We start from the raw sequence: 144,179 nt of genomic DNA, 5'->3' as shown, positions 1-144,179 counted from the left end.
CGGCCTAGATAGAATTCTTAAGCAAATGATTACATTTTCACTTCCCTTGCTGTTTTGTTAATGCTCCCTGTTTTGATTATATGGGCTTTATGAAGTAAAGACCATAATTTATTCCATTTTTTCACGGGGCCTAGAACAATTGTTTCATGAGTGAGCAGAGCACTTTATATAATACAGGGTTGGTTTTTCTTACTCTGTGCACTGAGCTAGCAAAACTGTCATTCTTCTGTCTGTTCACCTCTCTTCTACATGCACTTCAGTGCTTGGACAGACAAAATCAAGGGTACAGAAAGACTAGTTGAAGGAAGGCTTTGCCTGTAACCTACTACTTCTTCGTACCTACTACTGAAATAAAAGTGAAAGGTGACTTTGCAGTCTGCCACCCTCCTTGAACTTAATAAAACTACAGTTCTATTGACTGTAGTAAGTTTATTAACTGTAGTTTATTTAAACTGCAATTATATTAACTCCCTGAGTTAATAAAACTACAGTCTTTGCCATGATATCCAGTTTAGGGGTCGTAAGAAAAGATGGTAGCAGTGTTTCCTTTTGTTGTAGGCACTGTTACAAAACACAAAAGATACTATTTCTCATACATGGCACCATCATATTCTACAAAGCCATACAGGTCCAGGACCATAGAATCTTGTGTAGGAAATAGAAGATGTAGCAGTTCTTGAAAGAATAACAGCTGCCTCCAGCACTATCCAATATAGAAAGAGAGAGGTTTGCTTGTCTGTAGGTATCTTTGAGGTAAATGTGGAGTCTGGAATCCCTTTTCTCCCAGACAAAGGTAGTAGGTTCAGCTTGCCTCTTTGAACTAATCTAAACTATCTAAAGGCTGAACCCTATATAATAACTAGTTTGTGGGGGGTTCAGCATCAGAAAATGAGCATGATGCTTTCTGAGTCATTCTCCCAACTGGACCATGTCTGGATCATATTGACAATAGTAATATTTAAAAACTCTGCTCCTACTCTACCATCAGCAGCAGCATGAGCCATGGGCATTCAAACAAAATGCAAACAACAGATAACTAGCTTGTTTGCCTTTGTACATTCCTCTGCCTTCACTTTCAAAACAGACAGGAAGATCAACTGCTAAGTGGCTCATTACTTTCTTTTTTTTCTCTTTTATACAAAGCAAGAAAATAATTTGAAAACAAGCACTTGAAAGTAAAGAAGATAACATTTTATTTCTATACTAAAACAAAAACAAAACAAACAACAATCTCCACACAAAAATGAAAAATAATGAAACATAAATAATGCAAACCATAAAATTGTCCTCTTGGGATAGCTTCATAGCATGCTGTAGTACTGAGTATTTAACAGAAGTTCAGGGGTGTCACTGCTAAACAGTGCTGGTAGTTCACAAAACCTTCTTAGACCTTGGGCAAGAAAGTCCATTTATAACATCATTGCTGCCAGAAGGGAGCTGGAGTATATTTTTAATACTCGTTCTGAGGCACAGAGTAGACACAACCAAAAAGGACTGAATTCAATCATCACAAATGCATCATATAAGTCTACTAACCAACAAAGAGATGTCACTTGAAATGGTATGTTTACTGCAACAATCTCAATCAAGGGTAAGTATTTACGAGAGATCCAATAGGTCCACGTGCCTGACAGGAAGGCTCTTGCACTCATCATGCTAGTTCAGGACCAGTAGAAATTTCTGTGGTCAACTAAATTCACCTAGCTTTTCCTTCCCATCCACTTGAATGAAGCTGGATGAGAGGACTGAGCAGAGATCACTATTGGCCCCCAAAACAGTCTGTTAGAACCTTGTGCCTGACTCTCCAGTATTCTTTACTATGGCTTTGGGTCTGTATGGTTAACCTCACAGGAGGTGGCCCATGGCACAAAGAGAGGACACCTCTGCTGCCAAACACTGCAACATTCAGTCCTTCCTACTGGAAGTCCTCAGCAGTTTGTTTCTAATTCTCTGCTACAGGGGTGTAAAATAAATGGCTCAGCTCCTTGAATTCTTTAATGAGCAGCCCTCCTGAAGCAAAGAGAGTTGCTCACTGTATTAGGGGCAGGTGTTAGAGACCAGTAAATAGAATATTGGGTTAAAGAAAGTGATGATCTTCATGAAAAATGCTGTAGCAAAATAGCATTGCCACTTTTCTTCCTATGCTGAATATCCACAAAACAGAATATAAAAAAGTCATGGAATAATGTAACTATACATTATATCATATAGTTAATCTTATGAAACAGACCTGTAATTACTCTAACTTAGAAAATTAATTGGTACAGAATGGGGAAAAAGGAAAAAAAATACAATAAAGACTACTGTTTCTGAATCACATGGTAATCCTTTCTTAAACCATAAGAAACTACACAACATACAGAAGCAAAAGTGTAGCCAGCAAGGCTCAGCTAGGAATTATACACAGAAATGTGACAAGGGTCTCCTACCTGTCTCTGGTAAGCTTCTCCTTACAAGCTGCTCTTATTTTTTTCCCAATATTTTACTCCCAAAATTTTTCAGGATCTGGCTACATTATGCATTTTCAGCTAAGACAAAAACAGCAAGAAGATGACAGGCTCAGTGTCACTAGCCACAATGCATACCTGCATTTTAGAAATGCTAGTGGACATAATACTTTTGATGAAATATGCATCTTGTCAGTCATGTATAATTTAGTAGCTATTGATCCCTGCATATATTATATATTATATTTTACATTTCACCCAAGTGTTAAATAAAGGATAGGATGTCCAATTCTGTTTTAGTTCCCTCCATGTCCTTGGGCAAGTCTATCTTGCAGTCTCAGTTATACTTGACTGTAAAATTATCAAAGAAACAACTCTAACTTCACACATGGAAAGATCCAATTGTGAGTATTCTGTTCAAAGTAAAGTCTTACTGATCATTTATTTAACTTTTTCTTACTTAGAAATATTTATAAAATTAATTCTTGCTGAGTATTTCAGGTGACAGGGACTTGAAACACATGATGAGATGTGCTAGGCTGTCTGTTAACAGATAACATTCAGTGAATAAACAAGTCTGAAATAGGAAGAAGGAGTGATACTGAAAATCAAAATGCAAGAATGTGTTGTTTCCGATGGTAAAAAAACTTCGTGTGTCACAACTAATGAAAATGCAATCAAACTTTCTTAAAGCTTATTTACATTACACACACCTTTACACGAATAAATATTTTAGATGCAGAAAAACTAAAAATCACAGCTGGTTGCTGTAACTGATTGGACTGTGGCCTTTTAGGTCCTATTTATTCACCTGCTACCCAATGGTTGAAGAAGCCTTGTGATCAATACTCCACAATGCAGTTTCTCAGCATAGACAAACCTAGGGTGATTTGCAGCCTTGAGCACGTTTATGCATAAATATATACATGATCAATACATTGCATTCTTCCACAGTCTTTGAATCTTATTTTTAGCATCAGTATATTTCATCATTTTCAGTACAGGAGGAAGTTTTGTTCCCAGGCACACTGAAGAAGGAAAGCAGAGTAGTATCCTGCTTGAAACAAACGTAGGTTAATCCAACAAAAACAAAACAAAAAAACCAAAAAACCAAATAAACAAAACAAAAAAACCCAAACAAACAAAAACTATCTGTTACTCTTTATCAGTTTGCAAAGGTAAGTCCCAATTTTATTTCATTTCTCTTTAGCAAAAATGAAAGTGAGTTGTTCTTAAATGTACTGCTCCTATGTCCCCAAACGACATTACTGGTGATACATTTTTTTATTTGTTTTAATCATTTAGCTTCAGTGTTGCTTATTCCTTCTTGTATATACAAGCAAACATTAGAGAAACACAGCACTTCTCTCACAGAGGACAAGTTTTAAATGGGCCTCTCAGGAGTTCAATGAAAACTCATTAAGAAGTAATCCAAAGAGGAAGACATCAAGATAAGCATACGATATGCAGTCACAGCAGTATTTCAAAAGTTGGGCTGAAAAATATATTCGTTAAAAGCCCCTGCCACACAACAACACTTGCAGTGAAGTATTTCAGCACAAAAAGTAGATAAATAACCTCCTAAGAAGAAAGATTTTGTAGGGATGTTCTTCTGAAGACACAGGTTCTTGACTTTTAAATTATAGGTCAGTAATCTGCCCTAGTACTCTCTTCCTGGGTGGCCATGACTGAAATAAGACACAACACATGCCCACAGCTCACTCCATTCATGTTCTCAACAGTGAGAGCTACCTACGTCTGTACTGGAAACTGTATGAACAACCACATTATCCTCATGTTGTGCTCAAGCTAAAACTCTCAGCTGTGAAGCTGAGCTCAGGCAGAGCAACATATCAGCACAACTATATAATTTCCAGTTTATATCGGATCACTCTGTAGTGTAGGCAGAGAAAGTCAGATGTGATAGGCCTGTCTGCGCAGAAATAGCTCACTTCTTGGGAGTATAAGGTGAGTTCCCCTTGAGGGTTTGGTATTGCAGTGGGAGAGGCGAAGGATCCAGATCCTTGTTTGGGATGTTTAAGAGGTATGTGGTTTTAGCAGAGCTGAGTGTCTCTGGTCTTGATCTGCAAAGCTCATGTCTCAGGTATCTCATATGCTGCATCTTATACCACTGAGATTAGTAGGCATGCTTTTTGTGGAAATTTGAAGTAGTGTTTCCTGTTGGGCACTAGACATATTCCTATATATTATTGAAAATCCATGGGGGATTGGAGTGGTGGTGGGTTTTTTTCAGTTTACTCATTATCTCCCATCTTAACCATATTGATTTTGTTTGCCCTTTTATTTTGCTAGAAGGTATCTTGAACTGAAGCTTCATGAAAGAGACATTTTAATTACCTCACATTTTTTTCCCATTGTGAATCCTCCAAGCATTATTGAACCCAAGTTGTTTTTAATTATTCTTCACGCTTTCAAAGTCTGTTTTCTCAGAAATCAATATTTGATCCTGTAGCCACATTTAAACTGTGTTCTGTTCACAGATTTTCAAACCTATGCCTTATGAAGAAAAGTTTAACATGAAGTAAGCACTGGACAAGCCTTAAAATGAACCTTTGAATTTTGATAGGATCCCATAAAGATGCACAGAGCTGCATTGCAAGGTCAAAGCTTTATACTGAAGTTTATTTTGTTTGTTGAAACAGTATTTGCACTATAGTCATCCACATTTTATAATTCATGAGCTTACAGACCAGATTTGGATTCAGGTTTTAAAAACCCCAAAAATGTGAATTCAGAATAATTGCTCACTATGCTGAGAGGTTTCTCCTCAACAATAGGAACAAACCTATCTACTTTTCATTGCCTCTCTGGGACCAGTGCCACTGCATGACTCAGACTACTGGAGTCAAATGCATTGCATGGCAGAGGAAGAAGAGAAAAAGGACATATTCTGTACTTTCCTGGGTTCCTCCCTAAAGGGGCCCAATAACATATAGGCGGGGCTGTTAGAATAAGTTTTTTTATCAGTTTTTACTTAAATAGTCTAAGACAGACAAGCCAGACCAATCTGTACCGTACTAAGCTAATCTATAGTATACTAAGAAAGTATACTAATCCATACTAAGGATTTGATCTCAGTTTAACATAAGTTATAACCAACAATCAACCTTTTGCCTAAGAACATTTGAGCTGCATTTTCGGAAAATTAGTAGAAATTTGGATTAGCTGTGGTTTTGAATGACTACTGTCATACAAAGTGAAATAAAGGATTTTCAAATGCCTAGTATGCAACAAGGCGAAAACTAATCAAAAATACTTTTGACAGCCTTCAGGAACTTGGCAGTCCACTCAGAAGATTTTTCTACTGATTAGTTTCAGAAAACCACTCTGTGCTATTGAGCACTGTCCTCGTCTTTAAAGATGTAATAGTTACCCTTGGATTTATTGGTAGCTTTGCCATCTACCACTTGTTAAAGTAAAAATAAGATTGCATTGTCAACACCGTTATGGATTCCTACATAAATGTACTTTCTGTTGTGTATTATTCAGTATTATGCAGTGGTGCTTCTGTGAGGTGTCTAGAAAAAAATTATTGATTTGATTATATGCTACTAGATTGGCTTCGTATTTTTTCCACTTTGATTGGTTTAAAAGCTTACTGATACTTTGAAAAGTTCCCTATTTCCCCAGTTTTCTGTTCACTTTAATTATCCCATATTTTGATCATACTTGAAATGACGAAAGACTTCCGAATTTGTGAAAATTGTGGACAGTTTGGCAGAAGGTGTTGATACACAGAAAGATCCTTCAGTGCTAACTCCATTTTAACTTTTTTTTTAAAAGTCCCTTTACTGATAAGTGCCTTGGAAGTGCATACCTGTTTATTGCACTGTTAATTCTAGTTTTTCACCTCTTTCGGTGCATTAAAGGTTTCAGATGAGAAACCTTTCTACCCTAATTATGCATTATCAATATATATCAGAAACAGTACATAAGAATAATTCTTTGTACTCTTCCAACAGCTCTTGATTAAAGTAAACTATTTTTAATACTTGGAAATTTGGATGTATTTAATGTTTTCAATGATCTTGACATTTTCAATTTTTAGCTCTTCTATTAAGTACATACAGCATGCAGCATTGCAGCATTGCCTGATAAAGAAAACTACTCAAAGGTATAGACTATTACAGTGAGGAAAGGAATTAGCTGCTCCTTAGAAAGATAACTTTGCTATAAAATTCAGAGAAATTAATTTATAATTTCAGAACAAAGTATGTGTTTCCACGAGTATACTAGGTTCTGCCAAATATCCATGCGATCAAGCTGAAGTAGCTCCTGACCCTTATTTCTTCCCCTTTTTAATCTTCTTACTTTGTTCCCTAGAAATGGTTATGCAATTATTTGTCATCACATGTTTTTGCCTATGTCCAAGCATATATCGTGTGATACCAAATCTTAAGACCTTGATCCTACCTTACTGAAAAAAAATTGTTGTTGAGCTATGGCTACCAGTTTTGTAAGTGAGGGATCCCAGAAGACATTACATCAAGCAAGATGAGAAAGAAGGAAGGAACACAGGCCACAGGAATGAGTGTGCTGAATTAATAATAGGTTAGAAACTCCAGAATTCAGAAGTGAATCACTCACATGAAAAGGTATAAAAAACTAACAGAAAGTGGGAGGTCAGAGGATGGCAACTCAGGAAGATCAAGGATCAGCTTGTTGCTAGGAACAAAGGCTGACACATCTTCATGCACTTGGGGACAGATTGGTCAGTAGATATGGGGGAGGGTAAGCATACAGATGCCTGGCCTTAAAGCACGCTGCTCCCAAGACACTCCTCTGAGTGTTAGCCAGGAAAGTTTTGGGATACTTTTAGGCTGTCAGTATAATTCTGTTAAGTTTCCACGCACAGTAAACAGACGCCCAAGCAAAAGCAACTCAGAGATCTGAGGATTTACAATATGATTTGTAAACAATAATAATTTGTGTCTTGACTACATAAAAAATCCAAACCCAGAAGTGATGTACAGTGTTCCAAATAGAAATTCATGCCAAAGATAAAAGAAAGAAAATCTAAGGCCAAAATAGGCACCCCCACCAATGCCTTAAGGACCAATTTAAAGCACAAGCAAATCAACCAAAATGATTCCAATGACTTCACAGGCCCTAGCATTTTTCAAGGTTTTACTACAGTCCAGGTAGACAAACTCCTTTCCCTCATCCCCTAAGCCATTCATTCAGATCTGCCATTCCATTCCAGACTAAATGAGAGCTTTGAAGACAATCCTTGCTGACATCTTAAGTCAATATCCCTCTTCCTGGCTCCTAACACTTTAATCTCAGCTGTGCATTGCCATGGGGGTGTAGTGGGATGACATTTCAGAAGCAAAGTGAAAGTGAGGAAACTTCTCATAACAATTTCCGGACTGCAAGGGAAATACTAAAAATGGAGGAAAAAGATGGAAGTTATTGAGGCTTTATGCAGACAATTTATGTGGAGTGAGAGAACAGTTTGGTGAAATTCAAGTTTTTAATTTACTGAAATTCAAAAGGCAGACTTTTTACAGTGTAATGAAAAGGGACTTAATAATAGTACTTAGGATAAGAAGCAATAAAGGTGGGAATAAGAGATAGGCATAATTCACTTGAGAACTGGTTCTTGTGTGTGCTACTACAAAAATACCAATTGACAGCGGTACAGAAAATGTGTAGTGGAGGAAGCTTGTAGCTGAATCTTAATGCTGTGGTGTGAGTAGATAGGGTCTGGTGATCCAAAGACTTCGGGATGTACGGAAAGCAGGGACCACCCCCTCCGATGCCTGACAGCCAACAGTAGTTTAGGTGATACCGTAAGCAGACGGAAATGACGGCACAATTAAGCACTATAAAAGGTCGTGTTACAAACTAATAAACGCCATTTACCGTCCACCACATTGGTGTCTGTGAGTTTATGGCCTGAGTGCTTGGGAGATAGTCACCGTGCCCTTCCTGGACCAGGTCATCATGCAACACTGTGGACATATAAAGCACCAGCACAGGGAGAAAGAATAAAGTTTAAAAATGTTATTAGTTACTACACTTAACACAACATTGATAGTACTTAAATGATTGAATTAATAAGTGAACAAGGTTTACAGAAACTGTTCCTCTCTGGTTTTACAGTGCTGAGAACCTGATGCAACTCCTATTATCAAGATTAGATATGTATCATAAATTTTAAAATGTGACATGAAAAATGAGAGATAAAAGGAAATAGGAGAGACTGTTAGAAGTTACCTAAGAAAGAAATCTTTGGAGTAGGTCAAAATTGACTAAATAAGCTTTATATATGGACAATCTGTCAGATTTCACAGAGAGTGCTTTTAAAATATAAATTTATTTTATTTATACAGCATAGCAGCACTCATAGACCACTTCTAACAACACATATAAGAATAAAAATTGTACATCCCTTTCCTAATCCTTGCTGGAAAAAGCTATCAAGAACGAAAATTAGGATGTCAACTAGCAAACAATCAATTGGCATACAATCATAGAAGATCCTGAGTTGGAAGGGGCACACAAAGATAATTGAGTCCAACTCCTAGCCCTGTACATGACAACTTCCAAAAATCACACCATGGGCCTGAGAGATTTGTCCAAACACTTGAAGAGGTATGTGATCCTTTAGGTTATCTTTTGAAACTGCACAGAGAAACTTTCACATCTTAATTTCTGTTCAGAATGATGAGAGACAATTCTTTGCCATTATGAAGGCACCTATATGCTTAAAAGGTAGATGTAGTAAAATCAGTTGTGCTTCTTAATATTACCTGGACTATCTAGGAGACTCATGTCACTGATTCCGTGCTTCCTGTTGCTGGGGGCTAAGAATAGATAGAATGATCTTTTTAAAACAGCTTCAAAACCTAGTACATAATGTCCTTTTATGTTCAAGTTAAGAAAAGTACAAAAGAATATACAACAATGCCAGAAAAAGCATCATATTTTAAAACAATTCAGTTATGTGAACTGAAACATGCACCTGTTTTAAGCTACTAATGAGGTTTCATTGTAAATATCTGGCCTCATACTGTTACAAACCAAACCATTAATCTATCTGCCTCTTGAGGAGCTAATCTGCATGATTGTTTGTTAATTTGAGTGCAGCTGAGACTAGATTAGAGATAATTATTCTTTTCTTTGCCTCCTCTGCTTAGTGCACTGCTTCTAATTTACAAATACAACTAAGGAAGAAACAGATTAATTATAAGGTAGAAAGTGAAGGGAGGGAAGGAAAACAAGAAATAACCAGTGATTTTATTTTTCCTAATAGAGCTAGATTGCACCTATCTGGTTTATTGAAGACTCAGGTTTTGGTTTTGCATTCATTTTACTAAATACAGTAGCTAATCAGAAACATATTATACCACTGCCATAATTTTCCACTGAAGAGGCATCCTCTACATGGTAGCCTACAGTAATTTCATGAGGGAAAAACATTATTCATGCTGAACTCATAACAATTGCACAAAGCCTTTAATTTAAAGTCGAATTTGATTTAAGTACAAATTTCTTTGTTTTCTATCCTTACCTAGAGCTAGTAAACTGCTTTCTCTTGAACTCAAGCATTAAATAGTATTCCAACTCTGGTGAACACAGCACTGAATAGGGAGATGTGATTCTGCCATAGGGGATTTTGCCATATCAGGAATTATGTTCACCTGGAGGAAGAAGACCCAGTGTCCTAAACCCACAGCTGCAGCTCCTGAAGACTTCTTAGTCATTAAATTAGGAGGACTGTGATGAGCTGAGAAAAAGGATGTTGTTGACTTGTGGATTTCTCTGCGGGTCTGTAGGCAGTTTGTTGGAGTCAGGTAAGCATGCTGGCTTGCATAATAGATCAGGATATGTTGCTCTTCTCCTTACTTTTTGTTCAGACTTCTTTAGATTTTGCAGTTCCTCCAGAATGCTGAAGGGTTGGTGTGGGAGGTTTTTTTTTTGTGTGTGTGTTTGTTTGTTTTTAATTAATATTTCTGATAGAATCATGACTATTTTTTTTTTGTTCTGTCTTTGTGCTGGCTGATAGTGGTCTATAAATGACTGATTAAATATAGTGTCTGCTTTGTGTTTCCAGTGTCAAAAAGGATGCATTTCTGAAGTGTTTCAGTTTGTCTTAAAGTGGACCAAGTGACCCAGCGTATTTACTGCTGTGGTTTCTGAGCATCTAAAGAGCTCCAGGTCCATTTGTGCTGGGTTCTGCCAGCACTTAATGTGATTACAAAGGGGAGTGAGGAATTCTGCCTGGAGGACAAAATGCGAAGTATCTGTAGGACCATCTGTGGGTTCACTGAAGAACCTCTAAGGAAGCTAAGGTGCTTTAACAGGCGGCTATATATATATATATATGTAAGCATTTTTGGTTAGACTCTTCTCTTTGCATGACTTAAATATGGACTCTAGGCAATTGCATTTGACTAAGGTGTGATCATTAGTGATGTCATCTTTTGCAAAGGCAAATAATAGCTCTTTGAGTGAGGAGAAAGTAGTTCCTTACTGTAGGGATCTGACTTTTAATGAGTCATTGACCAAACATGCCCACAGAACAATGGAATTGATGGGAAGCTCTTCACAGCTTCTAATTTTATCGCACTCACTAAGTCTAACAGCATGTTCAACCATTTCTATTCTTCCTGTGAAGCTGTGCTTAAAAAATAATTTTTTCACTTTTTCCTCTCCTTCCTCTTCATTTCTCCTCTGACTACTGAAATATTTTTTTTACTAGTTTTTGTTTTGGCCAGAAGGTATTCTTTAGGAGAAGTGACTGAAATCGAGTCCTTTCTACAATTTAGTTCTCTTAATGCCAAACTACCAAATTCAGCAGCCTCAAAAAAGAAAAAAAATAAACAAACCAACCAAAAAAAAAACCACCACAAAACAAAAACAAACAAACAACAAAAAAACCCAACCAAACAAAACCCACAAAAAACTCAAACAAACAAAAAACAACAAACCTGCTTCCTTTCCTCTCAGGTGAGACATCCCTATAAGTGTAAATACTGATGGATTGGATAGGTTCCTGCCAAATCACAATTTCTGCAGCTACATTTTAATCAGTCACTCGTCCAATATTATTTACCCAGTATCATGGATTTAATGGCACCTATTTGGGATTCATATTACTTACTAGCATCTGTACCTTACAAGGCTGAAATGGTTCCACTCAAATTAGACTGAACTGCAAGAGTTTCAGATTCAATGATTCAGATGAAAATACTTTGAATCTGGGAAAAGAAAAAACCCAACTATAAACCATAAATTAAACCAACTCAACACATCCTTTTGCAACAAGATAACAGAAGACAAGATGTTGAGTTTTCTAGCTCAGTGATTTCAGTGGTTCATGATTTAGCCTTGCTGGCTTGCAGGTACTGCTGCAAAAGATCTAAAGGAAACTTTTATGTACATGTTCTGCCAAAACATACAAATAGGGTTTAACTGTAGTATATGGGATACTGGATAGTAAGATGATGTGGTTTAACCCCAGCCAGTAACTAAGCACCCCACAGCTGCTCACTCACTCCTTCTCTAGCAGAATAGGGGAGAGAATTGGAAGACTAAAAGTGAGAAAACTCATAGGCTGAGATAAAGACAGTTTAATAGAGAAAGCAAAAGCCATGCACACAAGCACAAGGAATTAATTCATCATTCTCCATGGGTAGGCAGGTTTTCAGCCATCTTCAGGAAAACAGGGATCCATCATGCATAATGGTGACTTGGGAAGACAAATGCTATCCTTCAGAACGTCCCCTCCTTCCTCCTGCTTCCCACAGCTGTATATGCTAGGCATGACACCATTTGAATGGGATAAAGCCTTGGTAAGTCAGGGTCAGGTATCCCAGCTGTGTTGCTCCCAACTCCCTGTGCACCCCTGGCCTCCTCAATGGCTGGGCAGCCTGAGCAGCAAAAAAGGCCTTGGCTCTGTAAGGACTGCTCAGCAGTAGCAAAAACATCTCTGTGTCATTGACACTCTGTTTAGCACAGATCTAAAACACTGTCCCGTATTGGTACTGAGAAGAAAAGTAACTTTGCTCCAGTCAAAACCAGCACATGAGACTAGTGAATAGGGTACAAATACAGGAGCAGATTGTCACAGGTGGATTACCTTCAATCTGTTTTCTCTTGCATCATAGTAAATCTCTTTAACTTTCAACACAAACTTACACTGCAGAATCAGAACAGTAATTTATATTCAGATTTTAGGCAGGTAGTTATGATTTTGTTTTTTGAGAAAGAGGAAGAAATCTATTCCAGACTTCAAGAACGATGAGTGCATTTATCCCTATAGTTCTTCTTATACCTTATTTCTAAGTGTTATTACTGAGAAATGATAAAGAAATAAATTTTTTTAACATTTCTTTCTATTTGATATAAAGGTATAACCATGCAGTATTAAAAAAAAAAGTAAAAACGCATGAGTTCTCCTTCATTCTTCTGTCCCGTGTAATTTTGACCTAAAAAATATTATTAAATATTTATTGACTGGTCTAAATCACTGATTGTAAAATGCAGTCAATTATCTCACAGTTTGTTGATTTCTGTAACTATGGTTTATCTTGCCATCAGACTTTTCTCAATCATTCTATCAAAGTAGGCGGGGAAAGAGACATGTTTAAGTAAAGCATATAGGACATATAAATCCCCTCCAGACTCTACCCTGTTAATCAGTCTGGTGGAAGAGCCTCTGTTGGAAGAAAATCCTTGAAGACTAAGGGAAAGGATCCAAGGAGTGGGATGTACAGAAGGCGTATTCAGCACTCATGTTTCTGTGGCTCTTCATTAGTGAGTCAATGATTAAAACTGCTAAGTCAAATGGGCAGTTCTAATCTGGCAAGTAACCACACCCAATGAAATTGGTGATTGTGAAGTTCTGGGTAGGGTCCTTGTCCCAGGAATTAAGGGGAAATGAAGGAAGGTAAAACACTTGATCTACACAGTTTATTACATCAGACAGGGAGAGAAACACCTGGGTTCCTGACAGGACTGGGACACGTACCAGATTTGTTATTTTCTCTCCATAAAATCAATTTTGCACATTTTAATAGGTATTCTCAGCTTTTTGATTGTATTGAGGGTTTGTAGCATGCAGAGTTTTTCCTTAGGTTTTGGCCCATGTCTTTAATTTGTATCACCACAGAACCCTCAGATGTGACAAAGAGTAATTACTTTCTTATCAATACAGAGGTAGGCTGAATTATGATCACTGACCTGAAGTTAAAAGGTCTAGTAACTCCTCTACAACTTCTTGAATTCCTTCTTTTGCCATCCTCCAGTTCTTAGTTCTCTTCATCCACTAACATTTTCTTATTTTCCAGGGTAATGAATCTGTTTGTTAGCAATGCTACTTGTCTACCAAGTTCATATACTGACTACATTTTGATGCTTTCTGAATCTAGAGTGAGACTACAGTATTCCAGTGAAAAAAGGGAAAGTTAAATAAATGCTAAGTGGATAACATGAGTTAAGAACATCAGAGAAAGTAGCAAACGTATCCTTATGTCAGTTATCACAGAAGTGGAGCTGTTCATTTTCAGAACTTCTTTTATCATGGATTAAAATCCAAGCAAGCAAAGCTCTTTCTAAAGTATGGTGAGTTGGCTGATGAAGACAACAGGAAGCATTCTTTTTCCCACTCATATATTCACAGCCCTTGTTGATCTCAGCACTTTGAAGTACATAAACTACTAATTCAATTAATTCTAAAGTACTCTTTCTATTTTTGCTTTAAACTGACATTGACTGGAGCTTCAGTGAAAGGATAAAGTATCTGTTATCAAACAGATGTATCTGGTGAACATGTTGAGAAGTGGGAAAGAATATAATTCTGGAATATTTATGGTGTGAAAGAGGGGAAGAGCATTCTGCACAGAAAACAATCTTCATTTTCTCAGTATTTGTTTCAACTTTGTTTTCGTGCCTGTGTTTAATAGATTTATTTGATGATATTTTATCATTCATTAAAAGCCATTTGACTTGCTGCTTATACTGCAAGATTTTCCAAAAGCATCTTACTTTCCTCATGCATTGCACCAGCTGATGAGAGTAGGCAATTATCATAGGGATTTAGAGACTGAGGGTTTTTTCCTGAAATTCAGTAGGAACCTACTGGCTGGACTGCAGAATAGGCATAAAGGATACTCTACAAATAAGCATTTCAAGATTAGGTCCCTTCTTTCAATTTTGTTCCAGAATGGCATGGGTTAGAGATTTTGAACTGCTTAAATAAACCACTTATTTTTCCAGTGCACGCACGCACACACACGCAAGTAAATCAAATGAAGCATTTTCTGGTTTAGCTGATCTTCTTTGACCTTATTATCACAGCAATACTGAACATGTTGATATTTCTTATCTCTCTGCTGGTGGAAGAATCTTGGCACAGGTTAAAGAACAAACGTCTCTGCTGGTGGGAGAACTGCTACTATTTCAGAGGAGTGCAAAAAAAAGTGCAGAAAGCTCAGATCTAACATAGCACACTTCATCTAAACACTGAGCAACTAACAGAACAGAAACTGTGGTGTCCCCTGGACTACAGAACCTCATATTTTGAAATTGAAAATCTTGCTCCCTGCAAATCAACTGCAGACACTACACATGCTTGCAAGTTAGTTTACCTCTTAACAGTCTTGTACTCTCCCAGGCTTAGTCAAATACAGATTTCTGCTCTCCTGCTGCTGTCATGTTTTTGGAGTCAGTGCTTCTACACTAAATTGAAACTGGAAGAATATATTTCTTTCAAAACCTGATGCTCGGGTTTGAATTCAATTCATTAAGAGTTTTTTAAAAAGCTTTTGTATGGAGTTTTAGGTCCTCTTTTTTTAATGAATTTGGAAAGACATAGAAAGTTCTGGTCCAGATATTTATTACCTGTACTGATTTAGGTTTCACCTTGAAGTTGTGGATAGCAGAAGAGGGTAACTTCAACTAACAGGCATCAACAAAGTCAAGATTTGTTCAAGAACCTGACAATTGTGTTCTTGATACAAGAGCAGAGATATGACGCAAGTCAATCAGAAGTCCTGATTTTAAATATTTATTCTGAGCTAGCGTGATCTCATTTCTTTAGAGATTAACAATCTTAATCTTCCTATTTCTCCTTTCTAAATTAGGTGGCTTCTTACAAATATTTTGTTGATGGGCATCTTTTAAAAAAGTGAGGAGAAAGACCTGATTGATTAATCAGTAGATTTTTGCATTTTCCAATTACTTCTCATTTTGATGGAGATCTCCGTATATCACAACAAGGGATTTTGCTATACTGAGAAAATTGTCTTGAGGAGTACAGTCAAACTACCTCAGATATTTAATTTTTCCAGTCAACCAAGAAGATGAGTTCTCTATAGGATGGTGGTAAACTCCACACAGCACAGCATTTCTGCACAGAGGTTTCTGGGGCATCCTCAGGGGCTACTGTACTAGGCTGGGAAAAAAGTGGATTTGCATCAATGCTGTTGCCTAAATAAGTCTGTGTGTCAGAGCTGTCCCATCATCCAGGGCAGTGCTGCTGATGAAACTACATCCTTTTCTGCAGGGCTGCAAATCTTCACCTATTCAGGCATTTAGAAAATAGAGGCTTTAACAGGCCTTAGGTTTCTCTGGGATAAGGTGGTGGCCCAGCTGTCACAGAGTTCTCAATTGTTTTTTTAGGTGTCATAGTTTGAAGTCTGGTAGCTCCAACATGCCTAAGCCCATCTTGGATCATATCAAAGGGGCTAATACCCTGCTGCTGAACAAAAACAATGAAAATCATCTCCTTCTTCTCCAAAACACTGAGTAATTTAAGAGATGAGGGGAACCAGTGAATCCTTAATTTTGGGTTGTTGCTATAGCAATGCACTCAACATTTACACCAATGAGCTGAAGGTGAGCTATTACATTTTTTTATCCCCTGTACACTGGCCAGCCATCACAAAGCAGTAACTCATTCCACTAGAGTGTAAACAAAATAATCTTGTTTACTACTTGAGAAGTTAAGAACATTTTTTAAAAAGCTGAAGAAGGCTAATGTGTTTGTAAGTGTTCTTTCGTATACAGCAGCTGAAAACAGTGCATTATGAATATTAACAAAAAAATAATTTGTTTGTACTTTAGTGATGCAAATTGTATGCTAAAGAATTAAAGACAGTAGACGTTAATTATGCAGAAACTTCCAAGTACATATGCACAATGTTTCCACAAATCTAACTTCTGTTCAGTTTAGCTTTGTCATGTTTTATCTTGACTGAGGTAGCCCTATTGATAGTTTCTATATCATTGAGACAGCTGAAAAACTGGATAGAGTTCTGCAGACAGTTGAAAATCATTAGTAATGGGAATTACATTACTCCCTTTAGACTTCTCATCTTAATGAAGAATATCTAAACACAGTAGTCATACCTATGCAGTGGTACCATAATGCAGTACTGGTGCAACAAAGCAGACTTGTTTTCAATTCCTACTACTTATCTGGAGAAACATTTCATTCTGACTTAAATTTTATTATAGAACTTGGTTGGAAAGTCAATGGCAGAATTAAAACTACTGAAATTATTGAAAGGTTAAAATGGAATAAGGTGGGAGGAGATTATTTTTATTAGATATTCCAAATAAAGTGGCCCATGAGTCTCCCCTCTGAAAAAGAAATTTCTCAACCTGTTTCTTTCAGTATATATACTGGAGCACTGTTACATCTATATTGTGAAAAGAAACTTAAATTAAAGTAGTTATTTTTGCTGTGCACCAGGAGATGATACAATCACAAATTCTACTTGAAAGATGTTTGCACAGATTACTTCAGACACACTCCTTTGGAGATATAGACCCAATTCTTAAACTACATATTTTCCATCGGTGAGAATAAGCACTCTGTACATTCCTGTTTGAGAGCCTCTGAAACTCTTTCACAGTACCAGGAAACACAGGCTACTTTCAGATCTGCCAGAAAAAGTCTTATTTGGTGTAGTAAGATCACAGAATCACAAAATATGCTGAGTTGGAAGGGACCACAAGGATCACTGAGTCCACAGGACCATTCCCAAGAGTCACACCATATGCCTGAGAGTATCATTCAAATGCTTCTTCAGCTCTGTCAGGCTTGAAAAGAAAAAAAGAAACATTGTTTTAATACTCAAAGGTAAGTAATACAAAGTGACATAGTTACACACTTGTTGTATATCACTTTATGGAGGGCCAGGAATGAAAAATCCTCTCTGGGATATAGGCAAGTTTCAGCCCTATGGCCTGATTCTCCTCTCCCAGGAGGCACAGCCCCTCCATGCCCCAATGAGCTGGGGCCCAGGGTTGGTTATGGTCCAGCAGTCACCAGGTGAAGCTGCAGCCATGAGAGAGTTCTTAACATAGAAAACAAAGAAGGCAAGATAAAGTCAGGGTCATCAGTGCAAAGGCAAGGCACAGCCATTCCTGCAATAAAGCATAGGAAAGAAACACTGATAGGCAGCAGAGAGAGCAACAAGAACTGGCTGTAATCATATCTCACTCAGGTCTGGAACTAATCTGACCCTTCTTCCCAAGCAGATGCAGTCTGAGGGTTTTTCTTATTGCAGTACTGTGATAAATAAGCAAAAGGCAGGATCCATTACAGAATGGATATGATTTTCCCAAGTATGCTCCTTCTCAGTAAATTCTCTTCCAGATTGAGCTCTCAGTGAGGAAGCAAGGTGAGAAACTGTTACGATTTAACCCCAGCTAGTAAGTAAGCACCACACAGCCTCTTACACCCACACACCACCACCACCACCCCCAGTGGGGACTAGAATACAAAAGAAAAGGTAAACTTCGTGGGTTGAGATAAGAAAAGTTTAATAATTAAAATAACATACTATTACTGCTATAAATTATAATTTTAATACAAAGGAGAGAGAAACAAGTGATTCACAACTGCTCATCATTGCTGCCCCTGAGCAGCAATTGGTCCAGCTTCTGGATAACTGCTCCAGTTTATATACTGGGTATGACATTCTGTGGAAAGGAATAGTCCTTTGGTCAGTTCAGGTCAGCTGTCCTGGCCGTGCTCCCTCCCAGTTTCTTGTGCAGCTCCTCACTGGCAGATCATGGGAAACTGAAAAGTCCTTGACTTAGGGTAAGATATACTTAGCAACAGCCAAAAGATCAGTGTGTTATCAATACTGTTGTCACCCTAAGTCCAAACCATAGCCCTGTACCAGTTACTGCGAAGAAAATTAGCTCTACCCCAACTGAAACCAGGACAAAAATTTGCAGTGTTCCTTACAATAGTGAGAAGTGAAACATTTAACTTCTACCTTGATGGGTTATGTAGAGAAGCATTTTCACACATGGAAAATTGTTCTCCAAGTGAGAAGAGTTTCAAAGATTAATAACCAATTCTTGTTGATCACCTGTTCCACTAGGTAAGCTCCTGTTCTAAGAACACATTATTTACTGCTTTATCACAGACTTCTCCCCACGCAGTTAATTCTCATCAGCTCACAGAAGCAATATGTTCCTCATCAAGTCTGTTCATTTTAATGATTTTTAATGGGTTTTACTTCTTTGCCTGGTGCATCTTCAGCAAGCTGTATCAAGGTAAAAAGGTGTTTCCCTTTCAAATTAATTCATTTAGCACAAACTCATGAAAACTGGAAGTAACAAATCAATTTGGACTCTACACAACACTTACAGTATTAGATATGGTGTGTGATTTGTTTCCATGCCCCATGCAGAATGTAATACTTTTGAAAGTAGAGATGAGCTCCTGTCCTGGAACACGACCATCCATATTAGTAACTGGAAAAGAATATGAAACTGTAAAAGACTGACTGCTGTTTCACTTGCAGAAAGCTTCTGCTGAATTACAACTCATTGCAATGCACACTCAGTCTGTACCATTTATATGACACCCACATGCTGTTCCTGTCCTGTGTATTCACTGTTAGTCTTGCTCTTGTTTCATTTGCCTTCATGATGCATTTCTATTCACTTGTGTTGTTCTACTATTAAAAAAGAACTATTGAACTTTATATAATCTGACTCAGATAAACATTCTGTTATACTTTATATAACAGCTTGAAGACATAGGTCAACTTAAGTGGATATGGTGCTGTACCGAAAAATATTAAAAATCACCCAGTCTTCTGTTCCACCAGTTGTTGTCACTGAATTTGCTTCATTTTCGTTCTTCTATCTCCTGGTACTCTGCACTGGCACCATGGGGGGGAAGGAATCCTCTAAGGCTCTAACACCATCTCACTGGTCTCACTCAAATTCTGCCTCATAATTCTCTTTGGAAGGAATAGCTGTTACGAACAAAAAAGGGGATGAAGCTCTTGCCTTCTCTGCCATTGTCTCACTTCTCCTGAGAAATTTTTTTCAAAGTGTTTATTTGTTACCTTATCTTAGTCTCCACCCATGAATTTTCAACTAACTTTTATTTATTTGAATGGTATTTTTGCATACAGAGGCAAAAAGATTTTGGTAGTACCAAACGAAAAATATCTCAGTAAGAGGAAGCAAAATAAAACCATCTCTACCTGAAGTGACCTTAGCTATTGTCAATATCAGATAACTCATTAGCTACAGAGCATGACATAGAAAATTCTAGCTGTTTGGTTCACATTTTATAAACATGAATTAATAACCACAGCCACACTATTAGCTGCAGTTCTTGACTAAATGTGAATGATGGTTAATCATGCTCTATATACTCGGCTCAAACAGCTCAACAGGGAGATTTGTCAAGCAAAAACACTTGATTAATATTCAGAAAGCTTTAGGTGGGTGAAAAAACTAGTACTGTAACAACAACAACAAAGCAAAAATGCAAACAATGTGTGTTAGCAACTCCCTTGTTGGTTCCGGCTTTCAGGCTACTCACAGTATCAAGGACTGCTTATTCAAATATTTTTCTCCTATGGGATAATTACTTCTGTAAATATGGATCTGTTAAGAGAGTATAGGTGCACAGGGAAGTATAATCCAGAAACCATCTGCTACACTTTTCTGATAGAAGAACCCTTGCTCTTTCAGTGCAGCTAAACAGAAAACACAAATATTACCAATACCTTTGTCTCCCACTGACCTGAGTGCAATTTCTGCCCAACACAAACACTAGGTATAATGCTAAACAGAAACTATGGATAACAAATCATCCCCTACCCACACTTCAAGGATTCAAACTTGTCTCCATCTGATTTTCCAGACTTATATTAGTCTGAGCATTTGCTTATTTCATCTTTGTCTAGGTAGAATGGAAAAGAGAAAAAAGAGAGGGGGAACAGATATTTTTAAATATTTTGTTAATTTTACATTGTAATGGGACGCATGGCAAGGTTTCGATAGTGGGGGGGGATGGAGAGACTACAGAGGTGACTTCTGTGAGAAGCTGCCAGAAGCTTACCCTATGTCCAATAGAGCCAGTGGCAGCTGGCTCCAACATGGATGAATCACTAGCCAACACCAAGCCCATCATCAACCATTCTAGTGCCTCTGGGATAACATATTTAAGAAGGAGAAAAATAAAACATAATAGATGCAGCCAGAGAAAGGAATGAGAATATGTGAAAGAAACAACTCTGCAGACATCCAGGTCAGTGAAGAAGGAGGGGGAGGAGGTGCTTCAGGCACCAGAGCAGAGATTCCCCTGCAGCCCATGGTGAAGACCACAGTGAAGTAGGCTGTTTCCCTGCAGCCCATGGAGGTCCACAGTGGAGTGGAGATCCACCTGCAGACCATGGAGGACCTAAAGCTGGAACAGGGGAAGACTGTGAGGAGTCCCCCGTCTCAGGAGGAAGGAACAGCAGAGGCAACATGCAATGAACTGACCACAGCCACCATTCCACATCCCTCTGTGCTGCTGGGGAGAAGAAGATAAAGAAAACCATGAGTGCAGTTGAGTTCAGGAAGAAAAGAGGGTTTGAGGGTGAAGGTGTTTTAAAATTTAATTTTTGTTTCTCACTGCCCTACTCTGATTTGATTGGTAATAAATTAAATTAATCTTCCTGAGTCCATTTTACCCCTGATGATAATTGGTGAGTGGTCTCTCCTTGTCCTTATTTCAAACCACTTCACAGCAGAATGCAAGAATAGAAGGCATCAAAATGGAGCCCTACTTAAAACCAGCTTATCATGTAGTTGGTGGCCTTACAGAATGGCGAAATACTAAATGCATTTATTCCATCGATTTGTCTTCAGGTAAAAAAAGCTGAACCTCCTGTACTGGCTTGCCAATATAAGAATGCTTTGGCTAATCTAGGTTTTTGTTTACATTTTCATGATTTGGACAGGAGTTATTGAAATTAAATAGTTGCCTTGTGCAAATTTTGATCAAAAGAGCACTAATAACCTATCTGAGTGAATTCCTCAGTCTCTTCACTTCTGTTTCATACCTTCCCTGTCTCTGTAGCCTTCTAAGCACAGATACCACTCCTATTTCATCTAGCTGAAACTCCTGCCAAACCCATCTCTTGTCCTCAAACTGTTAATCCAGTTATTGCTCACTCAGCTTCTTAGACTTCTTTTCTTGTTCACCATATCCAATTTCTTCTGAATCTATGCAGTCCTACTATTTATTACATTAGGCACTCGTTGCATACGTATTATGCAAACCAACACCAGGCTCTATTAAGAGACCAGCAGGCTTAGGAAAGCTTTTATTCCCACTCTGCTCAACACTGGTGAGACTACCCTGGCATACTGCTACCAGTCCTGTGCCTCCCTGTTGGAAAGGGATGTGGAGAAATCAGAAAAGGTCCTGCTATTTAAAGAGCTGTACCCAGGTTATGGGGCCAAATGCCTCCTGGCAGTGCCAAGTGATACATCGGGAAGCAGCAGTCACAAATTGTTTCTTCAGAGGTTCAGACCCTGAGATTAGCTTGGTTGGTTAGAGCATAGCGTTAATAACACCAAGATTGTGGATTTGATTGCTGTATGGGCCATTTACTGCACCGTCTCATTTGTTTGAGGTCTGGAAGACCTGGCTAGACATAGCCACAGGTGATCCACACTCAGCAGTAGCCCTGGCTTTGAGAAGGAAGTTGATCTAGGCAACATCCAGTACTCGGTTTGTGACCTGAGATTTAGTTAAGCTATGCCAGCATTAGCCACCAGATAAAAAGTTCATTTTCAGTTCCTAGGGAGCAGATAATGCTGTGAGCCACAAGGACCCCCAACTCAGCTTTAGTGATAGACTTGGCGTGAATGGAATGAAACATCAGAACAGAGAGAATAATTAAGGTAGAAAGATATGCCAATATTTGAGTTACCAAACATCTCAAAATTTTGTCATCTATTCACTCTCATATTTATTATAGATAGGGAGAGAATTTTTTTCTTTTTTTTTTATTCCATGGTTTAAGTCTTTGAAGTTTTGGCTAGTCATTAGTTTCTCTTTGCCAATAGGCTGACTAGCTTGGCTACTCTTGATGAAGCTGTTACGGTTATTAAACAATTCTTTGTAATGATTTGAGCTCGGTCTTGTTTTCAGATCAGGCAAGCAAACACACTGAAATGCAAGTTACAGACAGGAGAAAATAAAAGTCTTTTTTATTTTGTATAGGATGTGTGAATAGATATACTGGGGAATGTAGCTCTGTCTCCATTAGCACAGGTTGACAGTACATACAGTCTGTATTATTTCATGGAAATAACGCTTCTGTCCTCTCCCATAAATCCTTCAGCCGTTAGTTGGATTTCAGCCCTGACATACTGTTGTCACATTCATCTCACTGAAGTCAAAGGGAATGCACTCATCAGCCAGAAACTTGGGACAAAAGAGAATACAAGAAACTAAATCGACACTGAAACAGTAAATAGACTTAAAACATGTTCAATACATTCTGTAGTGAATCACAGATGGACTTCCTTTGCACCTTCCAAACAACAGGACTGTATTGGAGAACACTTTTTCAGAGTAAATAGTTTCCAATGAGTAAGGGTCATTTTCAAGCCCCATGACTAAGTGCTCAGATAATGGATTATATGATGAGAGATTAGCAGTGGTCAAGATTGCCAGCTAAAATAGCAATGCTAAAGGAGATATACTCAGCACCTCCCAAAGATAAATGAATATTGAGTAAAAATTTTAGTAAATGACACGTGAGAAATGTGGTACATCAGCATGAATGAACTCTGCCTTTTTCAGTAACATTTTTATGGAGTAGTAATTTAGGTGTGTCTTAAATATTTTCAAAGTTCCCTCAGACTGGCAGTGGAGTTATCTCAAAGTACCTAGAAGCCTAACTCTTACTGTATTTTTCAAGAAAATATGCCAAACATACTTCTGCAGCTTGACTATATGATACTCTTAATTTTAAGGTTAACTTTGATTTATCTCAAATATTAGGTCCCCAGAACATTAAGACACTACTGAAATATACTGAACTATATATATGAAATATTCCAGGATCAAAGCCAACTGAAATCATGAAGAGACAGAATCAAATGACAAAAGCACCTTTTATTCCTCTCTTGTACATACGTTGTCCACCCACACCTTCCCTGAATTCTTGGCCAATTAAACTGTCATTTCATGCTGTTTTCTCTATGTGATTTGGCATTGCCCTTTTCTGCTAGAGTGGTTTTCCCTATCTGGCCTAAATGTGAGCCTTTTGTCTGGGATCCATTTTATAGAACGAGCTCAATTCCATAGGCAGCTGGTGGATTATTGCCCTCACTACTGGGGCTAATCATGAAACAGTTATTGGTCTGGATTTATAGTCTTGCAAAGAGTTCCATAGAAGAAGAAGATCAGCATTGTAAAAGTTATTTTCAGCTATATTGAGGAGTTAATTCCCTCTCTGCAGCTGCGTTTTCCCTCTCAAATACGCTTCCATGGTAACATACACGCAGCTACTGCAATGGTGAAGTTAATCTCGGAAGTTTAGCTTTTCAGTTGCTAATGTTCTGCACTGAGTCTTAACTGAGATCCTAGTAGCACATAATAGAAATAATATTTGTCAGTCTTTGTGTTCTTTTCCTTCCTGATCTGTTTCCAATTATCTTCTGTTTCAGGCAGTATTTTTAAAAGCATTGCTGTACAAAAGAGGTTAGTATTTAAAAAAAAAAAAAAAAAAGTAGATTTCTAACAAGTATAGACTTCACGGTAAATACTCTAAGGAAAATAAGGATAATTCATACTTTATAGCTGATTTATTTAATAAATTTAATAAATATTCCAGGGGAGGGGCAGTAGTTGAGTAGGTAGATAATGTCTTGAAAAAAGAAGCTCTTGGTATTGTCAATGCTGTGCACAATCAGATATTAAAGCACCTTCTGATACAGCATTTGTGGAAAATTTCAGCGAACATCTTGTTGTTCACATCAGGGTTGTTCCTTTTTACTGGGAGGAACACCCACAAGTTCTTTGTTGCATAGCATTGGTAATAAGTGAACTATATGATTTTGCTATTGAAAACACAATATTCTGTGTGGTCTATCCTTAAGCATCCATCAACGCTGAGGTAAAGCATCCAGAAATAACTGGATAGAAGTTTTATCCTTGAGTGAAAAATCTAATTTGTTATACTACTTGCCCATTTTATTTATTTAACAGGTCTTTTAGGTGGAGTCTATGCTCAATTGCAACTGTCTTCCAACTAAGGAACTACTTTTGCAGTACTGTTATGAACACTTGTGTTATGCAGAATGTGGTTTTGGGAGTAGCTCAAAAGCTTCTTAATTCCAGAGGATCTTAGGTTGGCATTAATATAGCTAGATCAGTTTACTCACGTAGAATACAGGGAACATGCTATTAGTGATGATTCACAAAAACCTTATAATTGAAGAAATTTCCTAACTCCTTGTAGGAACTCTGCTGCAGAATGAGAATCTCCAGAGGGGTATTTAGTAGCCTCTTTAAAAACAAACAAACAAACAAAAAACTTTTTCCGTCTTGCCTTACTGTAGACAGATTCCAAAATAAGCATCAAATAGGAACTGCTACCAACAGATCTTTTTTTTTCACTCCCCCTCCCTTTGTCATATTCTAACCAAGAGTATAATGAGCCTGTGGTCCCAATGAAAGTAGGATATGAACACTTTGTTTTAAAAAGTATAAATAAAGATTAATTGGATATGCATGGATAATCTGATTTTTGTTACTCTTAACTTATAAATGCCTGATGTTACATAAATCTTGTCACTTCTTAATATGTTAAGTATGAAAGGGAAAACTGCTTGTCTGTTTTGGTTGCAAAGACCACCTTTCAAACACAAATAGCTGCTGTTTTGTCCTAGTCTGAAAAGTTAAGTTTTGGGCTGCATAAACATTTTCCATTACATCAGTGTGGCATTAATCTGCAAGTAAATTCACAGCTAAGGGTCACATTTGCAAACTGATGAGACATACACTTAAATGACCATTTCTGTTTGCAGGCAATCTGAGTGTAAATCAGATAGTTGCATGTATAGCAAGCCAAATAGCAAATGCTAGAAAATTTCCAGCACATTTCCTCTCCCCAAACAGAGATTATGAATGAAATGCTAGATATGCTAACAGATGAAAATTGCTAATGCTTTATCATGTCCAGCATTCCACTGACAGTGACTGTAATGAGCTGACAATTAAGTTATTGCCACTCATACTATTGTTCCTGTGCTTTGTTCTCTGCCAACATGTTGGGGGAGCCAGGTTCTCTGCTCCTGTGGTTAGGAAAGTGGAATTGTGGAGCCCTGTGAGAGTCTTTCTTTATAGTATAATGTTGGTATATTCAACTTGAAGTCATTCTTCATCATTATGTTTGCTACTGAAGATGCTTTGTATGTAAACAGTTTAGATTGATGTGACAGAGTTCTGTATGATACAGAAGTTTATTAAAGATACATTTTGATGAGTGAAAACAATAAAAAGAATCATACTGCAGTGTAAAACTTATAATAACATGTAGGTTCAGCTTAGCTTTAGATGGTAAAAGAATTGCATAAAAAAGAAAATTTTATTCCTGACCTAGCATATGGAAATAAATAAAGGTTTTTACTGAGCTAACTTCAGTTTAAAATTGTTAGAAATGGATATTTGCCATCCTTTAAAACTGATATCATAGCTTATTCCTTTATTTTTTACAATGTAACAGAAAAAGGATGGAAGATTAGGGAAAAAGATTATGAAAGACTCCAGGATGGTTGACAGAAGCATCTGTACCTTTAAAAAAAATCTCTTATATCCAATCCAGTAAAGATTAAATTACGGTAATAAAAGATACAGGACATTGTTTTCCCAAAGTTTCAGGAAATGGGACCCATGTTTTTATCAGCAAGTGATCTTTCTCTTGATTTTCATATTTCAGTGTCATTAAAAAAAGGCTGTATATATCATAGTATTTTTTTCTATGAACAGTAGTAACTATAATGCTAACTGGGATTGTACAGTCAACAGCTTTTCTACATATAGCCTTAAAAATTAGTAGTAAAGTCTCAAGTCCATTTATTAAAGAATCAGTCTCCTCCAATCCCTTAATTTCAGTTAGCCATATATTGCCTTCTTGGATAATCTGAGATCAATCATTACAATTACAAAGTTAACTAATTTCAAATATATTTAAGAGCAACAGAAAAGCAATTTTTTAGTCTCTTGGTACATGATACTAGTAATGGATTTTCATGATCTTTGGTAGAAGTAATTGAATTTTCCAGGACAATTTAGAATTATAATAACCATATCAAACAATAACTGTCTAAAAATGAACAAAAATGTATCACACACATGCTCTTTTCATTTTTACAGCTTTGATTAATTCTTGTCCCTGCCCTTCCATTTATTTGGTCACTTAAATTTGTATGCTGTTCATAAGTCTGTGTCAAATGTATAAAAGTGCTTAATAAATGAAAGCAAAGCTATCCTCGTAAAGTCATTTTGAATTCCAGTAAGGACAAAAATATGTTTAATTTCTCCCCTCTCATTTCCCTCTTTCCTCCTTCTCAACCTTTCCTCCAGCAGCAGCACTCCAAAATACATTTCAGGACCAAGAGAAGACATTGTAGTTTCCAGAACCTTTTGATGTAATATGCAAAAGTGGAGGGAATAAGAAGAGAAGCAAGCAATTTAAGACATTTCTGACCAGCAAAGTGTCAGAAATGTCAAGAAACTTGGAGGCTTATCAGTAATAGGAGTTGGAAGTTCTAGAATTGTCTCATAGACAGTGTCATTATGGTAGTGCAGTGATCCTAATTATATGTAGTTTTAAAAGTAAAAGGAATGTATCAACGAAACTGTTCTATGAGTCTATAAATGACAAAAATAACTTCAGTGAACTCTTGTAATCATCTTGCAGAGGTTCATTTTGCTTACCCAGACTGAAATATTACAAGCATCCATTAATGCTATTTGTAAAATCAACTTTCAATATGCAATGCTTCTTTAAGGAACAGCTCCAACAGATCTGTCTCTTCAAGTACCTCTTTTACAAAAAAAATTTAAGAGAAGACCTGGGAAAAAATGGACAAAGTTTTCCAAAGAATATTTACTGGAATATCAGAGATGACAATCCATCAGTTTGCTACTTATTTGCTATGGAAAGTGATGCTTGACTTTCTGATCACTAGGCTTGAAAAATCAGTCTTTTAAGAGATCCTCAAAACTTAGTGGTAGAAAAGCAACAAGAAAGATAGTCAACCAGGCCTATTTTTCTCATAGTGGAACATAGAATTGATAGAATCTGATATCAGAGTACTTCTCAATATCTCCATGCAAAGTAGTAGCTGTTTAATATCCATCCTCTGGTTGTTTTCTCATTTGAGCTACCTGATGATACCAAACACTAGAAGCAGGGGTTTTATTATTAGAGTGGTTTTTGTTCACAGCCAGTTCAGGAATGAGACAGTTTAGAAGCAGAACAATTACTTTCCAGCAGTTCAGGCATTCTGAAATGCAGGCTCAGAGTGTCAAAAGGTCAATCGCATCTGGAAATTTGAATCTGAAGATTTTGGAAGAGCTGCAAAGTTGCAACTTGGGCAGACAGCACTTAATTTGAGAAGTGTAATTACCGACCTTTTTCCTCCACTACATTAAAACAGTCTGTTTTTTTTCAGCTTGCAGCAACATGTACCAGCCACAGCATTTACATAATCCTTTGACCAGTAGTTGAAAAAAAAAATATTTTTTTCAGTCTTCTACTTGTGTGTGTGTGTTTTCAGTGACTGCAATTAATTTGAAAAAACTCACATGTACAGGCAATGAACATTCATTGAAGTCACTGATAAAGAAACACAACAGGAACCACAGCCATCTGAGCATGTTTTCCAGTGGAATGACGAGTTGCATATCATGGTCTTTGCGAGTATTATCAAGGCAGGAGAAAGGAAAAGATGGTGAGCTAGGACAGCTGACTTGCTTAGAAAGACTTAACAGATTCCCATCTGCTGAGACTGGAAGGTGTACCAGGAAAAAAAGGAGACTCTTTCTCCTTAAAATCTTTTCCACTGGGATGCAGTTCAGCACCTCTTCCCACACAGCCATCACGTTGGCCTTTCCTATATGCAGGGCACTCAGTGTCCTGGCAAGGTGACTATACAATGGGTTCCAGGCTAGGCTTGGCAGTCAGGGAGGCCAGTGATTGGGACACTACCAGGGCTTTGGCTCCAAGGCAGCTCTGGAGCACGAGGTGAGGGTTTTTCCCTACCTCAGGAAGTCCAGTCAATAGTTCTGTAACCTCCATCTTGCTGCTGGTCTCTGCAGAATGAGTACCTACAGGAGTTCCCAGTGTGGAGCTCAGCAAGGGAAAATAAATGTGATGGTACTGTGTAATTCGTAAAGCCATGCCTTGTGTCTGGTTAGAGCATTAAGCACTTGCTCCAAGGGACTGAGACAAAGGAGGAATAGTTTTATATTTAACTGAGAACCTAAAGAAAACAGGTTTGAAAAAGCTGTTCAGCAAGGGTCACAGAGCACTGCAGTCTGTAGCACATTAGCCAGACCTGTACTTGCCACCCTGTAACAGATGCAAGGCAAGGGAGCACATCCAGAATGATGCCAGATGGAGACAAGTGGGTCCTCTCCTGCTATGGATATCTTATCATCTCCTGGGATGTGCTATAGTTCTGCAACTCTGAGGTGAAACAGAAATAGCCTGGAAATACCAGGCTACGGCCTTGTGCATCATGGGTAGGGCTGTAGCCAGCAGTGCATCTCAACATAAAACAGTGTTCGAAACAAGGCCTGTTAATTTAAACTGCCACAAAAAAAAAAAAAAAAAAAAAAAAAAAAAAAACACAAAAAAACCCCAAAAAACCCAAAACAAACAAACAAAAAAACCCACACGAAAAAAACCAAGAAGAAGAAGAAGAAAAAAAAACCCACCCCCAAAAACCTCCTTCCTTTTTTAAGAGAGACTCTCTCTCTGTTTCTGTTTGCTGAGATAATTGATAATTTTAAGCTAAACAGTTTGGAAAATGTGGGCACTTCAGCTGCTAACTTTGTTGACAAGCTTATTGCCACAATATTCATTGGGGATTTGGGTAGCCTGCACTGAGCCTCAGCAGCCACTAGACAAGTGACTTGTGTGAAGGCTGTTGCAACTCCAGTGATGCCTTTGGGGCAGGAAGAACATGCAAAGTCTCACAACAAGATCAACATTTCACAGATTTATTTGTGGCTTCTGGGTGACCCTTCAGAAGAACTTGTCAATTCAGTTGCTGATGTATTCATTTTAATCTTTCCTCCTGATTTTGGACCTATATGATAAGGAGTAAATCACTGGTAGTCCTTAATGACTATTGACATCTCAGAGTCACTGAACCTGAAATAATTAGTTTTTGTGAACTGAACTACGTTGCCATGTGAACAGGTATACAGATTCTAACTCTAATGCAGACAATAGGATTTAGCTAGTAGAACTAAACTCCAGCAAATGTTAGTGTCAGTGAGAGTTCACAACCATCACCACAGTTTGTCAACAGCAGTTAGATTAATTTTGACTGCCAAAAAAAAAAAAGCAGTTGGAATTACCCATGCTGCAGTGCAGTAAAGATGCACAGTAACAAAGATGATGGTTATTAAAGGCAGCTTTTGTTCCTAGATCTTCATGTTTACTAAAATGTTATTACAACTCACCCAAGAAATAACATCTTTGCAGAGACTGAAAGTTGAACTACAGGCTGGGTCTCCACTTCTCTATTAAAACTAATCATTATCCTGAATTTACTGAAGGTTTCTCTAGAACATATATTCAAGGTAAATATGTAGCTCTAACTTGGAGGACCAGCACTATTTTTACCTTTGATCACCCAGACTTTAAAGTTAAGTTCATCTTACTTCCACATCATTTCTTCCCCCTGTAATGCAGCCTCTGATTTTATACCTTCTCAGAAACAGCTGCATTTCCAGAACTGCTCTGTGACTATTGATTTTCATTTTTATTCATGGTGAAAGAGTTTTGTGCTTGCTTGATATGCCAAAATCTTTTTCATGGGTTTGAGAAATTCCCAGATATACTCCTTATCCAGTCTGAGAGGAATGGGATACTTGGTATCTCAGCTCAGCATGTTTAAGCCATAGTTAGACAATTCTTATGAATCTATTAGATAATTGGCTAGCCCAAATGTTGTAGATGTTTGAAGAAAATTCTTATAGCTTTGCGTTCAGAGTGGTGTTTGAAGTTTGAGTATAAAGTATTTTCCTCACCCCTGTGCTACTTGTCATTATGCTCCACAAAAGTCCTGAAAGTCACTGGCTCCCGTTACCGTGAGACTGAGTGCCTCTGTCCTTGAGAAATAGTATTTAATGAAAGCCATAAATCTTCAATACAGCTGAATCTAGTTTGCACTATACAGCATTACTCATCATCTTTTGCCAGCTCTTGCCTTCTGTATTATGGTCACTACTTGAGCAACCACATAATTAGGTTTGTCACTGTCCTTGTTATCATATCCTGCATCATGTTTTCACTGGAATTAATGCTAAGTTCCTTTAATTGATGTGAGGTATGCTAGATCACTAATCTAATAGTCTTTAAATGGTCTTCTAAATATGGGTTAACTTCATGTATTAAAACAAACTCTTGTCAATGAAGTAATTTTGGAAGAGCTTTTTAAATCTACCTATCAGGCACATATAAAGGTAAAGTGTACAAATAAATTAAACATGACAACCTGACTTCAATTCTACTAAAACCAATTGAATAGAGTCTTACAGCTGTTCAGAAGGTGTATTCCAATGTATCAGCACACAGATTTAGCTGAATTTGAACCCATTATATTAATTTGTGTGTAAGAAATATTGTAGTCTCTAGTTGACCTGGGTCTTAACAGCAAAGATAAATCTTAACAGAAGATATTTCTTGTGCTAAATTGACAGATCTATATCCAGTTTCATTGGGCTTCTAACTTCCTGTACAGAGGTGTGACATTTAAACAATTCTTAAGAGATGGCTACCTTTCTTTCTGTCAAGAAAGACCTGCAAAGGTATTCAGATTTTCAGGCTAGAGCTGCCAAAAATTTCTTGACTGGTAGAATTTGCAGAAGCACAGTGCTTCACTATGAAGTACAATTGATTCTTAAGTGATCATATTTGCAAAGTAGACAGTCTGTTCATTAATGGAACTGATGAAGACTGAGATGTTAACAGAGAGTATTTTACAGCCAGTTTTCAGATCTGTAAGGGGAATACGTAGAAGGAAAGTGAGCCCTTACAATCTCCCTTCCTCATCATTACAGCTACATCTTTAGAAATGCAAAGAAAACAGAGGAACAATTTTGATGAGTTGCCTTTTACAGCCATTCAAGCCTCTGATAGTTTAATCATATCATGTGCTTTTCTTCAGATATCAGTTTGAGAGAAGTCTAGTCACTAGACTCTTATGACTCTATTTAGCCTTGATTTATCAGAAGTTTGTGCCAAGAAAAATCCCAGACTTTTCCAAAGTGCAGAACCCTGAACACATTCACAGCTCTGCTGTCTTCTAGTGATGGAAGGTACATGTCCTTCTTTTGCAGCCCTACACAGAAATGGACTTGATACTACTGGTGAAGAGTTTTCAGGGTGTATGAGAAGCATCTATATTCTCCTTTCAGCCCCGCAGTGGTTACCCTTTCTAACACAGATATATAACCTCCTCTCTCACTTCAAAGCTCCACTGCAATCAGGTTTTGACCATGAACCCTCAGAAGTATGGTATGGAGATGTTCAGTTTGTTTGAAAGAAGAACTAGTTATCAAAGACAGTAAGAGTAAAAATTACTTCTAAAATGTCAGTTATGGTTCTTAAAGGCTTTATTTTGAAGTTCTTGGTGAGCAAGAAGAATAAAGCCAGGTATGGCTTCATTTCTATCACCTCTGCTCAGAAACTTGTGAATACAGCGGACAGAATGATGGACCTTTCCATGTTTAATGGATCATAGGTTCAATTCTCAGTCATGCTCTTGTTCGTCAGCCTTGGAGGGGAGCTTCATTCAGCTCAGGCAGAAGAATCACTAGATATAAGTGTTTGTCAATGGAGTTAAGGAGCTATCAACACAGGATTTTTCTGTGTTCCAAGAGGCTCTAGAAATTCCTACTGCTTTTGGATGTTGTTATGGTGACAGCATGAACCAAACTGCAATTTAATCATTTGACAGACTGACACATATCTCAGGAGTTCAGTCAGGAAGTTAGAAACAATAAATATTACCCCCTGTCTCAGTACATTTGAGATACTGGATGAATAGACCTTTAGGTGTAAGCTTTTGTCCCTTGCTGACCACAGCCACCTTGTGAATACATTTAGAAAAGACTGCAACAACCTTTTAATACTGAAAATATTAGGTAACTGAGCTGTTAAGCCATCCGTCCAAACACACCGTAACTTCTTTTCAAGGTCTGATGTACCTCCACTTACAGTGGAGGTTTTAAACTCCACTGTGACATTTTGACAACCATAATAATTTCTTCTGGTTACATCTTCCAGTCACTATGCCATGGGATTTGCAGAATTTACACTACTGCCATAGGACCTGTAGCACACCTGTTTTCATTAATATTTCAGATTCTCAGAGACCAACAAGGGATACTGTTAATTCCAAGTACCATACAATGTTGAAAAGAAGTTCTAACATATCTAACTTTTATACCTTGTAAACCACATTTTAGATATCATTTCTGATTTCTGTTATGTTTTACATCAGTTCATAGTTTTTGTTTGTACCTGCTCTGTGTTGCAGTTTTCTATGTTTTTATGCCAAGCAGTGTTATGTCTAAATATATTTACAGTGCATTATTTATTTAAGCAATCTTGTCAAGATGGGGTTTTCTTCAGTTTGATTTGCAAAGACCTTATCACAAGCCTTCCCTGTGTTCTTGAAATAGGCAGTTTGGAATGTGAGATTTTGCTCAGAACTGAACAGTTTCTTCCCTTTTCTCTTAATGACACTTTCCAGTACATACCCAGAGGAACTGCAAAATTACATTATAAGTGGAAGCAATTATGTTCAGAATAATTTGTTTTGCCTGAAATTGGACATACTAAATGCATTGTAATAACACAATTTCCTTATTAATGCAGGTTGTGTGCAATGACGGAATATATATATTACATCTGATGATCCCAAAAGTGCTAAGAAATTGTCATGGCATTGACAAATCACCCCATACAGAACATTTAGTGCAACTGCTGGGGGCCTGTATTTTCCTGCAGAAATAATAAGTAGGTTGCAGAGCCTCAGGTACAAGTAAAAGCCACAGATTCTTATTCCTAAGTAGTTTCTTTCAGTAAGAAGTCAGCTCATCTATTGCTGAAGTACATCGACCTACAGCTATTACTTCTTCATTAAAAACCCCAAATGAATGACATGACCTGTCTCAGTCTCTTCCCACTGAATTACTATAATGTAGTCTTTTGAATGAATCAATGATATCAACGTAGATTAGAATCATTTGCTTTACGCTTGGGACATCTGACTCAGTAAAGACAACACAACTCCTTCTGTGAAGGATGACGGGTGAAAAATGAATGAGTACCTTGATCAATTTATTATTTTCTAAAAACAGGTTCTTAAACCTACAATACCACCTTCTCAAAAAAAAAAAACAAAACACCACCAAAAAAACCCCAAACAAACAAAAACCCAAACCAACCAACCAACAACAAAAACAAGAACAACAACAAAAAAAACCCGAGTTGGTACTCAGCTGCCTTTGAGGATTTTTGCTAATTTTGTTTCTGGGTATATAGGATTCTGCTGTAAATCAAGTGACAGCACTGCATTAGAATTGAAGGATGACCTGTATATTTCAAGGGAATGTGCTGGCTAAAAAATGGTGTCACTTCTTCTGCCTGGAGGTTTGAAGAGCCATTTGATGGAATCAGCCTCAGGCAGATTTGGAGACTGGAGCTCCAATCTCTCCAAAGCAACTAATGATGCTAAGTACACAACTGAACTGCTTAAAGCAAAGCATTACAAAGCACAGTAATTTTAAAGGGAATGCATAACTTGTAAGACAGATGCTCTGTTATTTAATATCCTTTTTTATTTAAATTACATGCCTGATCTTCTGAATTTATTGTGAATTTAATGAAAAACCCATACTCCAGCTCACCAAAATCACAGGCATGTTTGCTGCTCAAACACTTCCATGGACCAGACTAATGCAGTAAAAGGACTAGGCTTATGCAGTCTCTTCACTGCACATAGCAACTCAGTCAGAAAGTTTCTAATGTTATCAGGACTGTCGGATGGGTACACAATGTTACTGTGTTGTTGACAGAAACTGCAAATACATGGGGTATCTTTTTATTCAATATTTTCTTATGGCTTTCTTTGGAGGAGATGGTGTAGCTGTAGCAGAATTGCAGTCTACAGCCTTCTCTTTTGAAGTCACTTTTTGAAGATAACAGACTACCCTCCATGTCATCACAGTCTTCCCACAGATCTCACAGAAGCCTGGCAGCCTGTTCGCATCACCTTTGTGCTGCCCCTTCCATACACCGACAGACCTTCTTTGAACACAAAGCATGTTTCACCCCAGTGCTTCCTTCTCTACCTTTCATACCCTGACTCCTATCCCTCAGTACCTTCAGCTCCAATATCTTGAAATGTTCCTCCCAAACTCTCTACCCTGTCCCCAACCTCTCTTGTAAGGACTTTTAGGAAGAGAATTTCTAAGCTTGATATACCGAAAATCTTATTAGCCAGCATCTTAGAATATAGTTCCTTCCCCCGATGCCTCTTCCTCACTCCAGTTCTAGAGGTACCTTATATTCCCAGTGTAGCAGCCATTTGTACCTCAATAAATGCAGTTGCTCTGCTACAGGAGCAATAAGAAAGTAGTATCACCTGCTTGTCCTCGAAGCCACAAGTTGTGCTGGCAGCAGCCTTACCCCCTGCTTTCTCTGTCTGTGCACAGAGGACTTTCCTTCCTTGACTGTGAAAATTTGGGGACCAGTGGTAGTCCTTGACCTAGATCTCAGTTACAGAATCAACACTTCTATAGCAGTCTTGGACTTATTTGGCTTGGGGGTTCTACTCAAGAGAGTAACACTGTCACTCCTCCTTAAGTGTACACCATGACTAGTGATTTTCTTTCCTTTAAAAGAATATGTAGGCATAAAACAAGATACAGAGACTTGAAGATTTAGATGTTTTCTTAACCGCTGCAAGCATACATGTTGAATTACAACATTATTATTTAGACAAAGCCATGTATTTTTATGCTCTTTGTGATCAAGTAAACCCTCTGATGATATGAAGAAATTCTGTTCTGCAGTTTATAGTTATGAAGAACAATTCACAAATTTAGATGAACTAGAGTTTTGACAACTTTGATTATTTCTGTAATTATACCATTACTTTCATGCAGAGTCAAAAATGTGAAATAATTTTCAATCATAGGTGCCTGTCCTAGGCAAGAGAACTTTTGATGTGTGCTTGTGCATAATTTCCTGATGCATGGAAAGAACTGGAAAAGCCATGGCAAAAATCAATTCCTTCCAATACCATTTCACATATATTTTAGCTACCCTCAGGTTTAAACCCTGATTGAACATTTGCAAAGTTAAGATAATGAAAAAATAAACTTTGCAGATATTTTTATTTTACAAGAGCAACAGAAGCAAGGGTGTGTTTTAGAATTATAACTGAAATACACTGACTGGTTTTTTTCCTCTTGCCCCTTCCAACCTAATAAAAACTGCAGTATCTCAGAGGTTTGTTCTCAGTTGCAAGAAGACTCCTATTCAGATGGATTCTGTAGAGCATAAATAACATTTTCCAAACTGTGGTGTTTGACATAAGACCTGTCCTCCATCATAACCAGCATTCTGCTCTTAATGTCTGCTTCATAGCTATGTCAGGGCTTGCAGCACGGTTTTGTTCAGTCTTTGAAAAATCTTCTGCAAGAGGTGATCAATTTTCCCCCTGGTTCATATGTTACAATTTAAAATGCATTGTGATGAACTTTAAATGAGAGCATAACAAATTAAGCCAGAGGAGGCCCTAGGCGTTTATAATATTAACAAATATTATACTTCAACAAATATTTTTCCAATTAAAAAAGCTCTAGCTCATTAAGTGTGAGGGAAAGTTCATTTCAGATCTTCAAACGCAACAGGCTACTAAACAGTCAATTAACTTTTGAGTCATGTCTTGCCCTCCAAAGTAAATGTTAATAGCACTTGAACATTATACCTAAGAGAGAACAAACAATTCATTTCATACCTAGTAATTTTTTTTAATGGGCCCACTGATAGGCCACTGTTAATACCACATATATTACATTCCTAAGTTCAGCACACATAATGCCTGCCTCACTGAGATTTAAGTTCCGTGCAATAACCAAAACAATTATTATGCTGCCATAGTGAGAGTTATGGTTACAGATAGTCAAGGCTATGTTTCCTTTCACTTTCATATAAGCAATTTTACCATTTTACCATTTTTATCTATTGCCTACTGCTTTCAGTCCTGCATATTGCAGTTGGTAGACCTGTGGCTATTTGCCTTGCTTTTTTATGTTTGTAAGTACATCTTAAGATGCACAGAGTCCACATTTTTTAAAAAAATGCACTTGGGGATAAGAAAGGCAGGTTCAGCTGCAGCTTGAAGTGGAGAATGTTTTTTTATGCTGCTGAACCATCTGCTTTACTGTAAGGAGGAGGATTAGAAATGGCTGAACATTTTTCTACAAATTACTCAGAAAAAATAAAATTCCCAGAAGTATAAGTAGGGAGATGATAATTTGCAAAGAAGCTTTTAAACGGAAAGGTACCACAGGCACAGTCTCAATTCAGATAAGCCTCTACAAAGTAAAGAGTAGCTTCTTGTTGACACAGGATAAAATTAGATGAACTTTTGTGACACTGTATCTAGTTGTACGCCAGAGATCTGCACAGACAAGCTCAGGGGTTGAGGTTGTAGGGCCAGAGTTTTCTGAGCTCCATATTTTTTCCTGACTTATAAAAGAATCACAGAATATCCTGAGTTGGAATGGACAAATAAGGATAATCAAGTCCAACTCCTGAAATGAAGAAGGAATGTTAACTGAAGAGAGAAATCCATAGATTTGAGGGAGGAAGATATTTGCATTAAGGAAAGGGCATGCACAGAAATGTTCAGATTCCAGATATATAAACCATGTTATCTTCAAGAACAAGAGTTACTGCATAGTTGTTAAACCATGATAATGTTTATCACAAGTTTTTCATGGATATGCAACAGGGGACAGATATATTTTGAAAAATAACTTTTTAAGCAGAAAGTAATGAAGAAAACGCTGCTCACAAAAGATAACCGCAGCCAGTTATCATAAGCCTACTGACAGGTTGGATACTGAGAGATCTGAGCCTGAACAGGGAATTTCTTGAAAAACTTGCCCTTGGGCAGATGAAGGCAGAACCAACTTCAAAAGATTTTGTTTTCACCCTCCTTCATTTCATTTTTTGTTTCATGAAACAAGAATCCCCAGATCAGAAATCATTAACCTCGTTTGAGGTGCAAGGATACAGATCAGGACCACCTAAGGGGTTAACACTCTTTAGCATAGCACTTGGTAACTTCATCTAGCCTGGGAAACAGCCTTCAGCTCCAGTATGTTAAACTGCTTTCCTTGAAGCTAAGCACACTATACCTATAGTCAACTTTTATCCACATGGTACTGCATTCTGATTTAGACAACATTGCTCCTACTTGCTATCTTGCTCCAAACCTCAGAAAACATATCATATTTTGAGATAGCCTGTACAGCTATATACAGAGAGAACACAAACCATAAAGCTATTTTTTCCAGAACAAGAACCACACTAATTTATGCCTTGGAGAAATCAAAGTTCACGGTTGAATTTAATGCCAATAGCTTGACAATTACAACATCAGTTTTTACAAAAAGAAAGGGCAATAGTCCATTTTAAATTTTTCTCTGCAGTACACTCCTCTCTATTTCTACAGAGTAAAAGTACATCTTCAAAATATTCTTCCTTTCCATATCTTTCGGAAAAAAAACCCTCCATTTTTATTCTTACATTTAATCCCCATAGCCTCTTGCTGGATATTATAAACTTTCAAACAAGCAATACGTTTCCATTTCTCTTCCTCTTGTGAAAGTCTAATTCTACTCTATCAAGTTTATAGATTACACTAGCATTTTCATACCTGTTCTGTTTCAGAAAATCAGAACGAACAAATATTTTTAAATTGCTTTTACTTGAAACTGAATAATAATTGGTAAACATTAAAGGCAGCTTCATCTTCATCCTGGAGAATAATTTATCTTGGAGAAGAGAATAGGTTGGTAATGGTAGAATTGAGAAATGTCAGCCTCATTCAACTTGTCTCCACAGGAGAGATTCAGTACAGATGGATTTCAAAACAGCAAAGACAATGAAATGAATGTTAAAGAGCAATTCACTTTTTATGTGCAATCTCAAGCTACTACACTCTTCCCATTCCTATTTGAATGCAATTTGAGGCAGTTATTGTAGTATAATTTCATTGTCTTAAGAATTCAGATCAGAAGCTCTTGAGCCGTGAACACAGATAACAAGAGCTGTTTAACCTGGAATACTAAAATTGTGTCTGAAGACATTACCTCCTAGGGAAACAATAAATAGGTACCATGAGAAATGTTTCCTAGCAAAATGTTTTTATGTCACGGCAGTTCTTTGCCAATTCTTGAACTATTTCAGCTGAACACAGTCTGAATCAGTACTTACGTGTATTTAAAAAAGGAAGAAAGCCACCATCTTTCCTGGTGAGTTTCCTTGTCTGTTTTGATGGCTTTAAAGTTCTCAAAGTTACATCACTTTACGCTAGATGGACCAGGATGAATTAGTGCAAGATAAAATTTCTTGGATCTTTTAAATGAGGCACCTCCTGGTGTCTTATCTACATAGTGAAAGAAAACACTTTCTAAAAGCATCCTGAAGTTTTATTCAGAATAATTTCCCTTGAATGTACTACATTGGCATTCACATCTAGAGGGAAACTTGAGCAACATGAGAAAACAGAATGTACATTGTCTCAAGGAAAGTATCCTAATGTTCAGGAAATTAAATTCCAAGTCCAGTAGAAAAGCCTGCATTATAAGATCTAGGAAGTAAAGACTTGACAGTGCAAAAATACATTTTCACAAATCTGTGGAGGTGTCTGGTTTGAAATAAATATTCTTAACCCCACCCTGGTCACCTCACTAGCATTTCAATCCATAGTTTAGGAGAAACTCTTGGACAGATGTCAGCAGAGAGAAGTAAGACATGGAACTTACTCAGGATGTTCCCTAAACAGAGCATTGTAGTCTACCAAAGGCTAATATTAGCAAGAGACTTTAGTAGGTGACAGCACAAAATCGAGTTTTTCCCAAAGAAAACTTAGGTCCTGCTAAGAAAATGGACCAGATTATTTTATGTGGTGTGTTAGTCTATGTGCACTCCTTTTAAGTCTCCAGACAGGTGCTTTTGACAGGACCAGGGGCAATGGGTGCAAACTGAAATACAGGAGGATCTCTCTGAATATCAGAACACACTTTTTTACTGTGAGGATGACAAAGTACTGACATAAGTTACTTAGAGGAGTTGTGCAGTCTCCATCCTTGGAAATACTCAAAAGCTATCTGCACATGGTCCTGGGAAACTGGCTGTAGTGGTCCTGCTTGAGCAGGGGGCTCAGACCACATGACCTCCAGAAGTCCCTCCCCACCTCAGCCATTCTATTATTCTCTTTTTCCTAAATTTGTGGCAGGTCCTGTGCCAGGAATGTGTATGGAGACAACCTGGCTTGCATTCTGAGATCCTTAAACTTAACGCAGAGCTTGTAAGCCTTCATGGAGACTATAATTTTCCAGGCAGAACACTTCCAAACGTCATGGTTCAAGGCACAGAAAAATTAATACTCATTTTTCATAAAAAAGACGGACTCAAATCCTAAAGGCATAGTAAGTAGCAAAAGAGAAATTTTAACTCACGATTTGTTTCTGAAGGATTCAGTTAAAGTCAATAGCTTGTGCTCAACTCTCCTTATGCAAGATGACAAATTCCTTAGTCTGAACTTTTACAAAGATGGTTTGTTAATGTCCTACTTAAAAGCTTGACTCAATCAAAACTTCACAAGGATTAGGAGTTCATTACTTTCAGGTCTGTGAAGTCTGTAGGATGAATATTCAAGCATTCATGCCCTCTGATCTGTCTTTTAAGTCTCACTGTTCAAAAGCAGTGAAGATCCCAGGTAAGTAGCTTCATTCAGAGTAGAAGTCACCAACTCTTTCCCCAGTTTTGCTACCATCCCTTTCATATAACATCTGTGACATCTTGAAAATTTACTTCCCTGAGCCTTTTAGTTATTCATGTGAAAGCTGAAGTATCTGCCCTCCCAGTAAGGTACTTATGGTTGCAAAACATGAGACAGAAAAGTGACCAAGACCCATTCCTGTGGCCCGTCAATGGAAAGTATGCGTCAAGATGTTCCAGGCAGCACCAAAACTAATACAAGAAAAGCTTAGTATCTTATGCATCAGATACAAGGAAAATTATCTCCATGTGTATCTGGTATTCTCTCTCAAGGCTGACTTGCAAGAGAAAGAGGCACAACTACAGAGACAAGCAACCTGAAGGAAAGTTCTTTTCCAGTTGAAGATCAGCTTTCTCAATGGATAGGGAGGAGGGAGGTGGATACCTGTGCAAAGGTACATGCTTATACATGTATTACCTTCATGGAAGAGAATGTGTTTAGCTTAGAACAGTTCAGCACATTTCTGGCAAATATTTACAAGTTAGTCTGCAAGAGAAGATGTTTAGTCATAGAAACATAGAAACTATTCCAAGTACAAAATAAGGAGGAAACAAACATTAGTCAGTGGCTAAGTGAAAAAATGAATAATATTTAGGCCTCCTTTTATGAACACTTACTTAGAAATATCAGAATAAACTGTATTTAACTCATACTGACATATTACTTCAATAACCATCTTTGTTGCACAAAATATACATTATAGATCAATGTGAAGTGAAATTTATTTTAATTAAAACTTTCCTTGTCTTTACTATGGATTCCATCTCATGAACGCCACTCACTAATTCTCATTCACTATACCCCTTTCATTCTCAGTGACTCAACCCTTAAGCTAGGGAATAAAAACAGTCAGGAACTCACAGATCAAGGATGCCTGCTAATAGGACAGTACTTTGGGCTTCATACAAGAGAGATTTGAAGTTAATGTGGAAGTTTTTCAAAGCTTAAACTACTTTCAAGCATAGGACCCCTGATGATGCCAGCTGCACTTTGTTGTTGAGTAAGACACCACTCTGAAGTGATGAAATAAAGATGCAAGATGAAAATATCACAAAAGGACAGGCAGAGACAGTGTACTTTCCCACTGTTTTTTATAGAAGGAAGCAGAATCAAATTTGCTTGCTTTTTGCAAGACCTATCCTCTTACAAGGACCAAAACAGAATCTAGATGTTGTTTTAATCATTACAGGATTTAGAAGAGCAGCAGGAATGAAGGAACCCTGAGGCTCCTCTGAAGACAATGTCCAAAAATTATTCTAATGACTGCTGTGATAGTGACTTAACAGGTGGCAGTTGCCTTCTGCCCACAATGGGGCCAACATCATTCTAGGAGATAGAACATCAAAATATTTCGATAAAAATTGCAGGAGTTATTTTATTCCAGGTCTTCACAGGGAATGTTAATTCTTCATGTCCAACAAAGAAACTTTTGCATAAGAAGTGTACAAGTGGAACAGAGATTGTATAACAGGCATACCTGTTTATTAGCTGTTCCCAAAGATAGACTAGAGCAGACACCATCTACTTTGTTGGTGTAGATACAAACTGGATTTCTCATGAATGGCTAAAGAATCATCAGGTAAGGGCCATTTAGCTTTGACAACCAAAAGAACCAACACACTCAGTCAAGGAGTTAGGCTAGAATCATAGGATCATTGAATGGCATGGGTTGGAAGAAACCTTAAAGAAAGACCGTAAATACCTAGTTCCAACCCCCCTGCTATGAGCAGGGACTCATTCTACTAGCACATCTACTACTACAGGTTACTCAAAGCCCCATACCACCTGATTTTGAGCACTTCCAGGTGTGGGGAGTTCACAACCTCTCTGAACAACTTGTTCTAGTGCCTCACCACCCTTATAGCAAAGAATTTCTTCCTAATATCTAACTAAACTTACTTTCTTTCAGCTTAAAACCATCCCTCCTTGTCCTATCACTACATGTCCTTGTAACAAGTCCCTCTCCAGCCTTTTTGTAAGCCCCCTCTGGGTACTCGAAGGTGCTATAGGTCTCCCTGAAGCCTTCTCTTCTCCAGGATGAACAACGCCAACTCTCAGTCTGTCTTGATAGGAAAGGTGTTGCAGCCCTCTTATCAACTTGGTGTCCCTCCTCTGGACTTGTTCCAGCAGGTCAACATCTTTCTTGTGTTGGGGGCCCCAGAGCTGGAGACAGTATTCCAGCTGGGGTCTTGCCAGAGCAGAGGGGAGGGACAGAATCACCTCCCTCTACCTGCTGTCCACACTGCTTTTGATGCAGCCAATTGACTTTCTGGGCTGCAAGTGCACATTGCTGGGACCTGTTTAACTTTTGGTCCACAAACACCCCAAGTCCTTTTCTTGGGCTCCTCTCAATCCATTCTCCACCAAGCCTGCATTTGTTCTTGGAATTGCCCCAAACCAGGTGCAGGACCTTGCACTAGGCCTTGTTGAACTTCATGAGGTTTGCATGGGCACACCTTTCAAGCCTGCCAAGGTCCCTCTGGATGGTATCCCTTCCCTCCAGCGTGTCAACCATACCACACAATTTGGTGTTGTCAGCAGGCCTGTGGGGGCTTCGCTCAGTTCCACTGTTCATGTCACAGAGAAAGATGTTAAAAACTGCTGCTCTCAATACCTACCCCTGAGGAATGCCATTTGTCACTGGTCTCCACTTGGATATTGAGCTGGACATTGGGACATTGGCCACAGCTCTTACTAGTAGTAGGCTAGTTCTCCAAGAAATGTTGGCTTAGAGGACCTAACAGTTCTCCCTCAACTCTTTTGGAGGTTTGTTCCTGAACCCAAGGCTCCTGCAGTGATATGCTGGAGTCAGACTGGGCTTTCAGATTGTGTTACCTTAGTGTAACCTATACACTAAAGCGATTCTGCCTGAGAAGACAGACATTAAGTACCATTTTACCTCATCAGAAATCAGAAGCTTTTACATGCAAAGGCATTACATTATTGAAGTTCTCTTACTTTAGGAATACTGGCCTGCCCCTGACTAATAATGAGCAGTAAAAGTGAGAAGTATATGCCATTGATTAAGGACATGAAAAGCAGGCAGAGCAATTTATGACCATCAGTGCTGAAGTATTACAGGAAATAAAACCTCACTTAAATACAGTTAATATTAGGAAGATCCCAGTGACAAGGGCACAATGCACACATTTAGCAAACAATAGCGCAATTTGCCTTTTTATCAGGAATTTAATGGTAGATGACATCAAGTGTCTTAACTATCAAATACATGAAAAAAGCTTTTGTGAAACAATCTACTGTTAATTCCACTTATAGAATAGACTAATAGAACACTTTGAGATGGAAGGGACTTTTAAAAGTCTTCTAGTTTAACCCCCTGGAAAGATCAGGGCATCTTCAACTAGGTCAGGTTGCTCAGAGCCCCAGTCTGACTTTGAATGTTTCCAGGTATAGGGCATCTAAGCAGTGCTTACACAGTGTCAGGGCCTTTTCTGCTCCTTCACATGACCATAGATCTAGAACCTTCCAGATGACTGAAAGAAGAAAGCCTGTCAGTAAAGGCATGAGATAAACTATCACACCAATTTAATACTCCAGGGAAAAAACCCTACCACATAAGGATTGTCTAATTTTTGTGATTAATTCCCCAGTCTTGTGTCTCAGTGCGCAATTAAAGACTAGTAGGAATGAAATCTGCTGTACATATATATTATTGATTACTTAATTTCATAGGAGGTAATGTCCAGGCCTTTTAAACGTCTGGGAGACCCAGATTTCACTTTGCAAGGTGAGACAACCTTTAGCAGATGTTTTCCTTTCCAGTAAAAAAGCCTTCTGAAGTATGACAATGGCTCAACTTGCAAAAGGGTCAATATGGTTATAAACTTCATTTAACCCATAGAAAAGGGAATATCTTGTCTGTGGTAAGGGGTTGATTCAGGTGCTTTTGCCTTCACTGCTGCTGTTGCAATTGCCCAAGATGCATACTTTCTCGATTATCCTCAGACTGTCAGGCAATTTATTCTCAGTCTCCAGCACTGTGAAACTCATCAATTTCATATTACCTGGCAAACACTATGTAAGAACCCATATTTCCTTCTAGCATCTCACTATCCCACTGTTAAAAAATGTAAAGGTATATTCACAGATAAGTATCAACAGAGCGTGTCTTTCTCACGGGCTCAGTGTTGCACAAGAGTCTCTTATCTTGGGCAAACTGCAGTGCAGAGAATAGCTGTATCCATTGCACATGGAGTTGCTGACCTTGATCTTAGCTCTGTTTTCCTGCTGCAGGTATTCTGGAGCTGTCTTTCGTTCCAAACTCCTCTGATTTGCTGACCCGTGAGTTTGCTCTTCATCTCTGTTTCTGCATAGTTGTGTCCACTTGCTGTGTTTGACTCTAGACACACAGGAAGCAATTTCTAGGATAGGCAGCTTTACCCCAGGCCTTGGCAGTCTGTGTGAAGATCAAAGAGATTCAGATAGACCAGAATTAATGAGGCTTCTTGCCTTGTGTGTGATGCCATCATACCAGAGAGACTGATGCATCAGTCTGTGTGCTCTCTAGTCAGTTCATGCTGATGCCTCACTGGCAGAAATTGTAATGTCACTTCCCATTTCCTGGTTTGCTCTTTACACAGATCTTATGAGAGTGGGAGGCTGAAAAGTCTGAGATCGCTAATCCACTGCAGAGTTTGCTTGAAGAAGACCAACAGAGCCAGAACTTATCTGAGGAAATGAAAGATGGAGGACAACAGTCACACTGGCTCCCATATCATGGTGATAGAAGTCTCATTTTTTTAGGAGGTTACACACTTTTGAGAACTTCTCCAGCTCCCCTCCAGAGCAAATTGTTTCTTTGTCTTCCCTCAATGGATGGATAGGGCTTAAAGTGTTAATTCACCTCCTTTTGCATGATAGCTTATTACATAGTGCAGGATAAATAGGTCTGTCACTGTCTTTTCCTTTCATGACTAAGAACCATCACCAGCATCCTTTGCTGTCCTGAAATCTTCCGCAGTTTATGAAGTAATTAAAGTTTCTAAACCATATCTGGGATTATTCTTCTGCTCTACCAAATACCCATGTAACTTGTGTTACTATAAGCAATTCCTGCTTCTGGGAAAAAAACAGAAAATTGTTATGTCATTAAATTTCTTCTCAGACTTACATTTCACAACTGGAAGATCAATTTTCAAAATGTGCCAAATACAAACAGTACATTATTTTCTTTGTGTGTTACATTCTACATTCTTATTTTTAAAGGAAAAGAAATTGGTTTTCCTCTTTGCAGCTATCATTGTTTGAAAAGAATATACACAACTTGATCTTTACCAGCAGACAGACCATATCTAATGTTACTCTGGCCTTAGGAAATACATAATTCTGAAAATCAAAATTTTGTCATCACAACATAGCCACATCATTAGCCTGCTGGCCATAGGGAGAACTCTCAGAGAATAAACATATTTGAGATCATGTCAAAGGTACTTAGTAGTCACTCTTTCATAAACAACTTACTAGATCCTGTCTTTTCACTGCTAAATCACAAATAGACAAGGAGTCAGAGACATAAACAATCTGCAGTAACAAACATGACAAATGATGGAATAAAATTTCCTTCTTCCTTTTCTCCTTTACTCAGTAGAACACTCACTGTGATTGTGAAGGTTCAATGAAGTGTAGGTTGATGAAGATTAATGTATATTTAAAATAAGTCTTAGTCAGAGATGAACTGCTATGCACTATATCATTACAGATTGTGTATACAGTTATGAGTATGCACTAATGTACATGTAAGGGATTGCACTGTACAGATTCCAGCTGTAGAATTTAGCTACAAGTTCTTCTAAGACCAAAGACCAGTAAGCTGTTTATAATTCTTTATAATGCTTTCTACAGGCAAATCCCCAAAGATAGTGATGACATACTTATTCATGCCTGCCCTATGTTTACAAGTTTAACTTCACATTTACTTGTCTTAAGTGACTCCTAATATGTCACGTTGCAAAGTGTGATCAATAAAATGATCACTTCTTTTTATACCTAGGTAAGAAACTGACCATTGGATGGTCATATTCATATGTGTTGTGGTTTAACCCCAGCTGGTAACTCAGTAAGTACCATGCTGCCGGTCACCCATGGTACGATGGGGAGAAGAATCTGCAAAAAAAAAATTAAAACTCCTGGGTTGAGATAGGAACAGTTTAATAATTAAAACAAGGTAATATATAATGATAATGATAACGATGATCACAACAACAACAATAATAATAAAGGAGAGGAAGAGAGAGAGATAAAATCCAATAGAAACAAATTATACACAATCCAATTGCTCACCACCTGATACCCAGCCTGTCCCTCAGCATCAATCAGATTCCCTTCTGAGTAACTCCCCCAGTTTATATACTGGGCATGACATTTCTATGGTATGGAATAGCGCTTTGGCCAGTTCAGGTCAGCTGTTGTGGCCATGTTCCCTCACGGCTTCTTGTGCACCTCCTCACTGGCAGAACATGAGACGATGAAAAGTCCTTGACTTAGAGTAAGCACTACTTAGCATCAGTGTGTTATCAACATTATTCTATACTGAATCCAAAGCTAGTAAGAAAATATTAGCTCTACCCCAGGCAAATCCAGGACAATACGAAAAAATAAATTTCTGTTGGGATCAAATAAGTACTGGCCTTGATTTGAAAACTCACCAAAGGTAAGAAATAGGCATGGATAGTGGAAAACAGTTTTCAGACAAAAATAGTATAAATATTATCAGGAATAAATAAACTCTTTTATGCAAAAAGCCCCAAATGTTCTGGAAAGCTCTTTCTCATTCATGAAAAAAATCAAACAATTGCACATTGTAAACCAATTTTTAAAATTCAGAAGAAGGTTATGCTTTTTACTAACAGAGAAGAAAGCTAAAGGTAGTAAATAAATAAATAAATACAATAATCAATCTAGTGTTAAAACCCTTTCATCAGTTTTATTGATTACTCCTGTAGAACTATGGATGTCACTAAAAGGGAGCTCTAGGAAGTGGACTTGGAAGCTGCTGTGACTTGCAGAGTACTGTGGTGGATATTTTAATGTGTTTTTTTCTTTCACATTATATAATGTGATATAAAATATGACAGGGACTGCTTCTGGAAGAAAAATACAGAAGAAATTAAGTACAATAAATCACCAACCCACAACTGTTAAGTTTTAGACAGTATTTTAGCATCCTGGTTGACAATATTTTACTTGTTCTTAGATACTGTTAGTAAATTTAATTTTTTTAATCAAAAAATGCATTTTTCTTCTTAAATATTTAATTTGGAACATTTTGATCTCATTTCAATTAATACATTTAGGTTTTCATATGAAATTACTTGTATTCATACATTTCCTTAATCTTAAAAAAAAATTTAAAAGACTACACATTGAAGCAAACATATTAAACACATTAAAACACAAGCAACAACTCTGTATGAAAAATGTTTACAGACTACTAAAATTACAGACAAAAAAGCTGTTGTTTCCAGTGAATCAAAGGGGAGGTGATTTTTTTTAATTACCTATTATGAGTTATAAAATTAGGCATCAAAAATTAGACAATAAAACACAAAAGGGAGAAATGGAAATTGGAGGGACTATTTTTGGGAGAGAGCAGGGAGGAAGGATGTAAGACACAAAAGAAGGGGATAATACAGCACATTTATATCTGCAATTTTGTCCTAAAAATACAATTAAGTAAGCAGACTTTCTTCTGTTTCAAGTCACTTTTCAAAAGCTTATTGGTCTATGTCAGCATTTACCAGGATTTCCTCAAAAACCTGAAGAATCACAGACAGCAGCAAAAATAAATATATTAGTGGCAATTCATCCACAATAGCATTCAGCACTTTAAAAGTATTTCTTCTCCATGAGGCCAGACCCAGGCATTTTGTCCACTGAATGGTCATTCTTTTCAGCTGTTGGACCTAATTATGAGGATATTTTGGCAACAGGCTTAAGCAGCATGATTGTATTACTAGCTCTTGAATATGACGTCTAATTTGATGATCTTAGTGTTACTCTGCATTGTGCACAAGGCTATGACTTAAAGTAGGATCTACAATACTAACATTAGAGGTGGCTAAAGTAGAATATTTACTACCACAGCATTCAGGGCTTAGAGGTGTCTCATGCCTTATGTACTTTTAAGGCTGAATATTTGACTGCTGTCTAGAGTCAGACAATATCAAATGAATTAAAAGCTTAAAAGCAAAAAAGAGACAAGCAAGGCAAAGGAAGTAGATTAAAAAATAAGGAGGAGCAGGTGTGAGGGGAAGGAAGAGAAGTTCTATCACTAGGATTGCTTGCCTCCTTGAAATATGAGAAACAGGAAAAAAGGGAACTACTTCTATTCTTCTTCAGTGTCTAACGATACATGGAGTGACTTGTTAGAAAAGGAGAAGCATTCATACCCTCATCAAAGGCAGAAATTTTAATCCACAGGTTTTATTCTGTCAAATTTGCTATGACAACCAGTGTACTATATATATTTTATAAACATATTTCTATTATTGCAATTTATAAACAAGGAAGCCAAAATTAGTGAAGTATTTCTGTATGATATAATATTGACCTGCTCTGAAACTTCTGGACTATCTGGGAAATGGAAGTCACTAATGCATCGGCTTTTTGACTCTCACTTCTCAGGAACTTCAGTGAGCTAGCCTTGAGCAGTCCCATATTTACTTGAAATAAAGTAGCATTTAAAGGCATGGAAACAAAATCCATCCATGTTCTGATTTTAGTTACAGGCATTCACAAAATGCTGCACTTAAAAAAAGGAGCATATTCAGGGTTTGAGGAGGGACTGAGTTTATCACATCAATATTGCCTTTGGAGAAGAATTAGCACTATGTCCTGAATGAGGAGGACCAGCCACGTTCCAGTTTAATGACTGGCCTAGAGCCAAAGTAGGGAGTAACTCAGAGAAGCCAGTCTTATAGAAACAAGAGGGCATCTGAGTTTGGGCAACTGGAATTACAAAAATTATAGCAGAAGCTTGGTGTTAGTGGGAATTAGGTAGCTGGTGACCTGCACTACTTTAAGGTGATAAAATAAGTAAAGCTGAAGTAAAGAGAAGAAAGGCTTAAGGCAGACTTTGATACATTTAAGTCAGACATTTGAGTTAGCTTGGCTGTTAGCGTTCACAGCTGAGCAAAATCAAGTAGCGGGGAAGGATCACCTGGTGCAGGGCAGAGTGTTCCATAAGGCTTTTGTACACCTTGGAATCTTATTAAAGTCATGTTTATGGCAATTATAAGGATGGCTGGAAGAGATGCTGGGTAGCAAAAAGAACACAAAAGACATAACCATTAGAAAAGAATGTAATACAGTGATATTCAGCAGCATAGTATCTCAGCTCCATATTAACAACTCTGCTAGGAGATATTTCTTGACTGGCTGACACAGGACATTGAATAAATCTAAGATTTAGTATCGCTTAGGGCATGTTAGACGTTTTGGGAGGTCTAGCCCTAAATTTGCACATAATGTACCTTAATCTGTAAGGTAGTGAAAGACGAACATGAACATAATATTTCTTTGTTTTGTCAAGGGCCTTAAGTAAAAATACATGCTAACAATTCTGCTAAAGGCATGCAATCCCATAAGAAAGCTCCCTAGCAGATAATGTAGTCCCCTGTGGTAGAAGATGTGCAAAACCATTAGGGCATTTAAGGAAACCGACAAAAATATTTAACTAGCATTTAGCAAGCGAAGGCTGGAGTGATTTGTCTCTCTCCAGTGAGATGTCTGCTTCCTTGAGAGGGCTAAGTATCCCTAACTGAAATTATGTATGCTCAAAGTAAATTGCAATTAAACTGTAAAACTGTAAAAAAGTACTCAGCCACAGAACTAGACAAAAATTCAGATCAGAGCTGTTTCTTGAATATTTGGGGATATGGTGAGCAACAGCTTTCCTTTGCAGAAGAGAGTTACCACACCTGAGAGAGGAGGGAGATGAGAGTCCCTGTAAGTTTGCAGGGAGGTGAGCACCAGGGAATGGATCCAGCACCTTCACGAGCTCTGTTTGTGACAGAGAAGCAGGACAGCCGGTGGCCCACAGCCTCAAAGACAGGTAAGGAATTAATACACCTTTGTGGGGGTGCTATGATCCTCTGCTGGGGCCAGCGCAGACCTAGCCAGACTGCCTCTCCCCCAAGACAGGCCTGCAGCTGAACATGATGACAGTGAGGGAGGAAGCCTGTGCCAAGGCAGGAGCTGGGACCGGCTTTGTTGGGTCCCTGACTTGCCATCTACATTGGGATGTGGGAGCTGCACCTCTGCTGTGGGCACAGAGGATTTAATCCTGCAAGAGACACTAAAAACTAATAGCAGAAAACTGGTGCCTTATGTCCTCCCTCCTGATGACAGATGGGATATGGAAACGGTTTGTGGCACCCATGTGGACAACAGGGGCCATCAAGCAGGACAGAAGGGGCCCTTCCAGGTGCTGTCCAGTGGATGCATAAGGAGACAGGACCCATATCCTGGGCGTCTTAGAAACAGAACCATAAAACTGTTTGGGTTGGAAAAGACGGCTAAGGTCATTGAGTTCAACTGTTAACCCAGCATGATCAAGTTCACCACTAAGCCATGTCCCTAAGTGCCACATCCACCCATCTTTTAAATACCTCCAGGGAAGGATTTCTTCACCTAAGTCTGACCTTGTTGGATAATTATTTTTTTCTTTCACAATAGCAGCAGGAAGAAATATCTATGCAGTTGACTCTTCAACCCCCTAGTCCAAATCTGGCTGAGACTAGGGTGATTGACTCACACTGCAGTTAGCAGAGGAAGGGAAGGGATAGAGCTGCCAGAGACAGAAGCCTCAAGGAGAGAAAGACATGGTAACAAAGGACATGATAACCTCAGCCATCTGACTCATCTCTAGTTCATTTTTCTCGAAAAAGCTAATTTTGTTTTGCAGTGACAAGCTGGGAAACAGCAGTGTGGCTGCGGTGCAGAGCTGGTGATGCACAGAGAAGACAGACACTACTCAGTATATTTGGTTTAAGGCTCTATTTCATACTGTATGGAAATGTGTAATAGTTTTAAGTTTATATCAAAATGCTCAGGTTGATGGTCCATCTTGGAAGCTGAGCCACAACTATGACAGAACTATCTCTGCATACCTCTACTGCTGAGATTCATCTGCAATTATCTGCAAATTGGAGCCCCTGATGGTCTAGGGGGTAAAGGCGCCGCGCTATCACCGCGGAGACCCGGGTTCGATTCCCGGTCAGGGCCACTCCCGGGCAGGTGGGGCTCGTTAGCCCTTAAAGGCAACCCACCTACGTCCTGAGGACCTCGCTGCCACTGTCCAAGCTCGCTTGGCCCCGGCAGATGAACCTTAGGATTAAAGGGTGGGCTCAGTTCCGCGCACACTGTGTCTCACCTAAAAAATCCAATGCGCAGGCTGGAAGGTTGGAAAGACCTTCCCCGGATCTTCGCTCGCGAAGACTGGCCATTATTATCTGCAAATGCCCTTCCAAGTGGGCATCCTCACTCTTAAGTGGTGCCAAAAGGAGCAGCCGAGCTGGCAGGGACATCTAGCTACAAGAGACAATATGAAGCTGCTGTCTTATATGGTGCTGCTATGCTAATATCCTCAAGTGAATTTATTTCTAATGGGCCTTCATGTCTCATCCTTATAGCAGTAATTAGAGGAGTTGTTCTGCATAATAGATATTTGAAATAAGCTGAAAGGACATTGAGGCAGACATGGGGAATGGAGGATTTTGTATGTGTGGTTAATAAATAAGCTATATATAGAAGCAAGAAATAGAGATACCTGTTTCTGGTTTGGCTTGATTACTTTTTGCCAAAGTAAAAAAAACCTTGCAAATGTCCTTAATGTAGAAATTAATGTCTCAATAACTAAGTGAGACTGGCATTTTCTGGAGTGCACTATATAGTTTGTGTTAGTCATACATTTCAGAAGATAACAATTTGACATTCATAAACAAAAACTGTGATTGAAAGGAAGATTTCTTAAATAACTTGGATACAACATAGACGATTCACGATGTTAGTTTAATTCTGCAGAGCCACAGTGAACATATGTGTGTAAGCCAGCACAGGAACAACCACAAAACCACAGACAAAATGCAAAGAGTAGATTTATTTTTGTTACCTCACCAACTAAGGAATCCCCAAAGCAGCACCCAGGCAGAGACACAAACACTGCTGAGTTTGGTCCATGCTAAAGGTTCCGCCAATTGGATCCCTCTGTTGCCCAGCCTTTCCCCAGGGCTCTCACACACCCGCCCTTGGCTGAGGGGCTCAGCTGTGCCCTACATATGTGCTTTTTTTTGTTTTCTACAACCTTATGCAAAGCCCAGCAAGAAGTATCTCTAACTTTAAAAAACCCCCAATCTTTACACAATCATCCCATGATCTGACTGCGCTTCATTTCTATATGCAATGTATGGCTGTTTATAATTTATGAAGTATTAAGGAAAGTGGTTCCAAGGCTAGGTATGTCTTTGTGACAGATGCGTCACAAAAACACAAAGAAGGTGCGTCCATCACTATGGAATTTATTCTACTGCAAGAAATATTTTAGAATCATTATGTATCTACAATCTATAATACAGTCATTTATATCAACAGCAGAAGTAATAAAAAAACTGTAAAAGTGCACAGAGTCACTGTAGTGCAAAGAGCGATGTTAGCAAATGAACTTAACTATTTCAGAAGAAATTACAAGCAAAACGTATTCATAATAAATAATATTCTAAGTGGCATTTTTTTCTTTCCCATTTCAGTTTCATTCCCAAATAAATCCTGTGGGGTTTTTCCTCTGCCAGTGGCAGTTTTCTCTATAACTATATTGATTTCTAAATTAAACATTTCTAAAACTGTTATTTTCCAAACAGTAATATGGAAAAGAGCAAAAAACTGGTACAAAAGGTTTTGCTGCTGACTTCAGTGAAGCTAAATCTTTGTTTCTGAAGAAACTATCAATTCAATTCCTTACAGGATTCCAAAGACAAAAGCATGCACATGTACACATACTTTTTATCCCCAAAATTATGTAAAAGTGAAAATATCAAGCCAACGTCTGTACGTCGGGAACATTATATGAGTCACCAATGAAATACTGAGGCAAAATAAGACAATATTAATGAAAGAGAGTATAAATATAAATGATATTCTGTGGATGGGGCAGAAGTCATAAGCTGCTCCATAGAAATGAGAAGTTCATCTCAAGCACAACAATTAAAAGAGATCACTATGAAAACCTACAGTCTTAAGGGCATTATTCAGATAATTTTTTTAAAAGACACAATGCAACTCAGGAAAAAATCTGTTACTCACCAAACTCAAAAAAAAAAAAAAACTTTAAGTACATAAAAGATATCCATTTAGTTTAAGAAATTATATATTTTGGGTTTTTTTACAGACACAAATCAGACAAAAAGTGTTATTTTATAGACAAAAAGTAATTTCTCTTGCACCAATTTTAAGAAGAAAGACAGTAAAAATAATAATCACAGAACTAATCTAAACAAAGCCAAACAGGTAACCAACAGTTCAGATGTAGCTGACTTAGAGAAAGTAATGCATCTCAAAACTAGCTCTGGGTCAGCTTGGGTTCTAGTGCCACCTGCTGAAATAACAGTAGTTTTCCCCTTGCAACCATAGTTAATATGCAATTTCAATTAATCCACTGCATTAGACAGCAATACATGAAGAAAGGTCACAAAGAAGATGACGTGCTTGAGTAATCTAAGTGCACATTCAGAGAGCCATACACCGAACCAAGTAAATTGAGAACCTTCTCTTGAATCATGTCAACCTGCTCTGAAGGGCAATAGTCATCCAAACTTGATCTGTAAAAAGGAATTGAAAAAGGCATGAGAGAACACAGATATCACCACCATGACCACCTTGTGTATTCTTGTAAGGCTCTGTGGTTAGGCTGAAGCTACTTTCAAACTTTGGTAAGTTCTGCCTCCCCGTATTCCTTTAAAGTGTAGTGCTGTGAATCTTCTCATTACTTTTTAAGCTGAATAGAAAGTCTGCAGCAGATCAGGAATGTGACCTAATCTTCTTTCCAATTTTACTCTCTTCCTGAATCTGACACAGAACATGTTGGCAGACAAAGTTCAAGCAAATGATCTAATTAAAGGACACATGGAAAATTAAGACTGAAAAATTCAAATGCTACTCTTTAAGTAGCAAGGAAAACTTTGAAAAACAAATCTTCACAATCCCTGGGATATAACATTTTTTACAGTATCTATTAATGAATTGCAAACCAATACTAGCAGAGCTGACACTTCTTGAATTTTTATCTGTCAAGATCTAGAGAGATGATTCTGTTTTCTCTGTAACACTGGATGACAATCCTGCAGCTGGCACAGGGAATACAGCTTTCTTTTATTGCAGGAATTAGCCATACTATTTCTTGTTGACAAAGCCAGCTTCATGTCAGCTTCTGCTATTATTGCCTGCCCTTTCAACAGCACACTAAGTATTTCTGAATGATTAAACTGCAACAATTTGACAACAGATACACTGCGGCCTCCAGATCAGGTTTTCCCATGACAGATCCCTGGTTCTCCCAGGTCCCTGGTCTCAAACTCCATCCTTTTCTCCTAAATAATACCCTTACAGTCCCGGAAACATAACTTTTACTCCATAACAAAGCTTTACTAGAGCCTTAAAGAATATAGATTGCTTTCAGGCCATTAGACAAAAACCAGTTCCAGCAGAAGTTTCACCAGAAATCCTATCTATAGTACAATAAACCCTAAACCAAGAGAAGAATGAAGGTGGGATGTCAGCCCATGCAGGCTTGTCCTAGCTTTGCTCTAATTAGCACAAGTAATGGAAGCAGTGAAGATGCCTGAACTCCAGTGACAGCTCTCAATCCCAACAAACACAAGGCCTCATCACAAACTTTATATAACCTGTGCTGAAGCGAATGAAGTCATCATGTTTTCATAGCTTTTGAAATCTGTGCCAGATACTTTAAAGCCCAGTAAAACTGGCCATCACTACAGAGTCTTCCCTTACCTGTGTAGATGCTGTCACTGCTTTATGATCAATATTTCCAAATGTCAATTTTTACTATACTGTAAGGCTTCCACTTTAAGACAGGACTTAAGATGTACCAACCAGTGCTATGCTGATAAAATCATTTATCTTCATGAGCATAATCTGAGCTTTTTAAACTAAAAATGTCTGCATAGTCTTACCGAGCAACTGTCACAAGCGTGGGCTTGGGCATATCTTTTAGTAGAACTTTAATGGATTGTATGAGGCCTTCGATCTCATCTTCAGTGCTAATATGGTGAGGAAGCTCCATATAATCACAGGTCAAACCAGCCTGATGGACCTACAGGTAAATTAAACAGAGATTTAATTTCTGTTGATGAACTATTGATACATATTATCTGCGTAGAAGCTCTCTAGCATGCCTTCCCTAGACCAGTAGGTAACTTACACCTCTTCAGACAGTAAGAGCTGCAGGGTTTTTTGCCCCAGCTTGTTCTTTAAACGAAACAAATAAAAATCTAGAGGTTGTATGGATTGTTTCATTATCTTCAGTACACTCTACCTTTTCTATAAATTCAGAGTGTGCTGCAGTCCTTGAAGATGATAGATCTGTTTCTCTATAAATAGGTATCTTATCTTAAATTCTATGAAGAAGATCAACACACCCTGATGAAATGAAACCTCCCTTCACAGAATGAGGTTCAAGACATCACAGTCCTGAAAGATCACACTAATGCTGCCTAAATATAGACAAGCAGAGCAGAATTTTAGCAGCCTTAAAAAGAAAAGCTGGCCTAAGTAATGAGACATAAAAACCCAGGAAAACTAGCAAACTCTCACAAAGTCCTGAATCAAGAAGTAAATCTGAAAGGAAGTATGAATTTTCCCTTCCTGCTGAAGCTATGCTTTTGAAATTTGTCTACTTTCTGCTCTTTTACCTTGCCACCTACCATTTCATAGTCTGGGCTTTCCATCCTGTTTTTCAAACTGTGAACTAGTTCAACAAGTGGCTTCATTCTGGAGTTAAAACATTCAAAACAAAAAACAAACAAACAAACAAACAAAGAGGAAAGTAGAAGTTATTATGGCCTAGGATTTGAAACTTGCCCCTCGTTGTCATCCTGCACCTGAAAAAGTGGAAATTATCAGTACTATTGCACTGTTTCAGCAGGTCTTTCTCATAACGCCCTTATACCCATATCTGCCTCTGGCAAGTCCTCTTTGTGCTTCTTTTAGGGTAGATCTGCAGATGAACTGTTGCGGCTCAAGTCATACAAACTTTTACAGTCACTGTTACAGAAGTCTGACAGTAATTGCTGCATTTGTGTGGAAAATAAATTATTTTCCCATCAAGGAAAAGCTCAGATTTTCAGTGTCTCTTTTCAGCTGAAAACATTTGTTTTAAAAGCAAAGTGATGCTGTTCAGATGTCTAGCGGAGACTGTTGCTCAGATACAATGTTTCACTCATTTCCATTTTCCCACAGAAAGCTGACCCTTCGGGAGCACCAAAGAATTGCTTCTCCATGTCCTCCTTGGTTTGTTGTTTTTTTGAGAACTCTGATACGCACCGATGACTAAGTTTTTAGTCAACAAAATGCCTCCATCCATAGAAAACAGAGTTTGCACCAAGCTGGAGAAGACTGAGCTTCAAAGGCCTAGAGAGCTGCTGAAGATAGCAGACTGACTTTCCTTTTATTTTGTCTGACTCTTTCTCCTCTAGAACTAAAGGAAAAACAGTATCCTTGCATAGATGCTATCCTTCTCTGTTATCAAAATGCTGGGCTAATCAGTTCCAAAACCTTTGTTTGCATTTCAAGCCATTTATAATTCTCCTACCCAGGGTATGAAGCCCACTTCTGCAGGGTTTCTTCATCATCACTGTCACACAAATCTGCAAATGCTGCTTCCAGGTCTTCCAGCTGATGAACACGGTTTTCAACACAATCCAGCAAGCTTTCCTTTAGATAAGCATATATAACAGTATGTTAGTAAAAAAATGAAGTAAGAATATCGTGGCTTACTACGATTTAAACTCTGTAGTGACTGATCTACTGGAAGTGGGGAATCCAAACCAACTGTTTCATTACTATGGCACATCAATTCAAGAGGATCACAGGGAATGCCTGCAGAAGCTGTTATACCTTCAGAATAAATCATCTCACTTTGCTCTGTCTTTCCCACAACAATTTTAAAAAAGCCATCTTTTAAATATGTACCTGTTTTTATTGCTGATTTACTAAGAGGTAAGAAAATCAGTTTGCCAATATTCCACCTATCTCTATTTCTTTATACATATATATTTATCAGGTTTCACTAATTTGTGCTAATTATATGTACTGAATTTCTATCTAACAGTGTTCAGATGAGATTATGAAAGCTTACATTTCCTAGAGTCAGAAGCACAGAGGATGTAAAATGAAAAGTACATTACAGTGGCATAATACCATCCTTTCCACATCTAAATAGACAGGTAAAAATCCAATTAGACAATCATCACAACTCTGGCTATCAAACAAGAACAACTCGGGCAAGGAAGGGGAGAGCCTGGAGGAGAAGAAAAAAAAAGAAGAACCTGCCACCAAAAAAACCAACAAAAAAATCCCCCACCAAGCCAAAGCCCTGTTGAGCCATAAAAAGAACAACATTGCAGATGACTTACAGTGTTTTCATTCCTTCCTTGTCAATTACCATTTGTTTACAGAAACTAATTTTCACACTCATGCTAAATATTTATGCAATTCACTCATTTAATCAAAACATTTAATAGGAAAGAATTTTAAGATGCTGCTGATTAGCATTCAGCATGCCATGTAGCTTAATTTGAGACCACTTCATTAAGCACCTTTGATAGGTTCCTTCCTGTTGACGTAACTCATTTTTATTGGGTAAATAAAAAGAATCATTCCCTCATACATCCCACAAGGAAATATCATACCTCTGTTGCATTTTTATGCGGCTTCTTGAAATTGTACAACTCTTGCAAGAGCCCATATTCTGTCTTTGATAAAGAAAAAAAAAGAGGAAAAAAATTAGACTCTTCAAACGGGAAACCAAATCTTCAAAGCTTTCCTTCTTCAAAAAAAGAATGTGATCACCAAGATCATTCCCCTACTCGAGTACTGCAGACAATAATGAGCATAACAGCCTCTCATCAGGACAAGCTACCACTCTTTGTACAATCAATACCACCATGTCTTTTGAAAGGCAGTCTCCGGATACCACTGTGGTTTTCTAATAGCATGTTATGAAGAGTAAAAAATGACACAATCTGCCATTCTATGATTCCTCCCTGATGAATCTTCCTGTGGGTATTTGGACGGCTACCTGTGGAAACCCAAGCGTAGCTTTTATGTCCCAAGCAACAAGCACAAGTGAGTCATATACCTCTGGGCTTGAATGCACTCTCCATACTGTTGTAAAATGTAAGAATTTCCCCATATTTGGTGGTTGTAAATTTTTGTCACGTACACTCCCCTTTAAAATATTACCATGAATCATTAACCATGATTAGCTAATCTGCTAATTGAGCTTAGGTGAAATTTTCTCCATAGACATAAACACTAAGACTATGACTCAACAAGGCCATTCAATTTTTATGCTTACCTGTGTGTACATTTCTTTGAATGGATTTTTAACTGAAAAAAAATCTAAATCAATGTCCAAAACATATGCATCCCCCTTCTGCAGCACTTGGCAGACATCTTTAACAATTTCTCTTATTGGGCATTCACTGTTTTTGAGACAGCTTGAAGCTGAGCACTCTGGTGAGGTTCCTGCCCTATTCAGGACACTTGCATTTTGTACTTCCTTTTTCTTCATGCCTGGGGTGCTGTTATCAAGGTCACCAAGACCCACTGAAGAAGAGGCAGAAGTGGTGCTTGCTATGTCATCTGTATTTAGCTTCAGTCTTTTAGCAGATGCTACTTCACTGTTTTCTTCACGGCCATCTGATGATTCGGTAGGGTTGATGAGAATGACATGCAAGTTTAAGGACTTCTGGTTTTCCAGCTGATCAGCAGGAACATAAAGACCATCACTTAAAAAGTAATGATCTGTGCCTGTAACCCTACAATTAACAGTAACTCACAGTTAATATACATCTTGGCAAAGAGCTTAGGAAAAAGCATTTTATACTTTAAAGATCCAAAGAAGAATAAACAGACCTGTGATGGGCAATGAAAGCAATAAAACTGTGTAGACAAAATTTCAATCCTCAGGTTTTTAAATTAATTTTTTTCCATTTCTTTATTGTGGAATAAATATATATAAATTCATCCTATATTTTTATGATAGTCCAACAAAGTTTTAATGGATAAGAAAAATGATTCTACATTATGTGCGACTATGATTAATTTGCCATTGCATTGCATTTTAAAGACAATATTGACAATATCTTGTTCAATTCTGAATATTATGGCATAAAAGATTGCAAAGCTATATTGACATTTTTTCCTTTCTAATTTTCCAGGAAAATTATGTTAGTTGGGCTTGGGAAGTGCCCTGAAATGTATAAATACTGATTAAGTAAAAGTAAAATAATATTAATTAATATGGTAGAATTTAACCAGAATTAAATCAATTTAACGGTAACTAGAGGATAAATAGCTAGGTATCAACTGAATCCACTTATATAAAAAAAAACCAACGAACTAATTCAACAAAAGCAACAAAACTAAAACCTCTGCTTATTTCAGCCATATTTCAGTACATTAAGCCTTAAGCATCATAAACTCAGACTAAAAATAAGCTTAAGTATGAACATCGGCTCATGTGTGTTAAGGCCTCATTTGATTACAGCGTATCACCATCAATCAGCCACAAAGACAAATAATTTCATAATTTCATGGAGAAATCTGAAGCTCAGTTCCCCAGTGTCTTGTGGATGGATTACCCTGAGCTTGCCAAGATGAGAGGTTGGATCACAACTTCATCTTGTTGATGGGACATTCATAGGACCTCTTCCCAGAAATTCTGCCGGGTTCACCATGAGTTCATACTACAGCCTTTTCCTTTGTGGACACTAACTAAGGTATCTTTTTACCTATTCATCGGTTGTCAACAAAACTTTAAGCAAGTTTGTATTTCTGAGGACTCTTTCTCTTTCTTGCTTCACGGATTTGGTAAGCCTAGAACCTGAAGTGAAGGTAACTGACAGTGTTCAAAAAGAAGCCTGAAATGTTGTTTTCAAGACAGCTAAGGCCACAAGTGGGAGAGCTATTCAGCCATCAGGAAGTATTTCTATATATTGGTTAAATGTAATTGAAAGCACTAGCTGCTTTATTATTATTATCATCATCATCATCATAGTTATCATTATTATTATTCAGGTTTACTTTAGGCTTCAGATTCAGAATTGTAGAGCTTTAGCATTTTATTTAAGGTGGTAAAAAAAGCATTTCTTTGCTGTCTTCTGTTAAACATGCTTCAGAAGATTTACTTCGATATGCTGAAAAGAGACATGATTTGTAAGTGTCCATTAAAGCTGTACAAAATCACAACGCAGTGAATATAGTGAATGCAAAATTATCATGGACTGCATCCTGCAGAATGATGAGCGGCTCTGATCAGAACTTGAAACACAGAATGATTAAGATTAGTAGAAACATCTGGAAGTCTCCAGTCAATCACCTGATCAAAGCAAAACTAACTTTAGAGGTAGATGAGGCTGCCTAGGCCAATCATCCTTTATCAAAGGATGGAGAATTCACCACCTGAGAACTTGTTTCAGTGTTTAATTAGTAGATTAACGTAAAAAAAAAAAAAAAAGAAAAAAAGGCAAAAAAACCAACCTCACACCAGAAAAACAGAATCATGGCTGATACCAAATAAAAATTTTACTAGGTAGACCAAAGAGTAAATAGATACAAGTTGAACTACATTGGGCATTTCCCAAGGAAATTACAAATACAAACTACAAATTAAATTTTCATCTTTATCCAAGAACAAAAAAAATTCCATTGAAAAGCTATAGAGACAACTTTTAAATTACTAGTATATGACAGCAGACAATTTACCTGATTGTCGTTGTTGATACATCTTTCCCAACAAGAAAACTGTGTTTTCCTTCCGAGATCTGACGAGCCCAGGGTGGGTGAAGCCATACTACTTGAGAAATATGGCCAGCATAAACAGCAGGCATAATCCAGTTCTCAATACTTAATTCACTGTAATCAATAGAGAAAGACAGGAGGTAACAATGATATAAATGATATAAACAATATAAATATTTCCTTATAAATAAAACATGGTCAAGAACACCACAAACATCTTCCACATCTTTAAAACCCCCACGCAAATCATCTAAAATTAGTACTCTGTGTAAGGGTAACATCATCAAAGAAAGAAAAAAAGAAAATCTACAATGTTTGTAGTAGATTTAAAAAAGTCTGGACACAGAATGCAATCAGCTTCACTCTTAGCATGGTGCTTTGATGATAAACTACTTAGTTGTAGTTTGGACCTGGCAGTGTTAGGTTACTGGTTGGACTTGATAACCTTAGGGGCCTTTTCCAACCTTAATGATTCTGTGATTCTACATCCTTTTTCTCTTGATACATCAGAGAGAGGAAAAGTACAAGGACACAACATTGTTCTAAATAACTTCCAACTGACCTCATGAGAGTGTTTTATTGTAAACTGCTCTAAATAGTTTTTAAACATCATCTCAGTAATTAAAGTGAGTCAATCCACATCTGCAAGATTTGCATCTTTCCTCACTATCAAGACCCTATTTTATTTACGTGTATGATGCCAACTGTATCCTGGACCACATCAAAAGAAGCATAACAGGAAGGTCGAGGGAGGTGATTACACCCCTCCACTCCACTCTTATGAGATGCCCCCCAGAGTACTGCACCCAGCTCTGCGGCCCTCAACAAGGGCATGGTCCTGCTGAACCAGGTTCAGAAGAGGCCACGAACATGATCAGAGGGCTAGAATACCTCTCCTGTGAGGACAAGGTGAGAGAACTGGGGTTGTTCAGCCTGGAGGCTGCGGGGAGACCCATAGAACCATCCAGTATCTAAAAGGGAAGAAAGCTGGAGAAGGACTTTTTACAAGGGCATGCAGTGATAAAACAAAGGGGAAGGCTTTAAACTGAAAGAGGGTGGGTTTAGATTAGATATTAGGAAGAAATTCTTCACTGTAAGGGTGGTGAAGAATTGAAACAGGTTGTCCAGAGAAGTTGTGGATGACCCACACTTGGCAGTGTTCAAGACCAGGTTGCATGGGGTTTTGAGCAACCTGGTCTAATGGAAGATGTCCCTGCCAATGGCAGGGGAGTTGGAAATAGATTATCTTTAAGGTCCATTTCAAACCAAATCATTCAATGATTCTAAGATAGAACCATTTTGACTTTTCATTAGTCAAAAAAAGAAAACAAAATACTGACTATGGGTAGGATGATCGAAGTACTTAAACAACAACTGCATCAGCTTGTAATTGCTATAAATCACCATATTACTGAAGCAATCAATATTTACCTTAAAACAGGAAGAGAAAGACAAAAGTAGAAACCACCCTGTGGCTTATTCCCTACCTACATCAGATCGTGGTAGAAAATATTGGTCTTTATGATTCTAATATGAAAATCTTGTTCAATTTCACATATTCACCATGCCAACAAAGGATATGCTATTTCAATCTGAAAGTCCATTTTTCAGTGTGGAGAAAGAAAGACTGATTTATTACTCTACAGCTCTTCAGACAAAGCGTCAACTTAGAGTGCTTTCCTGTTACCCAGAGGAACTACTGGGGTTATTATCATAATCCACTACTGAACAACTAAACAAAGCAAATTCATACATCTTAAAACTGTTTGATGCACCACACAAACATTTGGTCACATTCATAAAACACAAAAGTAACTTCTTCCATCAAAAAAAAAGTTTCAGCAAAAGTGAAAAGATGGAAGATACAACCTTAACCTGAATTATACCTCCTTTGTTCATGTTTTCCACTCAGTTGTACCGATATTCACTGTGAATCAAAGGCAGCAAGAAGAAGACTTAAAGTACTCTGAGGCAGTAACCAAGACCTACCTAAAAAGAGTTTCTTTGTCAAATACAGTGTCTGCAGGCATATTCACAGGAATAAGAAGGTCTGGATGGGAATCAAGATGAACAAAACTGATGTTACTGGCAGGAAGATGCTTTGAACCAATGGCACGATAGATGAAAGGCAGTACCTAAAGCAACATAAATAAAAACATTTTAATGATAACTAGTAAGCTGAAAAATGCAACCACTTGAACAGCAAAAACGCTAGTCCCACTCTTATTCCTTTAGAATTTGGATTAGAGGAAGGAGGAGATAGAAAACAATACAAAGGGGAGATAACTCCAGAGGCAAGACAACTCATGAACTGTAATCATTATAAGCCCAAGCATTCTACATGAGAAACTGCTACAGAATCACAGCCTTACTCCCTTTTTCCTTCTTTATAGGAAGTCTTGTTTGCAGTAGCTTCTCACTAATGATTCAACTCAATTTGTAGGGCTTTTTTTGCATTTACAACTAAACCCCAGGAATGCCTTTCCTCTTCTGCAGAACATTGCCCCTGTATTTCCTTTCCCATGCATTCCTCACCATGCATGGGTGTTGTGGAGATAAAAATATTTTGTTACTTGAGGTTTATAAGTTAACTGATATAGAATTAAAACTGATCCCACCATGATTTAAACTTTAGCTGATTATTAGACCTATTCTTCTTGAAAAATTAATTCCTAATGACTTAGTGGCTGCAATAAGGATACTACCTTTCTCAACTCTCCAACCTTATCCTCCGTTGAAGGTCTTCACTCAAAGGTGCAAAAAACAGAAGATGAGGCAACCAACCAATTTATAGCATACAAAACGACTGAACTGCAATAATACAGGGTGGTAAAAATGAGAAAAAACTGATGGCTAGTTCATGATACCTCTTACACTGAACTTTAGTACACGGAGTCTCTCTCACTGGTTAGGGGACATCAACTGCCTTGGCTGCCAGAGCAAATCCAACAGGGATTGTGAATCACAGCCCTACCATACAGGGAATGTGAAGACTGTAAAGAAGCAACAAAAATTACATGTGACCTCTACATTACAACTGCAACTGAGCTACTTTTCTTGGCACAAAACTGATTAAGATGACAGGTCCTGCATACTGCATGGGTATAACCATAAAACATATGTATAGTATTGCAACAGTATAGATAACTCAAGGTTAAAAATAACAATGGTTTCCTGATCCATGACTTTCACTTCTTTGGAAAAAAAGAAGTAATCTGGCGTACCTGAAAAACTTACAGTCTTTGTAATTAAAACTGAAGCTTCACTCAGGTTGCAAGAGACACAGGAGACTGAGGTCTCTAACCTTGCAATTAAGTACAAAATTTCCTTTATGCCACCTGTTATTATTAATCAGAGCATGATGCATCTACTGACAGTATCATATATTTCAGCTAGTCTTAGTAAAAATGAAGGGCATAAAACTATTTACTTACAATTTCATGTCATTATTTTCTGTAGTGGACTTTACACTAAAATTTTCTGTTCGCAAAGAATCTAGTAAATAATCTGTTACTTAGGATGAAGGCCTCAATTTATGCTGCTATTAAAAATAAAACTATGAGAAATCAGAAACAGCAGTTCAAAAGCAATTCCTCCTTCACTCCCTTTTTGAATGACTTAACTAAAAAAGCAAAGCTCCACATTTAACATTTCTCATCAAGTGGCAGTCAATCTGCTTGCTGGGATGTGATTATACCTGCTGTCAGACACTAGGGTGGGTTGAGTTTCCAAGTACTGCTCTAAAGCCGAGCAAATTATAACAGCAGGGTAATGTGGGTATAATTGCTATTTAACTACAGCAACTACAACCCAATGAAGAAAAAAGCCAGCAATAATTCCTTAAAAAGATGTCAAAATCCGATCATGGCAACAATTAACTTAATCGGTGAATGGGAAAGTCTCCTGAGCCCTGAACTTCATTTATGTTTCAGCAGTGGAAGGGAAGGCAGTTTTAGTGTTTGTGCATGGCTACAGAGGGCAGGGCTGTTCCCAGGGAAGCGCCTGGAGCAGGCAGAACCCGGAGAGATGGTGGGAAAGCGCATCCCCCCAGGGAATCCGTCAGCGCCAGCACAGGGGATCCACCAGCCAGACCGAGCCTCCGCGCCGCGGACAAACCAACAAACGAGCGAGCGAGCGAAGCCACTCCCCATGCAGCACCGGAGGGACGGCCCATCCCACGGCAGCCCAGCGCCGGGCACTCACGTCCTGGTGGTCCTCCACCACCCACACCGGCAGCGCCGGGTACTCCCGCAGGCAGCCCCCGCGGGGCCGACCCCCAGCGCCGGCCTCCAGCTTCCAGCTGCTCATGCCGCCGATCCCTCCCTCCCTCCCTCCCGGCGGGCGGTGCTTCCGCCCGCAGCACCTCCCATCGCTTTCCTGTTCCGGAGCCGGAGCGCTGCGGGCAGGGCTGGCCTGGGCAGCGGCGGCGGTGGCGGGGCAGGTGGGCTCGGCGTGCCCGGCTGCCCGCGGCGGGGCGGGCGGGGGCTCCCCGGGGCCGCTCTGGTGCCGCTCTGGTGCCGCTCTGGTGCCGCTCTGGTGCCGCTCTGGTGCCGCGGGTCTCCGCGGGCGCCGGGAGGGGGCGGCGCGCAGGTCCCAGGGGAGGGGGCGCGGCGGCTCCGCGGTGCTGGCGGGGGTCGGGGTGGCGTGCAGGAGCTCTTGATGCGGGAGGCAGGGCCTGGCCGGGTGTCGGCTCAGCGCCGGGCGGTGTCTCCGTGCCGCCACCCCTGCGGGGGCCGTGGGGAGGACGGGTGTCACGGAGTCACGGGGTGGAAGGGATCAGTGTGGGTCGTATGGTCCAGCCTCCCTGCTCCAGCAGGGTCGTCCCAGAGCACATGGCACAGGGTTGCGCCTAGATGGTTCTTGAATATCTCCACTGGGGAAGGCAATGCGTTCCAGTGCTCGGTCACTGCACAGTAAAGAAGTTCTTCCTCGTGTTCAGGTGGAACTTCCTGTGCATCAGTTTTTGCCCTTTGCTTCTTGTCCTGTTGCTTGGCACCGCCGAGAAGAGCCTGGCTCCATCCTCTTGACACCTCTGTTTTAGGTACTTAAAGACATTGATGAGGTCCTCTCTCAGTCATCTTTTCAAGGTGTGTCGGAGCCCTCTTGCTCTCAGAGGTGTGTCTTCAGGGAGAGGCGAGTTTGTTTGGTCTCTTTTAGGGAACCAGTGTTGCTTTGATGTGCAACGGTCCCCACCAGTGCAATAAATTTCCTCTTCTAGATGACAGGAAAAGGGGAGTTTGTGCTTTTTTGGTGGTTTTGTACTTACATAACTTTAAATAAAAATTGGATGTGACTAGAGTTTGCAGTGGAGGGCAATAATTCAGGCATTTAAAATAGTTTCTTCTATTTTTTGAATTTCTTTTTCCGGCTATGATTCTGTGCAGTCTGAAGGAGTGACATTAAGGCAGTAGAACCAGAGCAGTTCTCTGGTGTTGAGAAGATCTTAGAGCCTATTTAAGAGAGCTGATAAAGAAAACCTTTTCTTTGAATGCTATGACATATTAAAAAGAAACACACTTAAAGACAAGGCACTGTGGTACAGTGACCTTTGCTTTAATTAAGAGTTTAGCTCAGCCTGTTTAAATAAAATATGTATGTAAATGTTAGCAAAGTCTGAAACAGTTTACTGTTACAAGCGTGAACTGTGTAAGAGCATGACAGGAGAACTAAAGCTAAATCGATTCAGTATGTAATGGATTAGAATTACTAATAACAAAAGGTTATACTATTGCCATATGAAATAATGGAAGTTGACTTTCTTTTTCCCCCTTTTTAAAAATTTTTGAGAACCTTTACAAAGTTGGAGGGTACTGAGCAGGTAGAGGCTGACTGGAAGGAACAAGTGACTTTATACCATTGTGGCTGCTACTTCCTAGAAACGTGGGATTCTCACTTGCTTTGGCCTTTGATTGTTCTGGAGAGGGAACGAATACCCCTGCCACCAATTCCAGTGGCTTCCACTAAGCCCTGTGTGTGTAAGGAGAGTCTTAGGGTCCTCTTGATTCCTTCTCTTTGGTGTCAGTCCTTTTCCCCTCTGTTTCTTTTCCTTTCTCCCTGCAGTTCACCAGAAGTTGTCTGCTTTCTCTCAGCAAGAGCTACATCTTTTACTGCAGTGGCACCAGAATGCAGCTGAGAGTAGTGCTCTGAGCAGTCCAGGTTGGCCATGTTGCACTGTAGCAGGTGGGAGAATATTCTGTGCATGTACTTCACCGTCAGGAAAGCCTCATTAAAAGGGAGGCTTTGTTTTCTGTTTCTGGTGATCTTTCCAATTATGTGTGTGTCTTCCCTTTCTTTATCTCACTTCCCTTTATGGAAAACAGGATTTGAGTTCTGTGGCTGCTTAGCTAATTTTTTTCCTCTCCCTCTCTTCCAACTATAAGGTGTTTTTTTCCCCCCATTTTTTTCAGTTTTTGAAACTTAACATTTTGATTAAAGAATCAGTTTTAACTGATGAAGCACAGTGGTTTTCATTTATAAACATTAATACAATGCCTTAAGTATGTGCATAGCTTTGAGCAACACTTAAACCTACTTGAAGGAGTGGCAACTGCTGAAAGGTAACAGGGCCAAGAAGGCAGCTGAGGGATTTCTTGGGAACCATTTATTTCAATGAAAATGAAGGAATAGCACAGTCTACACAGAATTTTTTTCCGTAATCTGTAAGATTCTAATTCCACAAAAATATACCTACCTCACTTAACATTTTTTGAAGGGTCTGTTGAATTCAGTCCTTCAGTAAATCGGGGACTCAATTGTGAATGTAAATTACTACTATCTCTTTTAAAATTTACATGAATTGTTGGATCACGTAACTTGCAATGGAATGTTAGTAGTCACGTCATTCTGCCCAAAGTTTAGAATTGTGTTCTACAAAGAACTCCTTTTTATGCAACTTTGGATGACAACTGCAGTTATTAATGAGTGGTTTCTTTGGTGTGGGGTATCTGAGGTTTTTATGTTAAAGTTTCTAAATACTAGTAGAGGTACTTGAATCCTTGACCAGTCCTCATATCAACAATTTTTTGAAATTAACATTGCCCTAAGTCAGAAAGCATGGTTCAGCTTTGTAGTAGAGTGCATTCATGGACAGAGGCTTAAAGGAATCAAAGGACATAAATGACCTGTACTAGAGGTCTGAGGAGCACAAAGCTCCCAATGAAAGTCGGTGGATATTGTTTACTGCTTCTTTTAAAGGAAACTACAGAAACTATAATTTCAGCATTTTAGGATTAGTTCCTGGAAATGCAGTAAGAACATCTTACAAACAGTGTGTGATGCTGGACTTTTATTTTCCTCATTAAAGGTGAGCCATGTCTTTCCATTCTGGACGAGGATGTCCCCGTGGTCAGGGGGGACCAGGAGCAAGAACTTCAACACAGACCTACCGCCCTCAGAACCTACGGCAGCTTCACCCACAGCAGCCCTCTGTACAGTACCAGTATGACCAGCAAACTGCCCCTCCAACAACCTATTCAAACCCTCCAGCCACTGGTTACATGCCTCCCAGGCCAGACTTTGTGCCCTATCCTCCTCCAGTGCCCCCTTCCACACAGAATCCCATTAGCCAGTGTCCCATGAGGCCACCATTTCCGAACCATCAGATGAGGCAGAGCTTCCCAGTGCCTCCATGTTTCCCTCCCGCTCCGCCACCAGTGCCAAATCCTAGCAACACTCCTGTGCCAGGAACTCCTGCTGGACAAAGCACCTTTCCTTACATGATGCCTCCTCCCACAGTACCGCACCCTCCTCCCCCACCAGTCCTGCCACAACAAGTCAACTACCAGCCTGTGTACTCCACGGGATACTCCCAGCAGTCGTTCCCGCCTCCTAGCTTCAACAGCTATCAGCACAACTCCGGCTCCTTCCAGAGCAGCACTGCCAGCAGCAGTGGTGGCAGCAGCCATTTCCGGCACACGGGTCAGTACCAGGGGGAGAAGCCTCAGAGTGATAGGCGGTCTCCAGACAGGAGCAAGCACTACGACGAGCACCGACATCGCGAACACGGTCACATCCACGGGGACAGGCATCGGTCTGCTAACCATGGGGATCGTCGGGATCGAGGCCGGAGTCCAGATAGGAGGAGGCAGGAGAGCAGTCGGCACCGGGCAGATTATGACAGAGGAAGGATATCGCCCCATCACAGAAGTTACGAGCGAAATAGGTAACTGGAGGTATTTTCTGCCTGCAGGGGAGAGATGTCATTGTTGCTCCATAGTATTTGTTTGCGTCAATGTTCTTCCCTCACCCTTGTTTCTCCCACTAGCTCAGGAGATAGCCAGTACTCAGGTCTGATGGAAAGACCTGCCTGTGTGGTTTTGTTCAGGGTTAAGACCTCAGCAAGCTGGCATGTGATCTCAAGAGAGGACTGAAGTGAACATTACTATAAATCTGTTAAAGGAAATGGTACAGTTGTAGGCTGCATTGACATCATTCAGATGGATGAATGTGCACTGCTTATTCTGGGATTTATCATGAAGTTTTCTGTCGCACAATAGATCCACAGTTGGGTGGACTAACAAGCTGTCAACCATTAGTAGAGTATGAAAACTGTCTGTATGATCTTTCCTACCTAATGTATACAATAATTTCATAGGATCATTTAGCTTGGAAAACATCCTTAAGGTCATCAAGTCCAACCCTTTACCTAAGGCTCCCAACTCCACCACTTAACTGTGTTGCTAAGTGCCACATCTACATCTCCTTAAATGCCTTCAGGGCAGGTGATACCACCACTTCCCTGGGAAGCCTGTTCCAGTGCTCAACAACCCTTTTAGTGGAAAACTTTTTGTAATATCCAGATGAAATCTCCCCTACTGCAACTTGAAGTTGTTTCCTTTTATTCTGTCACTTGTTATCTGGGAGAAGAGACTGACTCCCACCTTACTGCAATCTACTGTGAGGTAGTTGTAGAGAGCAGTAAGATCCTTCCTGAGCCTCCTTTTCTTCGAGCTAAACAACCCCAGCTCCCTCAGCCACTCCTCATGTGACTTGTGCTCCAGACCCTTCACCAGCTCTGTTGCCCTGCTCTGAACATGCTGCAGCTCCTCAATGTCTTTCCTGTAGTGAGAGGTCCAAAACTGGGTATGAGACTCAAGGTGTGGCATCACCAGTGCCACGTATGGGGGATAGTCACTGCCTCAGTCCTGCTGGGCACCCTGTAATACAAGCCAGGATGCCATTGGCCTTCTTGGCCACCTGGGCACACTGCTGGCTCACGTTCAGCTGGCTGTGACTGACATCTCCTGTTCCACTGGACAGCTTTCCAGCCACTCTTCCTCAAGCTTTCAGTTGATTTAAAGCTCTTTTGCCCCAGAAGTATGTTTGTGTTATCAAATACTTTATGCATATGTGCAAGCTGACTTGTAGATGAGAGTCATAGTTTCGGCATCATGCAGATTGTCTGTATCTGTCTGTTTTTTTGTGTGTGCTTGAGGTGACTGTAAAGAAGAGAGGGCTCACCTCAAACACTTGCATGACTACTGTGCTTACAAAGCTGTTGTGCATGGGATAGGTTTTTTGGTCCCTTTCTTGAGGCTTTCAGAATAGTTAGTGATACAGTATCTTACCCTTTTCCATTCCTAACTGGAGAAGAGGAAGAATGGTGACAAGTCCTGTGGTGAATTCATAGAATTTGCCTCTGCATGGTATGAATTGAGATAGATGACTTTATGACAAAGGCAGAGGAGATGGATAAGTGACTGTCTTTTGCAAATTTCTTGGATGTCAGCATTAAGAATATTGATGCCCAAAAATATATCTTGGGTTTTAGCAGTCAGCATGTGGATATCATTTTGCATAACATGATCTCAGGCTGGTTTTGTGCTCCTTTCGGGTGTGGAACATACGAAATTCAAGATTTCTCATTTAACTTATTTTTTGTACTTTCTAAGGGAGCGGGAGAGGGAGAGGCATAGGCATCGTGACAGCAGAAGATCACCATCACCAGACAGATCCTACAAAAAAGATTACAAGAGAGCAGGAAGGTAAGGGAGGTTGCATATGATCTGTTGAATATTTGAGGCTCTGTGCATTCACTCGTGAGGTTTTGTGTATGCATATGTGCCTGGTTTGAAAACTCAGAAAACCTGAGTTTCTTGAATTTGTAGCCATCTACTTATATATGCAAATATCAGCTATCTCACAACATTGTAGTTAGAAACACGATTTATCTCTGGAGAGAGAATTTCTCTGCTGTGTCCTAAAGACTTCTTCTTACATCTCCTTCCAGTCTGTAAAGTACCAAAATCATTTAAAGTCATTCTATTTTTAGATTGTCTTTTAGAGGCTTTTCTTATATTGGTGCTCCTTCTGAATGCTGGATATCCGAAATCAGTGCAACATTATTGGTTTTGTAGGTAAAGGAGATGAAAAAAAAAGTAGGTATTTCTCCTAATTCATCTTTTGAAAACATTACTCTTGCAATAGATAAGGACTGTGAGAAATTGTGTTGTTCACAGGGATGTCAGTGTTAGTAACAGCAGCGTAGCTTCTGTATAATCCTCCTAATAAAACCCTAAGTCTTTTGTCATGAAAATATTTCATGGGCTACATATTAAAACTTCTTACTGTAACTTTTAGTTGTTAGTGATGTGAGTTTTAGTTTTTACTGATGAGTTTCTAACTTTGGAACAAAATTAAAATAAATTCACCTAGAATGCTAGTAAGAATTTTAATCTAAGATAGCATATATATTTTATATATATTACTATTATTATACATTATGCTTGAGTAAGATTTAAAATAAAAAAACACTTCCAGTTTTAAGTCATTTTTATAGTACATCAGAACTACAAAGTGCTCTTCTACTTTATATGGTGCAAGTTAAAAGCAGGAGAGGCAACTGGATTTTGCTGAAATTTATATGATAGAATGATGTACTGATCTGAAGCAAACTATTTTTCATTATAAAACTGTCAGTGTTAAATTAATAAAGAGAATTGCTTTGGTTTGCTTTCTCCCACTAAGCCGATCTCCAAGCAGAGAGAGAAAGAGACCCCGATGGGAGGAGGACAGAGAAAGGTGGTCTGAGAACCAGAGCTCCAGCAAAGAGAAAAGTTATACTGCTGTCAAAGACAAAGAATCAGAGGAGAATGCATCTGAAAAAAATGAAGAGGAAGATGAGGAATTACTTAAGCCAGTCTGGGTTCGCTGTACCCATTCTGAAAACTATTATTCCAATGACCCCATGGATCAAGTGGTATGTTTGTGAGAATTTTAAAATTACTGTACACAGTCTGTTATTGATTATTTGATTACCTGACTAACATGAACCCTTCAGCAGGATCATGTTTTGTCTCATTTAATTCTTCTCTCTCCCCAATCATCTCAGTCTTTTAACCATGTTAGGGGCTTTATATGTTGGTGCTATTCTCTATTTTCATCAGTTTCTTTTCTCTGTTAGCATTCAGAATAGTGGTACATGGAACAGGGCTACTTTTTTTTTGTTTTCAGGAGGGAAAGATTTTTTTTTCCCATTATACCTGTATTTGAGCAAAGATACCTCAAGCACCATATATTCCCACAACCTTGGAGAAACGTTAAACTAGCAAAGGAGGTAATTTCCCTGCTAGTTCACCTGGTGAAGCAATGTTAATGGTATGCTAAAACCTTAATAGGTATTTCCACATTTCATTGAATTACATAGATCTGTCTTCCCCCCCTCTTGCTTTTTCTTCAGAAGTGCTGGTACCTGTTGTGTTTGTGTGCTATTTTAACACTGTATTGTTTTATTTTGTTGTTGTTCTGATTTTTTTATTGACAGGGGGACTCTACTGTGGTAGGAACAAGCAAGCTCCGAGATCTGTATGAAAAATTTGATGAGGAGTTAGGAAAGCGACAGGCAAAGGCCAAAGCAGCCAGACCACCATGGGAGCCACCAAAGACTAAGCTGGATGAAGATTTAGGTAGGCTGAAATGATGACAAAGCTCAGGAGTAATGGAGTAATCTCTAGTTAACCTGTTTGGGTAGTTGTGTGTATTTAATAATGTTGGTAGGTTAATCTATGTTTTTAAAATCTCTTCTTTGTGTAGCATATCCATGGGAGTTTTACTCCAGCTTTTGACTGAAGTAGAGCTAGATTCTTTACCCAGAAAGCCTAGGGGAAAATGGAAAGTATCCAGCACTACTGTATGCTAGTTTCTTCCATGGCATAAAAGCACCTGAGCGTGATCAGATAGTCCAGAGAATGGTACATGAGAGACTTTGAGAAGCTCCTGGTCTTATATTTCTAAAAAGTAAGAAAAAGTAGTGATGATAAACTCATAGGTCTGCTTCTTATGTCACCAAGTTTTTCTTCTGGATTGTATTTTTGTTATGCAGCTCTGCTTACTATGATCAGACTTACGCATCTGTTTACATAACATGCTTTATCTTCCTTGTCAAATACCACCCATATGGGCCTTCTTCCAGTGAAATACATCTGCTAGCAGCATCACTTATTGGGGAAATAGGGTTGAATTAGCAGGGCATAGATTTTTATAGCAATTTGTCTACTCAGAAGTCAGTGAAAGATATTTTTCTTATTTAGTTTTGTGAGAACTGTTAGCTGTTCCTTTCATTGTTCCAACATTTCAGTGTTTCATAGTGTGCTTTTAGTCAGTTGCTTTAGTTCAGGAAATTAGTAGGCACAGTAATTTGGATACTCTGTTGGGCTTGCTTCTTAACTGATGCTTTGTGTTTGCCAGATGAGCTGCTTCAGACTCTCATATCTCAGCTTAGTAACTCAGAATTTTTTGTATGTAATTCTTAAAGTTGAAATACAGACATAATGGTGTAGTTGATTACATGCTGATGGTATAAAAGGATAGAGTCAAGATGAGAAAAAATAAACACCGATGAAATAAAATATGAATTCATGTTTGTAAAGGAAAAAATTTTTTAACATTTTTTGAACAGAAAATTTGCATATATTTGAATTAATTCAAGAATCACAGACAAAGTTAACTGTAGGGGGTTTTAGGAGGTGTTTTTTCATGTGGATGAATCAAGGACAAAATTGCTACCTTCAACATACCTGTGTAAAGCTCTCACTTTCTCAGATCTCTGCAGGAGGAAAGTCTGCTGCTCCAGGCTAAAATATGATTGGGCCAAGAGCAATTTCTCTGTGTTTCTATTTCCAGTCGTTCTGGAGGACCTGAAAGCTCTGTCTTAACTGGTCCTCTGGGATGACTTGGTGTCTGAGCCAGCTTCTCCTGCAGCCATGCTTCTATAATGTCTAGTAGTTTGTCTTATTTAGTACTTCAGTAAATGCTGTCTCTGTTCTGCCTCATGTTAGCAGTAATTGTTCATTATAGTGAGATAGCAATGCACTCCAGGAACAATTTTTGATCATGAAAGGCTGATTATGGAAGAAATTCTTTACTGTGAGGGTGGTGAGGCTCAGGAACAGGCTGTCCAGAGAAATTGTGGAATGGTCCATCCCTGGCAGTGTTCAAGGCCAGCTTGGGTGGGGCATTGAGCACGCTGATCTAGTGGAAAGTGTCCCTGCCCGTGGCAGAGGGGTTGGAACTAGGTGGTCTTTAAGATCCCTTTCAACCCAAATCATTCTATGACTCTGTAATTTAAGTATGTGAAATCCAGAAGTTCTGGGTTGGCCTTTCAGAACTCCAGCTTAGTCTCATGGGTCCTTGTGCTCGTTTTGCACCTGAAATGAAACCTAAACAATAACCACTTGTGTATCAGAGAATGTTTAAAATTTATGTCTTTGTGAATATTTGTAGTGATACATGCATTTAGAGAAAACTCAATTTCAGTTGAGCATATATGACCATACATTCCAAGGATGTATTTTAATAACACTTTGTGCCAAATTATGAACTGTGTAAAAATACATCTTTAAAAAGAAAAAAGGGAAATATTTTACTAGTGATATTCTCTCATTTTTTCTCTTTCCTTTTTCTTTTAACTAAGGAGGGTCTTGTTTTCAGTAAGTACGTGTATTTTAAACCATAGTTTCACAGTATTTCAGAGCACTAAGTATAGTAATGTATTTTTTCCTAAGTCAAAACTTAGAAATGGAAGAAATGTTGTGTTTTATTGCAAGAATAATAAACCTTTCTTGCATCCTGATATGTATGTTGGCTATGAAAGCATTTATTTAAATTGAAGCTGAGGAGATCTGTGGAAATGAGTGACTAAAATTACATGCATAAGAAAGTACCACAGGAGATTAGAGATATGTGAGATCAAGCTCTGGGGGTTTTCTGTGTGTGCTTTTTCTGATATCAAGTCCAGACACTTATTAAAATTACTTTGACAACACCACAGAAGAGATGGTCTAAGCACCAAACCTGTCAGAGTTCAAGAAGTGTTTGGACAATGTTGTCAGGCACATGTGATTCTTGGGGTTACTGTGTGCGGGTCCAGGAGCTGGACTCAAGGATCCTTGTTGTTCCCTTCCAATGTAGGAGGTTCTGTGAAAACATCTTCTTTCTTTTTCTTTAGCATTGTTGTCCCTTTTAATACACCAGAAAAATTGTTTTATTGTTTTAGTTAGTAAAAAGAAAAATGTCTTTAAAAAAAAAAAAAAAGAAAAAAACACAAACCTCACAGAACAGGACTTTCATGAAACTTAAGACTGCATTCACTCAACTAGTAGTTCCAGGTTTTCTTCTTGCCTGTGATTTCTAATATGTGTTAATGGATTTATTAGAATTGATTTTGAAAATGAGTCTGACAGTACATGTTCTATAATAATTCTATACATACATGTTGTTTCAAAAATGCTTAAATAGTATCCTGCTACAGGCAGGACCATTTTTAGGTAAAATGAAACTAGGCATAAGCATTTTGCTCATAGCAAGAAGAATTAACTTCTAAACAAGAGGTTCTGCTTAGCTTGCGCTAGTGACCTTGTGTGTGTTTCTCTTTTTTCTTTCTCTTTTTTTTTTTTTTTAATATGTGCTTTTTTTAACTTTACAGTAATACTTCTGTTGGTTATAGATCTTCAACATCAAGTAACTGAGATTAGTTTTCTGTAACTGATCAGTGGTGCTCCTGGGCAGCCAAACAGCATTCTCTCATGTGTGCAAACAGGTTCTCTTGTTATAGGTGTTTAATATCTATAGCATTTGCTGTCATTTTTAATTAAAAATGCAGTTACTGCCCATCTTAGTGCGAGTGTCATGCATAACTTTAACTTTGGGTATGCCACAGTTAGATATGTCATGTTAGAGAGTGCATTGCTGCAGAGAAAGAGAGCATGTGTGTTTTTCAGCTGCCTTTATTTCTTCTTTGTGAACCAGAGAGCTCCAGTGAGTCAGAGTGTGACTCTGAAGATGACAGCAGCTGCTCTAGCAGTTCAGATTCAGATGTTATTGACGTCATCGCAGAAATTAAGCGTAAAAAAGCACACCCTGATCGTCTCCATGAAGAACTGTGGTACAATGATCCAGGGCAGGTACGGGGAGAGGAAAAAGCGCTGTGTGTCCAAAAGTCATTCTCCCCACAGACTGAAAATTCTGCCTTGTTGTCAAACATGCCAGGTGACATCTATTTCAAAATGCTTTCTTTACCCCCTTTTCTCTTTCATCTTCTTCAAAGCTCTTCACTTTTGATTTCAAGAGTATGGTTCCAGCTAATTAATCATGGGGATTATTCAGTTGGAATCATGTCTGACAGCATTAATAAAACCTGAATTGCTAATGTTGTCCTCTTAGCCTTGAGATAAAGGTACACAAATAAATTCTGTGATGGAGAAAAGGTGACATGTTTGTGTCCTTTACAAATTTTTCACCTAAAAGCTCTCAGCTCGTAATGATAAATAATGTTTTAAATATGCAGTTAATGCTTCTAATTTCTTTTGTAGTGGTTCTTTTGTAATTGCATGGAGATTGTAGTTCTCATTAAATGTAATTGCTGAACTCATGAAGTGTTGTTTTGAACACTGCACAGAAGACTAGCTTTTGTTTGCAAATTCACCATCTTCATCTTTCTTACTTAACTATTTTACAGTCTATTCTCTTACTGTCAAGTGGCATCTCAGTAAATTTATTTTTCTGGCACTTTGTGTGATGCATGAGTTTAGCATGCAACAAATCATAATGTGAAGAGATACCGCAATGCATATTGTCACTGTGGTAATTCAGAGGTCTGTTGAATATTCTATTACAGATTTGTATTTATGCTTCTAGTTTAAAAAAAAAATTGATTGAGCGTAGCTAGCTGATTTTATTTGTATGGAAAACAGAATTAGCGAACTGTTTAGATATTTAACTATAAAAATTGCGTAGCTCTTGGGCACACTTCAAAGTTAATGTTCTATGGAGAATATTAGCTAAAAAAAAAGTGGACTAACTGTAGAATGAATAGATTCAGGAATGTTTAGTATATGAGTTTCCTGCTCAAAAACTCTTTCCCAGAAACTTTCTTGAGATTACCTCTTCATCTTTCTTGAAAGGGCTGAAATCAGATCACGGTGAGCTTCTCAGTACTGTATTACTTCTGAATAGATTTTACTTGAAAATATTTGAAGTTTGCATAGATATTTATTTGGCATAGATTTATGCCAAAATGCTTTCAAGCTATGGCAAAATAAAACAAGAATGCGCTGATTTGTACAAGTACACTGTCTGGCACGGAACTAGATATGTAGGATGCATCTTCCCAACCCTTCAATCTGAGAAGTTTGTTTGTCATTTTGGATAATCTCCAACAGTGCTGACAGTTGCCAGAAAATAAATTGTTAAATCCAATGCCACCATAGTGGTCTTTGCCTTACAAGTGTTACCTGATTGTTTTTACTGCCCTGTTGGTCAGAGAAAGTTAGAAGGCATTACCTGGGTAAATTTGTGATCTTTCACCATCATTTTCATCATTGCTTCCTGATTGATCCTCTGTGTTTTTTTCCATGAGCAGTGGTCATGAGCGACAAGGTAGATATGTATCTGACTTGCTTTTCAAGTTTGGTCTGTGCATTTAATGTAACAGAGGCAGTATTAGTGCTGAACAATTCTAAGAATTAAGGATGAGGTTTTTGAAAATAAGTGATGATTATTTAAATAGCCTCTGTAGGCCCTTAGTTGGAGGATAGATGAGCACTTAGCTGTTGACTGCATTTTTAACTCTTCTCTTTTGTGGCTAAGACAGTGAGGAAGTATGCTTTTACTTGTAAGCATGCTTCACTTTCTTTGAGCCTGTACTCTCCTCAAGGGCCTCAGAGTGCGGGGGAAAGAAAGTGTGAACAATAAGCTCTCGTGTCACTCCATTGTTAAGACTGTGTGACTTAAGTTATCCAAGAAGTAGAGAAGTATCCTGCTTCTTACGTTTCTTTGTACGTACCAGTCTTAAGAAACTAAACTGAGGTGGACATTCAGAAAATTAATATCAGAACTAAAAAGTTCGATTGCTATCCCAACTACCTAAAACTAACATTAACAACAGTTTGGTCTTGCTTCCTGTGGTGTCTTCACATGATATCTATTGTGTGATGATGTTATTTAGCCCTACCATGGGTGCTGTTTATTTTTTCAGACTGCTTGTAAAAGCATGAAAAGTTCTGCTGGTTTTTGTATTGCATTGCAAGGTTATTGGCTTTTTTTTCTTAAGTCGAAGAAAGGTACAAGTTCTTAGATTCAAACTTTGATTAATACCTGGGACCGGAAACTTAATTTGTTCCTCTTGTTTGGTTCTGGGCATCTTTTGTTGTATTTCTGCAACAAGCATAATGTTAAGAGCAGAAAACTTTAGGGTGTTGCAGTAATTGATAGTCTGCATTGATCTTGGTCATAAAAGTTAAAAGAAAGACACTAGCTTTATAATGTGTGCATTGGCCCTTTTTAGTATAGCTACTTGATGCACCTGTACAGAATACTAAAGTGGTATTTTTCTCTCTTTTTTTACTGATCTGTTCACAGATTGAATTTGAAGTGTTCCCATTAGTTCTTTAAAGTACCAAGTTAAAGACTCAAATGGTCTATCTTGTCCCGTGGCAGAGAGGTTCATTGGAGATGGATTTTCAGTTTGAGTTTAGTGGAACTGTTTCAGTGTTGATATTTCAGCATGTAAATATTGACGCATGCATTTTTGGGACCTGAATTTTATTTTAGACAGGCAGTGTGCTGTTTGTATGTATAGGAAATGGAAAAGATGTATATGATAGCAGAGAGGTAGAATTCTGCTGAGAGTGTTGGTTTCCATCTTGTGCTTCTGAAACAGTGATAAAGTTCTAATGCTATTGTGCAGTTCTCTTACATTAGTCTATACTGTTTTCGGTTTTATTGGCTTAAGAACATCCACTTAATCTAAGCATGACAGGCTTTTAGAAGCATCAGCACTTTGGGCATTAAAACCAACATACTTTTCCAAAACCACTTCCAAGAAAACAGAATCCTATTTTGTTTTTGACAGATGAATGATGGACCTCTGTGCAAGTGCAGTGCTAAAGCTCGACGAACGGGAATAAGACATGGCATTTATCCTGGCGAAGAGGTATTAGTAATTCTAAGAATTGCAGTTATGAATACAAACTTGCTGCTGTAAATTCCTACTTGGGTTGATTTGAGTTTTTTCTCCATGATTTACAGGCTAAGTAAAAAATTCCTGTTCAACTGTAAATCGCTTAGTTGTGTAACCTCATATTTAAAATGCAATACTAGTAATTAAATCCACCTGAAAACTATGGAAAACTTTCACCTGTGTTTGTCTAGTTCTATGTTTGTTTGGAGTTTAAGTTTCTGAAACACAATTGCTTGCTTAATAGAAAAGATCTTGCGGTCAGGGCCACTCCCGGGCAGGTGGGGCTCGTTAGCCCTTAAAGGCAACCCACCTACGTCCTGAGGACCTCACTGTCACCGTCCAAGCTCGCTTGGCCCCGGCAGATGAACCTTAGGATTAAAGGGTGGGCTCAGTTCCGCGCACACTGTGTCTCACCTAAAAAATCCAATGCGCAGGCTGGAAGGTGGAAAGCCTTCCCCGGATCTTCGCTCGCGAAGACTGGCCATTATATATGTGATTTAAGTTCTACTATCTTAAGGTGTATGAGTATGTTGTGAAGGGCCTGCTTTGTAGAATGATTATTTTAAAAGGAAAACTGAATAGTAATTCTGCTGTTGAAAGGAGCACAAAGATTGTCAGGAGGTATTCTTGCCTTAGCATATAGGTTTTACCGTTTATCGTTGTACTTTTTCTTGAAGAATTTATTTTTCAGTAGGCCTTCTTACATACATTTACTGAAACAGTCTTTTATTTCTCTGCAGCTAGAGGAGTTATGCATGTTTCTGTGCATTTATTGAGTTTGGAAAAATGGCTTTGGTCTGAAGCTTACTAGAAATCACTTTAGTTCAGTGATCAATTCCTCAACACACTATCTCTAGTGTTTTTCTTCCGGAGAAGAAGGAGCGATAAAATTTGGGAGGAGAAAAAAAAAAGTATAAATAAATATATATATAAATAAATATATAAATAAATAAAACTTATTGTATGAAGGCAGCTGCTCCCTGGAGCAAGGCCATCTGGAAATCCGAGGTTTCAGAAATTTTTACATTGTCCTGCAGACGAAACTTACTAGCTTTAAACTAGCTGGCGTGTAACTGTTGTGTTGCAGCAGTGAGAAGCTTATTTTGGGGTTGAACAGCCTGTGTAATCACCCCACTTACTGGATGGGTTTTGTCAAGTGTCCAGAGCAACCTGTAGTGTAGCTGTCTTGCCATTGCCATCAGGCTAACTTTTGTAGCATTGTTTAGAGTAGTAGTACCCTTCTCACTGCAGTGGTTTTATTTTTTTTTCCCTATGCAGACAGATGTATTCTGAACAGGCTGGTTGCAGTCTCTGAACTGCAATAATACGGATGTAGGGCATATGAAAAATGTTTTTTTTCTGACTGTTGAGGAGTTTTAGGTCTTTACACAGAACTTCAGAAGAAGAAGTAAGGAAATATGAATCCCAAGTGTCTGGTGTTGCACCAGAGTGCATGGAGAGCTGGCTACCTTTGTACCTTATAGTCAGGCAATACAACCTGGGAAACAGAGTGGGGTTACCAGAGCTGCCTCTGTGGTGATAAAGTAGTCCCCTCTCTTCAGGTCTCAGATTTACCTCAAGCACATCAGCTGATCTCTGTATGTTTTGATACTGTACCTTGAGACCTTACCATGTGAGGTCCAGGTTCCTCTGTAAACTTTTAAAAATACATTTCCTGAAACAAATTTCTACAGAAGAGGAAATCAACCTGATGTGTGAACAACTAACTGCGGTGTGTAAGAAAGATAGGAGAGTCAAATGGAAAATGAAAAAAATACAGCAATGTTTTTCACCTTTTTTTACTTTTGAGTAGCATCAAAAATATTTCTGAAAGTGAAAGTGTAGATAAGGCCACACTTTCCCTCTTCCCAGAATGCTTAATTATGACTACCTGCTTTTATTTAATTTTTCCTAATTCATATTTCATGGCTATTAGAAATGCTTTATTCTCTCTTTTAATCTAAATTTGCCTTGACTCTACATATAGTTCTACTTATCTCTTTCTTTAAGCCCATTAAACCGTGTCGCCCCATGACCAATAATGCTGGAAGACTATACCACTACCGAATTACTGTGTCACCTCCCACAAACTTCTTAGTAAGTACTTCATAAATAATTCTAAGTAGGACTCTGATTTTGTTTTCACTGACGAAAGTAGTACTGCTTCATGCTTACTCTGTGGTGGTTTTGTTTGCTTTTTTAAGACAGACAGACCTACTGTTATTGAGTATGATGACCATGAATATATCTTTGAAGGGTTCTCAATGTTTGCACATGCACCACTAACAAACGTAAGTACGTTCATTGCTACGTCTTGGGGTTTGTTTAGAAGGTATGCTATTTCTGCCCTGAAGCAAAATTTCTCCAAAACAACAGTACATGTATGTTACAAACATCTTGCCATCAATGTGGACAGGGGAAAGACATTTCTGCTAATGAGTCTCAGGTTTTGTCTTAACTAATTGTGGTAAGCAGCATCTTCAAACTGTGAGTGAGGCTGTGATGTGCATCAAAGTAATGTTTTTATGTGTTTCACAGTTTGGAAGTGAATTAAACCATGGAATAACTTGTTAAAACTGCTAATTGGATTTAAACTGGATGAGTAGGTTTGTTAAGTTGTTGAAGTTTGAAAAACTAGTGACAGCACAGCAGAAGTTTTCCCTTTTGAAAATGAACTTTTTCAGAGATCAAATCTAAAGGATCTTCTCTCTTCTTAAAACTTACCTAGATGTATCCAATACTTTCTAACTGCTGTTCAGCTTCTTCAGGAAGTCAGCAAATTATGATTTTTAGTAAAACTGTAGGTATTTACAGGCATTAAATTTTATGTTTTGAAAGCAAGTATCACAAGAAAAGGACATGACTGGTACCTGACTGCCCTGCTTTTCTAATATAAGCTAAGTTAGCCAAATCTGAACAGAAAATATGCAAATACCACATTTCTGTACACTTTTTTGATATATTGATTATTTCAGGGTTTTCTCAAAAAATCAGTGTGTACTGGTTTCCATGTTTTTTACACCAATTACTAGCTACACCACCAGTACCAAAACCTAGTATAACAATGGTTATCAATACATGACTGGGATGCAACAATACGGGACTGGGATATAAGGATACTGGAACTGTCAGCACTAAGAAGAAATTACCTTCTCCCCAACAGTTTGCTTTCATAATGTGTATGATAACACTTTACTTTTGGTGGGCAGGGGAAGGGACTATTGTTGACAAGAAGTCAGGGAGATAGTGGAGTTCAGCCTCTGGCATGGCAGTGTGAAGCACTGCTGCCCGGCAATATTAACACCGTAATGACAGTATTGGGATTCTAGGCAGATTTGTCTCAAGACTTTACATTTTCACTTTGCAGATGAGCTAAAACGAGCGGTTTTGGTTTGCTCAAATCAAAACAATAAAGAGGCCACCTTATATTTACAATGTTTGTGTCTACTGCGTCACAGGAAGGCAGAGAGTTATGGAAATCTTTAATATACAGAGAACAAGGAAAACACTTCTTGTCTGATATGAGAAGTTAGTGAAGATACTGAGCTTACTCTTACTATAAAGTGCATATGTGTATTTTCTCATTCCAAATAGGGGAAGTGATTAGCTGCAAATGATTACTTTTTTACAGAATTGAACAAAAAGCAACACTCTGGTGTCAATTCCTGTTACTAACAGATATAAAGCCCTTTGGAAGGAATTTCTTGCTGCCATGAGAGGATTTTCAGCAACTTAAAACCTGCTGTTTGAGGGACATTTTGGAACGTATTTGATCAAAAGGAGCTAGGAAAGGGTAGCAAAAATCGAGATCTGAATACCAACATCTTTGCGTGAACCAAACTTCTGTAGTGTGAAGTCTATTGTAAGTCTTAGTACTGTTATTACTGAGTAATAATTGAGCAACTCAAGTATTAGGGAAAATGGTTAGTACAGTCATAAGAGAAATTAAAATTTTCTTAGTATAAATACCAAACCAATTTTACACGACCAACCACTTATTCCTTTGCTATATGTTTGCTTGGAACTCTAATTCATTGAGATCTTAGTCATGGTCACTTCTCTGAAGTTTTCAACTCCTAGTTGAAATTACATTTTAGGAAGTAAATGAACAATCCCTGTATTTTTTTTAAAGCCCCAGTGATTTAAGTGTGGCAGGTTTTCATCTGCTCAGGTTCTAAATAGTGTATTTAACTTCCGAGGTTTTTTTATTTTTATATTCATATTTAATATTGTATCAGATTCTAAGAAATGCAATTTTTGTTTGTTTGGTGTAGCATCCTAATTTATCATGCAGATACTAAGAGATTTTTGTAAACAACAGAGTCAAACGTTTGACAGTGGGCTGTAAGAAGATGCAAGCAGAATATTGCACCTCTGCTATGTACATAATTTCAACGTAAACCCAGCACTGTTCAGATATTTTTTATGTGCTTATCAATGTAAAATAATCTTGGGTTGCTTCACTTTCACAGGCCACTGAATTGTTCTAAGATTCTTTTGTGCTTTTGAGGCTTGTGAATAGTAAAATTTGCTAAGAGCTGCAGAGGAGCTGTGTAGGGGAGTACAGCTGTGTACAGCTCCCGTGTGTAGGGGAGAATTAGGCATTTTTGTAGTCTTTTAGAAATTTAGCTTTTTTTTCTCTGAAAATCCCATTTGAAAAAAAATTACATGCCTTCAGGATTCTATGGACCGCAAACAAAAAAACCTTCTTCAAAGCTGAAAAAAAAGGAATTAGATGTTTGTCTTGCTAGTTAGTTGAATGAACTTCTCTGACTATTTGTTGGATGAAACTAGTATAAACCTCTGAGCTTATCCTGAAGTTCTTACGTGATGTTGCCTTGACTGAAAACCACATTTTAAGACAGTATAGCTAACAGAATTGGCAGTGTGCTAAAAACACCTTGCTTTCAGACCAGCGTATCAATCTGACATGTTGCATCACCAACAACAAATTCACTTCCAACTATACAAGAGAGAAGATGCAGGCTTACTGAGGTTTACGGGTTTACTTTTTCTTCTGAAGAAAATTTCTTGTCCAGTAGATGGCAATATTTAACCTTCCTTTACCGTCCCTCCTATCGGCATTGTGTTATTACCGAGGTGGAGGTTAGAACTGGTGCTTCCTTTGCGCATGCTTGTGTCCCTGTCGCTTTGCACAATACCCCAGAGCAGATGTTTTAGTAAGTGCCATTTTCAGTAGACAGTAATGCCTTTGCATATGATATTGTATTAACTATACATTTGATGCTGTACAGTTTTTCATGCTGAATTTCTGTTTTCCTTCCAGATTCCTCTGTGTAAAGTAATCAGATTTAACATTGACTATACAATTCATTTTATTGAGGAGATGATGCCTGAGGTAAGAAGGATAATTAGTCTAAAAGTCAGAGTGTGTTAAGAGTTGTTGATGTGCTTAATGGATTAAACTCTTCAGTAGCGCATCTTGTGAAGTCTCTAAGAGACTGGTTGAGTTCTGAATTAATGGCTGAAGAGGAACTTGGACTCACAGGTACTAGAGTAAATCCATCTATGTTGGCTATCATATATCAAAATCAAATAGTAAGAAGTGCTTTTATCCATAGGTTTGTTTCTTTTTAAGTTACATGCAATATATATGTCAGATGCTTTTATTTGTAAGCTGAGGTAGGCATTACCCTTCTCTTATGGATGACAAAAATAAGGCATATGTGGAGATATCTGTTTGCCAGGACCACATAAGTCAGTGGCAGAGCTGAAACTTAATCGTAAGTTTGAAGCTCTGAAGATTGCTTATCAGTTCTTAATATAAGCTGTTGCCAAAACAAATTTCCTGTGGATACAAACAAAACACATTCAGTTCATAATCTGTTTGTGGCGGGTTTTTTTATCACAAACTAATCCCTGGTGAAGCCAGTTTGTGAAGTAAATTGCTGCAGTGGAACAGCGTGTGTAGGTACAGAAACACCCCTGCATATTAACTACAAAGATAGGATCAGTGTTTAATTTAGTCACATATATTTACATTTTTCTTTCTAGTTATCTCTTTTTTTGTTGCTCAGCAGCATCTAAATATATGCAACAGCCCTGAAATTCCTCAGAAAGAATAATGTGATCAAAGCAATTCATTTCTTGTTAGGGAATCTACCGTGTTGTTTGCAAATCTTGATCTGAAACAACAAATGGCCACTAAGCGAAATAGGGAAGTGACCATTTCGGGGGCTTCTGGTCAAATAGCTGCAGTGTTATTTGCAGACCATCTGTACTAATGATTTCTTGTGAGAGAGGCTGTGGTGTTGGGTTTGAAATTTGTGGCTGATATTATGTATGCCTAATTTATATCGACCTGGCCTCACTTTGTTTGTTCAGGAAGGTTTATAAGTTCCTTCGTTGGACTAGCCACTTCCCCACTTGATGAAAAGAATCTTTTTTTTTTTTTTTCCCCCTTTGGTCTTTTTTCCTCCTCTTCTATTGGCTGTTGAGATCATAATCCTCAATTTGTGTTGCACCGATACATTGCCGTGTAAGTGAAAATGATACCACAGATAGTGATTTATAAACTTTTAATATGAGTATTTAGGAAAAAGTGAATTATGAAAAAGATACTTCTTGGAAATACGTCATCTGCTTAGCTTGCTCAGGTGGAAAGGATTTTAGTGCTTTAATTATACATGAGTGGCATTATTTGTATTACAGTATTATATAACTGTAATTTTGGTTTATTTCTTTGGTTTTCAGTGGTATTATTTGTATTACAGTATTACATAATTATAATTTTGGTTTATTTCTTTGTTTTTCCAGAATTTTTGTGTGAGAGGTCTTGAGCTGTTCTCTTCATATCTATTCAAAGATATTTTGGAGCTGTATGACTGGAATCTTAAAGGTAACTTTGCCTTTGAAAGGATCCTCAAAATAGCAATGTAAATGCAGTTTTATGTGAGAGGAACAAACACTTTATTCTTCAAGAAGATGAAATATATTAGAGTTCAGTAGTGTGAACTCTTTAGCAATGAAAATGCACAAAATTGGCTCTTTATTCTCACAGATAAACTAAATGTCTGCTTTAATCCAAAACTGTTCTTTTTAATCAAACAATAAATACTACTGTACATTTAATATTTCAGAGTATCATAGGCATGGTATTTTGAAAGCCAAAGTGTCAAGTCAACTATTCTCTTTTTTTTATGAGCTAACAAACAAGTTACTCATACAGTATTCCTCTACAGTCAACTTACAAAGCAGTGTCATACAGACAGTTGTGCAAGGATAACGTATCATTAGAACTGAAAGTTTTTGACTTGACGAGGTGAAAATACTTGTTTCTATGAAGACTGCAAAAAAAGAGAATTTCATGGATGATACTTCCCATGGTCTTAAAGAAAAATGAATTATATTTCAGTATCTGTAGGTCTTGGTGTCTTAACTTTGTGGAGATGCACTGTGCACTCACTGCAGTTAAGCAGAGGAACATTCAGGTTTAATACATTTTGTGTAGTCTTTGGCGTGATGCTAAATATATTGTTGTCTTTCATATCACTGCTTCTGATTGTTCTTTCTTTTTCAACACTAGGTATTTACTGGTTTAGTTTTTATTTTTATGTAAAGCTTTATATGATGAATAGGAAATAGTACAAAATAGTACCATGGAAATTTCCTTGATATCTTTGTTATTATAAACAAAAAACGCGCTGCTAATTGGGAGGAGCTAATAAACCAGTGCTTCTATCTGTAAGGCTTAAGTGAAATAATTAATTGATTATGTGAACCAATCTTTTTGTGTTAGTGTCTTACATAAAAGTACTGGGGGTTTTGTTAGGTTCTTTTTATCTTGAAATTATTGTAGATTTCTTTTAAATTATCTATGTGAAAGCTTTCACTACAAGTTGTCTCTGTTCCTCTCTGCTGTGCATTTGTTACATTTCAAATTGCAACTTAGGCCCTATCAAATGTAATTCACTGATTTCATTTGCAACAAAGTTGTTGTTTTTCTTCTTTGGCAAATATGTTACTGTTCATAAATTTTCTGTATTTTTTTCATATTTAAGGTCCTTCACTTGAAAATGATTCTGTTTCCTGTCCCAGGTATCACTTCATGCCACGGTTTGTGAGATTTCTTCCAGGTAATGTTTGTATTACATAGCTTTATAGAAATGAGATTTAAAAAGCTTTAAAAAAACCTCCAAAAAATCCCTCCCCAAAAAGGTCTACAAAAAAAGCCCTTATTGCAAGTCCCATGATTCAGTCAGTGCAGAAATCTGGTGCTTCTGTCTGAAGTCTCTAGTGCAATTCTCTTGGACACGTGGTGTGACTCTTGTGTATGGTCCTGTGCGGTGCTGGGAGTTGGGCTCCATGATCCTTGTGGGTTCCTTCTAGCTCACCATATTCTGTGATTCTCTGCTTGCTGGCAGTGTGGATGGTTTACTCAGAACTGGAATTCAGATGGGAAAGCTAAGTCTCACTTCCAACTTTCGTTTCTGTAGACATTTTAGGCAGTGCTGGGTCATCCTTGTCCTGCTCTGCAGTGGAGCTGTGCCATTTGAGGAGTGCTGTTACCTAATCTCACCTATTTCATATCCCTTCTCCTCTTCATGGTGTGATTATATTAAAAATCTTAATGTGCAATTTTGAGGGTCAGCACAATTAGCACCCCTGAGCACGTTTCTCTTATTGTTTCTTTATCTTAATGCAAGCTGAGACCTTATAGCAAATCGTGAAAGACAAAACCCACTGTTCCAATACAATTCAACCCCAGCCTGCCATCCAAGGACGAGCTTCAGTGTGGAGCTCATTTTTGAGTGAACAGCTTTCTTAGATGTTTAACACATCCTAAGATACTAGGGCAGACTTTCAGTTGTAGTAAATGTCATGGCTCCGTTGAAAATGTGTCCTGCTGTGGTCCTGCCAGTGATTACTCCAGAAGGGTTATGTGAACAGAAGGATGTGTTTCAGCTGCTGGACTGAGGGTGCACATGAAACATGGAACAATATTCATCAAGAGGGCTGTGGCCTGGAGGTGCTCTTTGCTCTGGGCTTTGAAACTTAGTTGGGATATTAATTATAGCTGGAGCAAAATAAGGTTTGGCTCGTTACCATAGAGAGTACTGATGGTTAGATGACTATATTTCTAATTGTTCCTTCCTGGATACACAGCACTGTTCTAATCAGAAGCAGAGCTCTGAGGCTTGCTAGCAAACATTGATTTGGTTTTGCTGAAGCAATTTACAAAATAAGCTATCAAGCCACATGTGGCTGATTAACTTGACCTCATCACAAGATGAGAACAAGTTTGACCTGCCTGGTTTGTGTAGCTTGAGGGTGTTTTCCTGTTCAGGGTTTTTATATTCTAATTCTTCCTTTTTTATTTTAGTTTAGAAGTCAGCTCTTTCTGTGCTGTTGGATTGTTTAATGATAAAGAGAGATAAGTTTCTATAACATGTTGTCGTGGTTTTGCCCATCAGCCCATCCCTGGGGCTGAGGATGGTTTTGTCCAGGTGATTTCTGGACAAAAAACCAATCAAAAAGTTCAGTAACGCCTTTGCTAATTACATCTTTAAGAAAACGGAAGAGAAGGTTGTGTCGCAGTTGAAATTAAGAGCAGCAGCCATGTAGGAGAGACGCGGTGGGCCCGAGGAGGGCCAAGGCCCCCTCCTCCCCCGGCTTGGGCCGGGGAGGGGGGCAGGTGCAGTACTGAAGCCTCCCTTCTCTCTTGTGAGAGAGTGAAGAAAAAAAAAAAAGGTTTAAAAGACGAACTGCTTAGACGAGAAACCGCTGCAGAAGAATTCCAGCCATGAGATAACAAGACTTCCAAGGTCAAAGCTGCAGTCGCAGGAGAGAAAAGAAAAGTTCGAAGGGGGGAAAACTGCTTTTTCTCCCTTCCGCTCTCCCTCCCTTCAGCAGGGTAAAGACTGAAAAATAAAACCCTGCCACCTGTAGAAGTTTGTTGGGGTGAAGAGACCCCCCGTGCGGCTCACAGAGGAGCTTGTGGATGCACCAGAGATTTGTGACTTTAACAGAGAAAGCCTTATGCTGGAGTAAAAGCGGCTCAGATGAGGCAGAGTCCTGTTAAAGACTTTGTGACCCTCGAAGGGATCGATGCTTATGCTGGAGCGAGACGGCTCAGATAAGCTTGGGATCTCAGTGAGAGATCCATGCTGCTGCTGTTGAAGATTTATGACCCTGACGGGTATTAGAACCTACGCTGGAACACAAAACGGTTCAGGTAGGGATGTTGGGATCCATGTGTGGGATCCGTGCTGCTGGTGCTAGAGAGAACCTACGCTGGAACAGAAAATGGCTCAGGTGGGATATTGGGATCTGAGTAAAGGATCCAGACTGGACCCATGCCAAGAAGTCAATCAAGGACTGTTCTCCCATGGGGAGGGACCTCCATAGGGAAACAGGGGTGAACTCTTAAACCATTATCCCTTGTAACCCTATGGAAGAAGATCCATAGTAAGCAAGTGTCCCCTTGCAAGCCTATGGAAGGAGACCCTTCAGGACCTGGGTAACCCTCAGCCTTCGGTTTTAACCCAGGAGGGGGGTAGGCCCAGCCCTGGAGGCTGACACAGAGAAGAAGGAAAAAAAGTTCCAACTGCGACGAAAGTGCTGCAGAGTTACTGGAGAGAGAGAGAGCTGGAATTCTGAGAACAGAAAAGGACTGCTTCTCCTCCTTGGACTGATATAAAGGGAAGTGGGGGGAGAAGTATCTTTTGTAAATACATAATACCTTTTACTTAAGTAGAATTGTTATAAATATAATTCTTTAGTTTTAGTTTGTTAATAATAAATACTCATACTTTTTTTCAATTCAGTCTCTTTTTGTCTGCATAAACCTTCTCTCAACTGATAGTAATTGTATGGGGAGTATAAAAGTAAATTGAGCCAGGACAAAACCACGACATTTTTGGTGGAGAATGCGGGCAGAGACTACCCAGAGAAACAGTGACTGAATCAAACCCCAACATTTTTAGTACCTCATGTGAGGAATTGGCCATAATGATTTTAAGATAACTGAGAGAAAGGTCTGCAGACAAAAGTAGATTGACCATGTGTACTGTGGTTATAGTAAAAAAAAGAATAATAGAGTTAAATATTATAGTGATGTTGTTTTAATTTTTAAATAGAGTAATTTTTAATTATAGTTTGTTTATTTATCATTGTATGTTGATTGTAGAATTTAAAATTTCTTAAAATGTAATTCGCAAAGGCGAAGGGGGGAATTGTCGTGGTTTTGCCCATCAGCCCATCCCTGGGGCTGAGGATGGTTTTGTCCAGGTGATTTCCGGACAAAAAACCAATCAAAAAGTTCAGTGACGCCTTTGCTAATTACATCTTTAAGAAAACGGAAGAGAAGGTTGTGGCGCAGTTGAAATTAGGAGCAGCAGCCATGTAGGAGAGACGCGGTGGGCCCGAGGAGGGCCAAGGCCCCCTCCTCCCCGGCTTGGGCCGGGGGGGGGGCAGGTGCAGTACTGAAGCCTCCCTTCTCTCTTGTGAGAGAGTGAAGAAAAAAAAAAAAGGTTTAAAAGACGAACTGCTTAGACGAGAAACCGCTGCAGAAGAATTCCAGCCATGAGATAACAAGACTTCCAAGGTCAAAGCTGCAGTCGCAGGAGAGAGAAGAAAAGTTCGAAGGGGGGAGAACTGCTTTTTCTCCCTTTCGCTCTCCCTCCCTTCAGCAGGGTAAAGACTGAAAAATAAAACCCTGCCACCTGTAGAAGTTTGTTGGGGTGAAGAGACCCCCCGTGCGGCTCACAGAGGAGCTTGTGGATGCACCAGAGATTTGTGACTTTAACAGAGAAAGCCTTATGCTGGAGTAAAAGCGGCTCAGATGAGGCAGAGTCCTGTTAAAGACTTTGTGACCCTCGAAGGGATCGATGCTTATGCTGGAGCGAGACGGCTCAGATAAGCTTGGGATCTCAGTGAGAGATCCATGCTGCTGCTGTTGAAGATTTATGACCCTGACGGGTATTAGAACCTACGCTGGAACACAAAACGGTTCAGGTAGGGATGTTGGGATCCATGTGTGGGATCCGTGCTGCTGGTGCTAGAGAGAACCTACGCTGGAGCAGAAAATGGCTCAGGTGGGATATTGGGATCCGAGTAAGGGATCCAGACTGGACCCATGCCGAGAAGTCAATCAAGGACTGTTCTCCCATGGGGAGGGACCTCCATAGGGAAACAGGGGTGAACTCTTAAACAATTATCCCCTGTAACCCTGTGGAAGAAGATCCATAGTAAGCAAGTGTCCCCTTGCAAGCCTATGGAAGGAGACCCTTCAGGACCTGAGTAACCCCCAACCTTCGGTTTTAGCCAAGGAGGGGGGTAGGCCCAGCCCTGGAGGCTGACATAGAGAAGAAGGAGAAAAGGTTCCAACTGCGACGAAAGTGCTGCAGAGTTACTAGAGAGAGAGAGAGAGAGCTGGAATTCTGAGAACAGAAAAAGACTGCTTCTCCTCCTTGGACTGATATAAAGGGAAGTGGGGGGGGAGAAGTATCTTTTGTAAATACATAATACCTTTTACTTAAGTAGAATTGTTATAAATATAATTCTTTAGTTTTAGCTTGTTAATAATAAATACTCATACTTTTTTCCAATTCAGTCTCTTTTTGTCTGCATAAACCTTCTCTCAACCGGTAGTAATTGTATGTGGGGGTATAAAAGTAAATTGAGCCAGGGCAAAACCACGACACATGTTATTCCTGTGTGCTGCATATTCTTTAAGGTTCCCAGCCTTCTAACTATTTTTTAAAATGTCTTTTTTCTGATATTTCTGCATAATTAGTTGCCTTTTAGCATCTTTTTGACAGGCATTTTTTAATCAAGTTTTCATCTTTTATTGATTTTTTTTTGAGATATCCTTGGAGATCTTTAATTTTTAAATAGTGGAAATCTATTTCCTTCAGGTATGTTTGCAGAACATGTCTTATGTCTAATCAAAGAATACATTGCTGCTTCAGATCTCCACACATCCATCGTCTCTGTAAAGATAGAAATGAATTGCTGATTTCCTATCCCCTCTAATTTTCTTTCTTTCTTTCTTATTTTTGCAACATGGTCTAAAAATAATGAGATTGGGGATGTCAGGTGTTCTGTGTGGATTTACTTAAAGACGGGCCTTGGGGTGTAGCTCTGAGCTTCAAGCTAGACATACAAAGTGTACTGAGTGCCAGAGATGCAAAGCATGTGGAATAGTTGCTGTATTGTATTCATTGTCATAGGTTTTTATGTTGATAAATATAGTCAGAGAGTAAAAGACTAAAAAAAACACACATGAGGTTCCAAATACTGCGTGTTCTGACCAAGAAAGGGTTTCCAACTTTGACAGTCTATAGTAACCTGTACCTTTCTGTACACGTCTTCAGAGGGTAAGGATACACTTGTATTTCAGTGATTGTTGGATGTGGGCTACCTCTTGCATAACAGTATAATCTAGTTTGTTGACAAAGAAAAATAAGCTTAGTAAATGGAGTCCCCCTTTAATTTGAAGGAAAATTTTGCACATTGAAAAATCTGTCCCTGTAGCTTTTTAGAAGTATTTCCTGTTTCCAGTGAGGCTTGTGGTATACTTTTCCCATTTAGGATTCCCTCTTGGAATTTGAGTGTGGCGGTTTGACCCTGGCTAGACACCAGGATACCCACCAAGTTGCTCTCTCACTCTCCCTCTGCAAAGTAGCAGAGAAGAAGAAAAAAAACAGCAAGGAATTCATCAGGATAGATAAGGGCAAAGCAGACTCAACATAGGGAATAAAACTTAAATTTATTCCTAGCAAGATAAAACTTAGAGAGTGAGAAATAAAACAGTCTTAAACAAACACCTTCCCTCCACCCCCTGCCCCCTTCCCTCCGTGTTCTCCCTCCTCTCCCCCAGCAGTGCAGGGGGATGAGGAAGAGGGTTTGCAATCACTTTGAATTCAATCCTCGCACAGCAGTTCTTACCAGTCTGCTGTCCTGTGGGTTACTCCTCCATCGGGTGCAGGGATGGGTCTTTTCACCCCGATGGTCTTCTATGGGCTGCAGGGGGACAACTGCATCACCGTAGTCTTCACCACACATTACAGGGGGGTCATGGCTCCCTTCCTGCTTCTGTGGGGTCCTTCCCCTGCTTCTGTGGGGGTCCCTCCCCGTGGGAGACAGTCTTTGATGGACCTCTCCTTGTGGGTCCATCCCCCCCCGCCTCGCGCAACAATTCTCTTCAGTCTGCTGCCCCATGGGTCATTCTGGGCAAGTCCTACCCTGGGGAAAACTTATTTCAGCATGGGTCTCCTGCAGGAGTTTGCTTAATCCTTAGGCCTCCCACAGGATCACAGCTTCCTTCATGCATCCACCTGCTCCAGCATGCTCTGCATCCCAAAGGTCTTCCACAGGCAGCAGGGGCCTCAGCTTTCAGTCTTTCCCCTGCTGGAGGGGGAGAGGGAGGCCCCTCCGGGCCTTTCCTGCCCCCACTGCTACTCTGACCTTGGAGTCTGCTTGTTATCCCATGTTCTCCTCTGCTCTTCTCCGGGTTGGAATTTCTTCTGCTCAACAACTCTTCTCTTCCTCTGTTCTTAAATATGTTATCACAAAAGCGCATATCATCACCAAGGAAGTCCCATCTGAAGCTGGCTGTCATTGGCTTTTTTTCATAGGACAGTGAAACTTCTAGCAGCTTCTAACTGAAACTACCTCTATGGCTTCCCTGCTACCAAAAACCCAGCCACCTGAACCCATGACAGTGAGTTAATTGTTTTAAGAGGTCAGGTTACACCATTCCCTTTCATCTTTTCTCTATGATAGTGCTGTAATCCCAGCTGAAGTAAAAGAAGTGCTTGTTCCTTCATGCGTGTTGTAGAGGACATCATCCTATTCAGAGCTGCTGTTATGCAGCAGTTCTGCAAGGCTTTTCTAGTGTGCCTGGAATCATATTCCTTGTGCTGTGGCATCATCTCCCATATTGCTCCAAGGCTTCAGCATTACTTTTTTATGGGTGTAGTGATAGAAAGAATATACTCAGTGGAAGAACCAGATGGTTTTTGCGTCCTGTGGAAGAGAAGTAAATCAACGTTCATGCTCTGTGGAGATGAAACTTGAAGATTCCTCCATACCTACAGATTAATACCCTTTTATTGAAGGAGGGAGTTGGAGAGATGTATGTCAAGATTAAAGCATTTTAGTAACATATAGTATCTTTTTACTCCTGTGAGCAGGCATACTGAATTTGAATAGTCAGTGTCTTCTGAGTGGTGATCTGTCAGAACCATCATTTGTGTTTCCTGTTTACATATTCACATCTGTAGCTGGCAACCTGAAGCCAGTCAGGTTATACTGTCTTCTTTTGTTACAAGCAACCTTTGCTGTGTATTTTTCCTGTAGTCTCAGAAGTATTTAGCAATTTTCACATGCCCTTGATTCATTTAGTGACAGGAGACAGCATGAGGCTCTTTAGTCTTAATTACTGCAGTTACAGCACGTAAGCACTATAGATGATTTTAAAGTGCAGGGATAGCTTTCTACATTCATCCAGAAGTATTCCATAAAATTTTGAGTGTTCTTAAAAAAAGCTGCATAACGCCTAAGGGCTTTTTAACTACTGTTGTAAAAAGAATGATAAAATTGTGAAAAGGAAGATATAACTGGACAATGTAACTGATTGTTCTGCCTGCTCACTTTAAAGTTTTTTCAGGCAAGTTAGAAACTTCTGGCTTTACAGTACAATAAAACTGTTACTCTCGCTACCATTACTGTTACTGCTTTACTTTAGCCAAGTGTTTATGCATGTGCGGTATTCATCAAGAAAACATTTGCCTTTGTATTTGTCAGATCACTTAAGCATTTTGCATTTTATTTTGCTCATACAAATAATTTGTGTTCTGCGTATTGTGTCTTAATGCTCATGCTTTTGGAGTGGATCTCTGACATGTGTTTTATTTATTTATGGTTTTAAGATGGAGGAAAAGAAGTACTGTCAATGCATCAGATTCTTCTCTACTTGTTACGGTGCAGTAAAGCTCTGGTGCCTGAAGAGGAGATTGCCAACATGCTTCAGTGGGAAGAACTGGAATGGCAGAAATATGCAGAAGAGTGCAAAGGGATGATTGTTACCAGCCCTGGCATGGTAAAGCAAATAATTATTATTTATGAGCAATCCAATGACATGTACATGTCTTGTTTCAGACAGTTTGTCACAGGCTAAATTGAAAAGGGAAAAGATGACCAGTGGCAGTTGCAGATTGCTATGATTGCAGATAGGAACAGATAATTGACTTGTTCCAACCCTGGGAAGAATTATACTCTCTGCTGCACTACTGAAGGATGGATTTCCAGAGGGGCACTTTTTCAGTGTGCATGTTAAAAGGAATGGTGATATTTTATGTGTGTAAAACTTTCTTGTTTTCTCAGATGGTCTTTACGTGCATGATTTCATTCTCTTTTCCCAGACACAGGACCACAGAAATAGTAACTATTTACTATTTACTTTCCTCTTCCTCTTTTGACCCTCTGTTGACAGCTCTGTTTAATGTGTGCTATTCAAATAATGCCCTGAATATGGAAAAAGTGTTTTTCTGCTTATGTAGTTTTTTCAGCATTGTTTTTGTGTTGCTCTCACTCACACTGAGGAGTTTTGTGTACATTAATTAATGCATGTATTAATTTTCAGTGCATGGTTTGAAACCCCTATGGCCTTATTATTTTTGGAACAATTAGTATTTTAAAGCATATGTTCTCTGAACACAACTCCTTCCAAATATGGTGTTAATATGAATTCAGCCCATTTTTTTGACTTTCACTGTTAAGAAATGTGGGTCACAAGAAGAGATGAACGCCCTGCATTCAGGACCCGTGAACTGCAGGGTTGTATTTGTGTAGTTTGGTCAGTATCACAGAGTGGTGTCTTGGTAGTAGAGATGTGTTTTGGATCTAATATTTGAGACTCCATGCAGCATTCTCAGTTGTAACATCTTTCTTTTTTTGACTTTATTTTCCTCCTTTGCTCATAGTTCAACTTCTTAGTTTCTGAAGAAGAAGTGTGTCTTGGTATCATGCCTAAGGAGAAGTTTTGTTGGTCAACCAAAAAACCTGTCCCCACACTGCAGCCAGGGCAAGCTGCTAAATATTTTTTTCCAGTTCACATTTTTAAGTATAGTAGCATTACATTTAGTAAACTACTCGATAAGGTAATAGTAAGTAACTTGGGCAGGATAATTTTTCCCTTGATTTCATTCTGAGTGGTTTTGTTCTGGCTAAAACTTTCTAAAAGTTTCTAAAAAAGAAAATAGGACTGTTTCTGGGAACATGAAATACAAAAATACTTGTGAACTCTCACTGTGGAAAATTCTACCTTAGCTGCTTCAAATGAGTGCTAAACCAGGATGCCATAATAGAAACTATTAGACAGCCTTAACAGCCTTAACTTGTCTATGGTTTCTGCAGTACAAGGTACATGCTGATCCATAAGTTGTCATCATCTGAATGCTATGCATTGACATAACTGCAGTGATATTGCTGAAGATATGCTGATTTCAGCTATCTGACAACTTGCTTTTTTGTTTAACATGAAGGAATGCATATATGCTTGTTCCTTGTGTCAGTGAACTGTGAATGTCTGTATTATATACAAGTCAGTGCTGTTTGTGAGTGGGAGTGTTAATTTCGAGATTTTGTGTGATTTTTTTACTGGCAAACTTTGTATTTTACAAGGCAATGTTTTTAGAGATGTGTGTGGACATCAAAATATGTAAGCATAAAAGAAATCTGTAGTGCTTTGAAATGTCATGTTATAATGGCATCATTAGAACATGTTTTTTCTTTCAAGATTGCAATGATTTTCTTCTTAGTTTGTGGATTTTTCTTGTACATTGCTGTACTATTGTATTGAGTAAGGGGAAAACAGTGTGAAAGTATTATCTGTGCATTTTACAACATTAGAAGATAAAACGGTTCTGTTGGAGAGACAATGTGAAACTTTTAGAAAATGACAGCTCTTCAATTGAATTTTATCTGCTTGACACAACAAAGTAAAACCACTAAATTTTATTTTGCTCTTTTCTTCCACAACATCTCTTCAGAAATAATAATACCTCTTGTGATGAGATCGAGGTTTTATATACATATGTATTTTAATTTTTTGAAATCTAGGTGTATATATATGCATGATGGAGGAGGAGGGAAAAAACCTCGATAGTCATATAAATCCCATTTAAACAATGAACAGTAGTTCAGCATTATTTAAACCTATTTAATTTATTCATGATGTTTCATTAGTTCAACAAAGCTTTGTGTTGAAATAGATTTAAAAGTTCACAAATTTTAGTCATCTTTTAATACTTTGCTCTTCCTGAAGTACTGCTGCTATTCTCACTAGTACATATATATATATTTTTAAGATGCTTTTTTAATACTTCTGCATACTATCTCATTATGTGTTCTAATGTCAGCAGAGCCTTGGTTGATGAGATTTGGAGTAGGAAACAAAGATAACAGGCCTCTGTTCTGTTAGAATTTCTTTGGGTTTGTTGTGATTTTAAAGGCAAGGTTGTCATTATTAAAAGGTCTATCACAGCACTTCTAAAAGAACACAGGGATAAAACTCTGGAAGAGTATCATCTAATTTGCTTCCATCCTGTCTGCTGGGGCACCTGTTTATACTCTGTGCTTCTATATGTTGCTGTTTGTTCATTTAACCTTCAGAAATGGCTCCAGAGAGGAGGCTGGTGTTCATCGTGAAATGAAAAAGCAGAACCCAGCTACCCCCCTCTCATAACTGTCACTGCGGGAGCAATTGTGATTAGGTCTTAGAGAACTTCTCTTGTCCTGGTTGTTATCAGCCATCTGTGAACAGTGTGTAACTGGATGGTGAAACTGAAGGCAGTGTCATTCAAATAGATAGGAGTCTGGTTTTGAGTGATCCTGAGATCATGTGTTTAATACAGACCCCGCTATGGGCATAGTGAAGGATCTCCTTTTCCCATTTTTGAGGATCACATTGCTTCTGTTGAAGTACCTAAAATGGGAAACATTTGAATAGAAAAATATGTCTGTAATTTTAAAAAATGCACTGATTATAATTGGTGTATTGAGTATAATTATTATTTCATATTTTGTTAATCATATTTTTTCCAACCTGGCTATCAGAGGAGTGGTGTATCAAGTGGTGTATCAAGTGCTTTTTTAAGGGGGGGCAGGGAGAAGGAATTCTCATTTTTAATGTTAAGAGTGGGAAGAACCAACAAACAACTTACGAGAATACAAGAACTTTTCAAATTGGCTTTCTGCAAACCCCACGAAGGCAGATGAATTTCAGCTCTGGTTCAGGGAACAACATTTTGTCTGCTACAAATCCTTCCCATGGTTTTTTTTAGGTTTTTTTTGGTCTAATCCCTTTTTGTGAGAAATGCTGTGAGGAAAACTTTTTCTCTAATTTTTTTTTTTTTTTTTTTTGGTAAACCTGACAGCTTTAACTAAAGTAGTTAAATTTTAACTAAATCTTTTTCCCCTAATTTTTGACTGGGGAAGTGTAACTTTATGTTCAGTCATCTTGTCCAAAGGGAAACTGAGAAGCATTTTTCCCTTGGAAAATATTGCTATATCTGAAAGGCAAATTATTAGTAAGTTTTTGTTTTTCTAGAATAGGTTAGAATTATGGCCACCTGATGAGGCTGACCTTTATATATAGAATTAGATTTGCTTATCCATGCAGAAAATTATTCCTGTGAACAGTTCTACCAAGGTGGTTTGAAGGGTGAAAGCTTTTTTCTTGACACAGTTTTTATTGTTTTGTGAAGAGAATGGTGGGAGCTGCTTCTGTAACCCTGAAACTCATCTTTGAGAAATTCACAGTGCTAAATGAGAAGCTTTGAGATGCAGGTAACTAGAAGTAATGCCCTTTTTCTGAAACCAAAGACAAGCAAAATATACTGGCTTCATCCAGCTGATTGGAAAGAGGGGAGTAAGCAGGCACATAACAAAGCAGCTTGACAGGTAATGGAGATGATGTTTATTTGGAGACAAACTGTGCACCTGCAGATGAGTCTTTAAACATGTTAGATCAAGAGCTCTGTAAGCAGCATGTCTGCTACAGTGATGCACAATTACTTATTTTCTGCATTTAGAGTTGCCTCCTTTTACACTGTCTTTTTCATAATAAAAAGATCTTCTATTTTGAACTGTAAAAAGGGCAAAAGTCTCCCCATTATACAAGACTGTCTTCCTCATTGTACACATCAGCCTAAGAGCCTTTCCTAAGAGTAGCGTGAGACTTTTTTTTTTGATGCTATTTAGTCAGTGTGATTGAATGGACCTGATAATGCCTTCATTTACTTTGGGAAATGAGGAACAGAACTCAAATTAGAGAGGTAACCTGATCTTAGCAAACTGCTCAGACCACATGGGAGGTTGGATTCCAGAATGCTAATCCTGATCTTTATTTCTGGTGTCATGCTTGACCAGAGAAGTTGTTTTACATTCTTGAAAACAGTCAGTTTCCAGTTTTGTGAAATTAAAATGTCCTTTTTTTTTCTCGTTGAGTGTTAGATAATATAGCTTTGTTTCAGTCACTGTAGTTACCAAATGTTTAATATAGTATTAATTGTTAGTTTATTTGCATTTTATTCAGCTTGGAATATTGCTGCTTCATGGTTCCTGGATAGTGTGGGCTGGAGGCAAAAAATTTTCTATGAAGCTGTTGTCTATTAGTTGTATTTTGTTTTTTTCTCCTAGAAACCCAGCTCAGTTCGTATTGATCAGCTGGACCGTGAACAGTTCAATCCTGATGTAATTACTTTCCCTATTATTGTGCACTTTGGGATACGACCTGCTCAACTCAGTTATGCTGGAGATCCTCAGTAAGATGCTTTTCCTTCCATCTTTTGTTCAGGAACTCACTACTGTTGTCATTTGTGGCTTAAATACGGCTTGTTTATGTGCTTAATTGAGCCTGACATATTGCTTAGTGCTTATGGCATTGGACACAAGCTCTTGTAAATTAGAGAATATAAGGTATAACTTTTTCCTGGCATAATTCAGAAAATGCAGAATTAAACGTGCGTGCATGTGCAGTATGAAATTTCTTAACCTGAGAACAGCTCTTCTACGTCAGACGAAAAGTTCCTCAAGCTCCGTGTTATTTCTCTGAGAGGCCAGTGGCAGGTTTTAAGAGAGAGAAAAGTGTAACAGGAAAGCAGAGAAGGAGAAATACTCACCCAAGCTTCCTAATGTCTGTAGCATACAGAGTTCTGAGTTAGAGGATATATTTATGTAATTTTGTTTAACAGCCCTGACTGGATCTTCCTTCTTTAAATTTCTCAAATCACTATTTGAATCTTTTTATGCTACTGACAGGGAGAAGAGTCCAGGTAATCACTTCCCCAGTACTATTGTGCATCGTATGGAAAAGGACTGACTTTGTTTCAGGGCTGCTACTTGATTGTTTATTAGACGCTCCTCGGGTCTCACATCTAATAAGGAAGAATGTAGCCGTTTTCTGTTTGCTTTCTTCATGACATTTATGTTTCTTACCATATCCTTAGTTGTCTCTTTCTGTACCTTGAAGGATCAAATCTGCATAGTGTTTCCTAGCCTGGAAGCTTTTACATCCGTGCTACTTTTCTCTGTACCTTCTATAACCTGAGAGATTTTGTGAGGAATGTAGAGAAGGAGTGGAGAGGGAATCAGGACTTCAGGTGGAGCAAGAAATACTGTTTCACTGTGGATTCATGAAGGGATGTACAAGTGATCATTAGATTTTGTTCCCAATTCTTTTCTTAAGCTCTGACAATTTCAAGGAACTCTTCCAATGTTTGGGACATCTGTTTTCTGCATACTGACAGTATAGAGTCTGTCTCTGGTGTATGTATAGTTAAGGTTGTCTTTTTCCTCATGCATTTTCCTCTAGTATCTTTTAACGATGTTGTATTTCATCTGCAGTTTTGAGGGCCAAACACTCATGTGCATGTATGACAGTCATAATGTTTTACAACTTTAGATTTAACAGGAAGTGGGAATAGTGAATTGTTATCCAGATAAGAACAGTTTTCTTTTTGTGCTTTGAGCATGACTTCTATTCCTCTTCGTCTTTTAGTTTTCTTTTCCATCAAAACGAAATAATTAGACCCAAACATATGAGAATGACCTCTACTTTGACACTACATTTATTAATATTTGTGAAGTTCTAGTACTTTTCATTGAAATCAGTATAAAGATACAAACATTATTCTTCTCACACTTTTTAACTTCCTTTAAAATTTCCTTGTGGGTTTGTTTTTGGTTTGATTTTTTTTTTCACCTCAAAGCTGCTTACAAAATGTAAGTATGCTTCTTTTTGTTAAACTAACAAAGCAGTTTTTGTGAAGGACCTCTGTGGTGCCATCATAAGTCTCAGGCTTAACTCTGGTGTATATGTGAAATGGGTAATGCACAGAGGAGATTTTCTTCTAACGTGTCTTTTATTTATGTTTTTCTAATATGCAATTTTTTGTAATGGTAATATGCTTATTAAATCTCAAACTTAATTGCAATGACAAAGTTTGTTTCACCCTATCAATACTATTATAAAAATGTGTATTGTAGATCATGGTTTCAGGTTCTTGTTTCAGGGTTGAAACCTCTTCATGGCATTTATTTTTTTCTTTTTGGTTGAGTGTTCATGTACTCACTTTTCTTCTTCAGATGGTCATTTGTCAGAAACAGATGTGCTATTCTGCAAATTGCAAAAGTGCAGAAAACGGAGCATGAGAAAAATCTATGAATTGACCATTTCAGATGTGTTCATAGACTGAAAAAATACCACCATCTCCAGAGGCAGAAAGTATACATTCAACCGTGCTGCAGAGAAATAGCTATGGAAAAAATGTCAATAAGAAAAGATCTGTTTATCTGCCTGTGAATGTGGGATCCTGGGAAGATTGTGAAATAGTAAAAGAGCTACTGCTTCATTTACCGCTAAGCCACTAATGATAAAAACTCCTAATAAAACCACTGCTCCAAGTTGGTGCTGAGGAGGATCTTCTTTTATAATGTATTTATTATTGTGGCTCATGTAATTAAAAACCCTCAGAATAAGAAAAGGCTAGATGGTTGGAGGAAACCAGAAGTTTGTGCTAACCACAGAGAAAACTTGAATTGCTGTTTCCATTCAGCACAAACCCATAGGGCAGGAAACTTCCATTTCACTGTTCATAGAATAACTTAATGTTGTGCATGACTTGTAGACCTCTTCCTCATGTTTGAGGAAATGTAAGGACAGACACTTCATGGGAAAGGTTACTGCTGCTTTTCAGTGAGGGATAGGTAAACCATGTGGAGAAGAGGGCGTTTTCACCTATGTGAGTTGAGTTGTTATGTTGCGGGCAAGTCTTTTCAGCATGTGGACGTGGCCCTTGGGAGAGGATTGGCGGGTATCTGGGAGACCTGGGTTCTGCCCTGAGCTTTGCTGTTCTTTACCTCACACTGCACACTACTTTGTCCACCCTGCTGGAGCAACTGCAGAGGCACTTTCACCTCTCTTGGAAAATGCTTTGGGCTTATTTTTATTCTGGAGCAAAAAGATGCTTGTAGACAGTCTCTGTGTACATTGTGTGCATTATTAGCAGCTGATGTATTCTTAATGACAGTGAGAGACTTTTGTTGTATTGACCAAAATACTTGTTTTCTGGTTTTGTCGTGCAGATACCAAAAGCTGTGGAAAAGTTATGTGAAGCTGCGTCACCTACTGGCTAATAGTCCCAAAGTCAAACAGGCTGATAAACAGAAATTATCACAAAGAGAGGTATGCTGGGCCTTCCTATGACTGATAATTGAGCACTGTAATTTGGGATGGAATAAAACCATGTGACTGCCCTGTTTATGGAAACAATAGAAATCTTTCACAAAAGATTTTCTTTTCAGGCTGTTAACAGGGATTTTATTTTTATCTGTGATTGTTATTTGATGGGTTTTTTTCCTTTTTTCAGCTGTCAAACTACTGCAAATTTTTTACCGAATGATAGAAATGATCATTATGGAACCATAATGTCTTTATAGCTGTTGGTATTAATGGTTTCAAGAATTAGCATAGAGAAGGACTTTTTATTTCACACTGTACTGGCTCATCATTTTAGGCATTTCTCTTCTGAGATAGAAACTGCCACACCTGTGTTTTGTTTTAAACCATAATTTAGTCTTAGTGACATTGCTTAAGATCTTTCACTTGAAATCATGTGGTTGTTTTATGATAGACAAAGTATTTTTCTGGTTTTTTCCCCCACAAAGTGAGGAGCAATAAGCATTTTCAACGTGCAAATGCTCTACCAGTTGGGAATTAAAATCAGAAAAACAAAGACCCCTAAATATAGACTAAAACAGCTTTTGGGTATCTATTTCTTTAAAACCTTGGACTGAAGCTTTGAATTTTTCTGGTGTCTGTCAATCAGGCACTCTTAATTTAACAACATGTGTAAAGAGTACATGGAAGAGAAATTAACATCTTGGGTACTGGATGGTATTTAATTAAATGGTGGTGTATTTCTATTTGTTGATTAGAAATACTGATTATTCATAAAATCACAGACTACCCTGAGTGGGAATCAGGGAGTCTAATTCCTGAGACTTTCCCAGTTTATTGTGTACCTTTGGTTGCTAGTAAGTGTTTGATACGTTTGACATTGCACCTGGTTTTTATTATTGCTGCAAAGCGTAATATGCTGTTGCATGAGCAAGAATCTTAGTTAACATTTTATTATTACTGATGTTAAATAAGCCCTTGGCTTTCTTACCTGTAAATTAAAAAAAAAAATAACATTGTGACTTAACTGTGCTACAGTTGTAAGGGGCAAAAAATTTCATCCCTACAGGGAATGATTTTGTTTGCCATAATTACACTCAGAGCAAGTAGAAGGGAAGACCATTGCTGTATGGGCATCTTTTTCTTAGGGGGTAATGGGTGACTCAATTATAAAATTCTAGTGGATTGTTTGTAAGGGGGTGATCATATTTTGCTTCAAAAAATAAAATGTTCCTTTTGTATTTAGCACTTACTACTGATTTTTTGTTTCTAGACTGTATTATCTATGATAACAAGTTTTTCCAGTAGTTTGCTATCAGAGGGGCATACAGGGTTGAAAGCTTTATGTAAGGATAACTTATGTATTTTCCAGTGGAGGTGTCAATAACTCAGAAGGATCTGTAGGACTGTACCTAACTGGTACATGGGCTTTTAGAGATTATGAATCATAAATTATGAGCCAGTCAAACTGAAGTACAGCTAGGTGTAGCAAATACTGTTGGACCTATCTCAAGAAAAACTCAATGACATAATTTTTGACAATGCACAAGGGGGTGCAGTGCTGTAAGCATCTCTGTTCCCTCTGCCGTCAGTCATCCACTACCATGGGGTTGTGCAATGGTATTATTTGTGACAAGGTTGTGCCTGGGGGCTTTGTTCCTCTAACCTAACTTTGAGCGTTTACAGCAGGTGCATAAATTGGGACCTGAAGGCTCACTTTGAAGTCAGTGGAGGGAGAAATGCATTTTGAAGCCATTTATCCCCCTTCATTGAATATAAAAGGAGCCAGGGCTAACTAGCCTCCTACCCTAGACGCCTCTGTGTTGAGGTGTCTGAGGTTTGATGAATGCATGTCTGGACAGATGCACCTCTTGGAACTGCTTTGGGAGTCTCTGCAGAACAGAAAACAGACCCTATTCCTACCCAGATACGCTCACAGGCTTCAAACTGGAAGCAGGGAAGAGACAGCTTTGAGCAAGTGCCCTGTAGTGAAAAGGAGAAGGAGAGACAGGATAGGTTGCAGCTTTGAAGAGTTTTATGTTCTGAAGAAGGAAGAGCACTGAGGGAGTCTTTACTGTTAGTTCATGATGTGTGGAGAGCTTGCACACCCCAGGGCTTTATAGCATTGGAACCAGGAGATCTTGATCCAGGAATGATTTGTTTTTTCTGGTTTACTTTCATTCCATTTTTACTGAAAAGATTTTCTTTTAATGATTCTGTCAAAATCTTTAATAATATCGGCCCTTTTATGGTTTCTAGAGACAAATAAACTGTTTGCACAACACCAAACAGCCAGTGGTCAGAGCAAACCAGATATTTTTTACGTATTTTAATTGAAGTAATATTGGTAGATTTCATCATCATAGTCTCCAGGACCAGTGAATGTTGACCCCTTTCCTAGGCTGGGTGTATTGACATTGTTCAACAGAAACTATTGCAAAGTAGTCTAGATCACAAAACCAAGGCCTTTCTTTTATTTAGTCTGTTTTATTCCTACTGAATGCTTCAAAACAGGAGTACTCATGGTGATGGACTTAAATGAAGAGGTTGTTTTGTACATGGGGTAAAGAAGGTGCTTTTGTTATAAGCACTTGAACTTTCTTACTTATTTATCATATGTATGAGTTGGACTGGTTTATTCTTTAATTTGCAGTAAAAAATTTCTTTTCTTAGTCTACCAAAGTTCTCTGTTTACACTGTGTTCTAACACATCTGCCACAGTCTGTGGCTGGTAGTTAGCAGATTTGTCCGAGCCTTAGAAACTGCACACCAAAACAACTTTAAATGGATGTTGTGAGTGCACTCATGCACATTGATACTGCTTTGTTGTAGAAAGTTCTTCATGGGAGTTCTGTTCTCTCCCTGTTTAGGAAGCACTGCAAAAAATTCGTCAGAAGAACACAATGAGACGTGAAGTGACTGTCGAGTTGAGCAGCCAGGGATTCTGGAAAACAGGGATACGCTCTGACGTCTGCCAGGTGACTAAACTGCAGAGATATCTGGTTTATTTTCTTTCTTGATAGCTGCAATTTACCTCTTGCAAGGGTTTCCTGCAGTTCTAGGCTGATGAACCAAATGGAAATGAATCAGCTCAGTAAGATCTGATGATTTAGGGAACTATTCTAGTGTCCTGTCCACCCCCTCCATACACACAAAAAGGATATTATAAAATTTTGGTTTGCTTGTCATTGGTTAATTAACGCAAGGGAGAGGGGTTAGGAATGTCCAACTTGAGGCTGGATATTGAGTCTACTGTGGACCTCTAAGGTCTTCTTAATCCCATCAACTAGGTTAGTTTTAGATATCTTAATTTTAATATATTTTTCTATTTAGATAGTTTAAAAAAAACCAAGTTTTTCATGGAAGCATGAAGAAATATCTTTTTACTTAAAGTTAAAAAACCCAAAATCTCACCATAGCTAACTTTTGGATTAAAACGGTTAAGCCTCAGTAGAAAGATATCTTTCAGATACTCTGTTTTATATGCATGACATCTCCAAGGGAAGATCTCCAAGGAATAGGATATCTGTCAGATCCTATTCTGAAGCAGTTGACAGCCACCAGCTTTGTGATATGAAAAAAATAAGTACAATTTTTATACAGTATTGTAATAGTAAAGTTCAAGTAGTTGTAACAGCCAAGTAATTATTCTAGAGGTATGTTTGCATTATTTTTTTAGCTGTTGCTCTGGAGATGTTATTCAAGAATTAAATGTATGCAATTTAATATTAACTTAACAGTGTGAAGTATAAACTTGGAGGGTTGCTAGGCAAAGGTGTAGGTAGAAATCCCATTGTAAGTCCAGTAAGGCCAAAGTGGAAATTGTAGAGGGAAAGAAACACTAATAACTTAAATTGCTTTTTTTCTGCCTGAAACATTTCTTGTGCTTCTACTAGTGCTTCTGAAGTGGAAGAAAGAGAATAGTGGAACAGTATCTTCTCACATAGCTGAGGAAAATTACAGCCCTTTTCTGATTTTTTGTTGTGAACTGTATCTATTTTAACAGCTTAAGTAAACAGTGTAAATTTCCAATTTAGGAGCTTTGAAACTGTTCTGTGTTACTTGGAATATCTTTTGTGATTCATCTCTTAATGTCTTGGATATTCCTATTCGTTTTGTTGTTGAAGGACAGCAAAACACCAAAGAATGATGAAAGTAAAGCTATTTCACAATTTTTCTGCCCATCTGCAGCCATAACATCTAAATCAGCCAGTTCTGGTATGAAGGTCCTTTGATTTGATTTCTTTGAGAGGCCAAGAGCAGGGAACTGTATGTCTGTGAAATGAAAGATTGCTGCTGTTGCTACATGCTTTTTCCCAGATTAAAGAAGACTAAAACTAAATACGCATAAATCAAGTCTAGGGGCAGAGCTAAAGTGCAGCGATATAAAATTACTGCTTTTAAAAGCATTGGAGTTTAGAAGATTTAAAGTCTTCTAAGTCACTCTTGATAGATTATACTTGCTCTAAGTTGCACATAGCAGTAATGACACTGGTCTTTCCAGTGTCAGAAATGAACCACTTGAAAGGGGAGGAAAAATGGTGAGTAGAATGTTCAAAAAAATTTAAAATGGCTGTGTTCTGACAGGCTCACTTGAAGTTACCCAGTAGATCAAGTGCAGTATTTGGCCACTAAGCTGGGCAGCACTTATTATAAAGTCTGGTAGAATGGGACCATGCTGAGAAGATATCTCTGTCTTCCCACTCCACCCAGTTGTTACTTGTATTGCTGCTGGTGTGCCCTCAACAGCAGTGTTTAGTGTTCAATGTGAACATCATACATTTCAAAATATTTAAGATCACTTGCTTCCTCTTAGTAGCTTCTGGTCAGGAGCATCTGCTATCCTGGGGAATGGTAGCACTAGCTGAGGGCACTTGAGAGAGTCTCTGCCTTGCCATGTCACCTGCAGCAAGAAAAAGACATCCAGAATATTTAAAATTGTACCTATTTCAAAACAAAAAAAAAGAAATAACCTGTATGTTTATAGCCAGATGCAAATACCAAGGTTATGGGATAACTCCTGTGGCTGTATGGTTTCAGAAGACTCTTTTTAATCACTAGGCAATCTTTGGCCTAATAAAATTTTTAAAAGATATATTTTATTTTCTTCTAAAGAGGTAAATACATAAAACATTAGAAACGTCAAATAGTTACAATCCAAGATGACAGACATTAATTGAATCAATCAAGTAGTTAGTGCCATCAAAGCAGCACTTTGTCAATATGATTGCAAGAGTCAAAGTCCTTCTGTGTGCTCCCAGGGATCTGTCAAGTCTTCGTTCACTGCACCACAGCTGATAAAAGTCTAAAACTTTGTATTTCCATCCTCAAAGGTAGGGCCACATGTAATGGTACGAAGAATGTTAAACCTTCCTTGAGGGACTCTTTCTGTCTGGTACAGTGGAACACACAGGCAGGGAAGCAGAACTGTCCTGTGAAACAGTTTTGGGTTGAGTTATTTTGGGTTTTTCCATTAACTCCTTCTCTGAAGCAACACATATGAAACATACCTTTACAGTTTATATAGCAATAATAGGGAATGTTCTTATAAATTACCCTGAGAAAACTCTAAATGAGTGGCATGGTAACAAAATAAAACTTCATTTACACTTACTCAGATTGCTTGGAGTGCCATTTTTCTGCCTTTCAGGAATCCAGGGAGTCTTTTTCTTGCTGTTATCTGGTTTTTTCCATCCAACAGAAACAGACTAGGGAATGCTGTTTGACAGCTAGCTAAACATGAGCCAGCAGTGTGCCCAGGTGGGCAAGAAGGCCAATGGCATCCTGGATTGTATCAAGAATAATGTGGCCAACAGGACAAGGGCAGTGATTGTCCCCTTGTAGTCGGCACTGGTGAAGCCACACCTTGAATCCTGGTTTCAGATTTGGGACCCTCACTAAAAGACAGATACTGGCGTGCTGTAGCAAGCCCAGAGAAAAGCAGTGGAGCTGGTGAAGGGTCTGGAGCAGTTGAAGGAGCTGGGGTTGTTCAGCCTGGAGAAAAAAGGAGGCTCAAGGAGGATCTTATTGCCCTCTACCATTACCTGAAAGGGGGCTGTAGCAAGGTGGAGGTCAGACTTTTAAGTGACAGGATAAGAGGAAATAGTCTCAGGTTCTGTCAAGGGAGCTTAAAATTGGGTATTGGGGAAAATTTCTCCACTGAAGAGGTTATCAAACACTGGAACAGGCTCCCCCAGGAAGTGGCTGAGTTACCATCCCTGGAGGTATTTATAAAGACATTTAGGACATGGCTTAGTTGGTGTAGTTGGCAGCGTTAGTTTAGCAGTTGGACTTGATGATCTTAAAGGTCTTTTCCAATCTAAATGATTCTATGATTACCTTTCAGCTCTGCATTCAGTTCTCATTTCACAGTCTTTTATTAAACAGAAAGTAGTGTCATTGGTTAATCTTAATTTCTTGATCTTGTAACACTCAACTGTCTGTATCTTCCGCTGTTCTGTCTTTAGTGACCTGCAGAAATCCGTAATGTCACTTATTCTGTAAATTATACATCATCGACTTTGTGTGCTTGTTTTTCTTCTTTCTCTCCATGCTATATACTCATTTCCTGTAATCATAAAATAATAGGAATTATTAGAAGAAATTAAAGTGTCATAAAAAGTCACATGCACAAAAGTCTTTAAATCCTGCATTTCTCTTTTCATTCTTACGCAAGATTTGTGATGTTGATATCATACTTGCTGTACTACTGTACTGATAGAGTGTACTACTCGCTTATTTCAACCCAGATGCATCCAAAGTCAATATTAGCATAGAATTTCTGCTTTAAATTACTTAAGAATGAGACTCCCTTTGTCACAAGTTAGAGCTGTTGGTTTTTTCAAATTTATTGACATTTTTCCCGACAGAAGATACTGCCTGTTTCCTAGATGAGCAAACAGCAACCTTTCTGATACTTCTTTAGCACTTAAAGCCGAAAAATACCAGACCACAGCATTTCAAAAATCCCTTAATTCTTCCTCAAAAGGAAATGAAGCAAAATAACTGTGCTTGAAAATGGAGTAGCTACTGTTGTTTGGTGAAAGCTGGTTAAAGTTGTTTAAAAGAGGTTTAAGAAGTGGTTAAAGCTGTGCAGATGAACCAATACAATTACTTAAGTACTCTGATAAGGAAGGATGGGAAACCATGAATTTTGTTTTTTCCTCGTTTAAAGCAAAACACTAAAACTCAGTGTTGTGACTAATGGAAAGCATTTGTCTTTATAATTTAGTCAACTGAGTACTCTGTACACTGAACTTCAATGTTTTTCCTTATTCCAACTATTTTTTAGCATGCAATGATGCTTCCTGTCCTCACCCACCATGTCCGCTACCATCAGTGTCTGATGCATTTGGACAAATTGATAGGCTACACTTTTCGAGATAGGTGTTTGCTGCAGGTAAGATATTGAAAAACAAACAAACAAACAACTGCTTTATGGTTTATCTTTATAATGTTACTGAATTGATCCTTAACCCTGCCTGCTGTACAGACTTGAGGAATGTGCTGCATTGCCACAGCTTGCATGTACTTGATTATTTCCACTGCAGATTTTTCAAAAGTTTCAGTTTTCCCAAGACACTTCTAAATAGAAATATCTATTGGGCATGCAGATATACACCTTTACTCTCGTGGTAAATCTGGACTTGCTTGTAATGTGTAGAAAGACAAAAAGATGCGTGCTGAAAATACTGTCAAGTACACGTTATTTCCATCTAAGTTATTTTTTTAGATATTTGTGGAAAGTACAGTGTTATTCTGCAGATGAGTGAGTGTATGTGCCCTGCTACTTCTTTTTATAGTCTGTTCCTGCAAAAAAGAATAATTAAAGTGTTGCCTTTTTGGTTTTAATTCATAGGTAGTGAATAGAAATTTGCGAATTTCTGTTCAGCTCTTGATTTCTGCAAGTACATGATGAAATTTTTGCATTAACAAGCAAGAATAGGAACTGGAGAGTTTCATATTTGTTTTAAATGCATCCATGTCACATAGCCAGTCTTTTATGTTAGTGCATATTTGGAGTTGGTCACCTGCAGAAGGCAATGAAACTAAGACGATCCCAGGGGAGGCAAGAAACTGGAACGGTTTATTGGACTTACAGGTTCATTTTTCAAGGGTTTAGGGTTTACATATTCAACAGGGGTTGGAATTATTATAATTTATTACAAATAGGGGTTTATTGGGGATGACATAAGAGGAAAAACGAGGTTAACAAATTTGGGGTCGTAGCAATCCCCTCATGGGGAAAAACTCACTTTATCTTAGGGCATTTTACAGGGGAGTAGGTATTCAGATTTACAGGATGCAGGGATTCAGGGGACACAAAAGGAGAGATAAGGTACAATAGGATTTCTGCAGAAGGTTGATGAAATCAAGGTGTGGACTCTCTGGGCTGAGGCAGAGCAATCAACATCTGATATCTCCGTTGCTTCTCAAACTGAAGTTTTTTCCCTAACTGTTGTAGCCCAAGGCTTTCTGCAAAGTCCACTCAAATCCCTTGCTGCAGATATCATATTTTGGGATCCAACAATCACCTCTCAGGCTGATGCTTGTCATGGTGGCTCCTTTCCTCTTAGACTTTTTCTGAAGTTAGTGAAGACAAATGGGGACTTCCCTTCAGGATTTGTCCTGAAATAAGCATCATCTCTCTCTACTGACTGAACTAAGTTCAAACATGGCAGTTTCTGTATGTACCTAGAGACTTTACTACCAAATTAATTTAAACAGAGGTTTACAGAGATATTTTTTCTTGTAGCTTTTCTGTTTTCTTGAAGTTGTTTCCCAGACTTTTCCTACTGAAAGTTACATCAAACATTGAGCATCTTGTAGGGTTTGGTTGTTGCCAGTCTGATTTTGTTTTAATGTGAAAGATAAAATTGCAGTAAGGGAAACATTCAAAATGTTGAGACCAAACAGAAAAACCAAACAAGCAAATTCCAGTTGTAAAGAGATGAAAGCATAAAAATCAAGTGTATTAGCATTAGTCATGTTTGGTTATAACAAATGGGCTTTTTAATACTTGATCCCCACACAGATATATTTAAAACCTACAAACATTTTCCAGAAGAGAAAGAACTTTAAGAAATTTATATATAGCATCTGTCACCTACTTAAGCATAGGCAATGTTAGTTGTATAATTTTGCATTGATTTTTACCTATTTTATCATAATGTATTCTTTTTAAAGTACAGACAGGAAAAAAAAAGATTACACTAATTTATCTATTCAGAGAAGCTGTAATGTGTCATCCAGTTCAGATGGAGCAGAATTTGAGAATGTGCAATTATGGCAAACTTATTAATATTAACAAGGAATTAAAAAGGACTTGGAGGAAGTTCTTATTGTTGATTAAAATCTAATTTTACTCTTTAAGTCTTACGTTTAGAAAACAACAGAGAATGCTTGAATGAATTACTAAATGTCTTTGGTCACAGTCTGCAGCACCTGTCCTGCAAGTATGTCAGAAGTAACTTTTTGCAGCTTCAATTTGCCAATGTATCGCTTTTTTATGTACAAGTTTTGTGTGCACATACTTTTATACATGCACGGCATTTTGAGCTGTGTACGTGTAAAGAAGGAGAAGAGGTGCGAGTTTGCAGGATCGAGTTCTCAGAGCAAGCTGAAGTTCCATTTACTGCTGCCATTTTTGTAGTGGTGGTGTCAGCAGCAGAGTATGCTTTCTATAATACCAGGTGGTACAAATGTAAAACAGAATCCTGCCGTTGCTCTTTACTTCCAGCTGAATAGTGAGCCATGTATAGTCATGAGGGAAAGAGTTTTTCTGTGAATTACTGTGCCAGGAGTAATATACTTGTTAGTTGTTGTTTGATTTTGTTTGAACTAGGAAAGCTTTATAGATACTTTAATAATGCAAATGTGGATGGTTGAGAAGCTCCTTTAATTGCTTGTATTTTTGATATGAATATTTATACTTCAATGTTAGAGTGAATATATGTTTAAATAAGCAAATATATTGAAATCAGGTCAGCAAAGCTGGTAAGCAAAAGTCTTTGGGCAAATTGACAGTTCATGCTTGTTCTCTTCTAAACTAATTTTTCTTTAAAGAAAAAAAATGTTGAAAGTTAATTAGTTAAACTGATGATTGGGTAGAAATGTTGCTTCTTTCTGACATCTGAAATAGTACATCCTGCATTTAAATTGCTGGAACCAAGCTACTGATTGACTACATCACTCCGTAACCTTTCTTCAAACTGAAGAATAACAATTAGTAGCTGTTGTTCTTAGATAAAGTTTTTCTTCCATTTGCAAAAATACATCTAAGACTTTTTTTTTTCCTGTATGTGTTACACTATAGCTTGCCATGACTCATCCAAGCCATCACTTAAATTTTGGAATGAATCCAGATCATGCCAGAAATTCCTTATCCAACTGTGGGATTCGACAGCCAAAGTATGGAGATAGAAAAGTTCACCATATACACATGAGAAAAAAAGGTATGCTGTTACACTACTAGCATTTTTCATTTACTTCACACTTAATCAGTATGAACGTCCTTTGTCCATTATCATTTTGTTAGCCATTGTTCTTCTGAGACATCCCTTCAGTGAAGGATTTCAATGGTTATACACAGACATCAGTGAGATCTTTCTAAAAGACTGGATTTTGCAAATAATTCAGCAGATAAAGAGCTGAGAAAAATAAATGGGAGGATGTATTTTCTTTGATTTTTGGCAAGTATTGTTTTCCTAATTTGTTGATCAACATGGTGAGCAAACTGGAGGATATTTTGTAAAAATGTCTTATTAATGTAAACATGTGGTCTGTCTGCTACAGAATATTCCTCACCCCTTAAAAGTATATTCAGTTATAATGAAGTAAATTGTTCATTGTTTATCTAATATTTGGAATGTCTTTTTCATTCAAAGGTGGTATTTTTATTTGGCTCTCTGAATGCAGAAATACAATAGTGTTGTAATGGGACTGTGGTCACTTAGGCAGAAAGCATCTGTAAGGATTATATTTGCTGTAATAAACCCTGTGAATAACAAGATGGTCTTCTGTACAGCAATTACAAAATAACATTTTGAGTAATTATTTTCTATGTGTATTCAAATTGAATTAGTGGCTGTTTATTTAATGGTGCATTGTTTATATTTCTAGGGATAAACACCCTGATAAATATTATGTCCCGTTTGGGACAGGATGATCCAGCTCCTTCCAGGTAATGAACATAGTTGTTTGCAGGTAGGAAAGCAGTTGCAGAGATAGATATTTAATAGAAACAACCAACTTACTGTCAGCAACAGCTTTGGCAAATTGTAGAAATGAAAAGTAATTTTGAATTGACTTTTATATTATGAAGATATGCTGAACCTCCATTAGCAGTGACATACTAAATGTTTGGTCATGCCTGCAGAAAACTCCTGAGGAAGGTTTTAACAGATAATGTTATCATTTTTGTTGATCCCTGAAATGAGGAGGACTAAAAGGCTACCTTAGTGCTTTCTGCAGAATAAAAAATAAGATTTGTTGTTGTTGTCATTGCTATAAATTGGATTCTCCATCATGTTTTCTCAGAGTAGTACCTTCCTGGCCCGGCACCTTGTTAACACGAGTGTGATGCTGAACATGGGCTTCACTGATTTGCTGGTCTAATTTTGACAGATGCAAAAATCATTAATGTTAAAATGCAATAATCCTTAAATGACCAATAAGAATTCTGTGCATATTAATAATATTTAAGATGTGGTTTATAGCCACAGGCCCTGTATTAAGATAAAGTTGAATAAACCAAACCCACAGGGCTAATGTAAGAAACAGTTGCATGTGAAATCTCCTAAATGCATGAATTCGATGACTGAGTGTGTTTTAGTTAATTAGTGCTGTGCCTTTTAAGAGTCATAATTTTAAGAGAATCCTTGAAATAAGAGAAGTTGAATTTTGCATAAATAGTAGTTGCATTGTTCCCCAAATGCTGTTTCAGCTCGACCATGCCCTTTCTTTTCAAGCTTATTTAAACCCTCATAGCATAACATGAGATACGGCTAAATTGCGTTAATTCTTGTGAAATAACCCACAAATATAAAGTTCCACTTCTGAGTGATCTGTGTTTTCTCCTATGGTACTACATAGAGGAATTGTAGATTTGCTCACGCATTGTTTTACCCTGCACAGGTACTTGAATTCTTTCAGCCCATAACAAAAGCCTGCTATTTCAGAAATTACACTAACTCTAAAATTGTTGGGGGAGTGCAAATTACAATAAATGCTGCCAAACACTTGAGAAGGATCTTCTGGATTAAAAAATAAATAAATACATTCCTGTGGCAATGGCCTTGATTCTGTTACAATCACACATCAAGTCAGAAATGGTGCTACTTACGTGCTTTGATGTATAGATCAGAAATTTGTATATATTCAAACATAGACTTGCATTCTTTCTTAGCTGCTGTGTCCTTGTTAGTCCTTTGTTATATAAGCAGGCAAAGAGCTTGGAGGAAATGAAAGTTTATGCAAGACAAAAGCAAATCAGGAGCAACGATAGAAGAGAACATGGGAAATAAAAAGATTGTAATAGCTTTTAATGGCGTCTTTGGGTGCATCTTCTTGTGCAGCCATTTTTTCTTTTGAGCTTACAGGAAACAAGGCATTTAAAGGTGCTATGAAAACTGAAAGTACCTATTCCCTCATAGGTCTACCATACCAATGATCTGTTGCAGTCATCCCAACCTGCAGGTGTTGATGTTTATTAGGTACAGCTGCCTAGTTGCATCCACAAGGTTGAGGACAGGGTGTTTGTTTCAATCCCCTGGTGCCCTCTGATGGACAAAGAAACCCGACCTCAGGGACAGTCAGTGGTACTATTTCTTTCTCCATTTGCGAAGATCTGACAATAGCTCAGAATGAAACATAAGGAAATTTCAAAGGTGGTGGTGTCATTCCTGAGTTTCATGATTCATGCAGTTGTTACTCTGTTTTGCAAAGGACTGTAACCTGGAGATGGTGGGGGAGGCTGCCAGAATGACTGTCATGGCTAATGAGCAATCAACTCTTGATTTTTTCTATTTTAATTGTATTGTGTAAATAATCAGCATATGTTACTTAGCTGATAGTAAACCATAAAATGTCTTTTTCAGGATTAACCACAATGAGCGTTTAGAATTTCTGGGAGATGCTGTGGTGGAGTTCTTAACAAGGTAAATGGGGAATTCTTCAACAGTTCTCACCTCTGTATGGTATTATCATACTGTTGGGTTTATTAAGCTTTTCAGTGTCTACTTTATGACTCTGTATGTTTGCAGTCCTGCCTCATATTTAGACCTGCACATCTGCACACAACTCTCTTGAAAATTCCTTCAGTGCTGATGATAAAACAAGAAAGATTAGAAAATTAAAAGCTAGACTTCATGTTTCATGGAGTGCAATTTTAAGTTGATTTGGGTTAGAGATTTTTCAGCTACAGACAAGTTGAACTTTGTACCCTTTTTAAAAAAGAGATGTTTTTCTTAGCATACCATTTTGTTTCTGTGGATCCTTTATCTCTAGTTGCAAGGGAGAAACATTTAGTGGTAATACTGAATGTGTTGCAGTTCTATTATTTCTAGTTATTAGGGCTGTAGCTTCCATAAAATCTGTGTGTAAATAAAGTAGTTGAGCACAAATGTCATTTATTTAGCAGTAATGAAAAAAAGCCAGGGTTCATCAGAAGATGCTTCAGTTCTGATCTGAGTATTCTGAAACCAGTTAACAATACAGGGATATTAACAGTTACCTCGATTGGTCTGTTTTACATGAGTAGCAGAGGCAGGCAGGTAGGTTGCACCAAATAAGGATTATAATCCATTTTCAACTGCTTTGTTCTACTGTTTTTAATAGAGGAGTAGTCTTGTTTACTGGTGAACTGCTCTTTTAGCCAGGTTGTTATTTGAACAACAAAACTGCCTTTGTTGCCTCTGTTCTCTGCTAGCCTCTACTAGCCATTAGCTACGTGATATTAAAAACTATTAGCCTATAAAGGTCTTTACTGCCCTTAAAACTCATGGCCTTTTCTCTCTTACAACGGTACAGGCTGATAAGATGGAAGACTTGCTGATTAAAATGTCTTGCATTTTTCATTGTCATTGTTCATCAACCATCAGTTCACTTTCTGAGCTAACTTTTGTCTCTATTCAGAAAAAAAATGATCTCCATTTCTGTTCAATAGAGCATGTAAGCACCTATTTAAGTCTGATTTTTTTTTCTACCTCTCTTGACTTCAGGTGTCTGCTGTTGTGAATTATGATGCTTGATTAGGTTGCCTCCTAAGTTTTATAGCAGTTTTTGTCCTTAAATAATCTTTCATCCATCTGCATTTTTCTCCCGGTGTACCAGGTTAATAAAATATTGTAATAATTAGTGCCATACACTGTTTCAGTTGTGCGATGTTGAAAGCCCTCTATGTGTTAACTTTTTGTCAACATGAGTTAGATAGTTTTATATGAGGATGTTCAAAATAATTGATTCATTGTTCAGATCTTGATTGGATCACTGAATTACTTGTTTTGTTTCAGTTCTATGAAGTATCTTACTTGCTTGATGAGAAATACCATTAAAGGTTGCTGAAAGTCTGTGATTTTTACTCATTTTTCTTCTGTGGCATTAATGACTTCGCACATTTGATAAATATGAGTTGTTGAGTTCTGTTCTTTGTCTCCATTAGCATCTCTTAAAAGAAACTTAACTGTTGGTCTGGCCTGAACTAGCAGCATCACTGAAAGCACTGACCTGTAGCATGGAATTTCTCAAGGCTGAGGGTTTCCCTTGTGCTTAATTCCTCGGCATTCTCTAGGTGTCAACCTTGCTGAACCCACCACTGCTGATAGATAGAAACCTCAGATGAGGGAACTGGAGGTCATGGCAGGGATTTAGATATTAATTATTTTGCCCAGTAGAGAAATAGCACTCTTCCTCCCCTCCTGGCAGTGCTAACCTGTCAAATAGCATTGGGCATTGTTTCTTCACCTTACTTCAGGGTGAGTTTCCACCTCGGGAAGGGACCTCGTTTTATCAGTTAGTGTCTGAGTGACAGGCACAGTTATCCAGAGGTATTTGTGGTCCATCTTTAATCATATGCTGACAGCATCTGGTGTGTTTTTTGTTTGTTTTGTTTTGCCAGTGTCCACTTATACTACCTGTTTCCCACTCTGGAGGAAGGAGGATTAGCTACATACCGCACTGCCATCGTACAGAACCAACACCTGGCCATGCTGGCGAAGGTACAGTTTTAAGTGTCTCTGTACTTGACACTCGTGTGTAGAATACTATCGGTGTGTGGATTGCTTCTCGAGGGATCTGCCTGCTTTGAACATCGGTTTCTTTACTGTGCTTTGAGTACAAGATTTGGGATACAGGAACTCTTTCCAGTTGGAAAGTAGATTTTAAAGATAAAGTAGGATTTAGTGTTTCTCCAAAGCGTGCTTTTGGGAATAGGAATTTTTGCAGGCAGAAGGATAAGGTTTTAGCTTATGTTGAAGGTATGTCTATATTTACCTTTAATTTGCATAAGTAGTGAAGCTGATAGTAGAAATTTTATGAAGAGAAAGAAACAAACTCAATGTTTATTAAAGGACTTTCTGATAGAATATGTAGGGAATACATAGCAGCAGGTGGTAGAGAAATGGGGGGGAAAATCATTGTATCTGCTCCATAACCTATGCAGTCATTTTCAGATTCATTATGAACTGTCAAAGAGGAATATGTTAGAAATGCTTCTGGAGAAGGGTTCTGTTATCTCATGGGAAAAGTTCAGATGCCTCAGAATTTTATTTCATTTAATCCTGTGAATGACAAAACTTCTTATATTTCTATATGATACCGAGGTGTGGTACTATTGTATAGAAGGTCTCTATTCATAGATAGGTGTTCCCTTATTCATTCTTCGATTTTGTAGCTTTTTTTTTAAACAGACTTACTGATGTAATTGGTTAAGCTACACATGCGCACGCGCATCCACTTTGTACCACTGATAGTTTTCAAGTTGCTCTTTTAATCTTCCCTGTCTGTAATCACACAGTAACTTAAACAAGCATATCAGGTATTGAGATTTTGCCAGAAACAAAGTATGATTTCTAACGTTGTCTTTTTGCTCAGCTCTCAGGAAAGACATAGGCTAGGGAGAGAACACTGTAATTTTTCTCCAAAGCTTTCTTTACTGATTTGGATAAGCACTGAATCATTTCAAATCAGGGTTTTGTTTACAAATGTGGTATTGAGGTGCCTGACATTTGAATTCATGATACTGTTTTTAAACCTGCATCAGGAAAGCTGATATGTTCTTACCATCTATTCACAGCCTTTACCATTGTACATGGACAATTTTTGAAAATTTTTATTGCAACGTTATAAAATTGTAATTATATTAGATACAACTGTAAATATTAGATATCTGTATATACCAGATTTTCCAACTTACCCTTTGTTCATCTTGTGTGTCTTGTATGATGTTCCTGGTTTCATCTCCCTGCAGTGTCATGTTGCATTTGGTTTACTTAATATTCTCAGCTTCTCAACTTCTCTTGAGCTTGTGGAATGCTGTTTTAATTGAGGATCAAACAAAGAATTTCTGTAGCTTTTAAGGGACATTGTAGCAGAAGTTTTAAAAAGAATCTGAAATGTGTTGTGGTCAAAAAGGAGAAGTGAAAACCTATGCAAAAATTGCTGAATGCAAGATCTGAAAATGGATGTAAGCCATTGGAGGTGGGGAGACACACCAACACACAAACAATACCTGTCAACATGAACAAATTATATAAGAAGTTTAAATTTTATATAAAACAATTATTACTCTATTCTTATGTTGACTTTATGGAACACTCACCATACATTATGAAGTGTGATGGAACATTGTAAGGGGTAATTCACTGTGTTCTGGAGCAGTGAATAGTGGAAAACTCTTTTTTCCATCTGAAACACATCTACACAGTGTACCTCCAACAACTTAGTCTCCAGCTTTACCCCTTAAATATAATCCAGGAGGATGAAGTTGAAAGTTAATGAGAAATTAATCAGTAGAAACTTACAGCCAGCTGGGAAGAACCTATTCTCATACAAACTTTGCAAGATGCGCAAATCTCTGTATAACTCCCAATAATGGTTTTGTGTCAAAAAGATAAATATGGAAAGAGAATCTAGTAGCTCTTGCTTGCATTTCTATAGCAGAATTATCATATATTATAGAAGGTATCTGACTCACTACCTGAGATTCTGACTGGCAAGCAGAACTATAGTTCAGGCAACAGATGAATATTAATGATGCACATTTGAAAGGAAGAAGGAAGCTAGGTGGCACTGTGGATTATAATATCAACCTTCTGCTTGCAGTGCCCAGAGGCTTTTGTTACTACCACCTGTTGTCAGTGTTAGAGGAAAAAACCATATGTTCAATGGATCGTGTCTACCAGATTTCCTATTCCTCACTGTTCTTGTAGGGAAAATATTTTTCCTCAGTGTTAACTCCTCTCCCTTTGAATTTACCTTTGACATTTCTGAAGGCTAATCATACGAGGGCAAACTACCAGCAAGAAGCACAGCGTATTGCACCATTCCAGCAATTTTTTCCATCAGGCTATTTTTCTGTCACACCCTCAGCCCTTCTCTTGAACTCATTCCTAAAACTTACCAGTAACATGTTTTGATCTGGCTTTCTTTGACAGTTTGATTTGATAATTCATAGTTTTTCTGTGGTATCACACTGTAGTTGCTTGCCTTTAATAAAATAATAAGAAGTTTTCTAATGTGAGCCTATGTTTGAACTGAAACTATGGAGAAAAGGTCCATAGTTCCCTCACAGTTCAAACCTAGTTGCTGCATAACAGTATAATTGAGCTCTAGTGGTTTTAACTATTTTCACATATTCTGCAGAAACTGGAACTAGAACGATTTATGCTTTATGCTCATGGTCCAGACCTTTGCAGGGAATCGGATCTCCGTCATGCCATGGCCAACTGCTTTGAGGCCCTAATAGGTAAAGTGTTTGTGTGAGCAGACAGTCATGTTTTATGTGTGTCTACATGCTGTGTTGACTGTGATGGAGGAGATGTGAGTCTGTTGAGTAGTGCTTAGTACAAGTAAGCAGTAGTAAAGCTTCTTGTGTTCTTTGTCTCTTCACGTCTCCTACTTTTATCCACGTTTATAACACGAGTGTGTAGTATTACAATGAAAATCTCACCTTCCATATCCTGCCTCCCACGTACTGAAGATGGAGCTGCTTCATACTGTTCTGGCCCAGCACTTCTGTCTGTCGCTGCTGAACTTTACCTCTCATGCCCACCATGGCCTGCCACCTGCCCTGGTCTGAGGGGAGCAGTTCAGTCACCGTGGCCTGGCAGAAGAAGGGCAGGTTCACTGCTTCCAAAAAATATTTGAACAGACCTGCAACCTCAGCCCTGAATTTTGAACTGCAGCTTGCTTTCTGAATGCAGAAGGCACTCCCAACCAAGTCACCAACCTACTTCCTCTGTACCCTCCTAGCCTTCCATGAATTAAATGTAAAGTTTGCCAAGTAAATATTTTTTAGTCTTTACATTTTCCTTACAAATAAAAAGCATGGCAATATGCCATGGCTGGTGTAATAAAGCTACAAAAACCCTCTAGCTGAGGGTGAAGGACAGTTGTGTCAAATTTGCAGTTGGACACTAAGATGCTGATGAGTGACTGGCTGCACTAGTCAATAGATTTATGTTGGAGAAGAAATCAGGACCTGACCACAGTTACTGAATTAACAAGCAGTAAGGCAGAAATCTCACTGGCTACATCTACACAAACTCTATTTTGAATAGCATATTTTTATGAACTTCAGTATACAAAGCAAGCTAAATCTCACTGGTTTGACTTCATATTCATCCAGTGTACTGTACAGGATATTAGCTATGGACATGGTTTAACCCTGATCCAGGTCTTTATATACTACACAAGCTCCTAAAGCATTTTGTCCTGCTTTGAAAAATAGATCATAGTTGGCTTAGAAGTCAGCAGTTCTGTGCATTCTGCCTTGGGCCAGATTGTGTTTCCTCTTATCAAGAAATAAGAGTTTTCTTTTTAACTCTATTTTGTTTTCCATGAACACTTTGATCTTTAATTTAAAAATAAAAAACAAACAGAAGAGGAACACAAGATATGTGTCTGTGTCTTTGTTCATAGGCTTCAGCTTGTCTAGGATGTAGTGATGAGAATTATTTGGCAAGCTCTGAGATGTGCTGAGGGAGCAGGCTTGCTGTTTAACCTCCAATACAAAGTTATTCGGAAAGGTAATTGAGCAATAACGTTTTGTCAGGGCTATAGCTAAAATCTGGGAGCTTGTTAAGGGATTGTAAAAGTATATGTGGGGTCTGGAGCTCCTACTTGAGACTCTTTTACAAAGTCTGGTGCTTATTCCCTGTGACAAAAATAAAAATGAGAAGTATAAGCAGGCTACCTAGGAGATGTTTGAAATTCTGTGCTCTCATAATATACCTCTGCAAGATAGTCTTGTAAACCCCAAACTCTTCTCCAAAGCGTCCAAAGAAAGTAGTTGACCTAGTGAGGAATTTAAAGGAAAGCAAGAGGGAAAGACAGCAAGGCAGTCTTCCTGTGTGTGGAAACATGGACTCCCTTTTTCTGCATACTTGAGATAGCTGTGTATTCCATTTGCTTTTATGCATATGTGCTTACAGGAAGGAGTTGGAGATTTTCAGAAACTCTCTTGTAAAGAGTATCGAAGGACAAAATGTTGACACTGAATTTATGAAGTGCTTGTGCAGATATAGGGTGCATAGAGTACACCCAGAAATATAACATGCTAGCTACAAGTTTTGCAGAGCTTGTTAGTGGCAGGCATGTGGAGGGGACTAGTGAGGTTTGTCTGGGAAGTTTAAAACAAACAAACAAACAAATAAATAAATAAATACCATAATCTCCAAAATCTGAGAGATTTTGCAAAGGTGCAGTTTTCAATGTATTGTTGTATCACAATGTATTGTGATACTGGGAAGACCTTGAGGTTTGTAATGTTCCTGATACATCATTTATATGCAGAATATATTGTTGTTGGAGGAACAGAATAAACTGCAATTATTTGCTAGCTATTGAAACTTATTTCATTGGTTTCCCCATCTGCATGTATTGTATAGTTAGCTGTTTACTGGAAAGTACTTCTAGAAATGTATTGCTTCTGGGCTAGTTTGTTTAAACTCTGCTCTTTGGATATATCATTTTCTATCACTGATAAAATTATTTCAGGTTTTTCTGTGCATTTTATGGGGATTTATGTTGTTGTTTAATGTGCTTTAAACTTCTCCAAAGTAGGTATTGCTGCAGAAAGCATGCTTTTAAAAATAAATGTGTTGGAGATAAAGAAGGCAAAGATCTTTTACTTTCCTGTGCTTAGTAATTTTCTAGATACTAATTGCATTATTGACCTTTTGGCATGTTGGTCCCCTCATGTAGGAGCTGTTTATCTAGAGGGGAGCCTAGAAGAAGCAAAACAATTATTTGGACGTTTGCTCTTCAATGAAAAGGTATTTATATGATTTGATTTCCATTTTAAAAATAACTTTAAACATGCTTTCTTTTCATTCTTTTACTTGAGGATCACAAACGAACAGGGATACTACATGTGTTGTGCGTAGTTCCTGGAGATTGAATGTAATATAATGTGTTTAGGGCAGGAAACCGTACTGGTTAATGCAAAAAAGTTATGGTGTTTCCTCTGGTATGCTGCAAGTTGAGTGGCTGAAATAGGGAAGGGTGACTGGCATGGGAATGCAGGCTTCAATTCAAAGGGCTACTGTAGCAACAGAAATGGGTGCTGTGGATCCAAGTGGCAGAGCAACTATTCCTGTTTCATCAGTTACATCATCCCACCCTTAAAAGCTTGGAGAAAAAAAAAAAAGGAGGGTGTTTCATGCAGCATCTACCCAATTGCATAATTCAAGCCCGATCTCTTCTTGCATACTGTATCTTAGATGATTTTTAGTTCAAATATAGACCATATAATGGTGAAGGAAAATACATCCTGCTGAGGACAACATGTGGTAGTGGTGAGGGGATGAACCATACAGAATTCTCCTTCCTCTGAGTCTGTGAAATGACAAAGCTTATTAGAAATAGAATCATTTTGAAGCTTATTGTAACTGAGTGTTTATTTGCTGCTGAGAGGCTGTAGCAAAGGAAGCCTATATGAAATAGAAAATAAGTGAGGGTTTTTTTCTTTGTCAGTCCTTGCCTTTGTTGAAATCAAACTTGATACTGAGGAGCACTTGCAAATAAAGTTAGTCCTGAGGCTTAAACAAATCTTTTTCTTCCTTTAACCACTTTTTATTTGTTTCAAGGATTTTTCCACCTCTTTGTCACAAACTAATTGGGAGAACTACAGGCAGTTTGAACAGCAAATACACGATTTTAAAAATTAGTTTGCCAGCACTATTGAATTTGCAATAAGCAGAGTCAGCATCTGAAATAGTTCAGTATTTCAAGTAATGACATTTTATTTAGTACTGTGGAATTTGTTAAATGACTCCCTTGAGCATTAAAGGCATCTCTCAATGTTTGCAGGACCTGCGGGATGTATGGCTTAATTATCCACTACACCCACTTCAAGTAAGTGTATCCCTTTCTATAATAAATTTCATAGCTCTCTTTTATTTTCAGGGATGCTTTTCCGTAGGTTTCAATTGTGATGACATCTCAGAAATTGTGCTAAAAAGGAATATATATATGTGTTTGCCTTTGTGTTTGGTTTGAGATATGGGAGGTTTTGTGTTTTTTTTTTTTTAATAAATTAATTTCTATCTCTGAGGATTAATCATTCACGTTTCCTGGACTTGTGTTTGTTATATAACTGTGCCTATAAAATAAATCCAGTGAGAGGTAACATTTTGGCAGCTTCTTGTCCCATCTTCTCTAAGTTGGGGAAAAAGGGTGCAAACGCAGTCTATGTACATATTCTCTTAACCTGAAATTAAGACTGAAACCTTAATAGTAGGAAGACACAATTGTTGAATGGAGTAAGAGTTTTGATTTTATTCTGTTTTGATATGTGTGTATGTGTATGCGTGTGTGTGCAGTGGTACAGGTTGTTTCAGTGATGCTAGTAACTTTAATACCAAGTAAGCACTAAAATTGTGAAGGTGTCTGAATGCTAACTTATTCTCCATGTATCGAAGGATACAGCTTCACAAGTTGTCAGTTTATGAAGCTGGAAATTGGGAGAATGGTTTCCTAGTCCTTTCTCCAGAACTGAATTTTGGGGCAGACCTAGAGCGAGTCTCAGAACCTCTTTGCACTGTAGCTCCTTGTCTTCACTGGAAACAGGAGTGTGCAGGCGTGCTGCAAGAACAGCAATGGGTGCATAGCCAAAATCTTCAGCAACAAATCAGCAACAAATGTGATTTTTAGAACCATCTCTTTCTGAGTATAAATAGAAAAAACTCTTAATAGGAAGATAAACTTGAGATTCAGAACCAGCTGTCCTGCATTGTGGCACAAACTCCCAAGATTTTTCTTACTGTGAATTTCTTTCTTTTCTCTTACTTTATTTTAACCTTTTTGTCTCTGCTTTCACAAAGACTTAGAGACTGGAGACAGTCAGTGTATGAAGCTTGTAATTTCTCACTACTGCCTTAAGTTGTGTGATGAAAATTTTCTTCCACGTCCCAGAAACCATCCTGGGTGATTTTGCCAGTAAGTGAAACACAGGCTGCTCAGGTTGGCCTTTGGGCACAGCTAGCCTGAAAAATGGCATTTTAAAAGTACACCAAGTGAGATCCCAGTTAAAAAAAAAAAAAAGCTCTGAGTAAGATACACACAACTGAAGATCTGTAACCGAAGATCTTTGTTTGGCAGTAGCCAGGTCTGTAGAAATGGTAATGAGAAAATAGTTAGTGGTCACCTGGATATATATGGACTCTTTCTAAAGAGTTAACGTATGAAGTCCTGCCTCCAAATGAATAGAAGACAAAAAAGCATGTAAAATGCAGATGATAATGTCTGCTGGGTTTACTAAGAGGCTGTTGGAAAGACACTCAGGAAAGGCTTTTACAAATTTTTCTTTTTAAAAGCAATGAAAAACACCACCCCAGTGAATACTGTCAGTCCTTACAAGATTTAAAGAAATGACTGAAACATAAGAAATGGAGAACAGGAATGAAATGACCGCATCTTATAAGGGGTGGTGATCACTGGCAGATTTCCCTAGAGATCTTTGCTCGAGTACAGGCTGTTCGCATTGACAGCTTGGGGAAGAGGATGAGCAGTGAGGTGGCAGTTCGTTGACAATACCAAATTCTTCAGGGTAGCAGGGACAACAGCAGACTGAAGAATTTCAGTCTGATTGTGGGAATGCAAGAGTGACTAACTGTGGAGTTAAAAGAGCAGAAAAAATTCTGTGTAGGTAAATAGAAAGGGCTGTGCATGAGGAAGAAAAAAGCAGTTTCAGCTCCACATGCAACTGAATTCTGAAGTGACCACTATCATCCAAGTGTGAGATTTTCATGCAAGGATATGTAGTTCTATGAAAACGTGAACCGAAAGCTCAGTACTGTTTAAGAACAAAGACAATTTGAATTGTAATCAATTAATAGAAAATGGACAGACAACAAACCAAAAATTATGTGAATGCCACTTTAAAAAGGTGTGGCTATTCTTACTTTTCTTTTAGGCATCATCTTCTGGATGATTCCTGCTCTAAGGCATTACTATACAAAAGAGATGCCCAGAGTGGCTGGAGGAAATGCTTAAGCCATGTCCCAGCTCCACAAAGGCATTTAACACTGTCAGCACATCTCAAGGACATCAGACAAGAAAGTGATAAGAAAAGATACTGACCCAAAGCAATAATTTTAATTTTGTTGTTACTGTGCCCTTTTGAATTTCCTATACAAAGTACTTATTCTTGATTTTTGATACTAAAGGAAAGTGGGAGAACTTGATTTGGGTATTGTCTCCCTTGAAAAGCTGTCAGTCTACCAGCCCTATTTTAATAATTTTTGAATCTGTTGCTCAGTTACAAACAATATGATAATACTGCAAAATGCAGACATGTGCAATTGTACGTGTTTTGTGAAACTAAGTGTTCCATGCTATCCACATATAGAGACATGTAAGTGGTGTGTTTACATGCCTCAATTGTTAAAAAAGCATACATCAGAGCTCACATCATCTTTGAGTGGTAGTTAACCAAGACCAAAAAGCAGAGGAAACCTGGTTTTCTTGGCTCAGCTGTCCATAGAACAACTTGTCCATTGTATTCTTTGCCCTTGATTTACAGAAGGCTTGCTTTTCTCTGAAAAATTCTGCAGCAGCGTCAGTTTGTCATTACTCGCACTTCATTTTTCTTGCAGCTGCAGGAGTCCAATACTGACAGGCAACTCATTGAGACCTCTCCAGTTCTTCAAAAGCTTACAGAGTTTGAAGAGGCAATTGGAGTCATCTTCACTCACGTTCGGCTTCTAGCACGTGCGTTCACTCTGAGGACAGTAGGCTTTAACCATCTGACTCTGTGAGTACATAGCAAGAGTCCTCACATGGCTCTGTTGTCACTTCTTTTATATAGCCCAGAGTGCCTTATTTGTAAACAAACTATGTTATACCTGTTTTCTGGAAGAGAATAGAGCAACTATGTTCACAAACCTCCCTGGCTCAGTATTCCATCTCTGACAGTAGACAGTAGTGGATACCTTGGGAAAGACTACAGAAGATGTTGGAGACCTATCCTGGTGTTTATCTTGAGTTTTCTGCATCACTGATATTTGCACATTACTGGTCCTAGTGCAACCCTATTCTGTTGTAAGCAAAGATCCTGTTTCAAGGAAACGGTATCATAGAATCATACAATATTCTGAGTTGAAAGGGACCCATCAGGATCATCAAGTCCAACTCCTAGCTCTGCACAGGACACCCCAAAAATCACATCATGTACCCGAGAGCGTTGTTCAAATGCTTCTTGAACTCAGACAGGCTTGGTGCTGTGACCACTTTGCTGGGGATCGTTTTCCAGTGCTCAATCACCCTCTGGGTGAAAAACCTGTCCTGATCCAAACTAAACTTCCTCTGACTCAGCTTCATGCTGTTTCCTTGAGTCCTGTCACTGGTCACAAGAATGAAGAGATCAGTACCTGCCCATCTGCTTCCCCACTTGAGGATGCTGTGGACCAGAATGAGGTCTCCCTTCAGTCTCCTCCTCAGACTGAACAGACCAAGTCACCTCAGGAGCTCCTCATACAGCTTCCCCTCCAGACCCTTCACTTGCTATTGTATTGTGCAAAAAACTGCACACAATATTTAAGGTGAGGTGGCCTCAGTGCAGAGCAGAGCAGGACAATCGCCTCCCTTGACTGGCTGGCGATGCTTTGCCTGATTCCTCCCAGGACACAGAGGGCAGCCTGATGCCCTCCTGACTGCCAGGGCACTGCTGACTCCTATTCAACCAGGCTGCTCAGAGGCCTCATTCTCTAGTCTATAGACATAACCAGGCTTGCCCTGTCAAGTGCAGAATCTAGCACTTGCCCTTGTTAAACTTCATATCAGTGGTTACCCACTCCAGGATCTTGTATGAGTTGAAACTCTGATTCTTTTCTTTCTTGTGAATGTTCAGACCTTTTCCTCTTTGAAGTTGTTGCCTTCATTAGTTCACTTTCTTACCAGAAGTTTCAGATAGAAACCTTATCCTGTTACAAATTTGATGTCAACTGCTCTTCTCCTTGAATTAGTCCCATATCTGTGATCTAATGATTGTGTTTGTATGTATCTATCCTCATCTGCTTTTTGCTTGAAAGTTGGTGTTACAACAGTAATGAACTGGGTTTTCATCTCACACGATTAACACTGGAAAATTGTCTTAAATGTGTTCAGAAATGAGCAAGGCTCACTTTCAGATCGCTCTTTATTTTAATTTGTGTGTGCATGCTGGTTTTGGTTTTTTCCTCCCTGAGTGCTTATTGATTTTTCTGCATTGATGTCTCATTTTTCAGAGGCCACAACCAGAGGATGGAATTCCTGGGTGACTCCATAATGCAGCTGGTAGCCACAGAGTATTTATTCATACATTTCCCTGATCATCATGAAGGGCACTTAACGGTGAGATGGCCATCAATCATGCTCTCCATAAGAGCAAGAGGGGGATGGAGACTGAAATTATGGGAACAACTAGTGAATTATTCTGAGTTTGATTAATAAAAGAAGCCTCAGCAACCGCTGCTCTTAATAAGGCTATGTTAATTTTAAGTCATGAGCACTGCAATGAATAAGAAATGGTGATTTATGAGGCCAGTGCAATAATTTCAGTAATTTCTGTTCAGTCTGTGAAATGGATCAATAATTTTAATGATGTCAGCAATGAAATTGGGACATAAGACTAGTTCTTGTGTGAAGATGGGTATCTTAAACCATTTATTTAAATAGGTGTATCACATGACTTTTTTTTATTCATAACTTTTGGTCTGTTGAACTTGCAACCAGGCAGGTTATACTTCCTGATAAAAAGTTTATACAATCTATTTTAGTCTGATTTTCTTGTTGTCTTCGATCTGGAGCTCCTGTGGTAGCTTTTGAATTTTATGTTACTATTTCTGTACTCATCTGTTGTTGATTGCTGTAGTCTTTTAGTCTCTCTAATCTGGGCTCTGAAAACTCAATTCGGGGATATTTCAACAATTTACAGTACTTTAAACATAGCATAATAGTATATGTAGTTTTTTTCCTGATTGATTCATTTAGGACTGTAACTGAACAAGTGGCTTTGTTTGCAAGTAAGAAATTTTCTTGGACTTACTAAATGTTTTCTTCATTTAAAAGTCTTAATTAGAACAAAAAAAGCAATACATGTGTCAGGAGTGTAAGTCAAGTTTTCTAGTTAAAATAGGAAGTAGCCAAATTTTAGAGTGGTTTCCTCAGATCAATAGAGAGATGGCAATGCTAGGTGTCTAGCAGGCAATGTGTTATCAAGAATATGTTTCTTGGGTCTTTGGGGCTAAAGATGTTTACAAGAAAGAAAATAAATACATGCTCTCACTAAAAGTAACTTCAATTTTTCTTCACCACTTCATAAGTTTCACTTATATATGTATGCATTCAGGAGACAGTGGATATAAAGCCTGGTGGGATTTTTTTGCTTTGTACATGACTTTAAAGAGTGTAGACATTAGCAGTGTTATAGTAAGATAAATCTTGCAAGAACTATTTGGACAGAAGGATATGATGGACAGATGGACTGTTTCGACAGAAGGAAATGCTGCTATTACATGTCTGTAAATTAACTATGTTTAAGAAAAAGGAAGGAGAACATAGTCTTATCTTCATACTTTGAGAACCAAATAATATGCCAAAAAAAAGTTAACATTTTATTGGATGTTGGAAGATACAGCTTCCCCACTATGGGTTCTTCTGGTACAGTCACAGGTAGTAGTATGCTATGTGAAGATGAAAGAATTAAAACTTTTTTTAAAAATTGCTTTGTAATTACAGTTAAGCTTCAGCTGAGCATCTGTCACATGTTACAGCATCTGCAGTGATGCAGGCTGTTTGTTGCCAGAGTGGAGACTAGCTCTAAGAAAGCTGCTGGAAAGGCAGCTTTCTTGTACTGTGTCTTCTCTGTACTGTGTCTTCTCCGTACCATTAAGGGGAATTGAGTTTCTTGCTGGATCTCACTTGTGGAGGAGGCAAATGCTGATACAGAGCAAGTTAATAACCACAGTGCTAAAAGGATAACTGGGTGTTTTTTTCCATCTCTAATTCACTATGTAGTGTATATGTTGCTCTTTGTTTTATGATACTACTAATCATGATTATGGATCCCATCAAAATAAATAGTCTGTTAACACAACAAAAGAAATCCTGTTACAAGAAACAGATTGTTGTCACAGGGCACTGCACTTCTGTCTTTTGGGTTACATATGGTACTTAGGAATTTTGGAAAGAAACAAGTAGAAAACAAGTTTAAGCAGAGGTTAGAGAGGCAGGTGATAATCCTATCTACAGTCTGCCTAAGTTATGAAGATCAGGTTGTGGGTACTTGCTTCATATATCATTGCCAAACAAATTATGAACATACTGTTCTTTATTTATCTGTTGTGAGAGATGAAGTATCAAGTACAGCAAATAAATCTTGATTTTTCATAAGCTCAGTTGACAGGCTGGAGCCAGGTAGAATATAAGTTGAATCTAATAAGATGAGCAAATGTGATATGGAAGACAAAGAGAGAAAAAATGTGTATGCAGAGTCTCAACTCTAGATTACACATAAACAGTGGAAAAGAAAGACATTCTTTACTTCTCACCCCCCCTCCTGTAATACCTCTAACTTCTTAAATTAATGTTGTTTCATTTAAAGCAAAGAAGCAAACAAACAGGAAAAAAAGCTCACCTTGTCAGGGGTTCAGAAAACTGTATAAACCCCTAAAATTCCAAAATACTCCTTTTAGCTGCACGGGATTATATCTTTGGCAGAGCTTTATGTTTAAGCAATTTACCTAGAGCCAACGTTAAGCATTTTGGGGCACCCTGCTAGAGATCCAGGCATCCTTGACATTTTTACACATTGAAAATGTTACAGGCGATCCTTGTGAGGGATGCATTGGCTCAGCTGTACTGCCTTCTGGTAGAGCAAATAGTACATGCAGGCTGTCCAAGTATGTATTTTTACTCAGGCCAAAGGAATGGAGAAGCTTCATCATCTGCTTGACCTGAAACAGTGCACTGTCTTGCTTCAATGTGTATTTGTTTTAATTGCTGCCTATTTATTTCTTATTTGGTGGACACTGGGGACTGCTCCATAGACTCCAGAATATTGTTTACCTACACTTAATGTGGAAAAATATATATAACTCTGTATTACTTAAACTAGAAAACTGCACATTTGCTGAAAATGTACAGGACTCCTGAAGAGATGGTATATAACTGTAAAGAAGCTCACAAACAGGCATTTTAAATGCAAGACATATATACAGAAGTAATGTGTTCATATAATAAATAAAGATTGGTGAGAAGAATTGAAACAGAAGGAAAAATCAGCCGTAGAAGGAATGACTCTGTGTGTTTATGTAAATCACTTGAGGTGCCGTGAAACAAAATGTCACTAAACTGAGAAAAGTGAGTGACTGTAAGGATAAAAGTAACTTTTTCTCCTCCGCTCTCCCACCTTTCATAGTTTACTATTTGTAATTGTTACCATTGAATGAAACTTCTTTCTGTTCCAGCTGTTGAGAAGTTCTTTGGTGAACAACAGGACGCAGGCCAAGGTGGCAGAAGAGCTGGGTATGCAAGAATTTGCCATCACTAATGACAAGACAAAAAGACCTGTAACTCTTCGAACTAAGACTTTGGCTGATCTCTTGGAATGTGAGTTAATTTGGTCATAACACCTTAGTGACTTCCTTTTCCTTGGGGCTTGTTTAAGAAAACCATTAGAAATCACCCAAACCACTATTAAAAATGTATGTTCATGTTTTCATGTGAATTATGCCTATACCTCTGAAAGCCATATATTTGAAAACTAGCATAGTTTTGTGAAATCTGTATGAAAGCATGAAAGAGGCATAATTGCAGATAGAAAGCTGAAGACTTAGAAATTGAGGGGTCACAGTGACCAGGTCAAAAGTATGTCTTGGAAATTAAAGTTTGTAATCTGAGCTGAACTATTTAACAGCAGTTTCATTGTTTAATTAATATTTTCTTGTCACAAAATAGTTCCTTCAGGAGGTGAATATTGCTGTGATTCATTTGTCTGCGTTTTGGGAGGTTTTAAAACAATTATTCCACAAGGGGGAAGGCTATGTGGAAATAAAATTCGGTTTAGTCCATTTTTGGAAGTTTGTGCTACCTTCTTTCCAAAGAAAGTGGAAACAGTGATAAATATTCTGCTAAGAAAGTTAATCCTTATCTGGTATATTTTGATATATTTTGTGATGCATTCAGACCACTTGGCTTTTGCCAAATCCTCTAAGCAAATGGAAATAGCACAAAAACAGGAGTGATTTATATCTAGATTTTTTAATGGTACCCAATAGAGATTTGTTTGTAAGTATCCATGGTCTGCTGGTTAAAATGTGAGATTAGGAGCTGAGTGTTGTTTCTAGCACTTTAAATGACTGGGTGGATTTGGGTAAATCACTTAATCTCTTGGTCAACTTGATTTTTCCTGAGTATGCAGGATAATACCCTCATCGGATCACTGCTGTGAAACATAATTGAATGTGGCTTTAAAGTACTCAGAGATACTTTTTTCTGAAAGTGCAAGCAACTAATGTTCTCCTTAGATGAGTGACAGTACCTTTTCTCCCCCCAGCCTTTATTGCTGCCCTGTACATTGATAAAGATTTGGAATATGTTCACACTTTCATGAATGTATGCTTTTTTCCACGGCTAAAGGTAAGATCAGTCAGGTTCCTACTTTTCTACCACTATGTTTTAACACATTATTGCATTTGAGACTCTTACCACAATCTCTCAATCGTAAAATGTCCCTGTGAACTTCTTACAGGAGTTTATTTTAAATCAAGATTGGAATGATCCTAAATCTCAGCTTCAACAGTGCTGCTTGACTCTCAGGACAGAAGGAAAAGAGCCAGACATTCCTCTTTACAAGTAAGAGCAGGCATCTTATGGATACCAGCTAATTATAAGTCTCGTATATGGAGGAAGATGTGATCAGTCACCCTACATTTTTCCCACAGTTTGCTTTTATTGTAGTTATCCAAGCCCTCTAGTCTCTGTCTGAAGATGGAATTGTTGAACCAGTGTTTTCTAGGCTTTAGGTGTTTTAAACCATTACAAGGAAGAATTAGTAAGCATTTTACTTTGTACAGTTTCTAATCCATGCTCATGCACTGAAGCGCAACACAGGTTTTGGACGTTTTTTGCTGTGCAATTCATCCCTCATATGTTCTCCTGTTCAGTGGTAGAGCTCAGGGCAGTGAACCTTTTAACTTGTACGTCTCAGTTTGATAACTGAAGCTGGATGGGATGGATCTCCATCCTCTCTTTCAGTTGTAAAACAGTGTAATAGCTGCTTCAAAGAGACAATAATAAACCCAAAACTGTATATGGTGTCCATATCCATTCAATTAATGTAGAATGGGTGCAATGTTAGCCCCCAAAAGAAGAGATAAAGGCTGTTTATAAATGTCAAGGTTTGTGTTGTTGTGATTATTATATTGATAAGATAGGAAGAATGATAGTCTTAAGTACATTTGTCACATTTACTGAAGTAAGGTTTTTAGTGAAATGTAGCAGTTCAGTTATAGTGACAAACAGTGCACTTCAGAAGCGCTGTTGCTTTAATACTGCAAGCATTGTCCTTGCAGATCTGACTCCTCAGTGTCTCTGTATGAGGGTTCTTTGAGTGAGGGGCATGAATGCAATAAAAGCAACCCCTGATTTTTGTAAAAACCACTTAGTATCAAGTACCAAATCTCTGTTTTGTTTTGCTGTGATGATAAATTGATTTTTATAGTACAGCTTAGACCTAGTAATACGCTGTTATCTTCCTATTATCTTGTTAAATTCCTTTTCTTCTTATCTGTTTCACTGTAGTCAGTACTATTGCTTTTAAATTCAGGGTGGGTTTTATTTGCTCTTGTCACAGTGCACAGAAAATAGAGTACTTTATTTAGATACTTTAAAAACTGTTATGAAATTCATGCTCCTTCTAAAGAGAAACAAGGTAGTAGTCAGAACTCGATCTGAGAGTGGAGAGACATTTTGGACAGCAGGAAGAAACTGCAAAAACAGCAATTCATTGCATGTCTAGGGGATTATTTTTTCCTCTTTAGATGGTTGTTGATGCATGTTCTAGACTTCAGCTCAAATGGAAAGTTTGTTTTGTGACTAACTTTTCAAAGCTGATTGAAAATTTCTTTGTACTGTGGTAATTCAGTGTGTAGAGAGCTATCATATCCAATATGAAGGCCTTGTGAAAACTTGCTAGCTGCAAAACTCTAAGGAACTAAAATTTTAGTGCACACAGAATCATATCTGTGTGTTTATTTGCAGTTGCACAGCTACACATAATTTATTGCTTTATTACAAGTCTTTTCACTGTGTTTAAACACATCATGTTATAAGTTTGCATTTTTGCTTATAGGTTAAATTAAGTTTTAATTTTCATATGGTGGTCCTTATTCCAGGGAGGAATAAATGTGATAAACACCATTCTGGTAATATATACAGGCATCCTTCAACCCTTGCTCTACAGTTTGCACTAATTGAACTATATGGATTGACCATACTGAAAGTTTGATGATGTATGTGCCACAAACAGATTACAGTTTTTAATACTTCCTGCTTTAATAAAATATTTCTTCTTTCAGGACTTTGCAGACAGTGGGACCTTCTCATGCCAGGACATACACAGTAGCTGTGTACTTCAAAGGGGAAAGAATAGGATGTGGTAAAGGTCCAAGGTACAGTGAAAAATTAACCACATGGTATTAGATTGTGGTGATGTACAAAATGACTAGCCATGGAGATGACAAGTGTGTGGTTTGCCTTAGAAAAGGAAAGCTGTAGAGCCTTAGAGCCTCCTTCAAACTGTTCTGCTTCAGGAATACCTGAGGGGTTCAATGTCTGTATAATTTTGAGTCTTTAGCTTTTTTTTTTTTTTTTTCCAGGGAAATTGCCTTCAAGGTGGCTAGCAATGCTAACCTATTTGTGGCTCTCAGACTAGACACTGCAGAACAGCTTCCAGGAAACAGTGGCTACCTTTGGATTTGCTACTGGATTACTTTGCAGTTTATGCTAGCAAGCTAGGTGCAACACTATCCTGGATTTTTTTTGTTTATGTTATTACTTCTAGGCATTTTGGAATGGTTCTAAGTATACAAAGACTTCAACCATGAACCTGGAAGACCTCACGTTATTTTCTGCTACCGAATCTGGTGGTGGTTGATATAAAAATATCATTGACTTTTTAGCACTCACACATCTGTGATTTTATTTTTTTTTCCCTGAATTATAAAAGTAAATGTTTTCTTAGTGAAGAATGGACTACAATATTTTGTTAGTGTTATTGATCTAAGTTTAAAAAATATTCTAACTGGATTGTAGCACTATTTCTCACATATTTATGGAAAGGCTGATATACACTCTGGGAATTACTAGCTCCTGGTTATCCACTGAGTTTCATTACAAGAGTAGCTAGTGTTCTACCTTGTCAGAAACTTTAGTTAATTCTGTACAGCTTAGATCTCATGTAACATGTTTTTGTTTGGCTTTTACAGTATTCAGCAAGCAGAAATGGGAGCTGCAATGGATGCACTTGAAAAATGTAAGATATTTGGACAGCAAAGAAAATAATTTATAATTTACTTTGTCATTCTTTAGTGAGGCAAGGTGCAGGTTTTGTGGGGGATAAGTTTTGAACAGAACACATTTGCTAAATGCTGACAGCTTCTAAGCAGCGGGTTTCCCTTTTAGTACTTTCAAGACAGTTAAAGTTAATATGATACCAACAGGTACTTGTTAAAGAGAGTTGTTCAGCTACAGAAGACAAAGAGAGTTGATCAACTCTAGAGGATGCAACTTTGAGGGAGCCCTGTGCAGTGAAGATTCATTGAGATTTTCCATCCTTAAGTATGCAGCGGGAAAAGACTGCATAGTCCCAAACACTGTGGTTGTCTCACTCTTTAATTTAGGGGAGGAGGAAAATACTACTTCAGAAAAAAACCTTAATCTCAGATTATCAGTTGACTAGGTTAAAATATAACAGGGAGATTCCCAACCAGTTTAAATCGATATTTATCCATGAAGAAGGGGTAATATCATCTGAAAATCCAGGGATCTGTGTATACATCTCTCTAAATTATGCTCTGAATAGCCAGCATGGGAGCAGTCCTTCATTGAAATGGAGTCTCAGATATGAATGAGTGTATGCAAACTTCTTATATGAATTACCTTTGGTCATTTGGGTTAAAGTGCTGGGTGTGGATGTGCTGTAAGGGTATAGATTACAAGCATTTTGTGCAGCAGAATCTCTCTATTGATAAGAACATGGGGGTGCCATTTTTTGCATTTGATTCAAAGGAAAGACATGCAGTTCCTCAGATGCCAGAGGCTTTTAATCTGTTATTTCTGCATCTGGAAATTCAAGGGCTTAAAAATTTCAGAAGACAATGAATCTATGTAATTTAGAGATGTTTTAATATACATCTACTGGCATATACTTCTCAGCACCAGTAAATTTGACAATTAGAAAAATATAACTTCCCTTCTCTGCTGAATATTTGCAAGATGTTACTAGTTTTCTTTGAGTGAATTTTCTTTTGACAGTAACACCACACAAAGACCTGTGAGCTTCATGGCCTATCAGTCCAAGGACTTCACAGCTCTCTTCTGACATATATATTTGTTTAAATGCCATAAATCTCTAGAGGCCTATGCTCCAGCTACCCCTCAAAACAGAGCCAACTTTCAAGTAGTTTCTCAGTGCCTTGCCAGTCAAGTTTTGACTGTCTTTAGCCGTGGCGGTTATGCAACCTTTAAGGGCACCTGTTCTATTATGTATATGTTTGTGGAATGGAGTTTTTCTGTTTGATTTGATTTGTTTGTTGGGTTTTGTAAATCATAAGTAGTTAACTTTGAGTAAAAGTAGTTTTCATATACCTTTTTTTATATATGATAGCTATGATGAATTTATTATATGAACTTCCTTCTTACCATCCTAAACAGATTAGAAAAACAGGTTGCTACCGAGCTGAGTTCTTCAGAGTTCTTAAAGAATCACGTTAGAGGCACAGTGATAAAATCTGATTTTCATTTTATGGTGCACGTGAGCAAGAAAATATCCCAGAACTCCATTAAACAAAGCACTAGTATTTTTAAAGCAACACCAATTTAAAAATAATTTTGTTTATATTGCTTTCCGGTTTAAATAAATATACCCTCCTATGCCCTAGTTGTAAATAACTGATGAATAAACCTTTTATTACTGTAGTATATATAATAAAAGGTACAAATTTCACTGGCCAATAAAACAAAGCAGTAGAAAGTTATTCTGCTCTACAGCTCTTCTTCTGCAGTTCATGTGGCTTCTACACCATATTCTCCAGCTGAACAAATCTGTGCTGCCTGGGACCCCCCAAAAAAAGGGAAAGAACCTTGGTGCCAGGATACTCTTCCTTGAGGAGCCTCAGCTGAATTCTTTCTCAGTAACCAACTAGAGAGAGAGCAGTCCTTTGCCAGTACATCTGCCAAATTTGTTTATGGCTTTAAAGGCCAGTGTAGCAACCTTTTGCATTTGTCTCAGACATAGATAGGTGGCCAGTGCTGATCCCAGAACTCTGTGTGATCCCAGCAGGATTTACCATCTACTACAGCCTGTCACGTCCTGTGCCACCTCTCTGCTTTCTGACTAGCTGAAGAGTACAGGTCTCTGCAGCACAGACACATATGAGTGTCAGCACTCTGGTCATGCAGAAAACATCATATTCTGTGAGCAGTGCACTAAATTGAGAGAATTCTGTTCACTTACATAAGCTGTTTTTACAGTCCTAGTTCTAACATGTACATACATAGCAACCAATAGACAAATGTCTGAAAGCAGAAGCATCCAGCTATTTCTCTATCACCTCAGCCTTGTCCAGTCTGTTTTAGTCAGTCTTCACTCATCCGTGCTCTTCAACTATGCTAAGGCTGTCTTCTGGTACATAGCCATACCTTAATTTTTTCAGGAACAGATTTTACTGCATTCAATCTTGCTGCACTATTACTTTCCCATTAGGATCCCTGCCATAATGTGGGACATCAGGTCGATTCAGTGTGGTCTAAAATAATAATAAAAATAATGGAAACATCTGTACAATGCTTGGAACCGGTGGCTCGTACTTTTTGGAGAGAGAACAAGACAAAAAACCCTGACAGCATTGACAGTAGTTTCACATTTGTTTTTCAGTATTGACCACCTGTTGCTAAGGGAACAGAATGTAAAATCCAGGTAATACCTGGCTGTGTTGCTATACCAGGATTTTATATTTTATTTTTGTGAGTGTATTAGATTTGGCAGTGCTTTGTAGCAGGGGAAACAGATGTAAAGAAATCATAAAGAAACCAAAGTCCTATAATAAAGTCTTGGTTTACTACGTATTATTAGAAATAAATGAGTGAAAATGGTAGTAACATTATTCTCCCCTACCTCTAATCTCATCAAAGTTAAAAAAGAAAAAGACCTGAGACTTTCTGTGTTACCAGTTTGTTTATTAATGTAAAATATTTCTCCTTGTGTCAGATAACTTTCCCCAGATGGCCCATCAGAAACGGTTCATTGAACGGAAGTACAGACAAGAGTTGAAAGAATTGAGGTGGGAAAGAGAGCATCAAGAGAGAGAGCCAGAGGAGACTGAAGAAGCAAGGAAATAAAAGGAGGGCACAGAAGCAGTGGCATATTTACTTACTTAATAACTCTGACTGTGGCCTATGGAGACCTAACCTACTTTCTTGCAGATGGTGAATGAAGAGTGCCTGTTGATATCAAAAAGAAAATTGTAATCTCTTCTTCAAAAGTGTGTGCACATATAGTATCTCTTTAGTTTGGTTTTAAGTTTGCCTTTTTAATAAGATTTGGGTTTAAATCTTTTTAATTTTTATGAAAAGTTGTTGGATTATTTTTATTATTTTTACTGTGTTGTATGAAGTAATAAAGTATTAATTTAAAAATCTTATAGGAGGAAAAGCTGTTTAACAGTTGTCTCCTGTGTCCAAATGCTGTTTTGTCAGTAACCAACAAAGTTATTGCATGATTTCTGCTGTGTAGGAGGAATGAGAAACTAATTCAGCTGAGCACTTAAGCATGTACGTAACTTAAGTTTTGCGGCTAAATTTACTGCTTGATTCTACTAAATCAGACTTGTAAACTTCAGGTCCTTTTAGAGAAAATGTTATAGTAATTTAAGCAAAGGAGACAGTTTTACTTTAAACAGTGGATTCCACATCTGGAATCCACTGGAATGTGACACAGGTGTGTGTGGAAGCATGAGGGTTTTTGGTTTTAAATCAGTGTCATAAAACTTGAAGAAAAAGATAATTATGAAGCAAGAGAATGGCAAATTTTTTTACAGAGAATGTACTGAGTTTACATTTACACGTTTAATTTTTTTCTTGGCTTCTTGCTCTATGAGGCTGCTGTCTAATGGATTTATTTGTTGAGAAGATAGCAGTGTGACCATAACTGTGAAATGGTGTATTAGAAACTCTTTATGGGTGCTGTTCCAGATAGGTTCATTGAAAATGGTTTTTATTAAAAGGAGGACAGAATTTGTCCCCAAAGTGTAGTACAAAGGTAGTGTACAGTTTTAAGTCACACAGTTTCCTTGAAATTTTGGTGTCTGTGGCTTGTATTAGACAGACAGATGTTTGTTCTATAAAAGCTGAGTGGCACCAGAAATGAAAATCCATTGTCTGTTGGTGGTTTTTCCCACTGGTTACCAGCTTCACTGTAGCTGTTTGTGCGTTGTTTTTACTTTAAATGTGCCTGCTTCAAGCCCTTCATTTCCATTATGCTGGGTTCCCAGTTAAAACAGTCCCTTAGTACATACTGTGTAGTCATTTTTTATCTTTCTCTTCTGGTAACTGAAACAGTTACAACCCTTATTTTCCTTAATGGTGTGTTTTCTTCCTGCTTCAGATCCTTTTTGGCGAGTGAGTTATGCATCTTATCTGGTGTAACATAGAAGTACATGTTAAGATACCGGGCAGCTTTGTGAGCATGGATGCACAAGCCTGGCCCAAAGAATTCAAAGGGATTCATGAAAGAAGACTTTTGCCCAAGGTCCACACTACGCCAAGCAACTAATTTGGCGATTGTCTGAAGCACCTTTCTGTAGGTGTGTGGTGGGCATCCATAAAAGCACTTTGTTGTGGATGCCCAAGTAGACACAAACAGAGCTGAAAAATTCAGCCTATCCTAATGTCTTCCCAAAGTTTCATTTCTGAGCTAATCAGTGTGTATTAATTACACACATTTTTGTACACATGCAATGTGAGATGCACTTAAATGTGGAGGGGAGTTTAAAACCTGGGCCCACAGCACTACCTCACTTCTCCCAACTTCTATGATTGCCTTTTCTTAATGGATTGGTGCTCTAAATCCATTTCAGAGGATGAGAGAGAAGAAAAAAACAAATACATTCTATAATTTAGAGAGTGATAATAAACCATTAAAACATAAAGGAGATAAAAACAATGAGATAAAGGCAAAGAACTGCTCTCTGCTGAATGCTGCTGCCATTTGACTTTTGAGAAGTGATTGTAACTTCTTATAGCTTCAGTCTGTTAATAAAAAGCTGAAATGCCTCTCCCTAGTAGCAAGCTGAAAAGCAGCAGCAACTCCCCTGTCCTCAAGTCTTTTGTATTTCAAATGCTTTTGTAAAATCACACATCTGCTTCTAGCAGTTGAAATGGTGTGGTGGTGAGGGTTAAGTGTAACTGTGTACACCATTATTATATTTTTACTTCTTAACTGTGACCGGTTTTATGTATTTAACAAGCAGAAAGTGCAGTGACTTCATTTTCAGGTGTATGGTTGCTTAGCAAATGCCTCTCAGCATATCTGATATCACCAAAGTACCCCAGTGGAATTCTCAGCTCATAGTTTAACATTACTTTCATTTGTCCTATACACCATTTCACTTTTCACTTGTAAGAAGACTGTAAGCTTATTCATAAACATTTTCATAAAAATAGATTGAATTTATCAGATGGGCTTTTTGGGGGGAGGAACCCAGAACTTCTTTTTTCTTCTTTGACCCAGAAATTGCTTGAAAAAACTGAACTTCTAAACAATATCTGCATTCCAGATACTGCAGTTAATGAATTTTCGGACTTCTTCAAAAGGCAGATGATAACTGTATTTTCACATGCGGGCTGTCTTCCCTTTATTCATTGTATAAGCATGGGCTAGAAAAATTGCCCAAAGCAATTTTGTTTTCCTTGTCTTGAGGACAGAAAACACAAGGTAAAAAAATTCATGTTCCTTTTGTTTGTGTTAAAACTGCAGTGTATTTCTGTGTGTGGAGTCTAAAAACAGTGGCTGTGAATGTTTCTGTGAATTTCAGGAGATGCATAGACTGTGTTAACATGAGCACAGTCCTTTATAACAGACACCAAGGAAAGGAAAACCTTTAAGTTGCCTTTAATAAAAATTATTATTTTTCTCATGCTAATCAGTGGAACAGCTGTAGCTTTTAACTAAGGCAGCTTGGGCTCTTTTTTGCAAATGTGAAGGGGTCTCTGGTTTACTGATAAAGTCAGGTCCTTTTTTGTTTGCTCCAGAGCCTGATCTGTTCTGATCTAGAGGTTCTCATGGCAGATCCATTGACTCGATTTGGGTACAAGTAGATGAATGGAGAACAAGACTGAGAGCTGCATGAATCCAACAGATACAGTGTGAAAGCACTTTTTTTTTCTATTTTATTTTTAATATAAATATGTACAGAGCATTTATTAGAATTGTAGCTGATTTGATTAGGGATTTTAATTGAATTTACATAAAATTCATGATTGTTATTTGTAGACCCTAAGTTTGCTTTGTAAGATTTCAGTTTCTGGAGGATTATTTAACAGCGATACTAAGAGAACCTTGGTCTCTAAGATTGTTGTAAACATCGTTGCTAATAAAGTTTCCCAGAAAAGACTTCAGGCATAGTTGTTACTTGCTAAAACAATTTGGAAAGATCAAAAGGCAAATCCTGATCATCTGTCTCCCTACTTCAAAGACTCTGATTATACAGGCTGCATATTTAAATGAAGTAAGCGGTTCACTTGTGAAAAGTTTGTTTGGTGGAAGTTTGTAAAGCTTGTAAGAGCTTAGGGAATTGATCATCTATATCATTTACCGTTGCATTGTCTTTGATGAGGATGGCATTGCAACAGAAATTTCTGTGACCCATAAATCCCACTCTACTTCTCCCCCTTCCTATCCAACCCG

General features: G+C 38.2%; 2 protein-coding genes across 8 annotated transcripts; one reads left to right on the top strand and one right to left on the bottom strand.

The window, feature by feature from the left end:
- Positions 1 to 53,092: 53,092 nt before the first annotated feature.
- On the bottom strand, positions 53,093 to 66,467 carry CUNH5orf22 (chromosome unknown C5orf22 homolog). Of its 5 annotated transcripts, none has more exons than XM_050306302.1 (9): positions 66,339 to 66,467; positions 64,125 to 64,270; positions 62,100 to 62,249; positions 59,689 to 60,151; positions 59,021 to 59,083; positions 57,922 to 58,043; positions 57,035 to 57,101; positions 56,285 to 56,424; positions 53,093 to 54,913 (listed from the first exon to the last, which is right to left on the bottom strand). In XM_050306302.1, exons 1-9 carry the CDS (start codon positions 66,441 to 66,443, stop codon positions 54,781 to 54,783), a joined length of 1,389 nt encoding a protein of 462 aa, XP_050162259.1. In that variant the 5' UTR covers positions 66,444 to 66,467; the 3' UTR covers positions 53,093 to 54,780. The 5 variants fall into 5 exon arrangements, with proteins under 5 accessions (XP_050162259.1, XP_050162243.1, XP_050162250.1 ...); XM_050306286.1 differs by lacking the exon at positions 66,339 to 66,467 and adding an exon at positions 64,508 to 66,286; XM_050306293.1 differs by lacking the exon at positions 66,339 to 66,467 and adding an exon at positions 64,841 to 66,286.
- Positions 66,468 to 66,529: 62 nt separating this feature from the next.
- Positions 66,530 to 143,885, top strand: DROSHA (drosha ribonuclease III). 3 transcript variants are annotated; one of them, XM_050306272.1, is made up of 33 exons: positions 66,530 to 66,576; positions 68,196 to 68,315; positions 69,439 to 70,296; positions 72,026 to 72,118; positions 73,101 to 73,332; positions 73,897 to 74,038; positions 77,379 to 77,533; positions 80,482 to 80,562; positions 82,600 to 82,686; positions 82,794 to 82,880; positions 85,877 to 85,948; positions 87,367 to 87,448; positions 88,611 to 88,685; positions 96,486 to 96,655; positions 101,257 to 101,381; positions 104,203 to 104,302; positions 107,167 to 107,274; positions 111,588 to 111,695; positions 114,612 to 114,750; positions 115,418 to 115,478; positions 117,394 to 117,453; positions 119,412 to 119,511; positions 122,156 to 122,258; positions 124,718 to 124,788; positions 125,825 to 125,869; positions 128,611 to 128,768; positions 130,240 to 130,345; positions 133,462 to 133,603; positions 134,550 to 134,632; positions 134,745 to 134,848; positions 136,573 to 136,665; positions 137,482 to 137,528; positions 140,484 to 143,885. In XM_050306272.1, exons 3-33 carry the CDS (start codon positions 69,446 to 69,448, stop codon positions 140,612 to 140,614), a joined length of 4,011 nt encoding a protein of 1,336 aa, XP_050162229.1. In that variant the 5' UTR covers positions 66,530 to 66,576; positions 68,196 to 68,315; positions 69,439 to 69,445; the 3' UTR covers positions 140,615 to 143,885. The 3 variants fall into 3 exon arrangements, with proteins under 3 accessions (XP_050162229.1, XP_050162233.1, XP_050162228.1); XM_050306276.1 differs by lacking the exon at positions 68,196 to 68,315 and having other exon boundaries at positions 66,559 to 66,576; XM_050306271.1 differs by lacking the exon at positions 66,530 to 66,576 and having other exon boundaries at positions 66,875 to 68,315.
- The last annotated feature ends 294 nt before the right edge of the window (positions 143,886 to 144,179 follow it).

The sequence above is a fragment of the Myiozetetes cayanensis genome, unplaced genomic scaffold (genome assembly GCF_022539395.1).
Source record: "Myiozetetes cayanensis isolate MyiCay16 unplaced genomic scaffold, myiCay2020 scf1, whole genome shotgun sequence".
In the NCBI taxonomy this organism is placed as follows: domain Eukaryota; kingdom Metazoa; phylum Chordata; class Aves; order Passeriformes; family Tyrannidae; genus Myiozetetes; species Myiozetetes cayanensis.
The sequence above is the reverse complement of the archived record's forward strand: the minus strand, read 5'-3'. Positions and strand labels throughout refer to the sequence as shown.

What these genes read in the sequence shown, in the direction of transcription:
- CUNH5orf22 (XM_050306302.1), bottom strand. Translation starts at nt 66,443, where the DNA reads ATGAGCAGCTGGAAGCTGGAGGCCGGCGCTGGGGGTCGGCCCCGCGGG. An exon ending in GTATCAACAACGACAATCAG is followed by an intron (nt 60,152 to 62,099) that starts GTAAATTGTCTG and finishes TGTTAATTGTAG; the next exon opens with GGTTACAGGCACAGATCATT. An exon ending in TCAAAGAAATGTACACACAG is followed by an intron (nt 59,084 to 59,688) that starts GTAAGCATAAAA and finishes TCTTTATCAAAG; the next exon opens with ACAGAATATGGGCTCTTGCA.
- DROSHA (XM_050306272.1), top strand. Translation starts at nt 69,446, where the DNA reads ATGTCTTTCCATTCTGGACGAGGATGTCCCCGTGGTCAGGGGGGACCA. An exon ending in TAAGCTGGATGAAGATTTAG is followed by an intron (nt 74,039 to 77,378) that starts GTAGGCTGAAAT and finishes TTTGTGAACCAG; the next exon opens with AGAGCTCCAGTGAGTCAGAG. An exon ending in AGTTATGCTGGAGATCCTCA is followed by an intron (nt 101,382 to 104,202) that starts GTAAGATGCTTT and finishes TTTGTCGTGCAG; the next exon opens with ATACCAAAAGCTGTGGAAAA.